Source organism: Homalodisca vitripennis, chromosome 4, assembly GCF_021130785.1.
Source record: "Homalodisca vitripennis isolate AUS2020 chromosome 4, UT_GWSS_2.1, whole genome shotgun sequence".
Classification (NCBI taxonomy): domain Eukaryota; kingdom Metazoa; phylum Arthropoda; class Insecta; order Hemiptera; family Cicadellidae; genus Homalodisca; species Homalodisca vitripennis.
Window position 1 is genome coordinate 74,861,500 of NC_060210.1, and position 144,179 is coordinate 75,005,678.

Here is a 144,179-nt window from a genome sequence, read left to right on the forward strand (position 1 = left end):
TTTCAAATATAGACTAGACTATTTCCAGATACTCTATCCTCGTGGTGTGTTCATTGTCACTAGAATATTCAATTGTATCTAGTGATAGAATTATTACGTTCATCATCCGTATTGTGGCTAGTAACGTAGGAGGACGTGAAAATCGCCTCTACTATTAAATTGTGTAGGCTTATAGATTATTATTTAATTCTGTGACAAATTGTATGTTTACTGTTTTTCTAGACATACTGACTACTGTAATGGTATAGTTTTATGCTGCTTGTGGATATATTACACTGTATCCCTTGCTATGTGTATGGGAATATAGGTGGTAGTTCTGAAAGAGCAGTTGGTGTTGTGGGCGGAGTCGTGTGGTTGCTGGATCACATGCAATATGCATGGCTAGGTCCAGATTGATCATAAGTTCCGCACACTTAATCGACTGTTCCTTTAGGATTTTACCATTGTGTTACGAATCAGAGAACCTGAGGAAACTATTCTGCCTGGAGGGTCGACAAGGACTGGTAGGATAGGTGCGACGCCGGGGTGGTTAGTTTACTTCTGCTCCCCCCTCTCTCCCCAAACACACGCATGCGCGCGCACTCACACACACACACACACACACACACACACACACACACACACACACACACACACACACACACACACACACACACACACACACCTACACACTTATTTGGGTTGCAGCCGTGATTATAATCCATGTAGTAGTTAACAGAGTTTTTGTTGTGTTTGTTTCAACCACAACCAAAAACCACAACGTAAATCATGTACTATCTTATCCATCGTTTCTGTTTTCTTCCTCGTTGTTTTTGCCTGATATTTAGAACGCTGGAATTACCCAGGCCATTTTTGGCTGAGCCGTCTGCGTGATTGTTTAATTTTGAGAGGATTTTTCTTCATATGCAGCATACTCCTTTAAAAATGTTAGATATTTTTATATATTAGTAGATTATATTAGTTATATATCCAAACTACTACCCTGTCTCCGTGTAAGTGGGTTTGGAACACACTATGATGTGGGTTGGTACCACATTATACAGTGAGCACTGGTACAAGAGATGAACACTGTAGCATATACTTCGTTTTAAATCCCAAATCCGACAATAACCCTGTGTCTTGTATTTAAAACCTAATTCACAAAACTAAACAATTTTTCAAGAAAAGTCTTAGAGATATAATCAAATTATTTCATAGTGGTAGGTTCTTTCTTTCATATTGTTCTTTCTTGGCAGCTCATAATTTAGAAATCTTAAACACAGAAAAGATACCTGTTAATTATTTATCTAATGTACAAAACACTCTCTGTTTCAATTTTCTATATAGGAAATGTGAGCGTGGTAAGTTGTGTTTCAATAGTTAAAAGACCATACGTGGACTAAGAATGAGGTATGAACTTCAAATCGAAGCATGTATGTAGTTAGCTCCTTTAATATTTTATCAGAAGCTAAGAGCCAATTTCAAATGTATAATAGAATAATCTGGTTTAACTTGAAATCGGTAAAGTAGTTTCCTCCTAATAAGGAAATTACTCGTGAGCCTCGTTATAAATTCAGGAGTATTGAAAGAGGAACATCAAACGGTAATATTATCAGATTATATGACCTTGACACATTCAAAACCAAACGCCACACCGATAAATAATATTTATATATCATTGACAAAAACAGACAAGGATATTGAACTTCACAGTTTAAAGGGCCTATCCCTGGGTTTCTGACGTTTATTTAACTTTTATTGCCACGCGTGGCAGTTACATTTAAATTTATCAATGTAAAGTCATATGAACTGTAAAAAAATATCGTTTTATATTTTAACTCTTGATAATCTCCAACTAGACCTCCAAAAATTTAAAAAAAGTTGATGGTTGATTTATTTTATAATGACAATTCTCTACTGTTTTTAAGTAAACAAAGGTTAATGTGCTTATAACATAGAAGTTTGCTCTCCTTGAACACATAAAATAAGTACTACTGTACCGACTGATAAATTATGCACCATTTCATTCATAATGTTAGTTCAAAGTTTGCTTAAGCAAGTTCTCATATAATGTACTGCCTTTTGCAGTTCTACAATGGTGTCTTGAATTACTATATAAGTTTTAATACATCGGTGGCATTGTTTCATTTACATTAATATGCACCATTCCTATCTTATACATTTTAAATAGCTGTGTGTTAATCAAACATGTATTACATATAAACCATAATAAGCGGCCGAAATATTATTTACTTAAATAATTAACCATTTGTTTTTACCTTGAAAAACAAACATCTCATTTTTTGAATACGTATAGTTTGAAAAAAATAATTTAAATTATTTTCATTTAATAAATTTGTTCCTCAGTTATACTTTCTTATGATTATTACGTTACTATAGTGACAGCATACCCATGTTTTAAATTTAGGGTCGCATATTGAAGTGGTCCTCAAGGTAGCACTTACCGAAAATGTCTGCATAACTTCACCGAACTTGACCCCCAGAACGCAAATCTACCCCTCGTTACATATATGATAAAAAGAATTGCATGTGGAAAAGACTGCCCCAAAAATATACCATAATGAAACTTAGTAGATAAATTGTTTTTATAAATGACTCGGCTAATGTAGTTGCCCAGCTTGGTATGTCATTTCATTTCAAAATGGCGGCATGCTAAATTGAAAAAAATTCACAAACCCATTGCTTATGAATCTTCAGAAAATAAACAATATTCAGGGATGATTATACGTAAGATTTCCTAAACTTTTTTGCTATGAATTTGTTTCTATTGAAAATTGTTATCAATATATTGAGTGGCTAATGCCATCGATTGTTCTGGGGTTATCAATTATGGCTAATGCCATAAACAAAAATTAATAATACTTCAGATGTCATAAAATCTATGTACTTCTTTTGACTGAGGCGGAAAACTATTTTACTATGTAAGGCTACAACAAACAGAACATTCGTCATCGATAATAAAAGTTACAGAGGATATATTTGTTTTTGAAGTATACAGAAATTGATGACTATGTGTAAAATCATAAGAGGCATATTAATACAAAATGTATTTGACAGTTTCTAATAATTCAGGATTACACTTAAATTAACATACGATATTGTAGGTCGATAATAATATATTTATTAATCAAATAACAATGCTACAAACACTATACATAAAACAGCCATGATATCACACGTAGATGATTACAAATGGAGTAAATACAAGAGAGCATGAGAGTCATTGTTCGTGTCATAACATATTGAGCAAACTGTGTGAGAGGAGCATCATCAGGAGTTGCACAGCTCCCTGTGTGTGTAGGGCAGTGCCTGTAACAATAATACAAGATAGCATGAGAGTCATTGTTCGTGTCATAACATATTGAGCAAACTGTGTGAGAGGAGCATCATCAGGAGTTGCACAGCTCCCTGTGTGTGTAGGGCAGTGCCTGTAACAATAATACAAGATAGCATGAGAGTCATTGTTCGTGTCATAACATATTGAGCAAACTGTGTGAGACGAGCATCATCAGGAGTTGCACAGCTCCCTGTGTGTGTAGGGCAGTGCCTGTAACAATAATACAAGATAGCATGAGAGTCATTGTTCGTGTCATAACATATTGAGCAAACTGTGTGAGACGAGCATCATCAGGAGTTGCACAGCTCCCTGTGTGTGTAGGGCAGTGCCTGTAACAATAATACAAGATAGCATGAGAGCCATATTTGTGTTATAACACCCTGAGAATACGCTCGTGTTATAACTTATTGAGCACACTGTGTAAGAGAAGCATTATCGAGAGTTTTACAGCTTCTTGTGTGTGTAGTGCAGTGCAAGTAACAATAATACGTTCGTGTCATAAGATATTGGGCAAACTGTGTGAGAGGAGCATCATCAACACTTTTACAGCTTTTTGCCGTAGTTTTCAAATTATCATGGAAGAGAGAACTGATTTATTCAATTTACAGTTTTAATTTGTATTAAGTTATTATTAAAGCTTTATAATAAATTATTTAGCCATAAAGACTATGAAGATTATTAACTATAAAACTGTTTTTACGTCATAAAAATATAAAATGCTCATGTTTCCATTTGATTTTGTAACAATATTATTATTTTAAGCACCGATTTTTTTTAAATATCGTAGAAAGTTTTTTTGCAATTCCAATAATCTAAATATATTTGTACTACACCACATAGCCTAAACTATTTATAACATTTTATTTATTTCACATGTGTAGCTTACTTTACAGTACGTGTTATCAATAAGCCAGTATATTATTAAACATGACAGGTGAATTGTTATCATAACTCCCTCAAAAGTTATAAAATTAACATTCAGAAACTACGATTTTCTACCGAATATTGCCTGACTGATCATAATGCTGACGTAGTTCAGTTTACTTTAGCCTCAATCAACGTTTTTCATTAAAGTGATTTGCAAGCTCTCATTCCAGAGCTGATGATTTTAAGTAAATTCACTAAGTAAGTACAATAAAAGAAAATTAAATATTTTTAATTTTATAAGTTTGTGATCTAGTAAATATTACAGTTATTTTAAATATTTAATAAATTCATATCTAAACATTTATAAGTGTGCTAAGAAATCATCCATATTTTCGTAACTAATGTTAAGCAAATTCTCAATTGTTAAAGTCATGTACCCATAGTATTTCCTAGGCACATGGTACATATTAACATGAGAATAGTAACACTTCTTGTGTTACTGATTATCTTTGGTTTAAGAGAAAAAGTAACATAAACATGTGAGTACTTATAAGCACATTGCTGTTCTAAGTTCATTTTTTAATTTAAATTAAGATTGAAATATTTGTTTGTGTCTTGGGCCGAGATCGTACGATTATCAGTAATCGCTGCGTGAGATATTGTTCGAACAGTGATTTAATAATTAATTTCATTGTATTATTTAAGGAAACAATGATCAAGTTAGTTTACTATTTGTATAGTACTGATTATCGAACCGTTTGGAACATAAGTTCCCCACTAAACAGATCTAGACATCGTTGCAGGAACGGCTCTCCTGAAATAAAAAATTGTCCTTCAAGTCTCATAATGGCACCAACAACTTCTCTTTAAATGTATAAAACAATTATCCTTGAAAACCAGTTCATAATCTGAAGTTCTTGAAATAAATACTTCAGTAATTAGACGAGATGCTTTACCCTTAAGCGCCCTTTAACTGAATTGTACAATAACTCAGTTTTTCAGAGAAAGTTTCCGTTGAATATGAAACTCTCTAAGGTCATCCCGGTTTGAAAGAAAGGCTCTAGGTATTCTCCTCAACAGTAGCGTCTAACATATAGTTTGACAACCTTCAGTAAAGTCTTTAAACATCTTACTCATGTTTAGGCTTACTGACTTCTTACTCAAGAATTTTTAATGAACTCAATTTGGATTTTTATCGAACTAAGACCACCACCCTCAAAACCACCTTTGTTCAATTTTCTAAACATGTGTTTTCCCATCTCAACAATAAAAATCGCATAACTAGTGTTTTTTGCGATCTTATTAGAACATTTGACACAGTTAACCATCTGAAACTTCTTAATAAACTGGAGGTCTGTGGCATTAGAGGCTGTCCCCTAAAGTGGATCACGTCTTACCTTTCAAATCGTTACCAGAGTGTTCAGGTTGCTAACCTTTTGGTACGACAAAATCAGATTTTGTTCTTTTTTGGAGCCTCTTCTCTTTGCATTGCATGTGAACGACTTCAGTTATTGTGTCCCTGACGCTTGTGTTGCTCAATACGCTGGTGATACTACAATCATCGTCCAGACAGACTCTTCAATAGTATTACATTTTTAATTAAACTTTTTAATAAACTAATTAAATTCTTGTTTCATTAGTAACGACTTATTCCTCAACGTTAAAAAAAACTTTCATTATTTAATTTCGATCTCAAATATTTTTAAGGACGTTGTTGCTTTAGACGAGGTCTACATCACGGAGGTTGATTCAGTCTGTTTCTTGTGTGTTCATTCTGATACCGGGTTTTTGGAATCGGCATTTAGAATCCCCATTTCCATGAGGTGTCCTTAATTTTAGTGCTCCATTGTATACCATGGCTACATACGACTTGATTTTTGGGGAACAGCTCCACCTTCCCCACAAAAAAACTTTCTAAAAGGTCTTCAAATTGCAAAAGAGGGCTATTTGTCTAGTGTTTGGCCTTGGGAGCAGGGAGAGCTGTAGGCAAGTGTTTATCCGAGAACGTATCCTAAATCTTTCTTCCAATTTCATCCACTCTGTATCAGTTTACACCTTTAAACATTTTCAAGGTCTTTCTATACGCAATCATATATATATTGTACTAGAAATAAAAACAGTTTTATTTACCCCATACTAATTATAATATGTACCGAAACTCGATAGAATGTCTAGCAGTTTATAATAGATTGCTAAATTGTTTAAAAAAATCCATTTCGTTTTCATATTTTAAAAATAAGCTTAAGAACTTCCTTGTGAAAACTGTTTTTAGTCACTCTTAGATTTTTTATCCCACCCACCTATACCAGTAAAACATATTCAGAGAACTGACATTTCAATCCGTTGCTTAGTTTCAATTGCTCAGTCAGATTTATTATTACACCAATAATATAAACACATTTTTAGATTACGATATCATTAAATTGCATTATGAATAACGATACTAACAATTCTTGATTCAGGTAAGTGTCCATGAAAAATAAATGATTTTGATTTGATATGGAACATTGCTGATTGCACGTATTACCTCATATTTTATGAGCGTTTTTTTACTACGTCAAACAACGCATAAACTTGGTGGAGATAGTATGATAACTTGCTAACGAAACAACTCCTTTAGGAATTTCTGTCCTGTGTTACATTATCGTAAATGTGATGGAAGAGTTTCTTTGCATCTGCTCCACGTCGTTACTGAAATTGAAGATTATATCAGCCTAATTCAAGTATTTATAATTAGTGTCATAGCAGGAAAATAATTATTATTTTTCAATATAGAAGAGAAATGTTATACATTTATACTAACGAAACAAGTATTGCTTGGATGTACATTATAAAATGTGTGTTTACTTATTTACTTTATAAGCTCATTATTTCATGAATAAACTTTTCAAGTATCGTTTTTGCAGCTTCGTAGCTGGTCTACAAAAGAAAGATGTCTTTAAATCAAGAAGAAAATGTCTTCATCTCAGAAACATTTATTACAAGCACTTATTTAAAAAAATCTGGAGAATAACTTTTAACTACTTTTTTTTCGTATTTGTAATAATAAAATGTTTTATTTTAATTTTGTTTGTATTTGTCTGCTAGAACGGAGATAAAGGTGGTAGAATACATGACACTACACATTGAACACTCTAGTATGCCGTAAATTGTGTGTGACATTTTGACGATTGTTTGCCGGCTGTCATATACAACAGAAGGCACGTGTGAGTGAGAACAAGCTGGGGAATGGTGTGAGGTGGACGTGCTCACGAGAGCACAATGTGTCGAGGCTGTGACGTCACGTCACGTCTAAAGTGTCTGGGTTTTGTCATTTTATAAAAAGCCATTCTAAACGTAGTTTCTATGGAAAACTAACCATAAAATTCAATTAGAAATAATATAATTTTGGTTACGAAGTTGAGTATTGTACTGCTCTTCCTTAGCATTGTAAAGCAGATGTGTGTAAACAAATAAATAATCCAGTTGGTGATGACAACTGAATCTTTGTTTTTAATCGCCTAGGTGGGTTGAAATATATATACATGTTTTAGTTTCCTGTTTATTAATATTTTGCACAAACGAATGATTCAAAATTAAGTTTAAATATTTTGTGCACTTAAGGGGGCCAGGTAAATTTCGTGGTTTTCGTGGTACGTGTGTAATTCACGAGGTTAGTGCACAATTTTCATAGAAGGTACTAAGGCTAATTGATTTAAATTTGTATCAGCTATAACATACACATTAGTGTTTACTCTAAAATGGGGATTTATATTTTTTATTAAAAATTTACGAATATTTTTATATATGCTTTTTACACTTTTTATGTAAACAAAAACTGTGTAACTTGAATTGTAAAATTGTTTAATATGTGTAACACATTTTTTATTAGTTTTATGGAAAGTTTTCCCCGATTATTTTTCTGAAAAACTGTACAGAAAGTTTAAAACACTTGTTTTTTTCGGAAAATCGTATTAGCTTGTAGGCGTGCTGGTTACGTTACCTTACCTAGTTACACGTCCCTCATGCACGAAATCATTTCAGGTCCATAACTAGGATTTTCTTGGTCTTCTTGATCTTCCAGCTTAATTTTACCCGGCCTCTTCTTCCGTCTTGCCTTTTTTGTAGTTCACTGAATTCTCTAAGATAATCATTAAAGCTGAACTTGTCGGTTAGTTTCATAGCTTCCACCGCATGTTGCCCTATACTGATTCCTAGTTTGTTAAGCACTTGGCATTTGACAATATGGCCACAGTTTTACATAGGTACAGAATCATAAACACCTAAGTGTAAAGTTTTCAACTGGACAAACCAGCAGCAGCAACCAAATTACATTGTTGATATTTTTGTTCGGGGTTAGGGCTTGCCCATGAGGACACTAGTAGCACCGTTTCCAACAAGCTTAGAGTTAGTCTGTATATACTCCATTAAAAGCCTATGGGTACTGCTTTTGTATGGGAAACCTTCTTCGGTTACAAGGGACTGTTGGTATTCCACCAGCTGTCTGCGCCCTTTAGACATAATACATCGCGAGGGTTTTCAACTGTAGACACTTTGTGAAAATGGAGTGCCAAGATCATTTTCTTTATTTCTGGCACATTACAGTTCTTTTTTTCGGATGGCTTGCCCATAGTAGATCTGTAACTGGTAGATCACAGCTGATGATAAGTAAGTTTCACCTATCAATCCTTTCCCATCAGACATTTTTATCCCCTTGTTGTCGATTTTAAATTTTCGCAACTTGGACCCATGCTTTTATGAATGTACCCTATTCACTCTAACTTTCTTATCTGACAGTCACTGCTATAGGGGCACATTTCCTCTGTTGCTGCATACCCTTTAGAATGCCCATCGACTAGGTTGTGTATAGTGCACATTGTATGAAGGTAAAGACATACTCAAAATTTGTTTTGCTCCTTCCAATTTTATGCCCCTACTCGGGCTACTATAGTTAGATTTACAGGAGAAGGGTTTTCATTAGAGCTCTTTTTGGGCAATTGCAATATTCTAAAAGTATATGTGTATAAAAGGCCAATATCAAAACTTATCGCCGTGACTACACCAATGAAAGATTTAAAGTCCTGATCCTGAAATGTTCCATCGGTGGCTTTAGAAATGTTACGTACTCCTTCATTCAGGACTACAGCATCTTCAATGACATTTCTCATACTATCAAAATAAAAATCTTCAGAAAAACTTCTCAAGTTGTCTATACATTGTAAAAACGTTATTGGGGTGAGACGTATTCAGATAATTACCCTAATACTTAAAACCATTTTCCGGAAGTGGTCAACCACGTGGTGATCCTAACACCTAACCAAAATTACATTCCCCCCAAAGGCCCGGATCGGTCATTATGCTGGACACTCCTCTAGCCAGCTTTGACTTAGAATTAGATAATTAATATTCCCCCATAATTAAATCCCCCTGAAAAATTAAAGCACGGCGTGACCCTCGATACCCGAACCATGATGCCCGTATTCCCGATCCCCACAACCCCCACGATCCCCCGCCTAACCTGCCTAGCCCGACATAATTTATTGGCACCTAAATGGTAATAAAAATATATATTACACTTGAGATTTAATTTAACACTAGGACCAACTCACGGATACCCGTCCAGCCTGCAGCGTCGGTCAGCGTACACGTCCACTCGCTCCTCTCCTACAAGTGCGTTTCTCGACCAAAACCCGTTCCCCGACAATCGGCCTGATTGTGCCCGTTCCGATATTCGGTCAAAAGGTCGCCCGTTTAGCTCCTGCACACTGACCGACCCGATCACTGTGGCGGTTACATGCCACAACCTCCCCCTCCGGCGGGGCCGACCAAAAAAATTATTTCTATACGGATACGACGAAAGGGTGGGTAGGAAGGGATAGGAGAACCCTATTCTCAACATAGCAAATTTTCCCCATAACCCCATCCACAATCTGGACTACTCACGGAATTTTGGGTAACACTCCCCCCCTATTTGAGGGAGTTGTCAGCTCCCATGGGATACGCCTATAATCCGGGAAGATCCACAGGGCAATGTAAACCATGTTGGAGCTGCTGACATTAAAGCATTCGAGCTTAATTGGGGAGCCATGATATGCTGATGTAAAAAAGTAGGAAAGAAGGATGGGTTTGGCAAATATATGTAAATATTATATTACAATTTTTCTCCACATTCGCGCGACAGCATCCTCCCCCGGCGAACAAAATTTTGATATGAGGCCTCACATGAGAATGGTAGCATTAGCACTTTACTATTATAGAATTAAGACAGCCGTGATTGTGCACTGGGTAAATTAACAAACGTCCTGCATTAAGGGCCCATGGTTGTAGGTTTTTATAGTTGTGCGCTTAATCAATGGGTACCCACATGGATTCACTTCAGGAAGTTCCACTTTTATGGTAATAGTGGTTTGTTATGCTGTACAAGAAAAATGTATTATTAGACACCAACTTGTGGGTGCTGTGGACTCCATAATTCATTAATTTGCTGAACCCATGAACAACCATTTAATTGATAATTCAATCCTGGCAACCAAGCAAGTATGATAACTGCGTGCACGATTTCGAGATTATGTTATCAAATATGGTATATGCCGTCTACCATTCTCATGTTTAAAAGTAATACTACTCTGCCAAGTAAGGAGCTATTGCGGCGCACGATGGGAGAAGAGTTCCATTTTCATATCCGAAATCGGATATCATGCCAATAGTAAGGATGGGACATGGGGACCGGATATCAGCAAATGCGTGCAAGGGTTGTTTTGAAACCATTCCACCGATCTAAAACAAAAGGAATACTCAAAAACTGCCCAATTATAATAACACATAACCTAACATGCATAAAACCATATATATAAAACTGTACAAGGTTACACTTACATAGGTAGGAAATAGAACAGGAATTGGAGGACATTTTCGTAAGACGAAAGAAACAGCAATAATTGGCAAACCGACGCAAATCATACACAGATCATACGCAGTCGATGTTTCGTGCCCGGTACATTAGTTTATATAACTGACTCCCTATTGTGGACGGCGCCTGAGTCCGTTTTTGTACACGTCTATTCCATACCCACCTAAACAAACATGCGAGTATAATACCGAGTAGACCAAATCCTAACCCTTATACTAAAAATGAAATTAATAACGTACGCATGCTTATTCAAACAACTAACTTAACTAAACTACGTTTGGATAACCCAAGATCTGGCCAGACCTATACATATATACATTTCTGTGTAACTTTTAATTTTTTGTGAGTACTTTCAGTGCAGCCAAGCCTAAATGTTGAAAGACATGACATTCCAACAAGTAGGATCCTGGGCCTTGGTTACTGTTGAGTGTCTTGCTCAAAGAGAGTAATTAAAAAATACATACAAAAAGTCACTCTCCTTGACCAAGGTTAATTAATTAGCAGTACTGCTTTCTAAAAAAAAATCAAACTCAACCTGGTTCCCAGTGCCCGAAGACCACACCGAAAAGTTTAATGTTTAGGGGCACTGCTTCCCTAAGACAACCCGTCCGTTCTAGGCGGACCTCGAAAAGCCATACCTCAGACCAAACGAACCACAATCGTCTATGGGAGCAGATGTTATCCCTGTGTTTAAGTGTTAAAGTGAAGGAGTACACATTGAAACTTAAAACTAATATCACTACAGAGAAGTGTCCCCTACCGACCGGCGCCCCAGGAGTTAATGAGTTGGTGAAAAGAATCTCTTTTAAGTGGGATACGTGTGCCTTGCGCACAAATTTTCCGGTCGATGGGTTAAGTAGCTTAACAGTCACCGGTGATGTGAAACATTCTATCACGCAAGGTTTTAGACCAAAGTGGTAGTAACTTCTGATTTATGCTATCCGCTGCTCTGCTCATAGGATTGCTCTTATACATGACCCAATCTCCCGGCTTAAATACAACGGGCATCCGTCTAGCATTATACAACCTCTCTCTACGTCTTCTGGCCTGTTTGTAAGTTTTGTAAGGCCTGATGCCATTTTTTGATCATTTGGGACTATATGCTTTTGATTAGGTACCAATGAATCCAGATTCCAAGCCAATTCTAATGAATGAGAAAATTTCGTGACCCCAAAAACAAACTGGCTGGTGAAGCTTTGGTGCTGTCATGCAATGCAGAATTAAATGCCAATTGAAACCAATGAATGTTTTCTGTCCCATGACTTGTGATCCTGTTGATGAAAATATCCTGATAGCGACCTTCAGATTTTTGTTCACCCTTTCCCGCGTGCGAGGGATTGGCCATAATTAGGGCGAAGTATAAAATGTGTTGAATTCCATACTCTAAACACATGTCTGTAAATTTTTGGGAGCGAAATTGACTTGCATTGTCGGACACGAGATATTTAGGAAACCCGAAATACGAAAAAAACATGTTTAGTGAGAAGTTTCACTGTTGAAGACGCAGTGGTATTTTAACCGGTAAAAGAATGGTAAACTTTGAAAATGCATCCACTACAGTTAAAAGTACCGATTTCCCTGACCTGATCTTGGTAAAGGTCCTATGTGATCAATAAAAATTTTTTTCCATACTTGATCTACTATTTCTGAAGATAGATGACCTATTTTAGATGTAGGAGCTTGCTTTGATCTCTGGCATAAATAACACGACCTAAACTCTGTCAGCAATGAGATTGGGTTAGATTGTACGCCCAAAAGTAACGAGTAATACGTGCTGATGTCTTCTTGATTCCTAAATGACCAGCGAACTAAAAAGGGTTTTAATCTTTGAGTCTAAAAAACCAGATCTATTAATCTTTGAGGTAAAACGCTCGGTTGGTTTTTCCTGTGGCATATAGACACCGTGCACGCGCTGTAGTTCTGATACTTAACCGAGTTTTGATAATCTTGCTAGCTAGCTCAGGATCCTCTTTTTGATGTTGTGCAATATCTTTAAACGCTTCGGTATGGCAAATAAGGTCATAGTAACATCCTTCTGACCATCTGACACCCAACTACCCTCCGTGGAGCAGCTACTAGTTACCCTTGTGTCCTCATTAACATTGGTTTTTTTTCCGTATTCTCAAAAAGTCTAGACAAACAGTCTGCGACCACATTTTCCCTGCCTTTAATATGCTGGACCACGAATTTGAAAGAATTAATTAACGATACCCATCTTGCGATCTTACCCGTTTGCTGGACGAGGATGGTTCAGGAGCCATGATAGTGCGGAACAGTCTGTGTGCAACTGGAATTCGCGGTGCTCAAGATACTGCTGAAACTTAGTGAAGGCAAAAACTACGGCAAGGCATTCCAATTGTAAAGTAGTGTAGTTTTAGTTCATGTCTATTTAGGGCTCTAGATGCAAATGCTATTGGAAGGAGAGACCCGTTGTGCTCTTGAGACAAGACCGCGCCGACCGCCGAACCCGATGCAATCGGTGTGCAAGATGAATGGCTCAGAGAGAAATCTTGGGGTTTTAAGCACTGGTCCGGATACCAAACATCCCTTAAGACTCTCAAATGCCTTTTGCTGTTCAGGACCCCAGACAAACTTCACTCCCTTTCGCTTTAACTGATTCAAAGGTTGTGAAATCTCAGCAAACGATTTAATGAAGCGAGCATAAAAAGCACACATGCCTAGAAATCGGGACAACTGTTTAACATTTTTGGTATTGGGAATCCCTCTATTGGTTTTGCTCGATCAGAGTGGATGGAAATTGTCTGGTTTGCTGAAAGTGTGACCCAAAAACTGAATGCGGTTTGAGGCAATAGTGATTTTTTCTGGGTTGACGGTAAGACCTGCCTTGTGAAGTCGTGATATTACCTCCCTCAGATGGTTTCTATGTGGTTCTTCAAAGGTCCCCGATGAGTACACACACAAATCATCAAAAAAATTGTAAACATATCTAAACTTAATATCACCAAAAATTGTGTCGATCAGGTTAGTCAAAACCATACTTTCCCGACGCCAGACCAAAAGGCAAGAAATTAAACTCATACTGTTGCCATGGAACTACAAATGCCGTATACTTCTTTGAGTCTTCCTCCAAGGGGATTTGTAAATACGCTTGATTTAAATTCTAATAAAGAGTACCAACGACTTTGACCGAGATGCTGAAAAGCAGATTCTATTGTTGGCATAGGAGTCGCTTCAAGATCCAATATGCTGTTAATACCGCGATAGTTCACAACTATCTACTCTTTCCACCCTTTTTGGGGACTAAAAAAAGCCGGAGATGCGTATTGAGATGTTGATGGACGAATGACACCCTTGGAAAGAAGATCATCTATGTGCTCTCTCATCTGCTCCAATTTTGGTGAGCATACTGATATGGACGTGCCCTGACGATCTTCGGTGAGTTGACTCTAATAGTATATTTAAGGAGGTTGGTACGCCTAACCTCTTAGTTATGGTGTTGGGAAACTCCGCAATAAGATCCAAAGCCTGCTGCGTTTGAAATTGGGTTGAGGTTCTCACCCAATGTCACTGGATAATCACGGCTACTCTCTACAACGGGAGACAATAACAGACACCGCGGTGTTCCGTATGGAAAAGGACAACGTACGACTAGACATATTAACCATTGCTCTAGTTTTTGGATAAAAAGTCCGAACCCAATATAATAGGCACTGGTAATTTATCATTAATCAGGAAAGGTATATTCCATGATAAGTTTTTAACCTTAATATGCAACTGTGCCCCACTACAAAATTCAAGGATATCCCCATTAGCCGCTAGAGCCGTCTGTCGAACACAAAATACCGATTTGAACGATTCTAGGAATATTCCTAACAGTTTCAAAACACTCCCCGCGACATTAGTGTGAAAGAGGACCCAGTATCAACAAGTGCTCTCTGTGCCAATTTACCAAAAGATATATTTATAAAACAAAGAATTTGATTTTTGGAACTGACGGAGCCATTTTTGACTTTGGTGAAGACCTTACACTTAATAACGATTTAGAGTGAAATCCAGGAGGGCGGCACAACAAATTGGAGAGTCATTTGCGCCCATTAATGACCTCCCTTGGCTTTTTAAATTGCTAGATGTAAAATGTATATTATTTTGGTTAGACGACCCATGGTTTGCTCGATCGGTAACGAGAATTTGTGAATGAACGTTGACCACGATCCTGAAAATTTTCATGATTATGGGTTAATGCCGTGATTATTTCTACTCTGATTGCCGTCTACCGAGCGGTTATGAAAGGATCGTTTCATTCCTTCCTGAATTTTGTGCATAATACAAGGTTGAACCAGTATCGTATTGCCGATTATAGTTCATATTCCCGTGCCGTCCCTGGTATTGATTGGGTTTTTTACTCGCGAAAGCGGTGCGACTGTTGTTTTGGCCCCTAAACCGATTGTGAACATCCTGAAAATGCCCGGTTGGAATATCCCGTGGGCGTGCCACCACTCGCTCCCGCTGGATATAGCATATTCCCTATGAAATTGCATTTCAGTTTGTCCTAATAACGTCTATTCGAGGGGAGAGTGCGTATAGATCGTCAACTGTCGTTGGCGGTGGGAAACCTGCAAGACGAGCACGCGTAGCCGGATTGAGACCGGTCAGGATAGTATCAAGCAGATCCTGCTCACCAAATTCAGCCAACAAAATATCGGCGAGTGACTGAAGATCAGTTACGAAATCAGCCAATGTCTCTTTAGGTTTTTGCACCCGGTATAGCATTTCCGATACACACTGCTGCCTCACTCGACCAGGAAGAAAAGTCTCTAAGACCGAGCATAATAGTTGACTCGATGAGTATTTTTCAACTATGGCTCTATTCCAAAGCGCCCTCAGCTGACCCTCGGTTTTAGGTAAAACATTTAGAATCACATTATTCGATGGAACAAGATCGAGCTTAATTACTTGCTTGAAGCTAATAAGGAAACGTAACTAAACGTCCTTGGATCAGTTCCTGACACCAAAGGAAAGCTATCAATCATCAATCAGCCAAAATCTTGGGTAAATTAAAGTTTGAGTTATCATTTCTGGGGATTGGCCCCAGATCTAGCGTCCCCCAAAGCTGCTGCCACCACCTCCATGCCTACCGCTGCTGCAGTGGTCTTAACCAAATATGACCATTGGTCCTCCGTGGCTATATTTTTTGGGTGCCTCCTTAAGAATTTGGGGTAGTTTCTCTCGCCTCATCTTCCAATTCCTGTATTTCCTCCGATTTATTGTGAATTGGGCCTAGTAACTTTTCGACCTTATGATTTATGAAATCTTTTAAGAAGAGTTCTGTTGGCTTCCAAGGTGGCTGCTGGCGTGATATGCCAGGCCAGGCATTGATCTTTTGCCTGACTTGACCTTAGTTTGTCCACCCAAGAAGTTCCTTTTGGTCGCGATTCCATTGATATGGTGGTTGTGCTTGTTCCTCTACCTCATGTTGCCCTATCGAATTCTCAGCCATGATAGCGGGACAAAATTACAATTATTCAGAAATTAAATCCCCTCTGTAGACTCAAAATAGTACACTAACCGTACACAATGTATGAAACGTATTTGAATTGTGGGGGGGGGGGGGGGGTGAGATGGTCACGGTAATACGGGTTCTTTTCCCTCTTTGAATAAATGTTGAACCCCTAAAAAAAATTATTTTTGACATCTAAAATTTTTCTTTTAACAAACCAACCAGTATTTCATAACCTTTCTTATTAAGATGAATTCCATCCAAATTTTTTGACCTAGGATAAAACGTATGGAAGTATTTCCTCCGAATCCAGATAACCGCTTAAAGATATATAAAGATATATATATATATCTTTAAGATATTTAAAGATATAATATATAAATATTAGTCGACTGATCTCGCAGAGTTCCTAATAAAACATTAAAAGAATTTTATGAGCCCGATTTGGTAATTTATTGGTCGCCGCATTTTGGAAACATTGGCAATTTCACAAGTAACAGAACAATCCCTGGATACCTTCTTCTAAGTAACCTTATTAAGGACAAGTATTGATCTTTTATAAAATCAAATGAGTCACTACTGAAAACATTATTAGCCCCTATGAACAACACAACTGGTACTGATGGGTCTATATGGGGTGCTTGTTCTTTAATATGTCTTTTAATATCAGCTATTTTAGCTCCAGAAAAGGCAAAGTTAAATGAGCTTACCATACCCGAGGTTTGTGAGCTACTGTGTTGCAGATGGTAACCTAAACGTTTAGCAAGCGAATCGCCACATATTTGAATGCTGTGTATGTCAAAATTAATATTACCTTGTGACTCAGCCATATATACTTTATATCATTAACCCTATGGAAACAAAGTATTAATAATTATGGCAAAGGTTCTCGGCAAACTAAAAAAATTCTATACATATACCTAAACTTTACGAATAAGTTACACGATTTAAAATACGCGTAATTAAGTGACACCTATACTTATTTTCCTTTGGGAGGCTTGGGGGGTGTGTTCTATTAATGGATCGATGGCTAACATGGTCATTTTGGCTAATTTAAACGCTTTTATAATAATAATATAAACAAGTCTGCAATTAAATAAACTTTCAGATAATAAATTATATCTTGTTGATATTCTTGACTTTGTCGCATAAAAATTGAATATAAAATTAACAACATAATTATAACTATGAAATATAACAAATAACAATATAAATATATCTATGAAATATAACAAATAACAATATAAATATCTCTATTAAATATAACAAATAACAATATAAATATATCTATGAAATATAACCATTAATAGAGGTAAAAATCTGTACAATAACAATTAATAACTATGTAAAATTGTATTACGATAACAAATAACATTTATAGGTGGAGCGCTGAATACTTAGTTTATCAACTACTATCGCCATTATGGAGGGGTTTGACCTTACACTAAGGAGACTAGCGCAAAATAAGATACGCCAAATATTCTCCTAGTTTTTCTTACAAGAATGTCGTAAGAAATTAATTCACTAAAGCTACTTTAGTACTGGCAACTGTGCAAAAAAGGGCATCATGTTATTGACAAATTATCGTGAGCCGTTTTGAACGGGTTTGATAATTATAGTTTTTATATATATAAATTGATAAAATAATAATGATAAATAAAGTTAAACGCGGATTTTGATATTTTTTTTCATCCTAAAACCAATTAAAAATTGTGAGCAGGCTAATTTGGGAGTTTCCGGAATAGTCTTATTAACGTCCGTCGCCGAATATCCAACAATAATGTACTAATTCTAAACTCTACGCCCCTTACCAATAAATCTACGATATAGAAAAATACATTGTTAAACATTTAGTTCTTTTCCCGCCAGTTATAACTCATCAAGTACCTAATACTTTCGTGGTAAACAAACGCGGTAAATTAGTCATTATTTGGCTCAGTACCCTTTATCCAATGTTACAATTAATCCTTACAACTATTAAGTAGGTAAGAAATAAAAAAATCTTAATTCTAAATCGTGTTTTCTACAATCTACAAGAAAAAGTTCACTGAAAAGCGTTAGTGTTAAAAGTAGCAAGGTTTGAAATGGCGTGGCAATAAGTATTAAGTTTGACTTTTTCGAAAATGAAGCGCTGCAAAAATTTGCGTTCCTTAACCAGAAATAAAATATTGAAACTAAGGTCAAATCCGTAATATTATTCGTTTCAATGAGTTGGGAAGAAGGTAATAAAATAATTCCGTGCCAGGTCAAGCTAACCCCTCCTAGCGATAAGATCTTTATTTACAATCCAATTAGGTTATCGTTCAGTGGTGAGATATTAATTTAACCAAGGAATTGCGTACCACAGCTTTATATGAGTCTTTTAAACTAATGTACTCCTTTTAAATAACTGTAAATAATAAGGTGAACAATTAATTTTGAATTTATTTAAATTCCGTATTGTATTCTAATCGAATTGGCGAAATTATACACTAAATGGCATTGCATACCATTAAAATTACCTACTGCCTGTGGCCCGTTCAAATGAATGATGTAACTAAGACTAAAAATACCAATCGTACACACCTTACTGACCCCGTTAGGTTAGCCGGTCATCCTGAGATAAAGCGCTGTCTTAATGCACTTATTTAAATAGTGTACTATTTGTGAACACAAACCATTATCTGTCACCTAGCAACCAAGAATAAGTGCAAATTTGGCTTTAAAATAGAATTGTCAAGACCCTAGTTAGACGATTAACTGTTTGCCATAAACAAATTATTATATTAAATAACTTAAAATAATTAATTAAAACTCAAGCAGTGATCTCTGAAAAGAATACATACAACAGTGGCACCCCAATAATATTTATTGAATCATCCCTATATAACAAGTGTGAAAAGTTGTTTTTTTTTTTTCTATAGATTAATCCCCACATAAAGGCAATAAAATATGATTTTAATTCTTCTTTATTGTGAATTAAGCTTTCAGGGCTCCGACAAATTATGGCTATCTTTAAAATAAAAGAAAAAAACTACTCAATAATCTCTGCGAGACATTACGACGGTTATATAATGACTGTACGATAAATTTTGAATATAGATGAAAACAAGTGAAAATTTTAAATCTGGTTATATGAACTCATTAAATTATTCGGAATAACGCTGGCTAGAGGAGAAGTAATTTAAGAATAGAAACTTTGCCAATATTTAATTCTTAAAATGATCTGCTACCATTACTGAGACGTATTCAGATAATTACCCTAATACTTAAAACCATTTTTCCGGAAGTGGTCAACCACGTGGTGATCCTAACACCTAACCAAAATTACATTCCCCCCCAAAGGCCCGGATCGGTCATTATGCTGGGACACTCCGCTCTAGCCAGCTTTTGACTTAGAATTAGATATTAATATTCCCCCATAATTAAATCCCCCTGAAAATTAAAGCACGGCGTGACCCTCGATACCCGAACCATGCTGCCCGTATTCCCGATCCCCCACAACCCCCACGATCCCCCGCCTAACCTGCCTAGCCCGACATAATATATTGGCACCTAAATGTAATAAAAATATATATTACACTTGAGATTTAATTTAACACTAGGACCAACTCACGGATACCCGTCCAGCCTGCAGCGTCCGGTCAGCGTACACGTCCCCTCGCTCCTCTCCTACAAGTGCGTTCTCGACCAAAACCCGTTCCCCGACAATCGGCCTGATTGTGCCCGTTCCGATATTCGGTCTAAGGTCGCCCGTTTAGAGCTCCTGCACACTGACCGACCCGATCACTGTGGCGGTTACATGCCACAGGGGAAACGGTGAATTCAAGATACCGCACAGGGTTTTGTGGATAATTTACCTTTTCCTATGAAACGCAAACCATACACTAATCTAACATTTACCTCATGTTGGTTTGTTCATGGTAGATCTATCTTGAGTTAAGACATAAAAGAGTGAGACTGCAAGCGGTTCTTACAAAAGTGTTACAGTTTACAGGCTAGAGCTATATTCGAAGGATTTCATATCCATATCACATGAAGATAAATTTTAAATTTACGCAGAATACTTAAAAACATCCTTAGATTTGCAATAATATTGACACTCTCTTCTTTAATGTATACACCATAATTCATGTCTAAACTCTCTAGTTTATTTTCTGAAGAAGTTTCCACATTAGAAGACCCAACATTAGGCCTAGGCCTAGGAATACAAGATTTATCCTCGCTTTGATTTTGTGTCAAATGGTTTCCTAAATTTCTACGCTTTATGGGAACTCTTCTTGACTTTTCTACATTTTTGTTTCGAAAAAGTCACGGAAAGAATAAATCAAATAACTTCACTCAAAAGATACCCATAATAAGAAGAAAAAGAAGAAATTTTTGGTTGTGGTATGTTGTTGCAGATGCAGGTTAGCCAACTGACATGACCAAATAACATATAAGTTATAATGGGGTTACTACAACAAAATCAGCTTACAATAGATGATCATGAGACAACCCCGTGCCCTGCCCAATACATGGCGCAGGTGTGTATTGTAGTGGCATCACCTTATTTAGCAGGCATTTAAGTCAGTCAGGTTGGCACGAAAGTACTCAGGGGTTAGTTTTACTGTTTTTTACGACAAATTGAGGATGCTGGTGGATAGCAGACCCAAAACAAAACTGCTCGAGGTTTTGCGTAGGAACTAGGCTTCAGTCTCCAGGTCTTAGATGATTTAAAACGTATAGGAAAGGTGAAAAGGCATGAAAAGTGAGTGACCCATGAGGTAAGATCGACAGAAATTGTCACATTACGCAATCTTTTCTTCTTTGCTTCAACAAAACCAAAACGAGCCTTTTTTGGTCGTGACGTGCCATGATGTCCCAGGCACACTTCACGAGAGGAAAACCATTAAAAGAAGACTATGGTATGCCAAATTGAAAATCAAAAGCCAAAATTCAAAATTGCAAGAGCCATCAATTCCCAGAGCATTTTCCAGCTTAATAAATGTCTGGCAAATGAGACTTGGGATTGCTTGGACGGATATAAGGATGCCGATGATATGTTCAAAGCATTTAGTGATGGCTTTCATTACTATCTCGATATTTCTTGTCCATTTAGAAAAACTAAGCTAAATCTCAAACCTCAAAAAATTTCATGGATCACTACAGGAATCTTGGTTTCTCGAGAGAGGCTAAAATTCTATTACAAAATATTCATCTCATCTCAAAACGAGGAATTTAACATCTTTTTCAGAACTTACCGGAGGATCTATAAAAGGGTCATCAGAGCTGCCAAAGCTTATGACGTTAATAGAGCCTTGGGTGGGAGTGAAAATATTTCCAAAACCGCATGGAAAATTATAACTGGCTTTTCTCGTGATACCAGTTCCAACAAAAACTCCAAATCGTTTGCACTTCGAATTAATAACAACATAGTTGAAGACAAATTGGCAAATGAATTCAATCAATACTTTTCCTCCGTTGGTTCCTTGGACCCTTTGTTTAAGGAACCACAACTACATGAAATTGGAAATCCCGTTGCATCTATGGCCTTGGCTCCTGTGTGTGAGGTTGATGTGGCGCGTGTCATTCAAAGTCTGAAATCGAAAAAACCTTGTGATGCCAATTGACTCTCCATTTGGTTACTCAAACGCTGCTACAAGCACATTTTGAGACCACTCACCAAATTGATCAATTTCTCATTGGAAACGGGAATCTTCCCGTCTCTTTTGAAAACAGCCAAAATCATCCCAGTTTTCAAAAAGGACGATAAATGCCTGACAAGCAACTATCGTCCGATTGCAATCCTTCCAACTTTCAGCAAGATTTATGAAAAGGTTTTCTATCAAAGACTTGAAGGCTTTCTCGAAAATAATGAGATCCTGAATCCGAAACAATTTGGATTCAGAAGAAACAAATCCACAGTTGACGCAGTGAACAATCTTTTGGATATTGTCGATGGATTGGAAAGGCGAGAAACATGTGATAAGCATATTTCTTGACCTTTCCAGAGCTTTTGACTGTGTACACCATGAAACACTGATGCACCAGTTATAAAGGTGTGGCGTGCGGGGTCTCCCGTACTCATGGCTCTCTTCCTACCTGAAGGACCGAGATCAGTTCGTGGAGATTTTGAACGTCACATCGAACAAAATTAAATTGGTCCATGGTGTCCCTCAGGGATCTATTCTAGGGCCTCTTTTGTTTCTAGTCTATGTCGGCAGACTGAATTCAGTAATCCAGTATGGGAAACTGTTTCAATATGCTGACGACACGACTCTCTGTTTCAAAAGCAAATCAAAAAAATATCTTGAAATCAAATCTTTCATGGTATTGAATTCATGCATTCAGTATTTCACTGACATAAATTTGAAAACCAATCAATCCAAATCAAATTTTGTACATTTCTGCCTTCGTCAAAGGGAGAACTCAGAAGTGCCAGCCGTGTTTGTGGATGATGGCATTTTAGAGGAAACGAATTCCACAAAATTCCTGGGTATGTACATTGATAGTAGTCTGACGTGGAATTATCATGTCGACCACATCTGTGCTAGGGTTGGCTCAGGCATAAATGCCTTGCGGCACCTAGCAATGTTTTTCCCTCCCGAGGTTTTAAAAATGGCCTACTCTGGCCTTATTCATCCACACTTTGCGTATGGAGTGAGACTTTGGGGTGGATGTGACAAAAACAAAATAGATCGTGTTTTCAGGCTGCAAAAGAGAGCAATCAGAATCATTCAAAAATTGAAATTCAGAGAGTCGTGTAGGATATCTTTTGGAGAGCTTGGATTATTGACTTTGCCTTGCCTTTATATCTATGAGGTGATCGTGTACTGCGTGTCGAAATGTCAATTGATTCGTGGTAGAAACGTTCACCAATACGAAACTAGAGGCAGGGACACCTGAAGAACTCAGCAACATAGGCTGACGCTATCTCAACACCTCCCACTTCATGTTGGTGTCAAATTAATCAATAAGCTCCTTGACGGAATAAAAAATGTCAACAACCAAAAACAATTCAAAGCTCGTCTTAAACGCCTATTGGTGTCAAAGGCGTTTTACTCTGTCGAGGAATTCATGATGAGTCGCTGGGATAATTAAAACGATTAGCCAATATTACGGAAATTGTTGGATCTGAAGTCAGTGTAGCTGTATATGCTTGAATGTAGAAAATGTATGTCTGACTGTGTGTAAATGGTTGTATTGTATTAACTGTTGTAATATTTTGACGATTGCGATTCAATGATATATTGTCTGATGCAATAAAGATTTTATTATTATTATTATGGCTGCAGTATGGTAGTTTGCAGCTTCTGTGATCCACTACAATGTCTTGGAACCTGGCCAAACTATGGAGTCATATTGTAAAGAAATACACAATATGTATGAAAATTGCGTCATGTGCACCTGGAACTGGCCAACAGAAGACGTCCTGCTCCGTTGTCGTGACAACGCCCGTCCGCATAATGCACAAATTACAGTCCGAAAATCAAATGAATTTAACGTTCTGTTCCACCTACCATAATTCCCAGACATCTCGCCAACCAACTACCAGCTCTTCAAGCACTTCGATAATTATTCACCGGTAGAACCTTTGCCAATCGGGACCAGGCAAAAACGGCTTTTGTCGCCTTTATAGAGTCTCGAGCACCAAATATTTATGCTAACGGAATCTATCGACTTGCACACGTTTGCAATATTTCTGGCCCTTATTTCGATTGAATAGGGTCAGTATTACTGAATGTATGCAGTTATTTCAACTTTACCAATTAAACCCTGAGAAATGTTGTACCAACCTAACGTCTACAACATTAGACAACACGAATACAGTTAGAGACTCAAGAGATAAGATTAGCGCCTTAACTTTGCCGGTATTCAAAGAGACCTGAGGTTGACCCGTGACTCGCCTACAGTGCACTGTAGTGACCACAGAAATGAAGCGCTGATTTCTAACATTTCAGTAGTGCAAATATTTATTCATAAATTATTGCTCAAATGGTCATGTGCTATATATAAAACTGTTCAAATGCAACCTGTCTATAGAAAACCCAAATAAAAAAAAGAAGTATCACTTTCAACCTACCTCGTCCCCTTAAATTTCTGTATTTATGATTAGTACTAAATAATGATGCTATAAAGAAGATTCAGTTTTAGTATTTAAAATAGGTATAGTTAAAATAATATTTGTTCAGAATTGTGTATTAAACAAAAAACTGTATTAAGTAGGTTTCATAAATATGCCTTTGTTTTGTCATCTGTCTATATTTATGACCTCTGAAATTCTTGCCCAAAACAAGAGGTTTTGTACGGTCTTTTTAAAATTCCTTTTGTACTGTAACATGGCACCTCATGATCCACAACTCGTATGATGTTGCAGCTATTTTACAATTTAGATGTATTTGCTTAGGAAAAGTTAGGAATGTTTTTTTAATAACAAATTATTAATTAACTTTATTAAGTATACTTTTATGCTCTTCTTAATTTTTAACCTCAATCTTGTAAAAACAAAAAAAATTGAGATCAGCAGAAAATGAAGAGATTTTATCTCTCTATATTAATCAACAATAAACTGTAGCCTACGCAGCGCGGCAGCTCCCGTAGTGAGCCATTTGAATTTGCGTTTTAACGAGTTTACTGTGTATGAGTTTCTGGGTGTTTTATAGCTGCGGAATGCACTGATTAGATTTTGGTTTTAAATTACCGCAGTTCTATATTGTGAGTAATGATTTTATTTTTTTACATTTTGGCTGAAAACACGTAATATTATATTACCACCACTATACCTTTAGCAGTAGCAATTTTTATTCAGTGGGAATGCAAAATAAAAACATTAATTCTGTGAAATACTTAAGCACTCAGGAAACATTTCAGGGAAATCTATACAAAATATATTTAGTTAAATATTCGTAATGAATATTTTTATTAATGTTTACTTATTTCATCAAATCACGTATGAAATTTTGTTGTTGAGAAAATTATGAAAAAACAGTACGGTAACGACTCATTAACAAGAACATTGAACTTATTAAAATACTAGTAATTAAAGCATGGGAATTAATATAGATATGTTAAAAGAAAGAAACCTTAGGAAATCATCGATATTAACCATTATTACTCTGCAATCATTTATCCAATTTCTAACGTGGGGTGATACTACCCAGTAAAACGTCCACAGCTTTTGTGGTATTGTCATTCCTCGTAAATTTCATAGAGCCTTGTTATTAGATCCTAGTTTGATTTAATAAATTAGTTGGTTTAATTTGTACCGCGTTTGGCTATAGATTTCTTTCTTACAGGAAATCCCTTTATCAATTTTAGGTGTAACTAGCTTATGTGCCTTATACAACAAAATTTTGGTGTTAAGGACTAGGCGACCTTTATGTGCGCTAATTTGACAAACCTGTATTAATTAAAAACACGCCCGAAATGAATTCGCTTGTAAAATACAGATTTTGTAGCCTACAATGACTATTACTACCTTGACTAGCGTGTATTTCTTGCGCCAGTTTCTCGTTTGTGAGGTGAGTACTGAGGTGGGGGTAGAAGTCGACATGCTGAGGCTGTAGGTCGGCCACCCTGGCTGTGCAGCGTAGGTGTACTGTTGAGTCAACGCTCTGGAAGTATCGTTTGTGGGCCTGAAATCTGAGGCCCAGAGAGTGGGTAAACAACGGTCCCCGGGAGGACGTCTCCAAAGGTTCCGACTTCTCCAGGAACCAAGTGTCAGCCTGAAATTATTCGTTAATTAATTAAACGGTGTAGTGTGAAACCCACCCTCAATTTAATATCTTTATAAACTCTTAAATTCAACAGAAACATATTTCTTAATTTACTACTATAATACGAGATACATTGTAAGTCTGCGTTGTTGGAAACAAACTTTGTTTGAAGCACTTAGGCATGAAATATATTGTTTAAACATCGTAAGGTCATATAAGAATAATCGTTGAATGCGATAGAACTATTATTAATATATGTAACCTAAATCTATTTATATTATCTGTAAATAATAAAACGAAACGCCAAAACTTCCAATAATATATCTTATATTATAGCAGTGACTCGTAGCTTTTTAAAGTTCATGTTGCAAGTTTTTAAAAATCAAAGGGCGTAGCCCTCACAGTGAAAGGGTTTGCGATGTAATATGATGTACCCTATAATATTTTACAGATATTTTATATAAAAAATTGAAAAAAAGACAAGCTGTAAGAACTTTGTACATTTTTGGAGTGACGAATATATTACAAGTTTGAATTTTAAAGTTATCAAGAAGTTTTTAGTTTAATTTTAAATCCAGTAATTATTTTCAAGAAGAAGTTTTATTTTAGTTTGAACTTTATTTATTTCAGAAGATTTTCGATTCCCTTTTTTTGAACCTTCAAAAACATTTAAATTTCAAAGTTAACCCCTCATGTGCCAGTAAAACGGTACATAAAAATTGCGCCAATCTGCTAACTGGTTCTAAACTGCTAATTATTTTCAATCTGTTAACTAGTTTTAAACTGCTAACTATTTTTAAAGTGCTAATAAGTTTTGAAGAGAACAAAAACTAAAACTTTGATTTTTTTATTCAATTTTGTGAAGGACTGAACGTGTTCGATTATCGTGTAAGAACACGATTGCCAAGACTGGTTGTGCACAATTTTACCTGCGTGTATTTTCCTTTAGGTATTACTAGAACAGGAAGTCAGTGTAACTATACCGCCATCTTGATTGTTTACAATAGTTTTGTAAACAATAAACATAACCTCGATTGACTTTCTATATTAAGTTAACTGTTATTTGAAGATTTTTATTTTTATTTTAAGAAGTTTTTGATTTTATTTTTATTATTCAACATGGAGTCTGCACATGTTGAGTTAATAAATAAAGAAGAGTTAATTTATGAGTTGAGGTTTAGAGGTATTGACAGTACTGATGGTAATGTAGTCGAACTTAGGAAGACTTTAAGGTCTGTGCTAAAGTTAAAAGTTAAAGGAAATTATGCTAATTTAAAAGAAATATTGTAATTTCCAGCAGAAGTAAGTCACATCTCTAATCAAGTAGATTTATTAAATATAAAGGCAAGCGAGTATGATGAAAGTACAAGTAAAGTTGAGTTGGTGCGTTGCAATGTCAAGGTTAACCACTACTCAACCAAAATAGACAATTTGTGTAAAATTTTCAAGGTTACTCCAGAAAGTAAAATTGTTTTGGAAACTTTAGTAAACAAAGTAAAAGAAGTCAAGAAACTTGTTAGTGAAGATAAGTTGACATCTGAGGATGTATTAGCAGTAAATGAAAGTTTGTTGAACTTGAGTGTAGAAGAAGAAGTCTTAAATGAGCAGTTAAACAAAAAACCTATAGATAAGTTTACTGTAGAGACTGTCCCTACACTGCAAGTAGCTAGTGGGATGTCTGCCAGTTTTGCTAAACTGCAGAATCCGATTGAAAGATACCTAAAAGCATTTAAACCAACTAACGGGTTAAATGTATTTGAGTTGATGGATTACCTTCGGGTTATGCAACAATTGGTATCTGAAACTCCACTAAATGATAGTGAAGTGTTACATATTAGCATAGGGTATGCTAATGGGCCATTGTACCAAAATTTACTGGAATACAAGGTAAGTATCAAGAGTATTGTTGAGGTTCATAAAAGTCTGATGAATTACTTTGTGCCTATGGGACAAAAGGAAAGCTTGAAGAGGGATCTTGTACATAGATCACAAAAACATAACGAAAGGTTAAGTAGTTATATTAGTAGCATTAAGGAGAACGCTAAGCTTCTACAGTGTGACTACACCGAGAAGGAGATTGTTTACAATATAAGGGTTGGTATTGCAGCTAAGGTAAGAGCAAGACTAGTGTTTTGTAACAATCCGAAAATTTTTGAGGACCTGGACCAGCTATGTATACACGAGCAGAATGTATACTACGAAGTAAACAAGATAAGAGAGTCAAATATAACCACAAAAACAGAGGACAGCTGGAACTTAAACAAACCCAGGAGAGCAGACGACAGTCAGCTCGTAAACAAAGGTTTTGTAAACATAACCTCAAAACCAACCTTAACCTCAAATGTCAACAATGGAACGAACAAGTGTTTTGTATGTGGTAAAATGGGTCACTATGCATAAGGATTGTTTTAAAAACAAGATTGAAGTTGCTCCTAGATTTCAAGTGAATAGAATGAGCCCTGAGATGCCAAAAAACTTTTAAATCGGGGAGAGGAGCAAACTAATCGGATCTCTCCCCAGTTAAAGGTAAACAAAGAGGACACATTAAGAAGCAGCAACTATTTAAGCGCACTACCAGTAGTAAAGGTAAGTTTTGGCAAAAATAATAGTACTAAAGCACTTGTGGATTCTGGAAGCAGCCTAACCTTGATGAGTGAGAAGCACTATGAACAATTATTATTTAAGAAGTTAGTAAATAAGTCCAAAGCCACCGAAATAAAATTTTCTATTGCAGACAATTCAAATATTGAATTGACAGGTGAGTGTCAAATGGTCATAACAATAGACGAGTACACTTGGAAGATAAAGTTTGTAATTGCCAAGAACCTTGCATGGGATGTTATACTTGGAGCTGACTTTATGAAGCAAACAGGTCTTGTGTTGGACTTGAACAAAGATAGCTGCTATTTTAATTTCAAGCCAGAAAATAAGATAGAGCTATTTGAAAATGCCACTATAGTTTATAGTGATGTAAATACAAAAATAAAAATTGGTTGCCATCAAGCTACTGAAGGTGTGAAGAAATTATTGAAAGATTTTCCTGAAGTCTTCACAACAAAAATAGGTAAGGCTATTGACTATGAAGTTACACTGGAGGTAAGTGATAAAGAACCAGTTAGAGAGAGACCCTATCCTATGTCACCACCTAAATTAAATGAATTAAGAGGCATAATTAATGACCTGTTAAAGCAAGATAGAATTAGGCCTAGTGAATCAAACTATGCTAGTCCTACATTTCTGGTAAATAAACCAGGCACTAATAAATCAAGAATGGTTGTGAACTAGTCGAAGTTAAATTCAAAGTTGAAGAGATTTGAGTACCCGATAGGTGATGTGCAAGAAACTTATCATTATTTGCAAGGTGCAAGTGTGTACAGTACATTGGACCTAACAAATAGTTTTAACCAATTAAAAATCAGTGAGGAAAGTAAGCACTTGACAGGTTTTGTGACTCTATTTGCTTGCTATGAGTTCCAAAGAGTGCCATATGGTTTGCACCTAGGTTCTTGTGTGATGAACTCCTACTTGAATAAGGTACTTGATGGTATGAAGTACAAATATGTTATGAACTTTGTAGACGACTTAGTAATCTATAGTAAAAATATTGAAGAACAATCGGTGCAATAAAATTGTTAAAACTTTTATATCTGTAAATATTGTACGGGGCTACATTCATGAGTAGTATTAAAGAAACAAGATACAATAGTTATTAAATACGAAATTGCAAATTTTGTTTGCAGGGTTTTAGCAATATGTTATATCAATAACTTCATAACTAATCCTATTCCCACCAGCATCTCCGTGACATTAAATTATCAATTACCTTGGCTCCATTGATCAGCCACTCGAGCTCGGCTGGAGGATTGCTTTGACCAGAAGTGCAATTGGCTGTAATGTAGTCTCCAGGCAGGTAATGTGCTTGAGTACCTGAGATCACAGGACTGCGATCTGGATAAGCTGCAAATAATTGTACTAAACCATTACGAATGTCATTGCCATTCATTGAGCTCTAGAGCAACGTTAATATCATAAAGTAACAGTGGGTTATAATTTGAGTAACAGCTCCTAACAATAAGTGAGACGCAGATTGCCTCTCTACATACCGAGTACAGTCATATTGCTGCTTTTGAATCTAGTTTCAAAGTTAGGAGCTTCAGTAGACACTTCGCAGCGGTAGTTCCCACTGCTGTTGAAGTTCAGCTCTGCCAAGCTCACCTTGTTCATGTCCGATTGTGATTCCTTGAATAGACAAAAAAGGTATTAGGAAAACAAAAATTGGTGATTGTATTATATAATTGGTATTGTATACTGCCAACTAAGAGGCACATGCAACTGATTACGAGGCCATGAAGGCTCGTAATTTTTCTTCATATCGGCTTTTGGAATACGTATATATGATATTTTATGCGTTCATTGTGTCGTTAGATGCTAACCGTAACTCAAATATCAGCTGTATAACAATATAATTTGCTTGAACTTGATATTACGTAAATAATATTTTACAAGAAACCAGACTTGTGTGATATTTAAATTTTGTTGCATTAAACCCAGCTGAAGACAACGCTAACCGTTGTACAATATTGGAAACATGTATGTATATTATTTATGCATGTGATATGGCTCCAATTGTATAATTTTTATCGCTGTAAATTTTAGGTTAAAGATGCATTTTGTAAACGTCGAGAAAATGTTCACCACAGAGAGGTTTTGAAAAATATATCGAGAATAAATTGCCACACGTTTGAAATTACGGTATTAGTTTATATACTAGACTACTAAATATACTACATAGGAAATCAAATAAAATATCGCATTAATTTGTAAACGTGCCAATAAGGTTTTAGGTTAAAAACAATGTATGAAGGTGAATAGACGATAATGATAGCCTACAAATTGCGCTAATTTAAAACTAATACTCACATCTAGCATTATGCCAGCGAGCGGAAAGACCTGCATCTCGGGCTTGTTGGCGGGCATAAACCGGAAGAACTCGAACTCGTCCTTGTACCACTTGACGGAGTAGAGTTTGTTAGCATCCAGGTTAAACCAGCAATAGAGGGTAATGGAATGACCGAGATTGGCATGTGATGGCACAGTCAGTTCGGTCAGCTCCAGGCCTAGCAGACCTATAAATGAATACAATGAATATTTATCGAAAATTTATTTTGTTTGTGAACTTAAATGTTACGTTTTTTCAATCCAGGAGCAATATTCACGCCTTTCTTTGGTTGGAATTAATTTTAAAATTGAGTGAGCACGTATGGTATTGGTCCCAGTCAATAATAGTCGATATGTCAAAGAAAAACAATGAATTTTATGAATGAGTATATATTGTAAATATATGTAATTCATGTACAATAATTAATGATTCTTACTAATGGTCTTGTAGCATAAGAGGGTGGGAAAAAACTTGAATGGATGACCGTGCTAATGTGGCTCACCCCCATTACATCAAAACGCCGGACTGCCCAGTGAGTTTCAGCCAGGTTTCAAGATATGTCCAGTAGACATGGTACGAATTTAAAGTTCTAGTTTAAGGAAGAAACTAATTGATTCCTCGGACAAAATTCAGTCATGGGATTCAGTTCATATTTTGATAAAGCTTTTTTTAATACATAATATCAACCAAAACATATTTATATATAGTTAAAATATCTTTGGGTTTGATAAAGGGAAAGCAATCATTGAAAATGAATTGTAATACGTGCAAAATATATGTACGATATATACGAAATAACACTAATACGTTCATTAATAATAACTGTAATGAACAGTAATAAGTGCAAAATATATGTACTAGATATACGAAATAACATTGATACGTTCAATAATAATAACTGTAATGAACAGTAATAAGTGCAAAATATATGTACTAGATATACGAAATAACACTGATACGTTCATTAAAAATAACTGTAATGAACAGTAATAAGTGCAAAATATATGTACGAGATATACGAAATAACACTGATACGTTCATTACAAATAACTGTAATGAACAGTAATAAGTGCAAAATATATGTACGAGATATACGAAATAACACTGATACGTTCATTAATAATAACTGTAATGAACAGTAATAAGTGAAAAATATATGTACGAGATATACGAAATAACACTGATACGTTCTTTACAAATAACTGTAATGAACAGTAATAAGTGCAAAATATATGTACGAGATATACGATATAACACTGATACGTTCATTTAAAAATAACTGTAATGAACAGTAATAAGTGCAAAATATATGTACGAGATATACGAAATAACACTGATACGTTCTTTACAAATAACTGTAATGAACAGTAATAAGTGCAAAATATATGTACGAGATATACGAAATAACACTGATACGTTCTTTACAAATAACTGTAATGAACAGTATTAAGTGCAAGATATATGTACGTGATATACGAAATAACACTCATAAGTTCATTAAAAATTATAGTAATGAACTGTAATAAGTGCAAAATATATGTACGATATATATAATATATATATGAAATAACATTCATAAGTTCATTAAAATTAACAGTAACTTTCCGTAACCTTTCAGTAACCATGCTTCACTGAGTCATATACTCGTATTAATATTACGTTTACACAATTCTAAATTTGTTACGTGGTAAAGAATATGGACCATTAAATATTAAATGTAAGTTTAATTTAATTGGTCTATATATTTGTCCCAAAGATTATGTAGAATAAAAATTGCTTGATTAATAATTATAATAAGTAATAATTGAGTTGATTTACCAACATTCGGTAGTAATATTCACATGCAGTTTACACAACTGAATTCATTTCGAAACTGTTATAACATGACATTGTAATAACTTTTTACTTATATTTTAATTGGAACGTAACAAATTTGGTAATCTTATATAAACTAATTTTAAAATCGAAGAAACCAGATTTTCAAAATAAAAAGTATATCTGTATTCCTCCTTTATAAATGTTATTTCTTTCTCTAAAATATAAATAAAGTACGTAACAGCTCATTACGTATTTGACTTTTACGATATCCGTTATTTTATAATTATTATTATTTTTCTTAACCTTGAACACTGATATTCTTTATTTCAATAATATCATAGGACTCATTATACTATTGGATGGAAGACAGCTATTTTAATGCAATTATTGAAATATGTTAGTATTATTAATATTGATTTTAACTTTTTCAGTATAAATAACTATATCTATATACATAATATTTAGAAAGTTTTACTGTTTTGAATCCAACCTCACTGCATAATTATACATAAGTCAATGAGTATTTTTACTCTGGGGAATATATCTAGCCTACCCGGAAATGAATTATATTTCGGAAGCCAAAATTATCTAGTGCATCTGGATCAATTAAATATTACAATAGGTATAGTTTTCACAAGCTCTCATAAGTGCATACGCGAGCACGCGTGTGTCAGAGGTGTGTGAGAGTGCGCGCGCGCGCGCACGTGCGTGTATCTATACAATTTTCAAATTATGAAAGTATCAGGTTCTGGGTACCATAATTAGCTTAAATCCAAAAATATCTCCATAAAACTCCGTTATAAGAATGATTGCAATAGGCAGGTATTCTTATTAAATCTACCTAAAAGATAACTTTGCCACCTTAAAACAATAAAGACAAAGTTAAACATTTGATAAAGAGCTTACTTGATATGATCAGCGTACATAGTGGGTACCGTTCTGGCTTAACATGGTGATAACAAAGGCTCGGTTTTCGCTCTTGTTTCATTTTGGGCTTTGAGGCAAGCGTTATATTTCATCATTTTGAGGATTCACAATTGAGGATGATCTTATTGAGCAATAGGAATTATTGGTGGTTGTTTTGATTAGAGGAAATGTTTAAATAATTTTTTTATTAGAATCAAGCAGTCATAATAAAAGTAAATGTTATTTTATAATGATAGCGAATAAATAAAATTTCTTCCTCTTGCAAAAATTAATTATGTTGCTCAATAACCAGCTGTTTCCTTATACATAAAATATTAAGGATTTTAATTATCTGGCCAATAGTATTCTTTGTGGTAATATGGAAGATTAATTATTATCTTTAGATTAGAGAAGATAAATTACGACCCTTTTAATGTTGGACCAGTAATAATAGATATAAATTTTTACTACAAATTTACACTTCACAAGCTTCATTATGACAAAGCCTTTCGTGAATACGAATTTTATATTTAAGATTGTAACATTTGTAAAATATTATGAAAAGATGATATCCTTCCAATTGGTACACCTTTTTGTCATATTACATTTTTCATATTAGAGTGCTGGAATTTGCTTTTATAAAACCTGACATCTGTCCAGGAAGTACAGAGTACATAGCCTATATAACCTTTTGGTGTTCACATGGAAAAGTCTGAATTGTACTTACAACCACCTAGACTAATATTCTTTAAGGTTATTGTTGATGCGTTTAGTTCAGTGTATGAATCAGTTTATATATGAAAATTGGCTAATTGTCAGCGAAGTTTATCACTCGGTTGGCTGGAAACGTTAATTTTCTCTCTGAATGTACGTCTCTCCACACACTGTCACCAAAACAATCTTACCTATAGATTTTAAATTGTTCTTTCTCAAATTGGGCACTATTGGGTAACTATAACGGCAAGAAGAAAATTTTAGATCAAATAAACTGTGTACTGTCATGTGACTTATTAGAATTTGACACAGTAAAACATTTGGTCTGTGAGATAGTATATCGGTAGTATTTCATGAGTATTCTTAAATTTTTTAAGAAACATATTTTTGCATAAACAAGAATGAGTCATATTATGAGTGCATAACCGTCCATTGTCAATTTAATTGATTCACAGTGATTTAACTGAGAATCATTAAGCCTTGAATTACTGATATGAGCCTTTGTCACCTTACAAACAACGTTCATGCTACATTTTACTGAGAATCTTTTCCAATAACAAAAGCAACCGACGGTCAGATTCCATAAAGAGGACAAGAGGACATATTCTTTACAACTGAATGAATTAATTAATTTAAATAATTAATATATTTATTCACAGATGAAAGTGACAATCAGTTGACAAATATTATTTGTTAAGTAGGTCTACTCAGATTTAGAATGTAGTCTCGCTGCTTCTTCCTTAAACTAAGTAATCCTATTCATACCATAATATTGTAGCATGCAGTAATTTTATAGTATTTTATTTTATATTATTGTAAATACATTTTAATTAGTAAAACAATGTATTCACTTTCATTTAGAGAGGTGCGTCGAGGTTAATGTAATGACGTCCTACGTTGCTTTACCTGCATGCACCATTGTTTACAATATCAATAATTACAATTGCTTTCCACTAAATAGTGTTATAAGGAATTGTGGTTTATAGCCTTGTGGTTTTCCTTTATAGAGTAATGCACGCTCTATGTGAATTGTTGCAGGCCTGATCTCTGATTGTACTTTGACAAATTAATTTCATGTATTCTCTAGTAATACTTAATGTTATATTATTTTAGACTGTGTATTGTATTTTTAGTTTCAATTAAATTGCGGTAACGATTCAATTTTTATAATTCTTATACGCATGTAGTTTCTCTATATATGAATACATTTGTGTGCAGTAATATTGTGTGGAAAGTAAATATACATGTTAAATCTCCATTTAGATATTGTACATGCTACATAATAACATATTTAAAAACATAACCATTATTATCAAAACACAACTTTGTTTAAAATTAATTGAGTAAGTGATGTTCGATTCATGTAATATTCTTGTTGAAGTTTCCTTATATTACGCTCAGTGTCATATAACGCCTTCTTTTAGTGGTAATCAGTCACTTTGATAGATTCAGTTTTATTTTATCTTGGTTGGATGTTTTGACAAAGAGTAACTTTATGTTGTCAAATGTTGTCGTCTATGATCATTTAACATGGGATCCTAAGATTTAAGAGCGCAGTCCTTAATAATTTGTTATGTCACATAACCGATGCTTGGATAATTCTTATCACAATGTTTCTTTGAGGTTCACAATCCCCACATGTTTGCTTGTTGTGCTTCTGTTAGATTTGCTTGTTATATATGCCGAATAAATAAGAAAATGTATCTCGTATTTAAATGTAGCGACCAACCAGACAGACGGTTTAAAACCATTGTTTGTTGTGCAAAGATTACCAGATTAATATCATGTTACGTTATTGTAATTGTTGAACTAAAGCACTTCTTCCTCTTCCCAATCTCCACACATTTATCTAGTTGTAATAGTATGAGCATCATCGACGTTGCAGTTTTACAGTATTCTGTCTATCCTTTTGACGTTTGAGTGTTATATGTTTCAATTGAGTTATCATGTTTTCCCCTTCTACTTCTGTCCCTTTCCATATTTCTCTCTATTAGGTTTTCTTCAGACTTTACGGCTTTGCGTAAAATATTTAAAAAACCAAATACCATATTACATTAAACTATCATATAGTTAGATATTTTCCTCTCCTCCTTACGATCTACATGTAACATTCACTTAAATTCGAGATAAAAGATTTGTGTTTTCTTTTCAATATACATATTAAAAGAACATACAACATATAAAAATACTACTTATAATTAATTACTGAGCGTCAAACTGAAATCAAAGAATATTAAGTTCCACTCGTCAAAAAATTAATAATCACTGCTCATTTTCCTGCAAAACTGAAATATACATCACCTAGAGATATCCATATATGTTGATTTCTTAAACAACTTATTTGAGTTACTGACCTGGGAGGAACATCAGTAGAGCCAGTCCTTGAATTAGGTAGTCAGCCATAGTTACTGGTGTGGAACTCCTACTATCCAAGTCTTTAGCATTGCGATTTTCTTCCTTTTCTTTATCGATCCACTTTCTCCACGTTCCACCAGAAGTGTTTCAAGTACTCAACTATGAGACCTGCAAAGTTTGAAGAATCTGTGTTAAAGTTGGTATTTTTCACAATAAATACATAACTATGTATATCAGTCTATCTAGGTGCTGGAGATTAACAAGCATATGAACTTGGTAATACATATTTGCAAATATTTTTATATTTAAGAAGGAATTGTAACAAAAATACAATGAGAGATATACGTAATAATACCACAATAATACGTTAGCAACAATCCTTAATCATTATGATAATTACATACAAATACTATTTATACACATTAGTACTGAGAATGTACCATTATGAAGCAGTATATAGCATATGGAATTATTATAAAATCTCTCTTGCAAGTAATCAAGGTGAAGCAATGTTTGTGTACTGGTCAAAAGCGATCCATACGATTTAAATGGAATCTACGTAAATATGGGTCATGTAAATGTAGGAAATTGCAACATACAACTATATGATTCTTCCTGACGTCACTTAATTCTGCTTTTTCGTATAAAATATGTTTCATTTTCATTAAGGTTGAATGAATAAAATATCAGTTTTGAGGTATTGGTAAAACTCTACTTTCCAACATATAATTGAAAGTTGAATACATCCGTTTACTTACTTGCTATATTTTATTTTGAATAGCCCAACATGTTTAAATATATATTCATTTAATAATTATACTATAATTTTTCAGAAGTGTATACAAATTAAATGTTACATCAATGTACTGAATAGGGGGCAAACAAGCAGTGGCATTGTATATTTCTTTTTAGAGAAAAATTGAAACAGGTATATTATGCTGTAATGCACATGTTGTAATTAAACTTAGTTAGTAAATAGAAATACCTGTGGTAGATGTGCTATAATATAAACTAGTATTACAAATTGTATAATAACACGATAGGAAGCTCATAAATACATCATCGGAATAAATTCACCATTTATAACTGAAAACAGTTCCATCAGATGCAATGTAATTACAAGAATATTTATTAAAATATCAAAACGTAACTTTTTACTTAGAGAATAAACAAGAGTAACGGAATTCACCGTCATTAAAAGGCACGGATCAGCGAATACTGGTATTGAAAGTCAATGCGGCGAAACTTCAGTTTGGAATGTAAACGTTTGATGTGAACAGCTGCCTGCATAGCCACGGGCGTCACAACTGGCTACATCAGCGCGGCGGCGGCTCTTACATGACATGGCAACTCTGCAGATATCCTTCTGCATTCAATTAATCTTTGTGAACCGTTCTTTAGTCAAGATTAATTTGCCTGTCATTCCTATTTCCAGATCAAATGTTTATGAAACGTTTCAAGCTTTTTTCAGTTACAAACTGATGTTTATCAGTTCTTTCTATACCTGTTAGAACTGTAATAAGTTCGTCTGTCCTGTTCCGCTTATAAATGTGGATTGAATGTAATAAAAATTATATCATGCCTTGTTATACATAAAGTATACGGTATCGTATAGTTAGGTAAAAACATATTGTTCTTAATTAAATATATACTTATTACGCTTTGTAGAAACGAGTGTTGAATTCCTTGTTTAACGTTCTTTTTTAACGATTAGTTCCCTAATGCATGTCTTTTTATATTTTATTATCATTCACTTTATAAGGCGGAACCAATCAATGAAATGAAAACCACCATGTCTGTCCTTTCACGGTCTCAGATTATGTTTTCGGAGTCAAGAGCCAATTTTCATTTTAAAGTACACAATCTGATTTATCTTAAAACTGAAAGTGAATGGAAGAAATCGATCGTTAGCGTTGGTGAAGGTCAAAATAGTATAGCATCTAAAAGGGTTAAATATGAAATGATAATTTGTTTCCAAGATTATATTTTTTCTAGCTTTATACACTAAAAGCCTACCACCAGATACATAAATAATAGCTATAATATCATCATCAGTCATTTAGGTAAACAGACTAGAAATAGCAATTTTAAAGCTCTGTATAAGATTAGCTGGCATTTAGATTATAAGATTACATTTATTTACTCTTTGTATGGTTGGTTTTAAGTGTGTCAAGATTTGAAAAATATGATTTGAGAAAAAAATCTCATGCAAAAAAAAACTAGCGCGACCGACAATCTATTTCGTGTTTTATCGATTTCCAGAAAGATTGGTTGTGTGCTTATGCAATATGGAACTTGGCCCTCGGTTTCTGGAGTATTAACAATAATTGATTAATAATCATAGATATTCAAAATAAAAAGTAAACGAATAAAATAAATTTTGGTCATAAATCAAGATACTTCTGCGTGACGTTACATACTTGATATCCAGAATAATAATTTTTATTTACAATTATATTAAGTGTAATCTGAAGGGCTGGGGGGGAGACATAGAGTTCAAAGATTTCGTTTTAAGAAAATGTAAGTACTAAACAGGAAAGTTCTAAAAAATAAAGTTAGGTACGGTTTCATAACTAAATAAATTATCCACAGCTGTAAAATAAGTTTTATTCCTTGTTTGTAAATTAAAATAATTATAAATAATATATACTTTTCTTTAAATAAATAAAATATATGAATACATGAAAGCATACATGGAGGAAATGGTTAGGGTTTATTTAAATGCAGGAAAACACGTTGACGGTCCAATTAAAACACAATTTACCTTTTTAAATCTTAGAAATGTATGTAAAAAAATAAAGCAAACACTTACAATCTTTACTTTTTAAAGAAAGAATTTACTTTAAAATGCTTATTACCTAAAGCGTTATCCTTCTGAATGACTATTAATAAATCCAGTAAATTTATAGAGGTGGTAATCAAAAATAAACCATTTATGTTCAAATAAATTTATTGAAATTTAGGGTTTTCCCGAAAAACAATACTTCTTGTTACCTTTCACTGATAAACAATAATAAAATCTGTTTTATATGGTATAATTGTGAGCATGAGGTGCGCTTGTATTTTTATGATTCGTACGGTAGGCCTATTCTAAAACTTAAGCGTTTAGCAATAGTATGGCAGTAAAAGAATTGCGCAATATATTTTTAAAGGATACTTGACCAAAAGGAAAAAATAAGTAAAGTGTACACATATGATCCAAAGTAATATGCAGTATACAATGTTTTGAGATAAACAGAAAAACACTCAAAATGGGAGTGATGAATGGGAAATACCATTTGCAGGTCTGTCTGTATCATGTACTAAGTGGTACATAGATCCTTCAGGGTATAGTTTTGGTTTTGTTCCCACCACGAATCATAAAAGATTATAACATCTTTTTACTCTAGAGTCAAGATAATGAAAGAAATAATTATAAAGCATAGAAGAAACTTCATTAGATTTTCTACCACCAAAGTTTGGTCAAGCTTTGTTAATAGACAGTGAATGTTAAATACACTATAAAACAGCTGCCTTTTACCACGTATTTCGTTAGTTTTTATGTTTTGTGACCTCAAGCTGCTTTGAAAGTCAAGACATATCGCCTAAATGGTTTCGGTTTTCTTTAGCATAAACTCCCGTTTGTGAATAATATGTTTAGGATGTTCTCAATTGCACTTATTTTAGAATTTTAAATTTATAATTAGGACTTTCATTGAAGCTACACTATCAGCATCTTCTTAGTTTATGGTTTTAAGATTGTTACATAACTGTTCTACGTTAATTCTACTTTTATCGCTCTTGCGGCATGTGTCACTTCTCGGTACCTGAAACCAATGTTGTAATTATTTTTATGGATAGCCCAGTAGGAAGAATCACACACTTTGTTATTGGGATACATTTCATTACATATTCCACATACTTTATGCACGAATTTAAGTGTATCTGGAAAGTATATCCTTTTAGTGTCATTAAGACTATAATGAAGTTTTCGCCCTTTTAAATATTGAGTGTGGTTTTAGATATTATTTATGTATTGTACTCAACTTATAAGGTCTCTTTCTGTGCGATCGTCAAGAATATTTTATAACTTGTTCTTTACTGGTTATAATTATCGGTATTTTTTAACTTTGGCAAAGGGGTAATGCCGTGAAGTGAAACAAAAGCTTTATAACATACAGGACTTTCTAGTAATATTTCATTTTTAGTTACTCTGACTATATGAATAAGAAAGGTTGTGGTAATCAGGATTGTCCAATCTAGGCTTTGGCATTTTTACTATTTTGTAGCACTTAAGCAACAGCGTCAAAATATTTCAACCTATTGTAATGGAAATCAGGCCCTACTTAATGGGGCTGTGTCAATTAAAAAGTACACAACAGCACAATATTACATTACGAACCTGGCTATAACCACTTGGCTACTATTTGTTTGTTTTTGCTTGCATCTAGCTGCATGACTGCCTATACAACAAAGTGAGTTTGCAGAGGTCTCATTAATCTTTCCTCCAACGCGATGGGTTCTCATAGTTTTGCACCGATTGAGTATTTCTATAATTCTGCATAACTTTTAGCGCTCTGCATGTATCCCAAAATTAATCTCATGGCAACAAACTGTAAGCCTTGAAGTTACATAACATATTTGAACCTGCATTTTCACAATAAATGGTCCCTTATATTTTCCCTCGGGCCACTATATAATTTTGTTCGTTTTAAAATTTAACCGCTAATTATTAGGTGCTAATGATCTTCTAGTTTCTTTTGTTAATTTTAATAATAACTATTATTTTTACTGAGTTTTATCTTTAAGCTATTTTTATTTCATTCATTTTACCGTGTTTACAACTATCAGGTAGCCTTTGCTTTGTCCATAGGGTGCATTAAGACATGAGAAACACAAATTCAATAGGGATGCAGCATGCATATTACTATTTTTACGATTCAATCAAATTAGATATTACTAATTTTATGAATAAATAAAATGTCTTTAATTAATACGCTTTGCTCAATTGTAGTAGTATATGAAGCACACTGTTTTGCGTAAAAATTAAAATTGTTTAAAATAAATCATTATGTAGAACCATTTTCTTAAACAGTAACAAATCCAAACCAATTAAATGATACCTTTACACAATTTTTTTTTGTGTAGCTTTTTTCAGTGAGCGCTCAGAATATCTTCTATTTTGTATATATTTTCACAGAAAATAAAGTTTTCTAAACACCTTTTTTATGTTTTCTTGAATGTTCACTATTTTCTACTCATTGTGTTAATTATTTACACAACATGCCACAGAAAATCCTAAAAAAATCTTCTAGGAATAATTACAAAGTTAACACACATGCATTTGAAAGCTTAATACAATACTATAGCATATATATTCCATTAATGTCTTATTATCAAATACTTTATCAACAATTCAATTGTTTGATATCCATATATTTGAAATACAGTACATAAGGGTTCATTTTTATTAAAAACCTAATGTAAGCAGTTTTAATAAAAATCAATAAAAGTCAATATTAAATATCAAATGTATGCCTTAAAATACAGAGCAATTAATAAACAAAGTTAATACGATTTCTTTATTGAAATTTCAATATAAAAATAATGCAGACTTTGGAAAAATTATAAAAGAAGCTCATTTATAAACATACACGATGGTGTCAACATAAATAAAACTAAACTCAAACTAATATTGTATTATCTGTAATACACTCAAGTAAAAATAATATCATTCTTTTTATATTAATATATTATATGTAGTTTTAAGTTCTGTATAGGATATTTCTAACACTTTTATCACAAATTTATTACTAATAACTACTGAAAACTCGAGATAAGTGTAGATGGTGCTGTGACACAGCAGTCCATGTTGCTGCTTCCACAACTGGAATGCTGATGCAGGCCTACAGAAACCAATTACTCTCCGAGATGTGACAGTCCAGATTTAATTTAACTTGATCTTGATTTTAAACCACATATGGGTTTAGTGGGTATGAGGATCAATAACTGGTTAAGTTTAACATGTCTTACAGTAATTGGACACACTTGTGAAATTAAAATTTAACTTTAAGTAACTCAGTTGGTTAGTAAGCTAAAATAGGGGACATAAAGCCCTCTATGAGTTAATCACAGTCAACCAGATAACAGGGATAGCAGTGGCTAGTACTTGGAGGTTTGCTAATCAGATTATGGCCATATTTTATAAAATAAGAGACCAAAAACGTTTGGTCCTACAGGAGTTCCTGGTGAATCAATGGATGATTTGTACAGTATCTAACATTATATCGTCTTTAATCTCTCATATATCTTCGAATCCCGTTTCATATTTACAACTTGAAATTATACATCCTCACATACAAAATGTCTAGTTACAAAAAAATGCGTTTGTCTAATGTGCACACAGCAAGTTATTAGTATTTCTGCTTTTCTATTTCTTCATATTTTTGCTTTTTGTAATCAAAAACGCCACAAACAGCCACAAACGGATGCTCACTTTGTAGTGTCACTTCTCAGCACCAGATACTGCAAATACTATAAGTGTTTTGTACAAAATTTTTATTTAATCAGTTGTGCAGCAATTCGTTTAAGACAAATTCTTATCACGATTATTAAAGAATTACCTCTCTTTATTTCCATTTTCCAGATCCAAGTTTGTAAATTAGAGCCATAACATTAAATCGTCAAATTGAAAATCTTGTTGTTGGTTATTTATTGCATTGTTAGGTATTATTTAATTGTTGACATTTTATTTCTCAATCCATCATTTTTAAGAAATTTACGAACATATATGTAAAAATAATAGTACAACCTCCGCATTTGCCACAATCGAAAAGCGAAACAAAAAAATTTGAATGAGTAACCTAATTCATTTTTATCCTCTTTTCTTTATAACAATAAATTATATAAATGCTAGAATTGTGTTCCTATATTATATTATTAATCGTGTGTTTTGTGAACGCTATGGTGATAATTAGAATATTCCTTTTTCAGCCCAAGGAAAATGAAAGGTGTAATATAATTATTGGACAGAAGTTCGAGTAATACTGGCCGTCTGTATACTTTTTTTAATTTCAGAAAGCTATACAAATTTTTCACATTTTATTGTTTTTTTTTTAGTCTAATAAAAAGACAAAATTTATATGACATTAAATATTACATTTCCAGACGGTGGACATTTGAAAAGTTTTAAGGTTAATATTGTAAGATTCGAAAACTTTCTGAATAAAGTTTCTGAATTTGTAACACATTATCACCTAAATTTAAAAAAATTGGACAGTCAATAATGTAGATACAACCTTTAGACGTTTCACTTAATATAATATGATGGGCGTTTTAGGAGAAAACATGTAAAAGAAGAAGATGACGCCGAGCATTAAAATAATTAAAAACTTGCACCAAAATTATTTCCTGATAGAATTTGTGATCTAGTTGTAAAATTATTACAAGCAAACAGTACACTATGCATTTTTACTTGCTTTAAAAATAATTTCTTTAGCTTTCCTTGATCTGAAAAACAAATCTGTAAAAGATTAGCGGAATTCCGTAAATACTAGATTATATAATAAGTATATTACTCAAGTATCTTAACATAATAATAATAAAAAATTATGGTTGCCTGTAAAGTCGGTTTTACGGGCGAAGATTTTACGTGACAACGTCTTTTTCTCGGTAGAATATTTATTGATATGAATATTATTAAATTGCACAATAGGAACAAGGAATTGAATGAAAATAAGAATTGCACAAATTTTAACTTTAGAAATATATTTTGTTTACTAAAACATTGTACATAATTTGAAATTAATTAAAATTTGTTATTGTAAATGGTAAAGTTGAATAAAACATTTACTAAAATTGGAATTTGAAATTCTTGCTAAACACAGTCAAATTCTAACTCCGCGCGTGGTGATTGGTCGGTTACTAGCAATACGCGCTGTTTCTTCTCAATCGACTGAATTACGATTGATTGCAGAGTGATTTAAACTAATAATTTACTTAACACTATCAACATTTGTCAATAGTATGACATAACCTATAAACTCAGTTTCTCAACTTTTGTGTCAATCTAACAATTAATCAATCAATCATAGTTTACGATAATGAAATATCAGTGTACAATTATTTACCTTTATTGTTGTAGTTGTTGTAAATGACGAATCTAAGCACTCCACATTTTCACGAATAAACATAGTTATCTGCTTTATCCCGTGCGGCGGACCCACAGTTATCTGCTTTATCCCGTGCGGCGGACCCACAGTTATCTGCTTTATCCCGTGCGGATCCCGTGCGGCGGACCCACTGGACGGGCATCGTAACGTTACCGGGCGTTACACTTTTTCATGAGTGACTCCGAGCCGCAACCTAATTTAAGACGTTGTCACGTCAAAAAACAAATAAGAAAAGTAAATAATAAAACCATTCCTTCATAGCAAACGTATTAAAAACAGTAACATGTCCAGTCGAATGATTCTTTTTACACTAGTAAAAGCAGGAATATCCGCAGGAGATTGTTTCCGCGTGAGACGGAATATTTTCTCATCGTTATCGATCTCCAGATGGCTTAATTCTGTTATTCTCTCATGTAGTGTTTTTCCAACCCGTGGCGGGAATCAGTTTATAGCGGTTCGCAAAACTTAAGAGTTATTTTACATAGCGTCCCGTTTGTGTGTTGGCAGTTTGTTTTACTTCAATAATTTTTTTCAATATTGTATGATTGAATTATTGATTTTGTTATATCCCAAAACTTACAAAGTAAAACATGTTCTATGAAATTTTCCCCATGTGAACATCTATATTATATTATTATGAATATTATCTTTCGTAATTTTTATATTTACTATCCAAATAAAAAATTTATCAATGTTCAATTAGAAGCAAGTTTTGCTCTAGAAGTTTATATCCTAACCCTATGGTCTTAAATGTTTCAAAAGTAACTACGCTCATTAGATTAATGGAAACAAATTTCTTCTACAGTGTTTTATAAACATTAATTCCACCTTATATTTTGTGCCCACTAAAAAGTTACTTCACTGATACTACCACGCTGGCAATTTTAACATTACATGACAAGAAAGATTTTCCGGTTATGTCACTTTAACTCCAAAAATAAAATTTTAAAGTTGATCCTAATGTCTCCGTAACCCCTGTTAATTTAAGATGAAATGATTTTTAGTTAACAGCAGTCTCTCAAAACTTCAAATTTGATTGGTTGCAGGACTTTCCAAGAGGTATTTTATTGGAAAGTATAAATGATATCAACATAAACAATTAATCATTACAGTGATCAATCACAAGCGTGATCTAATGTACTTAAAGACCACAAAAAATTATTCCGACGATGGTTGCATATACATAGTCTCCTCTCATCTATAGATGCCTTATTTCGTACGATCACCACCCAAAAGGTGAGCTAAATAGAGAACATCTTCCTAAAACTTGATAACAGGAAAAAGATCTGTCTTACTGTTGACACTGGAAATTAGGTCTCCGTATGTACTTAGAACCTCTCATCGAAATATAATAATGAAGAAAACCCTATTTCAACATTGACTACAAGTTCTTACAGTCAGTGAAATGCATTATGGTATAACGATAAAAATCAAAACCAGCAATTTTGTCTATTTACAGTAGTATAACCGAATGCAACACGTATTTCAATAAATTTATCAGAAAATACAAAATATACGTTTTAGAATGAAACTATTCCACAATATGGTCATCCAATTATTGTTAAAGAGTATTGATTGTACTACAGAAAATGGTTGCTAAGTTTGACTTCTAAAAAATTTCTTTCAATTAAGCAGCAGTACATACCATAAATTATATTATTTCACAATATTTAAATACTTTCGTGTGTGATTATTCACATACGAATACGTAATAGCACTATTCATGGACATTTAAACAGTTAAACACTATTACAGTTTAAAGAAAATTGAGCTTTTCTTATCGACTAGGGTCAGCTGTTAAATATTTCCACTGGCTCAGGCTGAATGTTTATTTAGGACTCGACTGAAAGCAATTACAGTTTGAAAACAAGCGCCAGGCTAACATTTAATTTACTATCCAATATTGGAAATACAGTTTCGAAATGTTGTAAGAGGCAATTAATTTTACTAATACACTGGCATTGGTAAAATATTTACTTTTGTTGCATCCGTGAAAATATTAAAAACCCAATTCGCTTCCCCAACATTGAATTACACTGTTCTGATAAAAACGTTACTAAATTGCGAAAAACTACATTATATCCAGAATTTAAGACACATTATGATTACTTAATATAATAATTTTTGTAAAATGTTCAGCTCTAGTCATAGCACGCACGATAATTTTTTATCTGAAGAGAAACATGCAGTATCTCCCAGGTAATAGTCGGGCAAGATGTTTTGTTGTCCGTCCATCTGTCTGGCCGTCGATCCACCCTTCTGTACGTTAACTCTGGATAAAAATTTGGTACATAGTTCTACTTGGTCCTAGGAATATTTCAACGCTATTGATTTTAGATGAACCCATTAAAGATGCGACCATCCATATATATGTATGTCTCCTTGTCTGGGTAATACGTCCATAGACAGGGACTAGAGAGTGCCTAGGGACTTCAAGGGTTCCCCTTGATCAAAGGTTTATAAGGATGTAGGGAGCAGCCTTATAAATTTAAAAATGGGGTTAAGATGTTAAAGGACAGCCCGTTACTCGGCCTGTGTGTCCGTCTGCCGACCTTGATACGTGTAGAAATATGGTAGACATTTGAACCATATTACGTCTATTTCTCATGGTCCAAGGAACAACGGTAGCGATTGTGTGAAAGAAAGTCAAAGGGAAATCCGTCCATATGTGAGATTACTACTACATAACGTTCTAACGGGACTTTCGGTAATCCGTTGTATTTATTTGTATTTAAAACTTTGTTACTGATTTATTCGACCCATACTCTTTTAAATATGATTGTATTAGAATTATATTTAGAGATGTCAAGACTTGTTATACTCTATGAAACCGTAGAAAAATAGTGAAGAAATTATGTTTAAATAATAAATTATAACTTCAATCATTCATTGAAATTATCAGCATACGCATAAACACATGTTTTTTATTTAATTCCTACAATTTTATAAAATATATCTATCTTTAAATATAATGCCTAGTGTAATATGAAGCTGAGTATATATATATATATATATATATATATATATATATATATATATATATATATATATATATATATATATATATAATGTATATCTTATTAAAGTTATAAAATATACTATACATAAGAATATCAATTTTATTAAATACAGTTTGATAGACGTTTACTTTTCAATTTGTAAATATTTATCTAGCAAATCCCAATTAGTTGAAGGAATTAATTGTTATTGAAATTTACTTAAAAGTAGTGCAACTTTTAGAATTTTTTCTTTAGCTATTGTTTTTATTTACATATCAAGCTGGAATTATATTTACATATCAAGATATTCCTTTTGTTAAAAACACCATCCCTATGACTTTTAATCATAAAAAATTAAATTTAAGATTTGTCGCTGCTAGAAATCAGAAATAGGCTATATTCAAATTGTGTTTTATTTCTGTACAGCTGCAACTGTTAAAAATTCAAAACCACTATCAGGACAATGGTGTACATGGTTTATATATTATTTTTCTCGCCTCTAGTCACCGATTTTTAGTTGCGAGTAGTATTACTTGTAAGAAACGCCTGCGGTTGTAAGTGTTCATAAATCCTTTACCTCACGGAAGTTATAAAACTTAGAAAGACACAAAAAGGGTTTCCTGATAAATATATAAAGTAGGCAATGTTAAGACGCCATCGAGAATCTTGTTTGCCAAAATGTAAAATAATGTAACATAACATCATCAGAATAACAACAGATCAAACATCTCATAACACACTCACCAAAGTTGACATACAGGTACGTTACAGAACAGTTATTTTTGCATAAATTTGTATGTATTTCTGTTCAAAACTGTGAGAGTCCTGTTCAATTTCGGTCCACCCAATCTTGACAGGGTAAAATGTTTTATGCAGCAATATCGACGAAGACATCAGCCAGCCAGAGGGAGACAAGCGGCCGGGAGAGGATATGGAAGGGGTAAGTGAGTGGAGAAGTGGGTCAATCTGTACAGATCGTCATCTTCTCTTGTATATTGTACTCTATTCTAGCTAGAAAATTATACCTTTCTATTAGGTAAAACAGTAATAACTGAAATAAAATATTCATACATTAATTACTTATACATGCTAGGTTCTTAATTTCACGTTAAATGGTTTTATAGCCCACATATTAAGCGTAATGATTTATTGAAACATATAATCTGTAGCACACGTGAAAGTAGCCAACATACACACAGATGAACAATTATTGAAAATATTTAAAACATTTTATTGTTTTTATAATTATATTATTATTTAAAGCCTATGGCGTTATAGATTAAATATTTGATATTAAAACTTACTCTATTATACTTTTTAAATATATTCACAGAATTTGGGGGCTGATGACATTATGTGGGTTCCATTTTATATCACTTAGTATAATAATCACGATATAATATAAATATATAATATATATTTAGATATATAATATATATATATATATAAAAATATATGGCATAACAATCTCTTTTTAATGCATGACATAAACCTATAATATATATAAAAATATAACAACTAAACAACAGTTAAAAACTGGACTTTTACAAAACTTTCAATAACTACTTTCATGGTTAGAAAAGGTTTATACACAGGCAACCATAGCTCGTTGCTGTCTAATGGGATTTTCGTGACTAGTCCACTGTCTGAATTAAACTATTTTTTTTTAGAAAAAGATTACTATTATACAAACATATATTGAGAGTTACAGTGATACACATTATTGAGGTTATTTCTTAAAAGTGATTATTCAAAATTGACAACATTTATGCTTCTAATTGGAAGATATCGCTTAATGCAATCGATATAAAAAATGTGTATAGTTTTATTCCCCTTTATTTACTTGTTATAATGCCCTGTGTATTTTTTGTTTTATAAAAACAATTTTCTTTGCGGGACAAGGCACAGTTTTCTGCATAGTAAATTGCTTCACAGCAACGGTAGTGAACAAACTCATTTGCCCCCTTTGTGTCGTAGTTGTGTGCTTTGTCGTGTACTGTGCCTGTTTAGTGTAGCTCAATAATTATCTCAATTAGCGCACCAATTACGTTTAGAATATTTATTCAAACAATTTATTGAATCACTTCGTCGATAAAATTCCGCGATAAATAAATAAGAATAATTAATAGTTAAATTATTTCAATAAGGGAATGTCTTTTAATACACATTAAACAATTTCATAGTTGTTTTGTTCCAGACGTTATATGAGTAGATGTGATAGATGCAGCATGATGTATATTACATGATATGGGTACAGTAAATAGGTAACTAATTACAAAGATTCATGAAGACGATGGAGTTCTTTTTACCGCAACTGAGAGGCCATAGTGTAAATAGTACGAATTTGGTGTTATATTATTATGCAAACACTAGTAATATCGATTTATATAAATAAATATTAAAGCGTAATAAAAACGTGTAAATATGGATAACAACTTCTTACGTGCTGCGTAATAAAATTCATATTGTTTTATGGGCGGTAACATGACTTTAATCATTCTCCAGACACTCATCCACAAGCTGCTGAGATATTTATTAAACGTTGATCACGTTGAGGTAACCATAGATTAAATTCTCGTGCCTGAGAGCTAAGTGAAGATTAAACGGTTCAAACCATTACTAATTTCTTATAGATCAATTCGGAGATTATTAATTCCGAATTTTAATCATGGGATGAAAAATGACATGCTTCAACAGCCTTGTCTAGATAAATGAAATTATGCAAATTAAATGTTATCTAAACTAAAACAATGGGCGTCAAAGGTTTTGAACAATAATATTGAGTTTAAAATTATTTATATTCTTCAGTAATTTAGGTAATTTGAATACAAATCTAATAAAGAATTAATACAAAAAATACTAATAATAACATGGTACTATTGTAAAAAATGTTTAAAAATTCTAAATTAATGCTCATATTATCAGACATCAGTTTAACAAACAAGAGAATTAATTATTTAAACGATAATCTTCGTTCGCCCCATTTTTTTAAATTTTGTGTCATAAGCAAACTAAATAAATTAATATTAAATTACTGAAAGGTTTCCTCCTATGTTAACTTCGTAGCGTAGCATCTTTAAAATATCAGCCTTTGAATAAATAAAAAAACCATTGGATTCATACGTTGTATAGTATTATATATATATATATATATATATATATATATATATATATATATATATATATTATACGGACGGAATAATATTTAAAAAAAAGATTTATAAATAATAGTTTTTCACTGTCCATTGCAAGCGCGTGGTAGGTTAGCTTAAGGTTGATTGTTTAATTACACAAATTTGATATCACTTAATGGAAGTAGAACTAATTCACAGTATCCTGTAACGAGGACTCGTTCGAAAACAGCAGCCGGATTAGGAACAGTCAATTAACTTTGGATTTAAAATAATCACGCTGACTTTATAGCCTTAGCGTTTATTCATTAAGCTTCATTTTATGAAAATCTGATGATCACAGGATTACCGTAATGGCCGTGCGATAAACGATTTTTAAATTAAATATTTAAAAACAGTTTTATTTTATATTTTTTTTTTTTATAGAAGCTTAATTGGTTGGTAACCAGGAAACTTTACAAAGCGCCAAACAGTAACCTTTACAATTTTGTGTTGCGGAATTCTTCGGAAATTTGAATTATTATTTTAAAATAAAATTATTACCATGGTGATTTATTATTATCAATCAACTTATTTTTCACTCATTACAAGAACTACTTTTCTATTTATTTTAATGAGTTTATACGTTTAATGACTCTACTTATAAGTTGCTCTAAATATTACATAAAAAATGAAGCACAAAATTCAATTTTTATGTATTAAATATTTTTCCTTTATGATTTAAAACTACTCAAAAAACTTAATGTGATATAAATGCTGTTTGTAGTAGAGGGTGCTCACAGCCGCTTGTATGTGAATCAGTCGCAGATTAATACCGCGTATGTTTATTTTTCTGACGTCAAACTTTTCTTAAAAATACTTTATTACCTATTTAGTTATATAAGTATGAGATATTTATAAATGCATTATTCATGTATTACTGTTTAATGACTTTCCACTCGTATTTCAATGTTGTGCATAATGTCCCTATATCACAAGTCATTTTACTTCATCGCATATAAATTCTTCATTATATTATGAAATTAAAACTTCATAAATAATTAAGCTCTTCAAGTCACCTGAGTATATCCGTATACTAAAGCTTCTAAAGCTTCTAGGAAAGATGGGAAACTAAAAGAATCTGTGTATATTGACTTTTATGATCGTAACACTGATTGGCTCTTTTATAAAAACTCTGATGAAGTGTGTTTTTGATGACGGCTGAAAATAAAATGGAACTCCTTAAACAAGTAAAGCTTCAGTTCTCGGTACCATTAAAAACTATAAATTTACAAGAAATGTCTTATGACAGTGCTTGACTTTTGCTGTGAGTGGGAAACAAAAATTAAAATTATTGATCAATATTATTTGGAAAGATTCATTGCTTGGAATGATGTTAGTTCAAGATACTATTTTATTTTTCTACATGACATATTTATGTCGCAATTTTGATATTCAAACCTTTACATGGAGCAAATATGGTTTCAACAAAATCGAGTCACAACATAACGGTGAGAGACTCTGAGTGTGTTGTGACATACTGTTTCCTCGTCACAGGATCTCAAGTTCTAGTGAAAAGTGGACTGGTACCCTAGACTACCTCATGTGTCACCATATAATATTTCTGTAGTACACTGAAAGTAAAACTCCGCCTTCGTAATATTAAATTACTCAAAATAATCCAATAATAAATAAAATGAATCATGACGAAAGTTTTAGTACTACAAATAAAATAGAATAAAACATATTTATTATAATTTGATTTTATTGAACTCCAATGGCGGTCTTTATTTCTTTAATAGCATATTTATGCGATTATCTGTTAAAAATACAATAAACTGCAATAGCCTTGGTATTATTAATAAATACCATTCTCTTTTAGTAATATAAATTATGTGAATAGTGTAATTCTGTATATAGGAACATTTTTAATAGATGTCAGACTTGATGACGGTTTTAAATTCTGTAACATGTTCCCTAAGTTGAGTCATGATAAATTTTAAGCAACAATACCTTCACCACAAAACCCAGGCTTTTATAATTTCTTTGAAGTATTCATACAATTTATCTTGTATCTGTCAGCGAAGAAGCGCTCGCTCCATTGCTGAATTATTTATGTTATAAGAGAGCGGATTGGTTGTCATAACCTAAGATATTGCTAATTTGCATACGTATTGTTTATACTGGGCCTGAACAAGAACAAACATGTCGGTATTAACGCAGAATTTACGGGTGCAGAACACTGTAATGCATTTAAATCAGGTGTTTAGACCTTAGTTGAATGGGCTATTGGTATTCATGGCCCGTCATTATATGAATGCCTCTAATGGAATCCCACCAATTAACTAAGTGTGTCCCTCGCGTGGTTCTGCCGCTAATCTTCCCTTACAAACGTTATTGACACACAATGGCCAAGGAGCGATCCAATTATATCACGGTCATTTATAATAATGTATTACTGTTCATAATGTATTACTGGTCATAATGTATTACTGTAGCGTTTTCAAAGCTACATTGATTTATTTTTTTTAATTAAAACTTAAATTAAATAAAAATTTTGGGATCGAAATATTGGGACTTAATTTTAGATTAGATTGTGAAATGTCAGGGTAAAATCGAACATGTAATCCTTTGGCAAGTTAGCACTGGTAGTTTTAAATTGTTAGGAAGGCAGGTTGACTGCCTTGAATTGATTAGAACTTGTCTTATTGTGAGTATTGTTCTCCTGGTTTGATACAGCTGGACCAATGAGAGAGCTCCACTGATGTCCTGCAAAGGTGATTGGAAAGGGAAGTATTTAAGCGCACGCTCATAATTTTCGCCCTTCTTTTGGTTATTTTCGTGAGTAAAGTTAATTGCAGTGCGCCGTATTTCTTAAATTTTTTTCCGCGAGTGATTTTGAGGTAAGCACCAAATTTATTGTACGTTTTATTGAAATAGTCATCTTGATCTGATATTAAATTAATTTTGTTGTCTTTTTTTATAGGAAAAAATTAAATTCATAGAAACTACATAGCAATCTGAATAACTTATTCTCGAAGAACAATAGAGCATAATAGAATCATACAAGTTACATTTGGTTCATGCTTGCAAGAGAAGTGAATTAAAATTGAACTTTGTTAATAACTTTAATTGAGATTTGAAAAAGTAGTAATTTATTAATATTTAACTGGAACTGTTTATTGTGAATTATTAATTGAAAATTAATTGAACTTTATAATTGTTAGAGAGAGAGTTGTAATCTGAATTGCAGAGACTTGAAAGTTAAGGTTCAAATAGTGTAAAGAGAAGTTGAAATTTTATTTTGTATTTTGAGTGAACTTAGAAGTGAACATTTTTATTTTAATTATTTCCAAGTGGTATTTCATTTTATTTTAAAACTTTATTATTTTATTTTAGAAGAGAGCTCTGATTTTTAGTTTGATAATTTGATTAATATTTTTATTTCTTGCCAAAGGAATTTTTAAATTTACTAAAAGGTTTGTCAATTCTTTGTGGAAAATAGAGTGATAACAATTCTGAAACGTTGAACTTATTAATTTGCCAGTTAAAAATAAATCCATTGTTTTCATTTAGAACTGTGATTTTTATTTTAGACAAACCAGATAATATTTAATAGTTAACAATTTTAGTAATACATTGTACTTAATATTCACTAGGATCTTTACTAATCAAAAAATATTTTATATCGTCTTGGATGTATTATTGATGATTTATATATTAATACTCTGGAATATTAAGATCAACAATCCAAGTCGTTATAATTACAAACTGAAATTTTTATTACTCGTAGGTGGATGAATTTACAACTGAAAATGAGTGTTGATATCTATCAGTTGTATCTATCAGCATAATTGTTTTAGCAAGTTAACTTTATTCGTTCTTATTAAATCACTAGAGCATTTACTACATGAAAAACAAAGAAAATATATGCATGACATTTCATTGTGAATTTTATATTATTTAAATTATTATTATTTTGTCCAGTTTTCATAAATGTTTCCTTCATTCTAAAGCCCCTTCACTATAATACTATGCTACTTGTAATTCTCTGAAAGTGTTAAACAATTATATATATATATATATATATATATATATATATATATATATATATATATATATATATAATTGTATATATATATATATTGTTATATTTATATACGGCGGAGCAAGTACTTTTTGTGATTCAATGTTTATTGAAATTATATATATATATATATATATATATATATATATCTTTCAGTGAATAAGGTAGAATTACACCACATCACGTCTCGCACAACAACATCGCTGAGGTTAGAATGTCAAGTTTCACGTATATAGCTATTTTCTTGACTCGTGTTTCTATATCACATCTTCTTATGTCGCCTGATTGTACTCGGTTTATATACTCTACAATTTTGACGTTATTCATAAACCAATATAAAGATCAAATAATATTTTATTGCATTTTTTTCAATTTTACATTGCATTGCAAATGTCAGTAAATCTTTATTTTAAATAATAGTGACTCTTTTACAAACGCACCCAAACTTACACTTCCAAACATTCATTCAAGCACACTCTCACTGACTTTATATCCTATGTCTCTTATAAATCCCAGCGGCTCATCATGAACTCATCGACAGAGTAGAATGCACTAGACACCAATAGACATTTTAGAAATGTCCATTGATGCCTTGCTAAACCCCATTGGGTGACATACACCGAGCTTATATAGACATGTAGGTTCATGCAATATATAAAGCGTACAGATCACTTATGTCTCGAGATATACAGGGTGATTCAAAACTAAACGGCAATCTCTCGGGAGCTTATTCTATAGCTAAAAACAAGTAAAAAAGTTCATATAACCATATGCCCGGAAACGCTTCGTTAGCGAGTTACGCCTAGCGAAAGATTTCGCCCGGATTTCAGAACCCTTGGTGAAGTCAGGCCGTATAAAAATGGTAAAGGTAGTTACAAAGATACAAATACGATTGTTTTTTATGTTTTTATATCTGACAAATTTATTAAAATTCGTCCCAGAGCTGTAAATGCAATACTTTCAGAGATATCTTACGTAAAACACAAGAATTGGTGCAAAGAAATAACACATTTTTGTGTTTAACGTAAGATTACTTCCATAAATGTTAAATAAAGGTCATTTTTTTTCTTAAACAGATTTGTAGAACATTTAATTCTGAAAAGATTCATGTGAATTACTTAGGAAAAAAATTAATAATAGGTATTGAAATTTAGCTTTATTTAAAAATAAAACAGACGCACAAAAATGCATATTCTTATCTGCATAAAATATTAACTAATGTTTAGGTTGTGAGTAACAGCTGATCATTTATTCTAGACTGAACATTAACATAAAATGTATTTACCTTTATAAAACTGTAATAATCACCTATAATAGTTGCTCAAAGTGTCCTCCGTTGTTAGCAATGCACGTTTTCGCACTACGAATCCACTCTTTTCTAGCGCGTTTCATACCGTTTGGAGCATTCTTGATAGTTTCTACCGCCTCTGTAATGCGATTACGTAACTCCCCTATGGTGTTAATCCGTTTTGAATAAACAATTGACTTCATCCAACCCCATAAGAAAAAGTCTGCTGGCGTGAGGTCAGGAGAACGTGGTGGCCATTTTACTGGTCCATTTCGACCAATCCATTGTCTACCGTATGTATCATTTCAATAGTTTTTCACATCATTAGAAAAATGTGGAGGTGCTCCGTCGTGCATAAACCATGCATTTATTCTGTTTTGAACAGGAATATCTTCCAAGAGGGTAGGCAGGTTTGTTCTTAAAAAATTTAAGTACGTTACTCCATTAAGTCGATTAGGGAGGAAAAATGGACCAATCAAATTATCACCCAGAACACCAAGCCATACATTGACTGAAAATGTATGTTGAAAATGCCTCGTCGCAGTTTCATGTGGGTTGTCGTACGCCCAAGTATGGGTATTACGAAAATTTACAATTCCATTTCTAGTAAAACAGGATTCATCAGTAACGAGAATACGCCGAAGAAAATACTGATGTCGTAAACAATTTCTTCTTAACCAGCGGCAGAACATCTTCCGTTTATTAAGATCTTGCGGTAATAAGTCTTGAACACGTGTTATATGGAATGGGTACAACTGTGCTTCATGAAGTGTCCGCCATACGCTTGACTGGCAAATATTTAACTGACGTGATAATCGTCTGGTGCTTGTGGTTGGTGATAATTCTACAGCATTTATTATTGCTTGTTCATTATTATAGTTCCTTGCGCTACGTTGACGACCAGTATCTATTCGCTTCGGTTTAAAGCTACCAGTTTCTCTAAGTCGTCTCTCCACAGCTTCAAATGTTTTGCGATCAGGTGTTCTTCCATGTGGAAAAGTATCACGATATTCCTGAACTGCAGCTAAACCATTCTTGTTAACTTTGCCGTAAATCAGTATCATGTCCGTATACTCTTCAAACGAATACATACCATTTACATTATCTGCCATTATTTACTAAGATAATTACATACACTTTTATAAAAATATTTTAAAAATAAATATTTAATAAAATATTTTATACACTTGTATAAAATATTTCCAAATAATCACAGGATCTCACAAAATACAATCTTCACACGCCACAATACAAAAACCTCCATAAAGGTTATTCAAATATTACTTCATGAACTTAATTGTTGATCAGCTGATATTGCCAACCTTTGCAAAGAAAATATGACGATAAAAAGTGTTGAATAAATGATCAGCTGTTACTCACAACCTAAACATTAGTTAATATTTTATGCAGATAAGAATATGCATTTTTGTGCGTCTGTTTTATTTTTAAATAAAGCTAAATTTCAATACCTATTATTAATTTTTTTTCCTAAGTAATTCACATGAATCTTTTCAGAATTAAATGTTCTACAAATCTGTTTAAGAAAAAAATGACCTTTATTTAACATTTATGGAAGTAATCTTACGTTAAACACAAAAATGTGTTATTTCTTTGCACCAATTCTTGTGTTTTACGTAAGATATCTCTGAAAGTATTGCATTTACAGCTCTGGGACGAATTTTAATAAATTTGTCAGATATAAAAACATAAAAAACAATCGTATTTGTATCTTTGTAACTACCTTTACCATTTTTATACGGCCTGACTTCACCAAGGGTTCTGAAATCCGGGCGAAATCTTTCGCTAGGCGTAACTCGCTAACGAAGCGTTTCCGGGCATATGGTTATATGAACTTTTTTACTTGTTTTTAGCTATAGAATAAGCTCCCGAGAGATTGCCGTTTAGTTTTGAATCACCCTGTATTGCTGAGAGTTAGAAATTCTGACAATAGAAATTGTAAAGGTTTTCTACTAATTGGCCTTGCTAACATTCAGCCAATTAACTTTAGAGAAGATTTTTGGTCATATGTTACGTGATTGCAGGTAACGCAGATGGCCAAGTGTGAATAAACCAATACAACGGAGTACCCAAAATTGGATGCTTTGGAATTACTTACCACAAAATCAATATGAATTTTATTTGGCCTATGATATAATCATGTAGCAAGTTTTAGGTATCTAGGTATCAGGTATTAGGTACAGTCAAAGATATGATTATAAGAAGAACCTGTTGCGTGCTTAGTAATGAAGTAATTAGTTTAACGCTTTCCCGAAGAGAACAGAGTTGAGCATCTTCTTCTCATTATGTGTACGATCATTAGGCGTGGAAACTGAGTCGAGCAGAGCAGTTGGAGATGCGTGGGATGAGGCAATCCGTCCACTCACCTAACGTGTTGGAGTAGGGTGAACCGAAGAGCATGCGCTCTATTAAGGGTACCAGACTTTCCTCAATCCTTTTATATCTTTTCCTTATACTGTTATATTTAGGGCTGAATCATTTCATTTGAAAATATTAACAAATGAATAATCCTGTAAATGTTGAACAGTTTTAAATTGTAATACTTATACATTTATGCCGCTTGTACGAAAGTATACAAAAGTATGAAATATTTGACTTAAAAAAGCACGTACCGAATCAGATTCGTCACTATATCAAATACTAAAATGTTATATGATTGTATTTACTTTGTGTACAAGTCTGATTATTCTAAAGTTTTCCCGTTACCCAGTACAATCTTATAGACTATTTCACGTAACATTACTGAACTCGTACCTATACAGAAAATAACAAAAAATTCAATAGATTAAAACACCAAACAAAATTTAAGAAAAAAATGAAATTGCGCTTCATTCTACAATCTTGAATTCTGTCATTTAAGAGTAGTTTTATTTTTACCCTTTCATTTTGACCCAAAATTCAGAATATTTTCTCCACGAACCAAGAAATTATACTAAGTTTCAAATCTCTACACGTTTCTATCAAGATATCGCACAGATAGACTTAAAGACATACAAAGAGAACATGACACATGTAATGATGACACGAATTTTGGAAGATTCCATCGGTTTTCATTGAAAACAAATTATTACACGTACCATTGCAATAATCTCTAAAATTTTTAAACTTATTTTGACTTAACAAAACTACATTTCAATTAGCTTGGAACGTGGAAATTAAGATGAATGAAACATTGATAAAACCTTGGATCAATTTAAACTGTACTAATATGCTAATAAGAGCAATGAACAAGCATATTTTAATATATATTCATATATCCGTTAGCTACAAAAAAAAGAAAAATAAATAGTCTAAGAAACAATGAATATATATATATATATATATATATATATATATACTTTATTTATCCGTATGAATCGTAAAAATTAAGGGCTCTGTTGTGTAATGGTAGCACATTTACCCGGCAAGTGAGACCTCCGGGATCGAGTCCCGGCGGAGCAAGTACTTTTTTGATTCAATGTTTATTTAAATTATATACATATACCACCTAAACTTGGTATAAGTTCCACCTTAACTTGGACTCTGTAGATACATAGTATTTCTGTTCGCAGGTTATTGATTCAAACGTAAAATACACATAAAAATTCGGCTGCAGTAAAAAATCGTATACTACTCGAATGATCATTGTTAATGATTATCGAATGATCATATTCATGAGTAAAGAGTGTTATACAAACCACTTAAACCAAATTGCGTTTTAGGTATTTCAAATTACAATATAAAAAGTAATAACGTTATGGAATAAAAACTATCTAAACTATACGTATTTATATGATATAACAAAATAAACAATGTAAAATTTACTTATTATTCACTATTTTGAAGGATAAAGTGTCTGACACCTTGTGATACAAATAAAACATTACATACTATTGCATCTTTTGCCATTACAGATAGATAATATTAGTGTCAGTAACTAATTATTCAGAGATAACCTGTTACCGGGACACTGTATTTCAGTAACAGCTGGACTAAGTTATTTAGTATTCTCATGTAACAACTTTCTAGTTTTAAGTTACTTGGTACCCAACATCCGAGGCCATTTCAGACAAGCAATAAGGCTAGGAATGGAAATATTACGCTATGAAATGTTATTATCCGATATAAGTAGGTTTACAGTGGGTTATTTTAAATATGTGACTACTAGTACCAAAGTTAAAATATAACCTTTACATGCGCTTTCGTGATCTGTGTTTGAATTTGGATACTATTTCGTGGGATGTTTTTATTTTTTCACCAGAAGTGTGGAGTGGAGCCAAAGTCGTCACTGAGGCCCAGAATGATGTCCAGGACGGCCAGTATGGGCTTCAAGTTGTAAGATCTGTGACGAGATCTGAGGTCGGGAAAATATCGATCAGAAATGCCTTTGGACATTAGTTCGAGCTTCGGTAATGTCCAGCGCCACCTCACACTTGAGGATAAAAAGGAAAACCCTACCCCGAAATAGTAACCAAAATTTAAAATCAGATCACTTGAATGCTTGTAAAGGTTATCTCAAACTTTTTGTATTTATAATACGTATGTCTCTATTGCCTGATAAAAAATAGCAAATAAGACCTTCATAGTACTCAATAATTGTGTTGTATAGTGAAAATTTGAACTAATCAGGTTATAGTTTCACTATTTATCTGTCACATTGAAGTCAGTTAGTTAACTTGTTCTATACTAACATGTTACCACAGTAAAAGGTTACTGAAACGTAATACCTCATCTCGTTATTTAATAATAGGTTACTGACAAACAACAGTAACCGTGTATTACACGTGTCTAGCGGCCATTACCCAAATAACATATGTATGACTCAATTTGTTTGAGTTAATTTAGAACGATAATGTCAAAGTGAATTACCTTGTACACGTCTAAAATTGTATAATAAAGAAGCTATATTGTCATATATAAAAGAAACATATGCATTTTAGATTGTATAAAATAACACTACTTTATTTATACTGAGCTTAGTACTCCTAGTTATTATTTTACAGGGCAAAAATGTCTAACAGCATTTAAGTAATTCTAATCGAAAGTTGCTTTGATCATTCTGTGGTTTATGCTTATCACACTACAACCGAACATTCATCTGATATTCAATTTCAATAGAGATAAATTATAATCATGCAGTATATATTAAACGTTCGGAATCACCTATTTTCTAACTGATAATTGACCCACAAATATATCCTAATACTGACTCCAGTCTAGCCATCAAGCACTTCTTAGAGATGTTCCAGTATATGTTTTATACCAGGTAAGAGTACTCTAGCACACATATCGCGTAGCTTAACAGGCTTCGCTGAAGGCTCACACAAAAATTCAAGTGTATAGCTAACTTCATTTAAGTAATATCCTTTGCAAACTCAGGGGATATCTTGGACTTAGGTCTACTTAAATCGCCTCGACATCTAAAATCTTTGAGGAAATCCCCGTATTTGTGGCCCCTCCTATTCTCTGTTACTACATACTAAACATTATGGGCTGTAAAAAGTATGTCATAGAGGCCTTTTGCAATGTTTCTGTTGTCTGAAATATATCTAAGTCCTTTATTACAGAATGTCTGTAATATAGGAAAGTTTCAGCGAACAATCTGGGAGAATCATTAAATGTATAGGGCACAGTACGTCGGAATGTAATATTAACGTACGTCTCCTATTTCCTTATTAAAGGTAGTGACAGGACTTAGTTCAAATAGAAAAGACACCTTATATTCATTCTAACTCGCTGCAATAAAATTGCGCCAACAAAGATAATATGGAGCACCCATACATTTACTTACATCAGCTGGTATTTTCAATCTATGTGCTCAGTGGTTAATATTTCTTCGGAAAAGTTTTTCTCTTCATACTCAATTTCGTTCGTAACACCACATCCAACAGAAATCCACATTGTCGCCTTAAGGAAGCTTTAGTTAGAACAACTAATAATTACTCATAAGAAACGTACATATTTCATAGTGTAATTTACTTTCTGATCATTTGTTTAACTTATAAATTTAACAGTTACATGTGTACGCCAATTTAGGTCACAATTTAGAAAACGATTTAAATCAGGATGTTTGATACAAAAAATCTTAGAATTTAAGTAGTTTTTATTACTGCTACAATGTTATAAAATATCTTACTAACCAATAGATTTGTACATCTCCTCACTCACACAAATCACTTCCATTTAGTTTTGTAATTTAATAAACTATGAAAGCAATACATAAGGTGAAATCTATGGGTCATTTTTCTATACTAAATATAAAACGAACGGGTAAATATGATATTGACATAATATATATGGCGCGGTGGATTATAAATAATATAATTATGGAACAACACTAAATATTACGTATAGAAAGTATATCTCAGAGAAATGTTGTGTGTTACGTAAAACAGTAAGAAAATATATACTATTTATAAACACCTATAACATTTATAAGAGTTAAATATTATATTATTTTTATATAATATTATTACATTATAAAAATACAACAACTTTAACATTGCTGGAGTTTGAGCAAAAAGAGACGCACAATTTAATAAAATGGTGGTATCATTATGGTTGCAGTTTTATTTGACGTTCATGATAAGTAAGTATACAAAAATGTAGAGCTATCGTTTTTGTTTTGTTCGAATCCATTGAAGGCAGTTATGTTGAACTTGTGAGCTACGTTCAACGATCGGTTAAAAAATATGTTTTTAAATTTTTAGAGGAACATAAAAATATCCTACAAAATATGGTAAAACCAACCAATACTCAAATTGGTATCGCTGAATTTAACGCGAACGTTATTGTCCACGATTTCCGAGTTGACTGGGCGGGTTATTGTGGCTTATCGCTGCTCGTCAGGCGGATTCGCGCATTGTACTTTGTTGTCTCTCCGTCTCTGTCACTTTCCAATTGGCGGATAACATCAGAAATTCTGCTTTTAAAGTAAACATTTACTTTTAATGAACATATATAACAGTGCAATTGTTAACGCATGTATGATTTGTGTGTGTATATATATATATATATACACACATATTTATGTATTTTATCAGTAATACTGAGGATTTTATCTAAAATATATGCAAACCCCATATACTCGTATATGTTAAAATCAAAATGTATATTATATTTATGATATGCTTTATTCATTTAATTTTGCGTGTTATAAATTATGTTTTCTACCACTATAGGACATTATAGCTTGTTTATAGAGCCAGAAGAATAATAAGATTTAGCATCGTCAGAGGAGACGCCTTTAAATTGTTGATGTTTAATATTCATTAATGCAGATACTGCACCTTGTGTCAGAGGACTAACTAAAAATTGTATTTAAGCAATGCTACTATAATTAATAGTTACAATTATAATTGTGTCCTACTCAATATATCTTACCGTTTCAATTCGTGTTAAAGTACTAGAATTGGAAATAAAAGTTTGGTTTTACATTGGTTTTATAAATCGTATTTCAAGCATACTAATTGATAATGGCTGTATTTAAAATTAAAATTTACGTGTACTCTGGACCTTAGGACTACATTGTTTGTTCATGTAGATAAGTCGTGTATTAATTAAACGCTTACAAAATGTTATTATAAAAATATGAATTTAAAAATATACATATATGTTATAAAGTCCTATCTTGCAGGATTATGTCTCTTCACTTAGCTGTTTCTCCTTGCGAAATAATGTTTGAAGCTTAGTCCCATTAATCAACTACTAGTGAATTGAATGTATTTAAGATAATAGTACCTATTATAAAATCCATACTAAATAACACTAAGTAAATTTAAACAATATATATATATATATATATATATATATATATATATATATATATATATATATATTAGTATACTAAGTTGTAATTTATGAAATATCGTATTGTTATTTAATCAGTAGTATTAAAGATAGCAATGAAATAGTTATTATTTATATTTTACTCCAGATTGCGACAGTTATGGAGTTTAAACATCGAATCCACTTTAAATTATATTGAAAGACTACTATAAAACCTTAAACCTTAATGAATATAGCGGTGATCGTTATCACATAAGGTACTCAAAACTGGTCAATTATCTTGCTATTGTGATATGGCATTTGTAACAGTGTGTCATGTAAATCAGATAACCGAACACTAACACGCGTCAAGGATCCATTCTTTCTTAGACTACTACTGTAAAAAAGATTAAATCCTTACAAACGATTATTTCTAAATATTGCATGAAATTAGTCATTCAAAACACCCCCATACAAGCGCGTATCTTATGCCCTATAGAGACAACAAAAGTTATTATGATGATTAAGTATCATAGGAGTTGAAATGGTTTGAAAACCCCAGACTATATTTTGGTTTTTCAAAATTCACGATAATTTGATAAAATTACGGTAAACTATTAACTTTAAATTTAAATAAACTTGCTTAACCTATATGAAAATTAAATGTACTTGTTACTTTTCAACCGATATAAACGTTTCAGACCAATGTATGCATAGCATTTATAGATCAGGACAACGAGGCAAACGTTACTACGGCGTCAGAAATATCTTAATTAAACAGAAAGTAAATTTTAATGGCTGGAAGAAGACGCTTTTTCATCTATAAAGACTTTGACACCTTAGCATTTATATATTTTCTTGATTTGTACAACAATACAAACGCTACTACGGCATCAAAAGTGTCTTAAACCAAAGGTAGACTTAAATGGCCAGAAATAGAACTATCAGACCTACGTTTGTATATATTCTCCTAAGGGGTCAAAGAGAAGCTCCTAGAATAAGACGTTAAACCGGAAGAATTTTCAAGGTGTTAAAGTAGAAAATGTTTTATTAAAGTAGACTTCTTTCTCAGAATAAGTGGGTAAGAGTAAATAATTCTTTATCGTGCCAACAAAGCAAACTCTAATATTTCGTGTAAAATATAATATTTTCAAGCTAAAAATATTACATACGCATAAAAACTGCTTCAATCTTCAACTTATTATCACTTGTTTTCAGGAGATTATTTTGCTATTTAAAAAGGAATTACCCATGACGTACCCTACATTAAATAGGAAACCACGTATAAAGTCGAGGGTAACTGTTATTTTATTGTAAAATATAATTTAAACATTTATATGTCAATATTTTATATCATTTGATGTATATTTTGTTAGCCGAGCAATAGCAACTTTTATTAAATCAGAACTAAATGTCAATATTAACTAAAACAACAGAGTTGAAATTATTACAAAAAAGGCATATAACTCATAGGAAGTGGAATTCATGAAACTGTATAGCACACCTTAACATTCTATATAGAACACTAGCTGTTTCCCGCAGCTTCTCATGTTTTTCGTAAGCTTTGCCCGTGAATGTGCACTTTTGTTTAAAGTGATTTATATTTCCAACACCAATGTAGAGTTTGCCTTGTTAACACAATCATGAAAATCTGTTTATAGACTTTGTACACGTACTTTATTATAAACTGATCCAACAGTCACACTTTAAGTTCAAACAGAGATTTATCTTAAAGACAAAATGTACATAATAATTTAGCGCCTTCAAATAGTGTTTGGCTGTTTAATATACGTAACTGTCTCGTAATTGCAGTTTACAGTGTGCAGACACTTTAAAAACATTTATCGTTTAGAGCACCGCCTGGTGGTGAGTTACAACAATGGGTATAGTATATAAACCTTCTCCGTGGATATATACATATTCATACAAAGTTTCATTATGATCGATCAAAAAGTTTACGATTCTATAAAGGACATACTGAAAACTGTATATATAGGTTAAACACAACCAGAATGTTTACATTAGGCTGTAGAAGTGAACTACATGTCACAATTAGCAATTCCTCTTAATTATCAAGTACGTTTAGAAAATGATACCACTTCAACATTAAAAAAGTATCACTATTTAATGATAAAAATGGGCTAGAGGGTATTTGTGAGCGGTTGTCATTTTCAAAGATTACAGCCCCCATCGGCTTTTTTGAGACACGATGGGTAAGTTTTCCTACATTAATTGAGGATTTCTTAATGAAGTTGCCTCTTCGATATTGCTTAACATTCACAGGTAAAATAAGCGTAGGGAGAGAAATCTGATTTCTGAACCATTGCACGTGGTGCGATGTTGGATTAGTTGCAAAAAGCAGTAAAAATCTTTAACTATGAGGGTTTTAGTAGAAAAAAACGTTACAGATTGGCTAAGTTTGAATCGCAGGAACTGTCGTATATGGTTGGAATTTTTAAATAACATACCTCGGCTCATACAAGGCATGGTTGGAAGTTTAGGCTGAATAAGGCAAATCTATTCCAAAGAATTAACACCAAACACATGACTAAGAGTTGCGGAATTTGGGGATTTAATTTAAACATTTTAGTCATGCCATGTAGCATGTCATGAAATTTTAATGAGCACTGTGGTTTTTACTAATTTGTTTTTATAGCGCTAGCCATTGAAAAATGCGCGGCATGATTGTTGGAAAGCGCTTAAAAGGTACTCTCTCTTTTACACTCCAACATTTTATACTAATGAGGATTCATTTCTTCCGCATACCTCTTTGAGCTCCTGGTAATATTTTTTAATTAAAGACAAATAAGACGAATAATTATCTAATTGCATGTTAACAACAAATTAAATTCTCACTCCTAGATTACGCAGAAAGGATGTTTTACTTGTTTACGGTTCCCATATCCATTCTCTTATAAGTAAAATTAATCATTTATACCTTTGTAAAAAACTTTGTCAAAAATATATGATTTATAAAATAGAGAGATGAATATTTTATCTAATATTTACTATTATGAACTATTTGGCAAGTTCATAAGTTTAACCATGACATTCATAACTAACGGAAATTAAAATTAAAATGTATTACAATTTTTCTTTAATTGATAAAAGCAATGTAAATATTTAAAACTTAAATTTTATTTTTTAGTGAAAATTATATTTGCCAACACAATTATAGGAGTGATATTTCTTCTACTTAAATTTTAAAAATTAAAATGAATACAAATAGATAAGTGTTAAAGAGTGCCCTTACAGCCCCTTGACACCATCATAACCTCCGGTAAATTAGACACTTCAAATTATATCAGTTATTGCTTATAGAGTATTTGTGTTCTATAGTATTAGTGGTGATAACTGACGTCTTTATTGAGATTTGATAATTATCGTATTAGACTCGTAACATAATATCACTTCCATACTGTAAATACCATAATATTTCCAATTGGTCACATTTTAAAGGAATATTGGAATACACAAAATATCTTATGGATTTTACTACTTTTACTTTTGAACATAGTTTAAATAATATGTTTATTTTTTAATTTTAAACAAATACATGTTATTTGTGTTTAATCACTATTCAATTATTCGTAAATTATGAGAAATATTTAGTATCTTCGTAAATATTACGTAAATTAACGCCCAGCTCCGTAAAATTTACTTTTATTCATATTTTAGTAACCAATCTACTTAGCTAATTACATAATAAGTTTAGCCATTAACTATTTTACTATAGCTATTATCACGGTGTACACACACATTTATCGATGCTCTGAGTCAAAGGTGCAGATAATACTCATACATTAACCTACTATAAAAAATCTTTAATAATGATTCTACAGAGTGAATTATTATTCAAACTATTTGAAAAATAAATACCTCATTCCGTGTCATATACTTCTTACTGAAAATATTTTGTAGCTATTGGAGCTTAAAAAAATCAAAACAATTTAAGTGACTAGAGTAATCATTTATAGAAGATTTGCTATTCTATGAGAGTCATGAGTAGTGTTAAGTATTTCTATTCTTGTATTCACTATTCAACAACAGTGCAACTCACATTCGGAAAATGTAATTTTACATGGCTCCATGAGTCCATAAAAAGTACAGTATATGATTGTAAATATAAATTGGACGTTAGATTATGAATTACATTGATTAGAACAGAAATCAGTAGTAGTCAGTAGTTTAGACTCACGTAGTGTGTGCATGGTATCCAAGCGTGTATCCGAGCTGAAACCGCTGTAGCTACTGAGACATCTGAAAGCGCGCCCTAGCGACGCGTGCGCCCACCCCACACAGCATCACATCCCACCCCGTCCTGCCACTCATCCTCTACACCGCCCGACAACTTCCCGACACATTGTCTGCACTAACTGCCAACTTCTCGCGGCTGTTTGCAACTACATTGAAACCAACAACCATTGTTCCCACCACCGACACAAGAACAAATTAAACCGAACTTGTTGAGTTAATAATTCAAGGCAAAACTGTTGCATTGTCTTGTAGCAGTATTTCATCTCTATTGAATGTGTAAACTTCATCGACTATTGTTATTGTTATTGTTTTGTTGCAATAAAGTTCTTGTCTGATGCTGACTGGAGTAACAGAGTGTGTGTTCGGTTCGTTCCCCAGGTCTATTGAACACAATCTTAGGTTTACATTATAACACAAAGTAAATATATCATTTTCAGTTATCAAATACGAATTGGCTAAACACATTTCAAAAATTGAAAACTGGTAATAAAATTACACATATTACATTACTAAATTGCACAGGACTACTAAAATGGTTTTTTTTTATTTTAGGTGTACGATGAACTAAAACTGTTCATGCAACTCATTTAAATAATGATACAACTACCAATTTTAAATACCCCTTAGGCTTAGTCGACAGAGGCATAGATTTCACATGTGGTAAGTCTCATTATCTGTAAATGTCAAACTTAGGATGCATTATTAGATTAGATGCTTAATTCGTATTACACAAGTATTGTCCTAATTTTTTTTGAATCCCAAGTATCACGTACAACATTTCCCAAATATCTTCCTAACATGTAAGTGAATGTGAGTAATTCTCGGTCTAAGAATGCAATACGTGACCATATAGAACTCAGATAGACCCAGAGACCAAGAAATTAAACACGTACCAATAAAGGGAGTCATGGTACTCTGATTGAATAAAAACAGCCTGCAAGAGACACTCAGTGATAAGAATGACAGTCAAATAAATATCTTGTCAAAACGAAAACCCCATATATTTTGGACTCTTTGTCCCAACGCACGAGTAAAACTTTCGTAGAAGTCCACTAATCACTAATCAGGGATCATCTTAAGAGGTTAGTTGGATTCATCACTGGCCAAGGCAATACAGTCGGAATTGAAAACTAGCATAATGGGCTATCAAATTGTTACAAACTGTATAAGAGTAGCGTAAATTCCCTTTGGTGTAATGCTGTTATAAATAAATTGGCAAGGTGGACCTAATAATAGGAACAGAGATCGGTCTCCTATGAATATCTTAAGAATTTGACAATGGGGTTCGAGCTAGTAAGAACATCCATGACATATTCTAATTGAATTTTTAAAATTAAAATGTTTCTGGCAATTCGTTTATAGTTACACATTCTTGGATGAGGCCATTACAAAATTATTACTTAACACAGATCCTCATATGAAAATGTCGAAAAAAAAATTAAATATGCCATTATAATATATTTTGGCATCGTACATATAAAAAATATTATCCTGGATAGTGTACAAATATAGAAAAAGAAATCTGTTATTTAGTAGAACAGTTGTTTCCGGTACTTTTATAAGAAATATAATATAATTACTATCTGTCAATTATATCATACGGTAGAAATGGATTTATCAATAGGACTTGGAGAATCTTCACATGTAATAACCTAAAGCGTTTCAATATGAAGGAAACTCTTCTATAAATACCAATCCAATTAAAACAAATATAATATTGAAAGGCTTTTTCCTCTCCGTCTGCTTTTTAATTTCGTTTCCGAATGGCACCTTTAATAATAAACCTGTTAAATGTTACGTCAATTAATAAATATTAAAATTGGAGATCCAAACAATCAGTTCACAAAATGTTAATCATTTTATGTAATAAGATTTAATATTTTTCAATCTCTTTAATTAGTTCAATATCTAATAATTAGTTTGATACAGTATCAATAATTAAAGGTTTGAGTTTTATTTAGTTTGATTTACATGAACTACATAAGTAAAAGGTATAAGTACGCAACACCACGGGCATTAACGGAGTACCCTGATGTTGCATTCAAAATTTCAAATCTATATAGCTCATTTCATTCGCGAGATGCCCTTGGAACAGATATACAAACAAAAAACCATACAGAAAAGAAGTTGACACCAAATTAAGGCGTCGTAGAACTCGATCTTATGGAAATGAAGTTCCATGGAAAATTTAAATTCCGTATATGAAATGTTTCTTGACACCTATTGCTAGATAATATATAATAAACGTTTACATACAAGTTTACTATAAACTGAGAGTATATGTGTGAGAATAGTTAGTTTACATAATATGTTAATATTAACGCTCTTGTGGATGTATTGAGTTTGTTTACAAGTTTATTTATTCTCCTAGTTTCTCGTTGGAATCAGGGTTATTCATAAGGCCAATTTTAATATACTCTTTAACACTCAGCCAAATTCCATGAAGTGACATGCACCACCATGGAACTTAGTGTTTATAATATATAAAGGAACCCTAATGCACAATTAAAAGACTATAGGTAAGTTATTTTTAAAAGATATCGTGAGAGATAGAAATAAAATTGTCCACCTCCACGAGTGCTATGCTTCGCCAAAGCTCAGCCCATTAGCTAACTGACACTGTACTAGACACAAGAAAGGTTCTAGGGGAAAGATGCGGTGTGTTATCAAAAATACTGAAAACGAAGATATTTATAAAATGGATATTTGTGAACGAAAGCTCTAAATACTCTAAATTTTGGAAGTAGAGAATAAACCTTTGAAAGTGAACAGATGTAATCCTAAATTAAAAGACATTCCATAGGAGCATAGGCGGTGCTTTGGCTACTAACAAGAATCGCCAATACAGTTCTTAACTAAATGGACATTACTCGTTGAAACGTGATCAAATTTAATGACTTAAATGACCAGGAAATCCGATTATTAAGTTTATGAATACGTGGATCATTAAATGAAGCTGGGGGAATTAGTAAGAATTATTTTAATTTGCACAAGTGCACGTTTTTGCTCCTCAAATTCCATTAGACTATCTTTTTCGGTATATGTAGGTGACAATGTACAAACATACGAAAAACCCCTAAAGACAAAAATATAAAATAAGTGTAAGGATTACTGTCAGATACTTCTTCTGTCGGTCGTAAAGAATTTAAAGGTCTTAATTCACAAAAAGTAGGGTTAAAGATTTAAAAAGATATAACATTCCAATAAGTCACTGCTGCATTTCAGACTGTTAAATTTATTAAGTGCCATAAACTGCTCCTTACAAATATTCACGGGTGGTAGTACTTGAGACTACCCTCAGAAGCTACTTGAACAAAAAAGAACGGTATCGAGTGGAATAAATCCCTGCTTAACTAATTGTATATTTGACTCCCCCTCTTAATTCTGGTGACTGAGTTGATAAAAGAAAAAGGATGAACAACATCATTCTGGCTATGACAAAAAAGACACTGAGACGAAGTGTGTTATAAATGTTTCTACGAGGGATGTAACCATCCTAAGATGAAAACTATGATTGTGGCTATTTGTCTTGCATTTACCTTGAGAGAAGACTCTTTCATTATTTATCGTACGTATATATTTTGTCAAATAAAAATATAATTAGCTGTAATAAGATAAAGTAAGTATCTAGTTATATAAAAATAATTTCCTGTCTCGCTAACGGTGTTTGTACTGGGACGTAATAAAGTTTATTTTGATAATCAAATCTTAGAAAACCTAATTTATGTAATTCCTTTAAAGAATCAGGTACAGCGTTTAGTAACATGTTTTCAATTGTCAACATAGGGTCACACCTTATTACTGTGAAATAATGACTATAATAGAGTAGTGTAAGAATAGCACAAAATGTATTTTTAATCAACAAGGAATTCATTCATATATAAAAATAAAGGCAATGATTTTTCCGGACATTTGCCATCGTTCAGTGAAACAAGAAATCAGTAACACTACGTTTCGAGATCTGCAATCTGATCTCTTCTTCAGGTAAAGATCTAACCTAATACATAATTACAAACTAGGTTAAAATAAACAAATCTTACCAAATCGTTGTGGCACGCCTAGGTCAGGAATCACCATCACCATGTTGTTTGTCAACTTCACTAACTCTATAACCATGCACTTAATAAAAAAACTATACACAACACTAATCATTAAAACTAAAATACGGAATACAGGCCTGAGGGTCCGTATTTAGTTTTAATTAAGTTCATGTTTATAGAGTTAGTGAAGTTGACAAACAACATGGTGGTTGTGATTCCTGACCTAGGCGTGCCACAACGCTTTGGTAAGATTTGTTTATTTTAACCTAGTTTGTAATTATGTATTAGGTTAGATCTTTACCTGAAGAAGAGATCAGATTGCAGGTCTCGAAACTTAGTGATACTGATTTCTTGTTTCACTGAACGATGGCAAATGTCCGGAAAAATCCTGTTTCCTTCACAATCCTTCCATCGTAAAAAATAACCTTCAAACAAAGATAAAGGCAATGTTTGCTTGGTAAAAATATTACATATTTCGGTATGGACAGTGTAAATAAAAAATATTTAACAAGACAAATGATCATAAAAATTAAAATATTATTGCATTTAATAAGGTTAAATAATTAGTTTTCCCACATAGAAGACAGTAAAATAACTATCCAAATAGAGCCAAACTAACGTATGATGTTTAAAGAAAGGTTATTGTTGTTATACATACTGTATTGTATATCATTTACTCAAATTATAATTCATTCATTTAATCCTCTCTCACCGGGTGTTATTGAATCTCTGATGCTCTATTACATATTTCATATTAAAGGTATTTAAAAGATTAAAAACATATTCTTACAATTGCATATATCTCCAGAAACACAACATTAAAACCGTTATATTTTTTGTACAACCGTATCTGATGATGAGAAGAACAAGTAACTGTTATACTACTCCTTGACTAACTAATTAGTAGCACCAACTAATTTTCTTAGGGACCAGCACTTTCTCCAATTCTATTCCTCCTTGTTTCCTAATACATTTTGTCAAAGACTATACGGAATTTTTCTCGTACATTGATTTAAAAAGTAAAACGTTACTATTGAGTTTAGTTTTTATATGGTCCATAGTTATTTCTCTCTATGATTATGTTCTCGGTTTCTTTTTCTACATGAATAACTACTCGATTTTTAAAAAATACTATGCTCAATATGATAACACTAAATAGTGAAACTAATTCACCGAACAAGCCACGATAAGTGTTTTTTAAATACACTTGATCATTTGTTTAAAAAACAAGACCCTCGATAGTGGTACACAACCAAAAGGGAGATGTACAGTGTACAATAACAATAAGGATACAAGCCGTAGCTCTTTGCGGAGATGAGCTCGCAACTGGGTAAACACAATCATGGGCAAAGTAAACCGTGCCAGCGTACGCCAGGAACACTGAAGGTAGAGCTTACTTCCTCGCTGTTTGTCTTAAACAATTTAGTGAACATGGCTTTGGTACTTCTCCTCTCAAATGATAAGTTCTATTGCTCTGCAAGACACGATAAACCTATTAATCGTCTTTAATCCAAAGTATACCACTAAGCAAAGTTTGTTTTACATTTTCTCGTAAATGACTTAATTATTTTGGATAAACTCAGTCATGTATAAGGATTGTATATGTTTTAGAACAAATAAATTTGCCCAAATTTAGGTAACATGCATTTAAGACATTATTGATATCTGTTTATTGTATTGTTACAAAAACATGTTTGTGATAAAAATGTTGTTAAGAATATTCGGCCTTAGGTTATTACACATACAGTACAAATAGGGTGTATGATTTGGCATTAAACCCGCTCGCATAAAACTTTTCTCGTAGAACTTCCTAGTAAGTTTTAAACCCATGTTGTATACTATGTATTCTGAAATAAAAAAATAATAGTTTCATTGTTCCCAGAGATAGAAACTATATGTGAATTTCTTAAAGAAGGCGTTCTCAATGTTCAAAAGATGATTTATTCAAACGTTTAAACATTTCGTAATCTTTGTTTTGAGATTTATTTGATCTAAATCAGTCATTGAACGTTGTTATTTATTTGCAGAGTTTTTTCAGAAAAGTTCGACGGTTTTTTTTACTTGTAAGATAATTTAAAGTAATTGAAAGAGTGTAATTTCACTATTCGTACATTAATGAAGGATAATTTCTCTACAATTCAGAGAAATATTAGCGATATAGTAATCATCGATCTTTTTTCCAAAACGATGTGTTGCATTAAATAACAGAACGCAACCGTTTACGTAGAACTCCATTTGAGCGCTATAGCGAGCAGCGGTAGCACTGCTATAGCTGCTATAGCGTCTTCACTGTAAAGTATATTCCGTACGAGTCACGACTGCAGAGTATTCTGATGTGATGTGATGGAGACAAGCGCACTTCATCTTTTATGAATCATGCTCTCTCTTCATTTACAGGGGGTTCCTTCAAGTGGAGCGACACGGCACTCTGCCTTAGTGCTTCTCCCGCAATAAAAAAGTTGTTTACTTGTCTCAGATAAAACACATCTCAAATTTTAAATTCATGTTTATGTTTCACGTACATTTGTTCAATATACAAATGTGATTACAGTATATTTTGTATGAAAAAATATATTACATTACGTATACATAACATTTCAGAATGCTTAAATAAGTATAACCAAACAAGAGGAAACTCAATAGTAGTGTGTTTTAACAAGAATATCATCATAATACGACACCATTACATCATATATAGGCTTTTTGTCATTTACTATTATTGACCAACCTTACAAATTTACAATCTATAATCGTTTTACTCAGAAATAACTGATACACATTTACAAAAAGGGGCTGATTGTTTACGATTTGGACATCATAATTAATACTTTGTAGCCATCCTCTGGTTTAATTTTATAAAACTCCGAAAGGAACTAATATTTCCGTATAACATCCACAATAGATACATTCATTTTTAATTTTTGTAATATAATTGAGTATGGTTTCACGATAGTAACCGTAAAAAAGTAACAATTTTACGAAATAATATGCATTATTACGAGTATATACGACTAAACACTGCTAAAATATTGTTAAATACTGCTGGGAAAACGTTTTTAACAACATATGTGATAGAATTTCCCTCAAATGTTGCGCATAGTGGAGTAAGAGTTTTAAATTCTTATATGATTTACATCAAAATTCTTCCTTATAAGTTTGTTGTACAGCGTAAGCGTTTCTCATAATGTTTTAAGAAGTAATGTAGCGGTAGTTTGAAACTTCTCTTTAATGTTAATGTCGATTAACCTCCAACACGTTGAATCATGTCATATCCAACCTTACTGTCTATTTATTGAACTGTAAAATTAGATTGTGTAATGATCTAATAGCTTTGCTAAAAGTATTTTATTTCTTAAATTCACATTGGAACATAGTTCATGATATCCATAACAATTCTTTTAAACCAATGTGGAGGAACCCCAAAGTCAAAGTCCGTAGCTTTCTTACTGAAATAACCTATGACGCAAAAGATGGAGTATTTTTTTTAAGGAAGTAGTCATATATGATAAATCAGATACAAAATATTCAGTGTTCATAGTTACAGGATCAGAGATAAATTGCGGATACTTATAATTTCATGCTTTATCGCTTGTAGATACAATTCGGGTTAGAATTATATATATATATATATATATATATATATATATATATATATTTAGTTTTATACACACACACTCACACACACACACACACACACACACACACACACACACACACACACACACACACACACACACACACACACACACACACACACACACACACACACACACACACACACACACACACACACACACACACACACACATATATATATAAAGATATAATCAATAAGATATATATTTATAAATATAAAGATTAATCTGTATTATTTATTTATAAAAATTGTTTGCTTGTAATATCCATTATTTTATTGTTTCCTTGTAATCTAGAAAAGGAAAGTATTTTATTTGAAACATTACTATAAGTCTCCATCGTATTTGGGATGGAACAATATATAAACAAATAAACGATAGGATATAAAAAACAAAAGATTTTAATAATTTTATTTGCTTTTATGTGTGATAAATTGAAATCTTGACTAGAAATAATAATTATAAATAAATAATACAGATTAATCTATTATTTTAACTCTTTGGATGATTATATTTTTAAACGAGATGATGCACGATTTCATCATTCCTTACGATATTTATAAAATAGTTATGCTCAATCGTAGGTTCAAAAATCTTAACTTCCAAAATCTTATTTCGTATGGCTGCGTCTTATTATTTAATAGGCATACATTAGTGCAGAATCTCTTCATTGTACGTCTAACAGTTTTCGAGATAATGTGTGTAGAAACCAACGTGGACATACACATAAATACACAAAGACATGAACCTTTAAAACTGTTCCGATTTACTAATAATATTTACGATTGGTTTAATTGTATAAATAAATATTAGCTTGCTGCCTTTTTTTGTACCCTCGGTAGTCATTTTTCAAAAGCATTAATATCTGTAAATCTGATACAGTACAGTATACCTTAACTCCCAGTATATTTTCAGTATATCATTCTATTTGGTTCGTACATTATAAGAACCAAATAAACTAGTGGAATAGTGGTTGTATAACTAGTGATAAATTATATCACTAGTTATATATTTTATCAGTATCATATCTCCCATCAGTTAAATAAACGGGATGTTCCATCGACGGTTTTCTGCCATAAAAACCTTACTTAGTGTCTGGTGTACTGCTCTGTTATTTCGCTTGCTGTAGTCACGGAATGATTACTCCCGCTTGTTTCCTCAAATTGTTGTCACGGAGCTAATGGTTTGTTGAAGCATATAATTTCCACTCCCTCTATTTTTCTTCCTTCATCTATTGTAAATATGCCATCCCACAAAGTCTGAGAAAACCACACTGAAATACTCTACATGTATAGATTTATATTTTTTTTTCATTAAATAAAATCTAGAATAAACAAATTGATTTCAATTTTCCACTGGTGTAATTCAAAATAAAAGTTAGAAACTACTGTTAGTCATTAACTTATGCATTACAGTAAGATTTGCTGATATTCATTCATGCGAATGCATATTAATATGTGATTGCCTGTCTGTAACTCTGTCAGAAGTAAAATATATTACGCATCTTTACAATAAAATAATTTTCATTAAATAATTTTTTAAAGTATGTGTGAATGGTATTTCTGAATAAAAATAGACTTATGTTGGATTCTAAGTATATTGTATACCAAATTTCGTCCAAATTCGTTGACTAGGTTTTTGTGTGGTCGCAATTTAATAGCACCCATGGATTTTCATGCGATTTCCTTTTGGGTAACATGTATTTCATACATTTTTCTTTTTAACATAGTAGTAAACAGTCTTGATTTTATATAAGTAATATATTACTAAAATATATTACAATGTTATAATCCGTTAAAAACATCCGAATAGCGAACAAAGAGCAATTTATTGAAACTATAAATGCGGAAAAAACATTAATGAAAAATCATTTATTTGCCTTTCATATATGAGTGTGTATGAAATTAAAACTTTCTATAACATCGAGAAAACAAAATATAATTCTTCTAGAGATGAAAATCTATGTGATCTCATGATACTCTATTGATCTATATGAAAATGCTTTAGTTTTTCTACTTAAGATATGAAGCGTACGATTGCAAAAATATAAGTTTATGAGATTTAGGGAACTCGGTGATGAGTGAGTGAGTGTGTGAGATCTTTACATCCTATATTCATAGAAATAGTGGATGTATTTCTTCCAAAAATATCCAGTCTTAAGGCCATATACAATGGCTCTGATTGCTTGTGAGAATATCTAGATTTTAGGCCTAATTACAACTAGAATTATCTTTCATTATTGTTGACCCATCATAATCTTTTTCACGTGGATAGGCATTTCCCTACCACACATTTTTTATCACTCGTACAGCTCCAATGTTTCATCTTTCATATTTTCATGATATATCTTCGTTTTATCTGTCACTTTCTCGCAATCTTTGCCAAACTGGTTAAAGTACCAAGTAGCGAGACACAGAAAACCTCTCTAAATAAGAGGAATTATATGAAAATATTCATAAGAGGAGAACAAAAGAATAAGTCTTCATGTATTTAATCTTCGTGTATTTATACAACAACGTAATCTATTGTTAGTACTTGACACCAAAACACATAGACTTCTACGGGCAAGGTTGTACTAAAATCACAAAGAGATCCTGGGTTGGGTAGGAGGCATCGTGTCCATTTGAGCAGACAATGCCAAGGATGAGACAGGACAAGGCAACGGCGAGGAGGGTCGAGAGAGAAGCAGCAGCCATCTCTTTCTTCGCAGGAGGGACAGATTGAGGATGATCTACAGTATCATCAATGTCTAGATGTTCACTCATTTTCGGGAGTTAATAATAATAAACAAAACAACAATGTTCACGAGTCGCACAACTAAATGGGTCACCACGTACTGAGACGATACATAATCGGTATAGGGAACACACTAACAGAGAAATAAAAACAGTAAATACCTAATACATTGCAAAAGAAAGAAGAGTATAAAAACATTACCTGTTCTACGTAAACATTGTGTTATGACATCACGGCCATATGTTTAGTTACATTTTCCCCTTTTTTTCAATTTGTTTCGATTTATATAGTAAAAGTATAATAAAGTAACAATTCTTATCCAAACAACGTGTCAACAAGGCAAATTTATTTATTTATTCTGAGTTTTACTAATGAACTAGGTTCCGAATTTGTACATGTAGGGTATTGAATTTGGTTTCCTTACAGATTGAGGGACTTTACATTTACAATTATCTGATGGAAGAAATCTTGAGGGATTTGGAATTGAGGTATACGATACTGATTAGGTATATAAATACTTATATAATTCTTTGACCAGACTGAGAAAATAGTATGATATTGCCTATATGGATTAGAAAGCCAGAAAATTTACTTTACTGTATTATGTGTCATCTGTACATATGTACGACAACAGTCATAATGCAAGTATTGGAATGAGTTAGTATTTTTGGTGATGGTTTTAGTTTTTAATATTAAATATATATATATATATATATATATATATATATATATATATATATATATCTGTTTTAAATCAAAACTCATTACAATACATGGTTTACTTATATTGTGTCTTGGGCATAAATAGCAAACCCCGATTTTACGTTAGACATGTCATTAATTTTAACTATAAGTGCAAAACCTGAAAAATTAGAATTACTCGCAGTTTTCTTAACCTCTGGTTTTCTCAATTATGAACACTTAAAAATGGGTGCCTGATGCATTATTTATGACTAATTCCATTTTTTTTATATCATACGACTCTATCATATTACATCACAAGTGCTTTCATTATGAAAATTAATTAATAACTTCGCCCTTGGAGTTTCTCTACATTGGTCTAAATATAAAATTGACGATAATATAAAAAAAACATACTCATATTATTTAACAAAAACCAACGGGGTTTCAAAGGTTGTAAATATATTAAGGAGAATATATTAAGAGTTAAAGAATAGTAACTCATATAAGATAATGAGACATCTATATTCTTCCCAGTCTAATATAATACTCTTTTAAATTGTGCAAAATAATAATGACATTACTGTTACTAACTAACTAATAGAATAGAATGTAGATTGAATATTTTTATGACAATCAAGTGATGAAGATAGGCTATCATGTTTTACAGTGTTATGAATTGTAATTTTAAAAGATTTATTCATTTCTATTTTGTTAAAAAAATATTTAATCAACAAAATCGATATAAGCCTACGGATATTTATAATCGAATGTTGCTCCGTCCGCGGCGTGACACAGAATATTTAGTTGAGGGTGTTAGTAGCAGTAATCTCCGTCACCAGTGTTCAATCACCGTCTAACAACGAATCGAGATTTAAGGGCTTTGAGTAACAGAGATATACTATACAGATTTAATGAATGCTGTTAGTGGTTAGATTTGTCGGCTCTAACGTCTATGTAACACAAACAGCAATAAAATCAAACCAATTAATTGATAAAGAAAATAACCTATAAATAATTCTTCCTACATATTTCCATCTGATTGTTTTGCGCTGAAGTTTTCTTAAGCATCTATTACTATTCGGATTGTATTTGATAATATTTATCAAAATAAGACAACTTAATTTTTTTCATAATCAATCTAATGAACGGTTAAAAGAAGCTCAGAAATTTGCGGTTTAGTCACAAGCCAGAGTGAAACTTTTTTCCCATGGTATAGAATCCTGCCATTTCTAGAGTTTCGATACTTGGAACATTTACCACTTTCTAATAATTCATATTTGATCTTTATATACCAGAGACATTTTAGAAACGAATAATTCATAATCGTCATAAAAACTGCAGGAATATAACAGAGATTACCCACCCACGCAAATACACGTACAAAAGAGCTTGACATGAGGTGCTGTAGCTCCTTTTATGACTGAAGTAAAATAAAATACTTTATGGCTAAAATGAAAGTAAATGAAAATATCCCTTTCGTCTCTGTTGAAAGGAAGGTAGATTTCCCTTGAGGCCGTCATCTCTAAATGTCAAACTAAAGATGTATTGTTTGTTTATATATTTGATTCACATAGCACTAATGGGACAGTAACGATCATTGCTGGTATGTTAACGTAATCGTATTACTTTCAAAAATTGAGATCCATAAACTTGAAACCTTGCAAGGCCAAATTATTAACAACGTAGGTTAATGTAAATAACAATGTCAGTTTAGTTGTAAATAATATGAATCGATTTAGTTCAAATTAATCCGAAAATTATTTAAATATATTCACCTTTAATGGTTCACTTGTATACTTCTACAAAATTAAATAGCCACTAAGTCGAAACCTTAACAACATTTATCGAAAAATAAGAAGGAATAAATCTTTCTTGAAATTACTTTGAAATTTTGTAAATTACTGGAGTTAAAACATTTTGGTCAAATGCGAATGACCGTTATCTTCAAACGTTCTAATGGGTGTGACTGTCTAACAACTCATCCAAGCTATATACAAATATTACCTACGTATCTAGTTTAGTCTGAATCTATTAAGAACTACGGCAATTACCGTGTTCACAATAGTTTCCGCAATGTCGTACAATACTAAAAGCATTTTAACCCCACTCTTTCCGGAAAGCTTTAATGTCATGAGGCAGAAGATAATCCTGTCGGCCTGAAAGGAATTAACACCCTGGCTGCACTCGTTCAAAAACATTTCATTACAATCAACTGTGTAAAATAAATGTTACTTTTCCTGTTTAATTTCAGATTGTTATTTTCCTGTAGAATAGCATGCACGCCAGCATGCCTTGTGGTGAAGGTAGAAAGGAACTGCTGAAATTAGTGGATGAATAAAAGATTAGAAGGGTTTCCTGTTAAGGGTTTTACTTTAAGATAGATATCGATTTATTAGGTACATTTATACCAAGTTAGCTATTTATTAAATCCATTTAATTTTATATATATTTACTTTTCATAGTGTAAATAAGTATATTTTAACTTTTAAAATGAAATACTTAATTTTTCAGATGTTTTATATAAATCTGAACTAGGTGTCATACCCGTATGTGAAGTAATATAACGCTTCATAAAGGATTTTAGTCATGGTAATTACCTTGATAATAGTTGAATATCTAGTTTAGTTTAAATATAAAAAAATCTGGGTAGTACATTGTTCAAACATTGCCTAGTGATGTAAATGATGAAATGTGATAACATTTGAATAAGTTAGATTATAATGTTACTATAAACTACGCGTCGCGTAAGGATCTTTGCTTAGGTTGCATGTCTATAGTAAATTTTATTAGGCCACATTGCGCTCTCTCTCTCTCTCTCTCCCTATATATATATATATATATATATATATATATATATATATATATATATATATATATACACACATACATGTATATTATAACTATAGCATTTCAGATGAGCTAGGGAGGGTAGACTTTGCCAATTTCCTCTTTTTTATATTATATGAATAAAAATTGTACTCAGTTTGTTGTACATATTTATTTATTCTTCAATTTTCTCATTGTTACCATGGTTACCCATAATACAATTGGAAAAATATCTATAGAATGATATGAACCATCATCGAACTCGATCTTTCTCATACAGAATTGCAACAATTGGTGGCCACGGGTCATTTCTTTCTTGAAATATCGTGCAACAGACAGGCCGATAGACAGAAATAAACTAGTCCAGTTCCTTGAGTGATGGCTTCACTAACACTCAGCCAACTTATGGTAAGCAACAGCAGACTCTGTTCTATCTATATAGTACCAACGCATTGTGCTATAATGTTCAAAATTAAACACAACAACGAGATAATACAATGACCAAACTCTTATTTTCAACAGTGAATGGGACTGTGTACAATTCATGTAGTGCCGAAAGATAATGAAGTTTCCCATACAATAGTTGCAGAAATTTGTTCTGCATAAACCATGTGCAGCGCAGCGAGTACAAAGGAAGTATTGAGGGGCCGTGGTCGTGTAATAATGCAGGCCGTGGCTGGCGGCTGGTGGGAACCTGATGGAAGCTGTGGTTTATTAAACCGATCTGCCATTGTTGCTATTGTACTCTACCCCATTTACTATTTATAAGGGGGTACATACCCTCATGCAATAGAATCGATTCACATTTTCAGACCAAGTTGTTTTTGCTACACAATCGAGCAGACAATATTCAATATTTATTAACTAACCATGAATCAGTGTTTACCTCGCTAGCTATAGTACCTTCGCTTGAGAGCGAAATGAGCTATAGATTTGGTATATCTCAAGTAAGCACAGCGAAGCCTGTTACGCAACACACGGTGGGGCGTAATTATGACTAGTTATATATACATTATATTGAAGTATAATATTTACTTTTCAGTTATAGAAGAGATATGATAACAGGAATAAAAACAATAGTTTGAGTATGTAATAACTGTACAGGAAACTTTCGTAATAGTAATCGCTGTGAATATTTAACGAATAACTTTATTCAACTTATAGATGAATAATAAATTGTTCCTAATCCTAAATAATATTTTTACAATTTATTATTATGACAAACTGTACTAATTATTCAACATTTGTAATATATATATTATATAGGATCAGTGAAGATAAATCATACAATCAAATAAACTGTTTGGTCTTAAAACATTTGAAGGCCTGTAACAAATAAAGGTCTAATTAATGGTATAAAATGACTTGCACGAATGAGGTAAGAGACTGCATACCAACATAGATACAAAACATTACACCAAAGAGTCAAAACGCAGGAGCAATAAAGGATTTGTTAGGAGTTAACATACTCAAAGCTTTCAATGTGAGAAATCCCATAAACATTTCAATATATACATTCCATTTTCGTAACCCTCTACGATGATATCATGTTATAAATAACAAAAGAATTAAAATAACGGATTATTATGGTTGTGTAATTATGCGCTTTAAATTTCAACGGAAAATGTTGAAAAACTAACAGCTCGCCTAGAAAATTAACAAATAGTAAATACCAGATTACTTATATTAGTTGTCTGCCAGCTTTGTATCTACGCAAGGAATATCCATATTTTTCTTGCAGAGCACATATACTGTTTTACATTTCTAGATGATTTAAGGTACACAATTAATAACAAATTACATTAGGGGATTTTTTATACATCAATAAGAACATACAATATAGAAACTTATATCAGATCATGGTAAAATTGGTCAGACAGAAAGTTGTGTGAACAATCTTTTTAGAATTAGAGTGTCTCTACATATGCAATCCAATAATGTATGTGTCTAGACTATAAATTAAATGAGATGATATTTTTATATGAAATTAATTCCCTACTTTTGTCTATTCTGTGATACACCTTAAATAACACCTTAAATAAGGAGCAAAGGTTATGCTTCTAAGCTCTAACTCAATAAACTCTGTCTAACAGCCACTTGCCATTGAAGCAAGACGAGTTCAGCAAATGGTGGGAAGAAAATCAGCCATGTTCACAATCTTTATCTTAAACCAACTTTATATGTAATAGAAGTAATAGGTTAATGCTCGAATGTGCCCAATACATTCAATTAGTGATTATGAAATATAAAATGACATTGATCAAACCTAATAATAACAGAACACATGTGTACGTTTTAAGTAATTTTTATTTTGAAAACTATATTATTTATTTATTTTTTGGTAAAGTAAAAAAACTTTCAATGCTTTTAAGAACATTTAAATGAAATATCGTAACATTTTAGCTAAGTTCCGATGTTTTTTTAAACATATTTTTCGATTCTTCTATACATTTTATAAAATTTAACTTTAAATTATTGGTTTCAATCTATGGTTAATATTTATTGTAATTTAATAGTGCATTAGTTTAACTAAAACATTATAGGCCTAGAAAAGTTAAGTATAAAATTGATTAAATATGTTACTTACCAAACTAGACAAGTAACATAATATCTTGAGTCTTTTGGTGTCTGAAAGCACGTATGAAAAGAGTTTATACAGTTTATCTAGCTGTACATCAGGTAAGTTATATTCATCCTGATATCCTGTTTTAAAGTTTTATGAGTGGTTACAATAGAAACATTTACTCACAAAAGGCTTCAACGGTAAATATTAAAATATGAGAGGGAAAATGGGCACCTGACATAACAGATGTATACGTCTCTTGTTTGTTACACGAGTAAATCAATATTCATACTGCTTATTAACTAATACATACATTATTTTAAAGATTTATTTTATTCGCCTTAATTAATTCTCACCCTATAGCGAATAATACATTACTTTTACTTTTCAAAATTTATTTTATTCATGTTTTATATTTTGTACCAAAGTTTGTAAAAATTGCTAAAACTGTAATCGGTAGATATTCCTAATTTAAAAAAATTATAGTATAATACTTATAATTATTTTTTAAAAGTAATATTTTTAAGATTCTGAATAATAATTTTCGTGGTACATAGTATTTTGAAGGTACTATAATAGATAAATATATGCCATTTTATTTAGCTGTATTTTCTCGTGTCTACGTTTGAAAATAATTCCATTCGAAAAGTTAGAAGGGAAGGGTCTCGGTGGACACAAGATGCGGTGTTTCAGACAGGGGTGCCCAGGGGGCAGCACCGTCAAAGGCTCGCTATAATATGTTCTGAGCCTAACTCACTGTAACGTTGCTTCAAAGAGAACCTGCTTCTCCTTCCCAAACGAGCAGAATCAGGAACTTGGCAACAACTTTACCTTTTATTTGTAATTCAGTTTTTCATCACTTAAATTAAATAAAATGTTCTTAGTAAATATACGTATATTAATGGTTGCACTGGTTATGTGTGTATCGCCTCACTATTGACAGTTTATAAGGTTATATCATGGTAGATACAGGCAGCCCCTATAAATGTCCGTTATAAGCACCTATTATCTATTATCAAGGTGAAATAGTCAGAACGCTTTAAGTGATCATGACTCCTAACTGAAAAATGATCCTTGTTTTATAATAGATGAACATAAAATACAACTGCAATGAGATTTTATAGTTCTTTCGCATATTATTTCTAATTTAATGCAGTAAATAGCTTATAACCCTACTTTTAAATATGACATGTATGTTAGTTTATAACTATTTTCGACCAAACTGTACGTAAATATAAAGAAAGGTTTCATTACTCAATTTTGTTCTTTAGATATATTTTAGGAGAAATCTATTTAATAAACTTTATAATACTTGTAACCCATTTGGAGGCCTGATAGTTCAATTACATTACATTAATGTGTAAGAAAGCTTCACGATAGTGGTTTTGAAAGTCTTTAATGTTTACATTATAATTATACTGTAACTTAAAATATGCTTTGAGTATATTATACATCCCATTGACGCAGAAATCCGAGTAGCTTCAATTTACTATCAATAAAGATATGTTCTGTTTTAGTATAGATTTGAACATTTTTGTAGGAAAAATCTATTAAAATGGACATATATACTTTACCTGCCTTGCTTATCTTTTACTGGTGGTTTCAAAATGGTGGCTAGAATGTAAGAAAATAAATTTTTTATCTGGTTAAAATTAATTAAGAACTTAAAGATTTATTTTATTAAGTTATATTTTGGACAACATTTAATTTTGCTCCAGATATCACTCGTGCTAAGTTGATATATATTTCATTATTGATAAAATGCTAATTTAACTTTGTAAAATACTGCATTTGTTTGTGATGTCCATTCTAATAATGGTTATTTTTACTTTCACGGAACTAAAATATTTATTTTAGGTTTTTTCAACTTTACGCGTCGAAATAACGTGGAAATCCATCGTGGTATAAAATAAACGAATTCCAGACATCAATAAAAACATGTTTCGTATATTAATAATAAAAGTGCCACAACTCAAAATAGTTTTAATCCGGGTTTTCTACTGGCCAGACCGTAAAATTCAAGATCGTTTCACTGCAAAAGCGTTAGAAGTCTAATTCCTCCTGGTACCGCTGGAAACACTAGTGTTACGTTTCTTCTAGCTCGTTCTTGTTTTGGTTATGCCTGATGGGTAACACATCTTAGTAGTGTCTGAGCAGTTTCAGAGTGAGGTTGTACAATTTTGTAACACAAGTGAAATTTTTTTAATTGTGATTTTTTTACAGAAAAGCAAGTGTAAGTTTTAGATATGATTTATTTTGTAACTGACATATATTGAGTTTTGCCGTTATTGCTTAGAATAAAAAAACTGCAAATCTAATTACAGATCAATGGAAAAGTATTTTTTTTTAGTTATGACAGTTTAGCAGTAAAATTTATCTACGCTTCTAGCGTTTTGTAACTTTTTCTTTCATAATATTTGAGTAATGCCACTTATCTGGTAAAAACTTGCATTTGCTTGGCTGATTGAGATTAGTTGGGGACGGAGTTTATATTGAGAATGAATGATATAACTGAAATAATGTGAAATTTGGCTAGAATTTAAAACAAAAAGTCTACTAATACTTAAAGTGTAATTATTCAATATTTGGAATTGAATGAATAGTGGTTAAAGAAGAAACGGTAGCCGAATCTGAGCTTAACGATGAATAAGCACCGGCTATAGTAATACAATCTGAACCAAATTCTGGTCAATACCACTCTGAGGTTCAAGTTATAAAGATACACACTAATAATCCTATTACTAAAACGGTTAGGGCAATGGTTCACGACACTAAAGGCTAAAGCTGTTTCAAATGAACGTAGTCTATTATTACCTTTCAGTTAAGTTGATTTTAGAGAATAAAAGTCGGCCTGGGTCAAACCAAGAAAAAAAATTTTAACAAAGATGATTTTCTAGTGACTCTGATGATTATAACTCAGATACGAATCCTATGTATATGCCCGCACAAAGTTGCAAAAGAAGAAAAGATTTGTTGAAGTATTGTCTAAATTAGGTACTCGAAGAATTGAACCTTCACCAGCTGTAGAAAGGCCTAACAAAGAGGAAGAAATGAATAATGATGCCATTGAGGTAATGGCGGAAGTCTCCCCCGGACATAATGAAGATGTTGAGTACAACATACTTCTAGCAAATTCTGATGACTCCGTTCATAAGAAAATATGAAAAAAGAGCTGAATTGAGGTAATTGGCCTATAAACAAATTTAAAAAACTAAGAAACCGTGGACATTCTTATACCCCCTTGCCTCAGACAAAAAAAGAAACTCCTAAAAAAGAGCTCTAACCTCCTTGCAAGGAAAACTGTGGGTCAACCACTAGACTAAAATAAATGAAAATGAGTGGTCACAGATTTTTTAAAGCTAATAGGCACTTGGAGATTCAGCTCGGCAAAGAGATTTCTTTGCATCACACATGTTGTCTATAAATCCAACGTAACAATACAAAAAAAAGGAAGCAACAGAAAACTAAACCATGCCTTTGATGTGGAAGTTAATAAGAATAGAATCAGTGTTTGTAAGAAATGTATAAAGACATTGGATATTAACGTCTGTCCGATCAGAAATATAATTTCTACTAAAAGTATATATACTCCCTGAATTAGCACTTGGCATCCAAAAAGCTTCTGATACCTACTGGACACTGCTGTGCAATGTTGATAGGGAGACGGCAAACCTGAGTGATCAGAAGCAGCTGTAAAACTAATCTATTGCTTCCCAATTTGACCAAAAAAGCAGATAAATGCAAGGCCGATCTCTACGCCAGTTCTTTTCAGCTTGGTTGCGTAGGATAACAGTACGGATTATCCTTTTCTTAAGGTCTTGTATCATAACAATGATTGAGTCAACTATCTTTGCATTCATAGATACTAAAATCATCCTGCCAACAGTCACCATTGATGATGAATTTTAACACCGTGAACTTTTATAGTCCACTACCTGAGTTGTTTTCTTCATCCAAAAAACCAAGTATTATTATTTCTTTATTTCTTCCTTCACTATTGAGTAATTATGTGCTGTTCAATGCCCTCGTTTTGTGCAATTCCATCGTTCGTTCTAGCTCCAATCATTCTGGCCATCAATTAGATTCTTAAGATTATTTGCATACAACGTTTTTTGTTATTACCCATTACAGGGTGCATTGATCATTACTATTGTTGTATTGAATCGGCTAATACCGTTGAAACAAAATATAAATTCGACATGTTAGTTACACTCTTGAACTTTGCAGATTTTCCAGATAAGTTCGGGTTATAGTCTGTGTCGCTCGGTACAAGCCTATTGGAGGATACTCCTTAAAGGAGCAAAAAGGTGCGTAAAAATAACAATCGTTCAGAGTCATTGTACCATCGGACATTATAGTCATCCATTTTGAATAAAATAAAATATATTTTTGAACCTAGAACTGGTGCTTATTTCTCTCTAGTGACCTCAGTACCCGTACGGTATTTATTGAAAAGTATTAACTCGCCATATATAGAACTGTGAAAAATATACAGTTGGGTCTCATGTTGGGTTTAATCTAGCATGAGTATCTTTCCTTCGTTTTCTTAAATTTGAAACATTTTCACAACTCCTTTATTGCAACCTATCTATGTTCTAAATGAGGGAATAAAACTAGTGTTATAAATATAACGATGTATTAATAATAATGTTGCTACAAAATACTAAAAAAGCCTGTTAATACTTAAACTGTACTAAAACTTTAATTAACATTAAATACAGTTCTGAAGGTATGTTTACTCATATGTCGATTATTATATTTTGAGATTAACCACAAAGAACTTTAAAGAAAGTGGTAAGTTTGCAAAAGGCAATTTGCATTCCCTGCAGCGGGACTGATATAATATAACACTAACTTAAATATCACAAAGTAAATAAAATGTGTAATAGTTAAAATTAAACTAAACATATATTAAAATAAAAGTAAGGAAAACTCTCGGAATCATTGATACGCAATCGGTTCCGGGGCAACAAAAAATATAACAATCCCTTTCCCCGTTATTTATGTGTATCCTCACTTCGAATAAATAATTGCTATGCAATCAGATCAATGACCTGAGAAATGGTTGACACACCAATAATATAGCTCTTAACACAAGTTTTATTTTAGTATTGAATTTGTAAGATTAAACAAACAGTGGGACCTATCGCGGGATATAGATTTCATCTAATGAAGTAACTAACCAATCACGATCAGATTTAAAATAGGTGGTTGATGGAATTTCGGTCTGACGTATCTTTGTTAGATGTTCACTGTATTTGTGTAATCAACCACAACAAACATCCATCGCACTGTAATCCGACTAACAATGTGGTTGTACCACTCACTTGGGAACTGAAACTATTGTTTCTTTGGCCAGGATGAGTCAGTGTGTGCTGGAACATAACAATAAACAATTTACCTATGCGACCATACCTTCAACATTATTATTGTTCTAGAAACATAATCAAATCTCTCCCTGAACGTTCATCAAAATATTTGGTCTGTGTGGGTTACTATGACATTCTGTAAGTTCGTTGTATTTAAATGATAGTAAGTGCTATATTGTTTTTAAGTAAGAAAAATATCAAAATATGAAAGAAAAATACAATGTATGTCTGTCCATCTCTATATATGAAGAATGAACTGATCTATAGACACAACCTTGGATTAAGCTTCAGATTTATATATAATAACAAATAAATGTGTAAAGAAATTAAAAACCCGTAGGAATTTCAACACATCTCAATAGGTGGATTGGCTTGTAGGACTTTTTTTGCTGATTGTCTGTCTGTCCGTAAACAACAAGAGAATGAAATTGGCTAAAGTCTTTAAACTTTCATATAACTTTAGTGAAGTCTGTTACGCGACATGTGGTCTGGTATACTCCTACTTTATCGTATCCTAAGGCTCAGTGTTGAACGTATAAACCCAATTGTTCTATATTTTCACTAAAGCTTAGTTATTCTAACACTTATTATATAACCTCGTCATTCGTTCATAGTGTAATAAAAACTGTTGAGTGTTGTGGTCTTGAACACTTTTCCATTACATGCTTAGTTAATTTTTAGCAAAAATATAACGAATTTATATGATATCCCCAGTGAACTTGGACCAGAAACTGTATGTGCGGGTGTATTTAGAATATTACACTTATAGAGAAACTACTTTGAACTATTTAAATGCAGTCAAACATTTCTTGTGGATTTAAATGGCGCTTTTAAGTATTTACGATGTTTTGTAATCATGCACAACCACAAGCCACATTGTAATCCAACCAACCTTCTCCCCGGAGAGCAACAAACACTGATTTGTGTCTTTTTCCTTACTGAGATAACATGTTTTTTAACATTTAACGTTTGACGTTTTATGTTGTACACTACTAAAATTATAAGTTACCAGTTTAATTTCCTCAAATAGCTGATTTTGATAAACATATATTTTGGATAGTTATTTAGCTTTCAATAATATTTGCATTTCATATGAAACACTCTTATTATTTGATATAATAATATTATGAATCTTAGATGGAAAACATAACCTACTAATATGTAAACAAAATAGAACTGTGTTTTAATGTGTCAAGTTGTGTCAGAATTTACCTTCGAATACGAGCTCATAGTTTACAGGTTTGATGTAGCTTATTGGCGTTAAGATGTCATATATATATATATATATATATATATATATATATATATATATATATATAATTTTGATTGTTAGTTAATTTACAATTAACCCTTGGGCGAGATTTAAAAGTGCCCGGTACAGGATAAATCACTGTAATTTTTAGGGTTCATCAGTTCAACTGTTTGTAGTTCGTGAACATTAGTTCTAGTAAGATTATTTTTTTGTCTTTTCTGGGGTCTTTATATTTCTCTCTTCATAAAACACTGGTGCAAAAGTCATATTTAAAATTTTTGCCACACATTCTGTTACAATCGTAAATTTTATTAAAACAGTCTACACTTAAAACTTTAGACCTTTGCTCAAAACTGATAATAATCCCTCACTATTCTTGAGAATGTACATAGATAGTTGATTAGAATACAAAAAGACATTGCTATGTGTTGCTAAGTTTAAGGAAAGTTAGCCTTCCTACGAGAAGCGTCAGAGCTGCCAAGGAAAGAAATCCTACGAAATATCTTTTCAACCTTCATAAAAATCATGAAAACAAATGCTGAACGTTATACGTTGTTACGGGAACAAAAGTCATTATCAAAATTATTCATTGCTGCATAATAATAACATTCATTCACAAATAAAATTCCAAAATCATATTTGGAAACTACATGTTTCTATGAGTGGATCTTTTAAAATCTTAAATGTACACATCTCTTGATTCATCTCAAAATTGTGAAATTAACTTTAAAATATAAGCCTCTCATTCTATTGAAAATGGAGAAATTTTATTACAATTTTCCGTCACAATAAATATACACAATGTATATCTTATTCTTAATGTAACATAGTGATAAAGAGTAAAAATTACTTTGGTATCTCAAAACAGTGATTCATTCTATACGGTTACGGTCTACGATTAGGTTTAAACTTTACATTAATTTCAAATAGTATTTGAAATTAGTGATTTCGGCTGAGCCTAAGGAGGTTACACTCACACACGCAGACCTCACACACACAAGCACAGAGTATTGGACCGGCCATATTTCCCATGACCTGTGAAATGTTGATCATAGTCTCAAAATCGCATCCTACGTGTACAGTTTTCTTCCTCTGTATGATAATCCTCTGTTTTCTTCACGTGTTAGAACCCAGAAGTAAAATAATAAGATCTCAGTTAATCACATTCTACTACAACACTAATAACAAGTCATAACATGTATTCGATGCATCAATATTAATCACTCAAAGTTCACACGTTTGTAAGCTTAGACCCATTATTTCATTTCATTAAACAACATTTTGTTTGATCACTCTACTTCTTTTAGCTTCATTCGTAGTTTATAAAATGTTACTTTATATCTCTAGATTGCTAATTAAGATGTAGGCTCCGGAATTAACGAACGTAATTATAATAAGCAATTAGCTGATAGCTGCAGAGAGGCTTGTTGAGATTAATTCTGCTCAAATCTTCCAACCGTCTTGATACAAATTACTTGAACAAAAGATACTTTTTAGGTTTGTAGCGTATTTGTATTCAACTAATTGAATTTATTCACTTACTACTTTCCTTAAAGATAAATACATAATTTATAACAACTAAAAAAGACACAAGAAACTTCAACTAAACTCGAGGAGAGATAAAAACTCAGTTTTTTGATAATCCGTATTAATGTTATTATGTATTTACCCTACAATTTGAATCTCAACATTCTTAAGTAAAAACCTATGAATTTTTAATCTTATTTTAAATCAAGTAAAAATTAAATGTTCGATTTAAGGATTTTCTATGTAAGCTGTAATAAGAGAAATGTTTAAAAACATAATTCTAAAACCTAAATGCAATTGCTGGATGATTATGTTTCGGTATTCAAGTCTAAAATATATAAATAATCTATTTTTTAGTGAGCCTAACACCTAACACAAGTTCATATTTGTTTAATGGGTGTTTAGCTTGATTAAGTATGTGTTTACCAGAGCTTCTGAAATTTTACTCTAAATTAAATATTATGGGTGTAGCGTAGTAAAAGGGACAGTTATACATAAATGGTCACATAATAATACCTTAAGGTCCTCGGCACTTATGTGGAATATCTTCCACTGCTGTACTTTGTTAAATAGTTTAGAAATCTATATATATAAAAATGAATGTTTGTATGTTTGTCCTTTATGGAATCGTGAACTATTGGACCGATCATGATGAAAATTTGTACGTATATGTATTTTTCCACGGAGAAGGTTTATAAGCTATGCCCATCCCTTTCCCGATTCAGGATTCCGCCCCACTGGTTACAGAAATACCCATAAGAAATGCATTGCAGCAAACATATGTTAACGTCTTTTCAAATTTTTAATCAGCTGTTCTTTGTAAACATATATTACACTTATAGTTTTAAAGCATAGAGTAAGCTTAAGAGAAACGACAAATTTTGTTTAAACTGTTTTTGCAATCACTGTTAAACATAGACTTTACTATACAGATAATACAATTCAAATTTGACGTAAAAATTCACCTTTAACTGCAATATTTATTTAATATAAACCATGCTCATGCTTGATCAGAAGAGTAATGCAGATATCATAATTACTATCTTACGTTGGCTACAAATATAAAGAATGTTATAAAATCAACCTTAGTTGTTTTTTTTGACAGAAGTATGGTTCTCAAAACTCCGTGTGTACATATTCTCTCGATCGAGACAACAAAGCAAGCTCAATCGTGGCATCGGAGATATAACTAATTTAATCTAAAATTTATTATAGTAAAAAAAAAAATTTACTAAGTAATATAAGGACTTCGGTTCTTAAGATTTGCGTGCGAAGCCGTGGGTAACAGCTAGATAGAGGCAGGAATATGGTACATACCTTCATAATACGCCCAAGAGGCTCACGATGGAACGACTATCAATTATCTCAGCAATGTTTAGAATGTGATAGAAAAAGAATAAGTGAATATAGTGTACTGTTTTCAACGGGAAATTGCGTGCGAAGCCGCGGGCAACTTTTGCAAAAAATTATTGAAATGCGCAGCAAAGCGCGCCGGGCCCGCTAGTATATATATATATATAAATGAATGTTTGTATGTTTGTCCTTTATGGAATCGTGAACTATTGGACCGATCATGATGAAAATTTGTACGTATATGTATTTTTCCACGGAGAAGGTTTATAAGCTATGCCCATCCCTTTCCCGATTCAGGATTCCGCCCCACTGGTTACAGAAATACCCATAAGAAATGCATTGCAGCAAACATATGTTAAAGTCTTTTCAAATTTTTAATCAGCTGTTCTTTGTAAACATATATTACACTTATAGTTTTAAAGCATAGAGTAAGCTTAAGAGAAACGACAAATTTTGTTTAAACTGTTTTTGCAATCACTGTTAAACATAGACTTTACTATACAGATAATACAATTCAAATTTGACGTAAAAATTCACCTTTAACTGCAATATTTATTTAATATAAACCATGCTCATGCTTGATCAGAAGAGTAATGCAGATATCATAATTACTATCTTACGTTGGCTACAAATATAAAGAATGTTATAAAATCAACCTTAGTTGTTTTTTTTTGACAGAAGTATGGTTCTCAAAACTCCGTGTGTACATATTCTCTCGATCGAGACAACAAAGCAAGCTCAATCGTGGCATCGGAGATATAACTAATTTAATCTAAAATTTATTATAGTAAAAAAAAAAAATTTACTAAGTAATATAAGGACTTCGGTTCTTAAGATTTGCGTGCGAAGCCGTGGGTAACAGCTAGATAGAGGCAGGAATATGGTACATACCTTCATAATACGCCCAAGAGGCTCACGATGGAACGACTATCAATTATCTCAGCAATGTTTAGAATGTGATAGAAAAAGAATAAGTGAATATAGTGTACTGTTTTCAACGGGAAATTGCGTGCGAAGCCGCGGGCAACTTTTGCAAAAAATTATTGAAATGCGCAGCAAAGCGCGCCGGGCCCGCTAGTTAAGGAATAAATAATAAATATAATCGTAATTTAAAGGTGATAGTGCTTATGTCAAAGCATTTAAACTGCAATTGTTAAAAACACTATATACATAAATGCTAATAGTGCTGTGAACTGAACAGTATATGAAATAATGAAGTAAGAAGGAATGAAGTTGTAATAATGGAAGTAAGTCCATTATGTCAGATCCCAAGGAAATATTTAAATTTTGATGTACGAAATTATGGGAATTCGACTTCTTGTCACTAACGATCCGATTACAAATTTATCAATAACTTTAATTTGATTAAGCTTACCAAAATGCAATTTCCAAAAATTAACATAAACAAATCTAAAATGAAGGTAAAAATCGCAAAAATATTGTTCACCGATTATAAACTAATGGTTCCGGCCATTTTTAAGAGCATGGGCAACTTCGTGAGAGGGGGGGGGGTTTCACAGCCATTTAATCTCCTAATATGCTAAAATGTATGAACTTATTCGTACTTGGTTGAACATCAAGATTAAATCTTAATTTTTGTAAATGTTATTTTGAATAAAACACTAATGCACTCTCATAAGATGTACATTGCTAGTTTAATAATTTTAAACCATAGATATTAAAATATTAAACAGTAACAAAGATAAACATTTTAACTCGTGCACAATGACGTGAACACAAAAAGGAGTGAGGAAATACAGCCATAAATTCTCATTAAATTAGTGCTAATTGTCAAAACAAAAAAGTCAACAGCAACAAATATCCAGCGGAAGACCACATGGCGCTGTGGCCTCATAAATAATCCTCAAAAAGGAGAGTAAAACCTCTCTCCCTTTATTAAATAACTGTCTCTCTTGCGGCTCTATTTTAAAGTCCCTGAGTAGTGGTGATAAAATAAAATACTAATGCCTTATTAATCAATGATTTCTTTTCTATCGTGATAAATAATAAAAAGAATCTTTATCTCCTTATTAACTGCATTTGTAATAATGTAACTTTATAATCACCAAACATTATATGTCTATGTCTATGTATTTTCATTCAATATGATATAATACAACACACAAGAATAGTTCCTTTTTGGTGTGCAGTATTATGCTTAATAAACAACTATTTAAAATTGTAGCTACAATTTGAATGGATAGCAACCATGTACTGCATATAAGGTAGTTTAATTTATGGTTTTTATAAAGTTTGACGTTTGCAACTTGTTTAAACTTACGTTGGAAAAAAATAAAGTTGAAATTTTGTTTTGCCTATCTGGAAATTTATTTAATATTATAACAGGGAACCGGGGATTATTCAAGGCACTAGTCCGGCAGAGTAATGTGGAGTAAATGTGAAGTAAAAGTAGTAATGATTGTGGTTTTGCATTAGTGTCACGGGCCACAGCGTTGGCATTACTGAATCAATCTCGTATTTAATACTGGAAAAAATCAAATAGTTGATGTCCAATAAGAAATAGGATACAGAGGCACGAGTAGTAATCGGAGAATTTGTCATTACATGGTTAAAAAAACCAGGAAATTCATAATAATATACTAAGGTAATTTCTTAGTTGAATATAAGAGCTTCGTTTTCTTCTTTCATCATATCTTTGTATTAAATCATTATCATGACCAAGACATCAGGGTGAGACACTTTTAGTAAATTAGGAAACACTGTATGAGGTTAGTTATTATTATTGCACCGATGGTTTAGTCACTTCTTCTATCATTACATCAAGTGTATATAACTATTGCAAAAGAAAGAGCAATTCTATACACTTGTCTAAAGGAGTGAAAAATGTAAGAATTCAGTTATTGAATTCACTTCTTCCATTGATAAATTAATACCAACAATATCACTGTAGTGTTGTCAGTAATGTTTGCTAATAAACATTATTACTTAATGAAGGGAATACATTTCTTCACTACATTGTTCTATAATATTTTATATCTTGGCTATATATTATGCAATAATATAATCTGATCTCTACATAAAAAAAGAAAAACATTATTTTTAATAAACACAAAATCGCAAAAACGGGCTATTTTCTTTTGGTAAACAAGTGATGTATATCATTTGAATAAGAATTATTTGGCTGTTCAGCATAGCTTAAGCATGATGTTACTATCCATGTTGTTTTAGTCTAATTATTTCAGTTATTATCAATCATAATTTCATAGCTATGCTGTAGAACAGTCCTAAATTTCAGACTAACCAATTATTGATAGTGTTTCACTCGTATATAGCCGCCTAGGCCCTTCCAGTCTCGTACAGTCTAGACATCATGGGAGGTAAGAGAACTTTCTTCCTATGCCAAGAAAGTGAAATATAGGAGTTAAATGTAGGACTTAAAGGTAAGGAGAATGTTAAGCTCTTGCTATAAAATACCTTACAATAGCTAAAACCTATATTTATTACATTAGTTGTTAACTTAATATTTTAAACTATGGAGTGAATTAGAGGAATAGATCCTACAGGTATTTTATTTACACTGTCGGTAGTATTATGTTCTGTTATTTTAATTTATTCAAAGCTGTCCAGGAGTGATGGGATATATAAAGTTGACTTGATTTGTAACCTCATGCAGAATCCAAAAAACTTACTCAACAAAATGGGCTTACTTAGTTAAATGGAGGAAGAATTTTAAGTAATTAAGGCACTTATGTTTTAAAATGTGTTCCGAGGACTTTTAACGGCTTTTGGGATTTCTTATCCTTACAATATTAAAAAAATGCATGGGTCTTAAAAATAATATCTTAGACGATACCTACACATTGACATATAAGATAGTTAAAATTAAGGTGAAAAATCTCATGCGGAAACCATAAAAATAATTTCATAAGATCGTCTGATAATACGTGAAATAGTTGAAAAAAGCTGAAGATGTTCAGGATAGTTTACATTTGAAGCAATGTGGTGAGAAATGTTTACATAGATTTATCACCTTTACGATGAGTTCGTAATTGATTTCTACTAAAAAAATGCTATACACACCAAGTACACTTGTATTTCAAACAAAACACATCTAACTTTAAGGTGGACTATCTTATGCAGAACCATTAAACCCTTTCTAGAACATCGGCTGAGTATGTTAAATGAGGCATGGAATTAGAGACGAAGATGTTCAGGCAGAGAGAATAATTCATATTTGAAACTGTGTGGTGAAAACCTTTTACATGATTTCCATATATCTCACTTTTACAGCGTTAATATAAATACACATATTTATCACGCCCAAATACTATTACCATTTATACATACCATAGTTCATAGTTTAAAATGGGATTAAAAAATGTAGAATTTAGAATAATAATAAAAGTTCAGAATATTCCTATTTTGTATTTACAGTTTTACTTATAACATAATAATTCAGGAAATAATATAAACGTGTATTAAAAAATATGTTTAATATAATATTTTTTATCTTATTTAAGAATTTGATACATTCAATGTTAATACAAAATTAAGGCTAACACAATTATAATCACTGAAAGAAATTTTTGATAAGTATTGAAAAGTGTTATTCAATTTATATAAAACTAATTTTAAATAGTATAAATTACATATTGACAAAATCATATACAAAGTATTTTTTAACTTTTCTGTCATAATTTAATATCTCCTAAAGATGGTATTCTGAATATGTCTTCATAGATCCCGTGATTGTGTCTAAATTCACCAATAAAAATAATGTGTGTATTCCCACTAAAATCACGAAGAACTCTATTTTATTTTATCCGTATAACACAATGATTATATGACTATAACTAATATTATGCATATTGTATGAAACTTCTTATGTATCTCATCTGGTGAAATTACAAAAAAGTTTCAAAAATATGACATGAATTTCTCATAAGTGTGATTTTCATATGTAAAGATAGTAAAAAATGCAAAATTTAATCAATCTACTCGATTTTAGAGGAACCAAATTTTGTGCTTCTTTTAATTGTGTACCTTTGAACCGAATTGTTTTTATACTCATGGAATCATGAATTGGAAAGAACATGTAGTTCTCGAAATGAATTGGTTTTTTAATAACAAACGATTATCTTTTTGTTTTGGGTACTCGAGTATATTATCCTAAACAAAGAAAAAAAGAGGAAGAATGGCGTTTTAAGCTTGTACTAGCACTTAAATATATTAAGTAACGTGATCTTGAAACATACTGACATCCTTATGGATGCGTTAACAAGATAAACTTTAATGATACTATAATGTATTATATATAAACATATAATTTTGTATTGCTCTTATCTCTGTCAGCACATGATCACAGTTGGCCTCTTAGAGATACTCATTTATACATCATAAAATTGTAATCTGAACTATTCGTTTGAATTCGATCAGTGTCATAACCTAATGACTAATAGACTTCGAATTTTGCTTGAAGCAACTTTTGTATATGAAAAACATCGAGTTCGATGATAGTGACTATCACTTTTTGGGATTAGTCTAAACATTAACGATTATTTTTACATCGGTGTTATAGGCAACCATTATAGAATTCAACAGAATAATAATTTTTTAATAATTTAATACAATCGTAGGATATGTGATATTGAGGGGGTTAATAGGCATTTTATTACATTACATCGGATAATTCGATACTATTTTATATATCAGTTTATTCGTATGTAGAGAAGTGTTTGACATTTATTTTATACAATGGTACATGTCGCTCTATGGGATTTGACTGACGTTAGTAAATCATATTTTAGGGGAATATATCGAGAACGAAAAAAAGCTATAAATTTGAATGTTTTATATTTATTTTAGCTATCACTAAGGTAAAACAATTTACAACATTTTAAGTGTATGAACGCCTACCTGTTTGTGTGCCTTTTTTCCACTGGTTATCTCATGAACGAGTTAAACTGTGGACTTGAAATATTTTGCATGTGTCCACTCAAGCCACGTCGTGTTTAATAATGGCCATGACTCTCTATAGAATTTTACTGTTCAAAGGAATCGTAAAGGTGTAAGCTATAAATTTTGTATAAAAACTAATCCTTAATAAAAAAGTAGTACAATAAAAGTGCCGTAGGAAAAGCAGATTACATTACAGATTACAACTTAACTCCGTATTTAAAAAACAAAAGAAATTCCCTACTTTTCATTTGCTGAAATTTATAACGTAATCTTTTGAAATACACACATTTTGCTTATTTAACATAAATTCTAACAGATATGTTTCAAATTATGTTATCAGTTAATTACAACGTACCTCATTTCAGTTTTGCATATTTTTTGGATAATTGATTACATTTTAATGATGAGGAATTTATCATTAATTCATGTAAGAATAAATTATATCAACATATAATTTTAAACAATTCTAAACTATTTTGCTTCATAAATTGACATTATTCTTATCTGAAACTATGCCTTTATTTGAGTTATAGTTTCATTAAACTATTAGTAAATAGTTTGTACGTATTAAAATCATTTATTTTATTCCAATTTAAGCCGTTAAGGCTTAAAACCAATTTGCAAGGATCTTTAGAAAACGAGGATGGATAGAAAAGTTGTTCAGGATTTGTGTAAACATGTCACATGTAAATAGTATTTTTTTTCTTTTTTAGTTTTGCCTGGTATGGAATTAAGTATGGAATTTGAAAGTAGAGAGTATTTAATATGTATACTTGAATACTATGACATCCAAAATATAAACCAAAGACTATTATTTCAAAATTAAATGATCAACCAAATGATTGCTATCTCATCTCATTTATGGCGAGCAAATTTTTTACCTTTGCATCTCCATTAATATTTTACATATGGTGGCATCCATTGTGTTGAAATACTAAATCAATGGTTGATAAAAAAGTGGCGACTTTTTCTGTAAGTGAACTTAGCACCTAATGACTATTTTTGGTCCCGAACATCTGGAAAAGACTACTTGGACCACGGTTTCCTTCACCTGAAGAAGCAGCTGTTCCATTCAAAAACCTATGTTTTAGAAGTACCTGAATTGGAACCTTTAATAATTGGTTCCAACGCATGCTCAAATAATATATCATTCTGTCATGATGTATGCAAATGGTCGTTACGGCGGGGTTTTCTGATGCTACCAGGACTGGAGTAAAAGCAATCTCTTCTGCTCAGCATATGCGTTAATCGGTTTTAGAAAACTGTAATACTTAAATTAGAGAAAGTGCAACTTAAGTATTTTGGATGACTTACAAATATCAAACAACAAAAAAGTTGTAATTACAGATAAGGTTTTTAGCTAATAGATTCATATTTAGTTTTAAAAATTAATTTGTTTCCAAAATTTTCCCGTGCTTTATATGCGCTTCAAGATTATCTTTTTTTAATTGTTTAATCCTTTCCGATATTCAGTTCGAGTGATTATTTAATTATTGGAAGGGAACGGAATCACAGCATATTATTGTTTTAAAACTTGTCTTAAATGTAGAGCACGTTACTACAAAATTAAATACTTTTCCCGCGTTGAATTTAATCTGTGTGACAGACACAGCTAATCAGTTGTATTCTTGAGTGGAGAATACACATGTATAAAATTTTCTCAATTTGACTCACATCAAAGAGACATTTTTATAATTAAATTCATTCTTATAACGATTTTAGTATTCATAAGATTTTCATACTCAAACAGCGGTTTGTTTGTACATAATAACTCACCCTTACTTTTCTTGCGAATTGGGGCACATCTGCATTCATTTATATGCTGTTATACCTAAATTTCGTTACAAAATATATCATAAATGTATATTCAATTAATATCGCAAATAATTACACATAGTTAACTACTCTGTATTACAAAAGTCTGTTAAGTGATCTAGGGATATAATGTTATTATGACTGCACGTGTATATTTAAATCGCTGCAAATACATATTATCCATTATTGATCTATACACACATAATACATTAGTGACCTGGTTTTTAAGTTATCAATGACGTTCACTCGTAACGTAGCATAAACGTTATAACCGAACAAAATAGTACATAAGTACTACAATTTTGTACTTATTTTCTAGGGGTTAGTATGAGTCATCCAAAATAAATGTCACCTAAAGTCACCTAAAACCTAATAGACAAATAAAATCAATACCTTAGTCCGCTAGATAAAAGAATCTTTTATCAAGGTTCCCCCGGGAGCAGTCCTGTTGTTTGTTTTGACCCGGATCTCCTTGCGGATAGCCGAATATTGTATTCTCGGGGGTTTACACTACAATATTGCTTGTCGAATATTCTTATTAAGTTTTAATATAATGAGTGTAAGATTTACTGTTCAAATTAGTACATAAATATTATAATATATATTTGAAAATAGTTAAAACTATTATAGCATTTTTTTAATTAATATTATATTAAGATGCAGAAAAACTAAAAATCCATAAACTATTTATGGTAATTTAAACTTTGAATTTAGAGTACAGTAAATGTATATCGTTCATGTGAAGCAGATCACCTTCAGTAGAATAAAAAGTTGCTGTGAGGCCTTGTTTAGACAGGTGACATATTTATAATACCAGTGTAAATCTCATCTAATAATGGCATCTTCAGTTTGACACATTTGCCTGCTACCTTTCTTCTGACAGTCGGAAGAGCTATTGGGTTTATTTTAAAAAGGTTAACTCTTTGAATTTATATGTATCCATTTTAATTCTTCCAGCCTTTCTTTATTAGAAGACTAACTTTTGATTTTGGGTTGTACAGATTATACTGTGTCGCGATAATTATATCCACTAAGCTTGACGAAGCATGCTCATCATAGGAGTAAAATAACGATTGTTTGAAGTAATTGTAACAACGGTCTTAAGCCGTTCTTCTTACTTAAAGTAATCAAAGTATATTCTTAAACGTAGAAAACTGACCATATTTCACCTTCCTATGCTATTAAATAGCCCTCAGTTCTTCAATTTCAGTATGGATGTTTATTTATTAATTAGTTATTAAATCTTAAATCTATATAGGTGGAGCTGTAAAATGTCGTATAATATTTGTCTCGTGTTGGGTTTAATTTAGCATAAGTATATTTCGTTATTTTTTTTATTTTATATAAGTTAGCAATTCTTAAAAGTAAATTTAACTGTATTTAGTCCAAATCAGGTGATTAAACCAGTATTAAAAATGCAAAAATTAAATATTATTCCAAAAGAATGTTAATTCCGAAAACCAAACTACATTTTTTCGTACACTCTACCGTATATTTTTTATAGCATGTAAATTACAAAAAAATACACATCTGATGCTATTTATACTCATCAGTGCCCATTTTTAGATTTTACATTCCTCATACAAAACTATTATTGGAGTGGTAAGATTAATGTATATGACCCCTTGCATTCTTTTAACTGCAGTAAGTGAGTCTGGTTTCCCTGTAAAATAACACGAACATCATGTAAATAAATAATTTAAAACATAAAATAGTTAAAAATTAACTAAATACAAAAATATATTACAGCACAAGTGAGACAAAGTCTCAGAAATAGTCATACGTCATGTGTCCCGAGGAGAGAATAAATCTACCAACCCCCTTCCCATAGTCTGTGTGTATCCCAACTTCAGTAAATAATTGCTAAGCAATCAGACTTTGAGAATACTTAGCATCTTATAGTTTAATAAATAAATAAATAATATATATATATATATATATATATATATATATATATATATATATATATATATATATTATATATTTACGGGACACATGACGTATGACTATTTCTGAGACTTTGTCTCACTTGTGCTGTAATATATTTTTGTATTTAGTTAATTTTTAACTATTTTATGTTTTAAATTATTTATTTACATGATGTTCGTGTTATTTTACAGGGAAACCAGACTCACTTACTGCAGTTAAAAGAATGCAAGGGGTCATATACATTAATCTTACCACTCCAATAATAGTTTTGTAAGAGGAATGTAAAATCAAAAAATGGGCACTGATGTTATTGTAACCTGACTAACAATGTGATTTTACCATTTATTGGAATACTACTGTTTTGTGTGTTTTTTTTTCACACATTGTACCTCATACGTCCGTCCAATAAAATATTATTGATCCAAAAACACTATCAAATCTCTTTTGGAGTAATTGTATTTCTATGGTTTGCTTTAACTTCCTTCCAATTCGTTGTAATATATTTGAGGATTATAACTATTGTAGAGCTTTTGAAATCAGAAGTGCCGCTATATTTGAACCTAGTCACCAAATTTAACACAGATTTTAAACGCAACACCTTTTACTTTGCAGGAACCGGATGTCTGAACTACAATTTACTCCCGAATACAAAACTCTACAAATACTTTAATTCTTCGTAGCGTTACATAACAAAGTAATTTTGTCTGTTTTATTATTAAAGAAGGCTAAAAGAACCAGTAATCAGGATACTTGTAAATGTCCGTTCTATCTGTCTCTTCGTATGGTATCTCGATAATAAACTGAACAATAAGTCAGATATCAATTTTAGTATGAAGCTTAATTTTACATAGAGAACATTAATGACGGTATATGTCACTCGATGGGGCTTGATTGAGCGTTAGAATACTTTTTCACATTGTTGTTATTGGTAACCATAATAGCAAGAAAATCTAAGAGCATTAAATTTTCAAATAAATATAAAATATCGTATGACATTTTATAACACGTCATTAGTTAGTTTATTTAGTCAAAAATTGCTTCACGTTCTGCTATTTTCTTCCTGGTTGCCTGCCGGAGTACACCACAAAGTTAAATTTGACTATACACTTAAAATTTGCATATAACTATAACGATTTCGGTTACGCGACATGTGGTATGGATTATTATTACTCTCTTATATTCTAAACCTGTATATTGAATGTATAACCCAATTGTTACTCCTTTTTTACCAAATCTATAATATTCTGAAATTACCAAATGATTTAATCCGTCATTCACAGTAAGAGATATTACAGTGTTATAACAGTTTTGTGACCTCGAACATTTTTTCATTCCATGTTAAGTTTATACTTAGTAAAAAATTAAGAATTCTAAGTCATTTCCCCAGGGAACACTTTTGGATCAGACTCTGCAAGTGCCGGCGGGTTTATTAAGGTTATTACACGTATAGTAAATCTACGTAACACATTTTATTTTAAGAATGAAGGTGATCGTATTCAGTCAAAACAGCAACACTTTTGGATTTACAATGTTTTGTAATCATCCTCAACAAACGTCAGCCACACTGTAATACAACCACACTTCTCCTCGGAGAGCTATTAACACTGATTTGTGCCTTTCCCCTAATAAGATAACAGTCACTTAATATTTAAAGTTCGAATCTTGTACATTAAAGAATTTGAATTGATTATTTTAATTAAACTTAATAGGTGATGTATCTCTCTATACCTGGACAGCGGAGCATTGATGGGCATAATAGTATTTCTCTTTGCTCATTTGATTCTCTAGTGTACTTTTTACGACACTTTTCCTACAAAAGTTTTTTCGACTTATTTTTGTTGGATTCCCAGGGTAGCCAACCTGAAATTGTCTTATTGATTCTGTAATGTTGGCAAAAGCAATAGCCCACACACAACACTTCTTTTTATTTAACATTAAAAGCCACTTTTCGAACTTCAATTTTCGAGGGGGAGAGAGAGAGAGAGAGCTGGTAAGTTCTAATTATATATAGTACATGAGATACTGCTCATCAAGTGACATTTCATAATATTTAAAGTGTTAAATTAAAACTACTACATACCTAAATTTAGTTAACTCTACGGGTATAGAATAATTAACTATGAATTAAGAGATTAGGAATGTGTACCCGATACGTGTTTCAAAGCAAATATTTACTTTAAATATACTGAAGCGTGGAAACTCTTACTGAATACTACTATATTATTTCAATGATTTTGTTCTATTCTGCTATATATTAATAATCGTTGCTCTTTGGTTGATGCGTTTTTATTCATTTCCATCTAACAAACCTTACACATCTATATATTTTAATTTTTTGCCTGTCTAATCTATTGCAACTTGCACGAAAAGATTTTTTTTTTAATTTTCTGGATACATACTAAACTAATTCATAGTTTCATGTTTTTACTCCTATCTAAAACGAAATTGGTTTATATCGCTACCGATGTTAATTCCTTCAACTAAATCTAAAGCATATACTTCCACAGGAGACATTTATACATTTTTGTATAAGTATTTTCTTGATTTATGACCTATGTCATGATGTATATGACACAACCGTCCTTAATCAAGAAAAAATACTACAAACGATTTAATGAATTAGGACTCTTACTCTATCATAACATCAAAAAAGCGAGACAAAGATTGTCATAAGAGATGGAAACAGGTACGGGATTCAAGATTCATGGTATTAGCTTGGCAGGGTAATGCGGAATAAATGCAAGGTAAATTTAGCAGTGTTTGTGGATTCATACTAGTGTAACGGGCGTTACTGGATCAATCTCGTGTGTAATAACGTATAAGAAACAGGATGTTTATGACCTATAAGAGATAGGGGAAAGAAGCACAGACAGTATTCAGAGAAGTATGTAATGACACGTAGTTTTTAACTAGGAAACCCATGAAAAATACTACTACGAGTGTTTCCTAGTTCCATATAAGAGTGGAAAACTGTTTCGTTCCTAAACCATACACTATTAATGTAGTCATTACATCAAAACATGGTTTTATTTCATTACTATAACCGGGTTAGCAGAGTGATACACTTGTCTAAAAGTGTAAAAATATTACAAGATCGCTGTTATTGGTAACAATGGCTTGCAGCTCATTTGATTTACTCACTTCTTCTATTATAGTTGGTAGGCCTGGACCTACATTAAAAGCTGATGGAGTTTTTGCTCCTTAAACTTTAAACTATATTTCGTATTTAAGTGACTACATTTATAAATTGGTCAAGCTAAAAGTAATAACAACATAACCAGTTTCAGTGACAACTTTCACTTCATCTGTAAGTAAAGTTCTTTTACTTTTACAAAGACGTTATCAAGTGTCTCTTGACAGTAGATTAGATAGTGGATCTGTTATCAAGCTGGACTTGCTGCTTGAACTCAGACTGTCACGCACAGTCAGGCCTGCGCACGCGCACTGTGACAAGCAGGACGCCAACCTACTGTCTCTACCTACTGTTTCCCTCACATTCCCACAGATACAATTATATAACTGCCTTCAATTCTCAGACTGCTTCATCTTTACTTCTAGTTTGTCTTGTTGCGCATTAATACTTGAAGGGGCTTCTATATGGCGCTATTAAAACATCATTATTTTATGCCACCATATGTTTTATAATAATAATCAAAGCATAGTAAATTATGGCTTTTACTAGAAGATCTGTGATTGAAAGAAAGAAAAGGCTTGATAGTGACCTCAGCTCTTTAACTGAAAACTTAGACTCTGGTGTTGTGGACCATGCTGTGGAGCTGCGTGCTGCCCTAAGCTTATGTAAAGACCGTTATGGAGAGGATAGTATAATTCAACTTTTGCCTGTATGTACTGATGGCGAGAGAAAAGAAGAGACCTGGCCTGTGCCGGCGCACAGCTGTGTACTAGTGTGTTGCCGCGCGGTAATTTCAGGCGCTTCGCCCTACAGCCAATCCTGCGAATTGATTATCATAGCAATGGAACAGTGAAACAATAATGGAATTACGAAACAAGGCGCGGCAACATACTAGTAGTAGCGCCTGCAAATTTCAGATAGGCCAGAATCCAGGTCTCTTCTTTTCTCTCGCGATCAGTATAGCTGTACTTGATTATATGAACCATCTTTCACAGAAAAATAAAGCACTACAAGTTACCAACGACTCACTAAGTAACGAGAATGAGGACATACAGAGTTGTTTGGCTAAGGAAAAGTTGCTGCGTAAGCAAGTTCAGGATGAATGCTTCAACATGGAAAATGAAAACCTTAACTCAGTAAATGACCATAAGAAAATTGTGACAGACCTTGAAAAAGAGCTGAAATTGGTAAAAGAGAAATTAAAAACCCACCAAGAAATAACACTACACTTAAATGACAATATTAATATTTTAAATCTCGAAGTAGAAACTCTCCGAAACATTAACGAAAAACTTATGCTTGACATATCACAGCTGCAAGAAAAGTCTGAAGAAACACCAAATAACACCTATGGAAATTATGTACCTGACAGACTGCCTATTTCAAACCGTTTTGCTTCCATATAACTGGCTGACAAGACGCCCGTATTTGAAGAAAACCAAACACCTTCGCTTCCAGTTTCTTCAACCCGGAAAACTCACCGGCAACCTAGGAGACATGGGAAGAAGAATTTCAGCCAGAGTATGGCAGTTTCAATACATAGTGACAGTCACGGACGTCATATGTCAAGAATTTTGGCAAGGGAATTTGGACAAAAAACCTGCCTGGTGAAACCTGGACTTGTGAGACCTGGAGCTCCATTGGAAGAATTGGTGAAAGGTGCTAAGATGGACTCAAATGGCTTGAAGGATAATGAATTTTTGATTGTAATTGGAGGTACGAACAGTGTTGACAAGTATAATGACATCAGCATAATACAAGCCTATAATGATTTGCTGGCCTCTGCTAACAACCTAAAGGTAATAGTTTCAACAATCCCACCTAGGTTTGATTTGAGTCCATTGGCTAAAGCAAACGAGTTCATAAGGAAAGTAAATGTAGAAATAAGAAAGTTGCCATTTAGGTTTACAAATGTAAAAATTCTTGATTTAGGAGTTAAAACCATGAGCTCATTTGATAAAAGAGGTATTCACTTTCATATGAAGGGAAAAGCTAAAATTTGTAAAGAAATTAAAAACTTAATTGTTAAATGGAATGAAAACGTATCAATATCTGATGTTTTGCCTACACACGACTCTCACACCCCAAATTGTAGTCCCCAACCTTCCGGCCTGCGCGCCACTTCCCCTACACAAAAAGAACTCCTTCCAGAACCCAAACCTTTGAACCCTTTGCCCTGCTGCAGTTCAGCTCCATCACCAAAATTGTGTACATTATCAAACAATGGTTTTTTAGATTAACAGATCCCAGCACAAGTTCAAATGTCTTAAACAATCCACAAATTAGCAATAATTCAAATAAAATATGTATTAAAATTTTCCATCAAAACTTAAGGGGCATAGGGAACAAATGTGCGGAGGTCGAGACTGTGTTGCATGCAGAAGACGTCGACATTTTGTGTGCTAGCGAGCACTGGCTAACAAGTGACGAGGCATCAAACCTCTCACTACAAGGGTACAAACTCGTAACATCGTTCAGCAGATCTGAATCTTTTCGGGGAGGATCTGCAATATTCTTGCGTGATGACTTTCCCTGGAAAATAAAAACTCGTGAGGATCTAATGCAGCACAGTACCGAGCTCATCTTAGAAATTTCAGCCATCACTTTACCAGAACTCAAAATTACAGTGGTCAGCATTTACAGGTCCCCAGCAAGCTCTCTTAGCTCTTTTTTCGACCATCTTTCTGTTTTTTTAGCAAAACTAAACAACGAATCAAATAGTGTTATCCTGGCTGGCGACTTTAATGTCGACATTCTCGTTCAGTCCCGCGACTCTGCACTTTTCTTAGATCTTCTTCACGGTCACAGTCTTCTTCCAACAGTTCGTGGTATAACCAGATTTTCTCCCAGTGGTGGGTCGTGTTTGGACAATATCTTCACAAACCTTCCTCTTAAAGATTTTTCTTCAGGCATAACATCAACTTGTTTGTCAGATCACGAGGGTAATTTCATTCAAATATCAAAAACATTTCCAAATAAAAAGAAACATCAAAATAAAACTATTCTTACTCGCAACTTCAGTTTGAATAACAAGAATAAATTTCATCAGTATCTTTGCAATGAAAACTGGAGCAGTGTATACCAAGAAAATTCAGTTGATTCTATGTTTTCAAAATTTTCAGACACTATCATCAATTTTTTCAATCTTTCTTTCCCTATTAAGAAGAAAACCGTGCCAGCTTCTAGAAGACCGAAGTGGATCACCGAAACAGTTCTGGAAAGCAGAAGAAGACTGCAGGATGCCTACTTCCTGCAGCTGAGAGGTCCACCAGAGCTGCGAGCCCATTACAATCGCCTGAAGCAAGAACATCAAGCACTTCTGAGGGAATCCAAATCTAGACACGCCCAAGAGTATGTTTCCCAAAGCCGAAACCCAGGAAAGGCAACCTGGGACATCATCAACAGTTGTCGACCAGGGAAAAAACAATCAGCTAACAAGGAGTTTGAACTTGAGGCTGAAGGTAAACTTCTCAAAAATCCAGTTGAAATTGCAAATGTTCTTAATAATTCTTTTATTAATGTCTCAGAAAAACTCAAAGTTAATGTACCCGATAATTCTGGCCCTTATCCACCAACAGCACCATTGCCCACTATCTTAGACACTTTGTTCTTTTTCGACATCACCATACCCGAAACATTAAAAGCAATCACAGCCTTGAAAAACAGCACATCAAAAGATTTTTTCAACTTATCAGCCCCCTTTCTTAAAGAATTCGCGGTAGGTTTGGCTCCGATTTTAACGTATCTCTTTAACTCATCAATCTCAGAAGGAAAATTCCCTACCGATTTAAAGATAACCAAAATTGTTCCTATACCCAAATCAAAAAATACCTGTGATGTATCTTCTTTCCGACCAATAGCCATCACCCCAGTTATCTCCAAAGTTTTTGAAAAAATTGTACACAATAGAATGTTCAACTTTCTAAAGAAACACAAAATTTTATCTCCTTTTCAATATGGCTTTCAACCACAGATGAACACTGAAGTAGCCATTGCTGCAGTGATTAAAAGGATCCTTTCATCTCTCGACGCCGGTGAGAAGGCTCTAGGCTTGTTCTGTGACCTTAGTAAGGCCTTTGATGTAGTTGATCATCAAATGTTACTTTCCAAATTGCAAAAATACGGTTTCCGAGGTGTTACTTTGGATTGGTTCAAAAGTTACTTGCCAGGTCGTATCCAATATGTCCAAATCCAGTATAGCGGCAATCAGTGTTTTTCCGAATTTTCTATCGTCAAAACAGGTGTACCTCAGGGCTCGATTCAGGGCTCATTTTCATTAATGATCTTCCAGATACAATCCTTCTAAATCAAAATAACAATGTCTGTCCCACAATATCTCTCTTTGCAGATGATACTAGCCTGATTTTCAGCAACAAAAATTCAGTTTCCCTTTCCAACCAGTTCTCTGAAGTGTCGTCCTCGCTCTCTCACTGGTTCACAGTAAATAAGCTTTTTCTTAACACTTCAAAAACACAGGTTATGGAGTTACAATCTCAAAAAAGCTTAAATCTTCCGAACATATACTCAATAAACAATCAAAATATCAGTAATTGCTTCAGTTATAAATTTCTAGGAGTTCATATAGATTTCTTCATGAAATGGCAAACTCATATAGAATCCTTGTCTAAACAGATCAACTCATCAATCTTTGCTCTGAGGTGTCTTTCAAAATTTTCCTCTCAGGAAGCTCTAACCACGGCTTACTTCGGCTTGGTCGAATCAAGGCTAAGATATGGTCTTATTTTCTGGGGGTTCTCGACCTTCCAAAATTTTAATAGGATTTTCATCTTACAAAAGAGAGCTTTAAGAGTTGTTTGGGGACTGAGACCAGGCGAAGGCTGTGGAGAGCTGTTTCTTTCAAAGAAAATTTTCACGCTAACCAATCTTTTGATTTACCACTCATCAATTTTTGTTTTCAAAAACCGCAATCTTTTCCCTATAGCTCAACATGACCACTTTACCCGACACAAAGGTAAATTAATATCCGACAGATTCAAACTTAGTCTGTTCAAACATTCCATTTTTTACTACGGTCCAAAGATTTTTAATTGGTTGCCTATAGAAAACCAGGTTAAAAACTCAGAAAATTTAAAATTATTCAAATCGGAATTAAAACGAATTTTGAATGAGACGGCTTTCTACAGCCTTGGGGAGGCGATAGGCCCAACAGGGTTGTGAGGCCAGCAAGTCCATTTTAGTTTTAATTTTAATTTTAATTTACTGCTACAGTTGTCCATTCACATTATTTGAATTCAAATTAGATTGATTTGTAGTCACACGTATGCATTTTTTTTGTAATCGACTTGTACAAAAAACATTATGTTCAATTGTACGAATAAATTCTTTGTCTTTGTCTTTGTCTTTATATCATAGTATTATGTTATAAATATCATAACCAGGAGAGCAGAGTCAAACACTTGTCTAAAGTTGCGAAAATATTATAGATTGGTGATAATGGCTATTCATGTGGTTTACTCATTTATTTCATCTTATCTTGGTATTATATTATTACTATAACCAGGATAGAGTGGTTATACACTTGTCCAAAGTTGTCAAACTATTAGATTGTCAGTTATTGGTGACAATTGTTCTTCATATGATTATTTATTTCTTTCATCATATATTTGTTTTATATCATTACTATAAACAGGAGATGAGGGTGATGCACTTGTTCAAAAGTGTGTAAATATTACAAGATAATATAATTTATCGCGTCAGTTATTGGTGACTATGCTGCTATAACGACTTGGATTGTAGATATTAATATTCCAGAATATTAATATTTAAATTATCAATGAGACATCCAAGACGATATAAAATATTTTTTTATTAGTAAGCTCCTTGTAAATATTCAGTACAATTTATTACTAAATTGGTTAAATATTAAATATTATCTGGTTTTTATAAAATAAAAATCACAGTTCTAAATACAAACAATGGATTTATTTTAAACTGGCAAATTAATAAGTTCAACGTTTCAGAATTTTCATCACTCCATTTTCCACAAATAATTGACAAACCGTTTAGTAAATTTAAAAGTTCCTTTGGCAAGAAATAAAAATATTAATCAAATATATCAAACTAAAAATCAGAGCTCTCTTCTAAAATAAAATAATAAAGTTTTTAAATAAAAATCAAATACCACTTGGAAATAACTAAAATAAAAGTGTTCACTTCTAAGTACACTCACAATTAAAAAAAAAAATTTAAACTTCTCTTTACACTAGTTTAACCTTAACTTTCAGGTCTCTGCAATTCAGATTACAACTCTCTTAAACAATTATTAATGTTCAGTTAAATATTAATAAATTACTAAATTTCCAACTTTCAATTAAAGTTATTAACAAAGTTCAATTTTAATTCATTTTTCTTGCAAGCATGAACCAAATGTAACTTGTATGATTCTATTATGCTCTATTGTTCCTCGAGAATAAGTTATTCAGATTGCTCTGTAGTTTATATGAATTTACTTTTTTCCTATAAAAAAGACAACAAAATTAATTTCATATCAGATCAGGAAGAGTATTTCAATAAAACGTACAAAAAATTTGGTGCTTACCTCAAAATCTCTCGCGGAAAGAATTTAAGAAACACGGTGCACTGTAATCAACTTAATCACGAAAATGACCAAAAGATGGGCCAAAATTATGAGCGGGCGCTTAAATAGTTCCCTTTCCAATCAACTTTGCAGGACATCCGCGGTGTTCTTTCATTGGTCTAGCTTTATCAAAAAAGGAGAACAATAGTCGCAACAAGACAAGTTCTTATCAATTTAAGGCAGTCAACCTGCCTTCCTAACAATTTAAAACTACCAGTACTAACTTGGCAAAGGATTACATGTTCGTTTTTACCCTGACTTTTCACAATCTAATCTAAAATTAAATCTCAATATTTCGATCCTAAAATTTTCATTTAATTTAAGTTTTAATTAAAAAAATAAATCAAAATAGCTTTGCTCATAAGGATTACTTTCTTTTTCATATCTTGGTACTATGTAGAGAGCAGTCAAACTCTTATCTAATGTTGAGAAGACATTTAATGAGGTCAGTAATTAATAGCTGTTCACATATGGAATTTTGCCATTCTACGTTAGATACACTATTATTATTAGCATCAATATGACATTTGACTAAGTCATTATTTTGGTGGCATGGTTTCGGTAATGTAGAGAAAATACAACTCATATCTCAAAACTAGAAATAGTAAGCTGGATTACAAATGTATCCACCCCTTCATTTCATGTTAAATTCGGCTTTGCCATCAAAATCAGGAGAACAAGTAGTGATGTGGTTCAGGTGGAGGAAAACACAGAGGGTTGGGAGGCTGACGCCACTGGCTTGATAAGAGGCCGGGTAGTAATTCAGTCGAATTGCTACGAAGTAATACTACTGTAAAAATAACACAGACATTTTATGAGACAATTATCCTACTAATATAATTATTGTGCTTCAGTAATACTAATATAACACTGTTGTTTAAATTTATAATGAATGGTAATAGGTGGGATGTGAAATATCAAAATACTCAACTTTTTGATTTTTATTACTTTTGTAACACTACATTTTTATTTTAAGCCATAAAATTCTTTACAATATTGAAACATACGTTTACAATATGAGTAATTATATTACTATTTTGATCTATGGCGAGGATTTCAGCATTAAATGCAAGTTGAATACTTTATCTCTGTTGTAAATAAATAGTCAGAGGATTAATAATCAAGTTAATGTTTATTAATTAGCAAATATACACATTAAGCACACACCGACAATGTAACACGTGGAAGACGTACGGAAAAGAATAATAATAATATTTATCTATAACAGCTGTTGTAAAAGTTGGCGCATGCGCACGTTGATTTCTTTGCTGTCGTAGTGTGTGTCTGTGTGAACCACCAATACACGCGGGTATTGTCAATTATTTATAACACCCCTCCTCAATATCTGCGTGGATCGGTTACTTCAGACCCAAGGTCCCACAATGTTGCCAGTGTTTGGATTGATGGTAGTGATTTCGTGAAAATATCGGCTACCATTTCGTCCGTCGGTATATGTTTCCAACCTTGATCTGTCCTTCTTGCACTTTCTCTCGGATGAAGTGATGACGAATGTCTATATGTTTTGTCCGGGGGTGAAACATAGCATTTTCTGACATCATTTTTGGCACTCTGATTGTCGCAAAGAATTGCGCCCGTCGATTGATTCCGTTGCTCCCAATTCAACCAGTAGACGATTCAGGAATATTGATTCCTTTGCAGCCTCGCCCAGAACCATGTATTCGGCTTCGGCAGTTTGATTGTGCCACTGTTTTTTTGCTTTCTGGCTTGCCAGCTTATGGGCTGCGCCGCCCAACAAGAAGGTGTATCCTGTGTATGACCTTCTGTCCAGTGTACATGCACCCCCAATTTGCATCAGCGTAGCCTGTCAATTTTCCGATATTTCCATAAAAATGCAGGGAATGATTGGCTGTCCCTTTGAGGTATCTCAAAAAACCTTTTTAGCCGAACCCCAGTGATGATCGGATGATTTGTCGTTGAATTGTGCGAGCACACTCACGGTGTATGCTATATCCGGCCCTCGTACATACCGCCAAGTACATCAATGAGCCTACCAGCTCTTTGTACGGATGATTATTCGAAGATTTTCCTCGGTCTTCTGCTGTTCCCGTCGATTTTTGTACTTGGACTCTCGCTCGTATTTCCACCGGGTTACAGGAATCCATTCCAAATTTTCTTCAAAATTTTCCAGAACGTATCCTCTTTGTCCCATTTTGATCCCGTTTTGTTGATCAATTTTCGATGCCTAAGAAATATTTGTGCTTCTCCAAGGTCTTTGATGCCTATTTCTTTATTTATTTCATGTTTTACGTGATCCAGCAGCGCCTCATTGTCCGAAAAATACCAACATATCATCTATCCAGACAGCAAATTACGATGATTTTATTTTCGCACTTCGCAGTGAATAAACACGGGTCTGATACCGTCGGTTGCAATCCAATTTTTCTTAAAATTTTGGTTAAATGGTCGTACACATTTTTCCTGATTGCTTTAACCCGTAGATAGCCTTCTTCAAACTGCATACTTGGTTCTTTTTCTTTTAATGCTTTTCTGCATCTCCATAGCTGCTTTGTATGTCTTCGAATCACGTCTTTTCATTTTGTACGATGTCATTCACGGCCTCAGTTAGCCCCCTCAGGCAGTTCCATGTACAGCTCTTCCTTGAGCTCACTGTTCAAATATGCCGTCTTGACATCCCAATGCTGAACTTTGGTATTAAACCCTGCTGCTAATGCCATCGCAGTTCTAATCGACTCGAATCTTGCCACCGGAGCAAATGTATCGTCGTAATCAAATCCTGTCGTTGAGTAAACCCTCGTGCGACGATGCCGCGGCCTTTCTGCGCTCGATTGTACCCGTCTGGATTTAATTTATTCTTGAGTACAGTTCGTGTACCGATGACGTTCTTGTTTTCCGGCCTTGGCACTACTTTCCAAGTCCCATATTCGAGATGTGACTTCACCTCGTCCATGATAGCACGCTTCCACAGCTCAGCGTCATCTCCAGTTAATGCTTTATCTGTTTGCACGTCGACATTGAACACTAACTCCTCGAAGATGTGTCCTATCTTCGTTGTTATATTCATCAGAATCGCAGGAGTCTTTTTGCTCGCGGTGTCTCTCCAACTTGCACAAAGGATGATTCTAACGGCCTTTTCAAAACACGACCTTGCTCGTCGTCAATGAATACGTCGTTGTCACCAGTATTCATATCTTTTCCGCTTACTGATCCAGTGCTAGAGACACTTTCGGGTCTACGATACTTTCGTGGACGGCCCTCGGCTGCCGGTCCGTATCTTAGGCGGTCTGCCGACTCTTTTTCTAACTGATGATGAAGATCTCCCCGTTTTTCCTGCTCGTTGACGATTTCTTTTTCTTCTTCTTCTTCGAATTCAAGTGGATCCAATTCGACCTTCGCGTAGATTATCTCTGGCTTGTCCTGAATTTTCGATTGTTGATTCTCTAAATTTTTATTTTTTATCGACTCTTCCAGTGGATCAACGTTGGCTCTCGATGACCCCATATTCTCGTCAAAACGTACATCTCGGGTCACGACCGTTTTTCCAGTATCCAGCCGCACTCTGTACGCTTTTGATTCCAGGTCCGTATCCTATGAATCTACCTGCAGCAGCTCTCGGGTCCATTTTTCCAAGTCCGACTGTTTTATCTAACACGTACGCTCTCGAACCAAATATATACGCATGTGTTTGAGGTCCGGCAACTTGCCATGCCAAATCTCGTACGGGGTTTTTCCACCGATACATGTACTTGGACAGCGATTCCTGATATAATTCGCCGTCGCAATGGCTTCAGCCCAAAATGATTCTGGCATCCCGGTCTCGATCAGCATGCATCTGGCTGTATCCAGTAGCGTTTCGGTTCTTCCTCTCCGCTACCACCGTTCTGCTCAGGTGTGTATGGCGCTGACAGTCTTCTCTGGATCCCCTCCTGCTTCAGATACTCGTCGAAATCTCCATTTCAGTATTCCCGACCGTTGTCCCGACTGTAAAAATTTAATTTTTTCGGCCAGTAAATGTCTCAACAAAAATTTTATATATTCTTTGAACTTACCGAGTACTTCGGATTTCTTCTTCAAGAAATACACCTCGCACCACGTACTGTAGTCATCGGCAAACGTCACCATGTTACTTCGATCCGCCGTTGGAATTTGCCCTCATTGGCCCGCAAAACGTCGGTATGTACAATCTCTAGTGGCACTCTACTCCTGTCAACCCTTTCTGTGAACGGTCTGGCAGCCTGCTTACCGCGACAGCAAACGTCGCATACTGTTGCTTTGCCCTTGAACGACAAATTTATCCCGGTTGCCAGCTGCTCATCAAATAATTTATTGACTGCATCCATGTGTATATGCCCAAGTCTCCTGTGCCAAATTTTCGGTGAAATTTTTGCCCCTCTCCTAAAAGGTTTTTGACTTGACGTGTCCTCAGAATTTGCTTTTCGCTCGCGTAACCACCTGCGCATGTTCATATTTTCTTCTCTTACAAAGTACAGGTCTCCCACTCTATCGGCGATAATCACGGTTTTTGCCATCTGTATTACGTACCTCAGCTAATTTGTCATTGAAGATTACTGTATTACCTTTGTCAGTAAATCTTCGATACCGACATCAGATTAGTTCGTAATTCCGGTACATACAGTGTGCCATGCAAGTTCGCGGTTGAAATAACTCCACCACTTACATTTATCTTGGCTACGCCCTTTATATTTGCATTTGTCGATGCTTTCTGTTGCTAACTTGAGCACCGAATCGCACGTCACCGTATCTTCAAGAATATCCTAGTCGCCGCACATGTGAGTTGTGCATCCACTATCCAAACACCACTTGGATTGGCTACGACCTTGAACATTGTTGACCTCTTCTCGTTCAGTTCCGAGATGTAAAAAATCCTGTGCTACCCTAGCACTTCCTTGTGTTGATCTTCCATCCTCCTTTTCGGGACAATTTTTGGCAAAATGGCCAACCTTGCCGCATTTGAAGCATTTTCCCTTGAAATTACCTTTTTCGCCGCCGCTGCTACGTCTACCAAAATTACGTGTTCTGGATCTGGCCATGAATGCTTTGTCTTCGGCGTCTTGTGAATCGCCTACCCTGGCCAAACATTCATTTAAGATTTTTATCTTGAGCTCTTCCGGCTTTGGCAATTGATCACGACTCTCGATTACGCATCTAAAATTCTCAAAACTTGGTGGCAAACCGACACGTGCAGTATCATAGTAGTTAACAGATCTTCATGAATCTCGATATCCATTTCCGCCAATTTGTCAACTACGTCGAGAAGTTGTCCAGGTACTGGTGTATACTTTCCCCCTCCTTTCACCTTGTGCACGAACAGCGACTTCAATAACGTGGCTTTCCTTGCCGGCCCTTTTGATGCGTAGATCGTTTCAAGTTTTCAGCCACAGCTCACGAGTTGTCTTACAATTTTTTAATATTTTTCAACTCTGATGGCGCCATCGCCAAAATGATGCTTGCCTGAGCTGATTGATCTCCATTTTCCCACTTGACTACAGCGCTTCCATTTTCAACACTTTCTGCCGGTTTCTGGAGACTTCCATCGGCATACGGCCATAATTTCTTCTGAATCAGCAATGCCCGAATCTGAATTTTCCATGTGTCGTAATTTGTCCTTCGACAGTGCTTGTATATTGCTACTTGTACCAGCCATCCCTTTTAGGTTATACAAACCACTTTTTTAACACAACGTGATACACACACTTAATTTCACTTTTACTGACTTTTATTAACTTTTAATGCCAACGCTATCACACAAACGTTACTGGGCCCATAACCTGTTGTAAATAAATAGTCAGAGATTAATAATCAAGTTAATGTTTATTAATTAGCAAATATACACATTAAGCACACCGACAATGTAACACGTGGAAGACGTACGGAAAAGAATAATAATAATATTTATCTATAACAGCTGTTGTAAAAGTTGGCGCATGCGCACGTTGATTTCTTTGCTGTCGTAGTGTGTGTCTGTGTGAACCACCAATACACGCGGGTATTGTCAATTATTTATAACAATCTCCATGTTCCAAAGTATCATGATCTGGTTTTATAATTTATTCAAAGCTGTGATGAAGTGATGGGATATAAAAAGTTGAGTTCCGTTTGAAACGTTACGGAGAATCCGTTAAATTTACTCCACAATATGGGCTGGGTTAGTTAGAATTTAGAGAGGAAGCTGTTCAGGCTGATAGAATAATTCATGTTTGAAACAGTATGATGGAGAATTTTAAATGGGGTCCGTATTTTCCTCTTTTACAGTATTATTATAATGCATATATTAACGTACAAAATACGTTTATCATTTATACGTAAATTAATAAAAACTTTAATGAAATAATGCAAAATTATAACAAATAACTAACGTTTAGAGAGTCTGTATTTAATGTTATTGGATTTAGTTAATGTATTTAAATTTATAAGAAAATAAAAATAAAAGTTTTAATGTGAATATATGTTACTATAATAATATAAATTTTGTAGGCCCGAATTACAAATGTGAAACTTTCAATGGTAATACAAGTAGGAAAGGTTAACACAATTAATATCACTGAAATAAAACAAACTTTCATTAGATGTACGTATTGAATCGTAATAACACATTTATATAACATTTCAAGTATTGGATGTATAAGGTGCACAATTAAATAATCATATACAAGAGATTTTTCGCTGATTGCTATCATAATGTAATCCCATCTGAAGGTGACGTATTGAATATTTCTTAAAATATCAGTACCTTAATTGTCTCCAAAATCATCTGCCTAAATAAAACGGCTATGCTAAATTTTAAACGTTTCCGTTTTACTTCATTCGTGAAACGGATTGATTATTTTACTCTGACCTATTTTACGAATAATGTATGGTACTCCATACGTAAATCTCTTCCCTGATAAAAGCGTCAAAACCTGTCAGAAACGTCATAAAATTCTAGTAAGGGCGAGTTTCAGATTGAAGTAGTAATAGATATAAAATTCAAACATTTTAACATTCATTTTATCTACTACGTTTTAATGAATCTACTCTTTTTACTTTTTATGGAATTGAGGTGGATTTATACTCATCGAATTGTTTAACTGATGTACAAGAGCGGCACATCACTAACCACAAATATAGAGATTCTGGGGAGAAAGGGTAATTCGATGGTTCTACGTTGCTGCGGGAGACTGTTGGAGTTGGTGCGGTTTCTTCCCTAAGCGAGGATCTTGTCAGCCTACTCATAAGGTTGTGCCATCCCTGCTTGTTTTGGCTGGAGAGGCTGGTTCAGAGCAGGATTTTCCTTCTTCCTAGGGGACATGATTCTCAAATCATGAGATTAGTGCCTTAAGCTTTCCTCTTGAATCCTATACAGCTGGCAGCCCCTACTCCCAACCTTACTCATAAAAAATATCTTGTCACTCCGGAAGCAGCGCAAAGGTTCTTATAGGACTAGTGCAAGCTTCTTGACCTAAAAGAATAAAAAGTATGAATTGTGTAACGAAAAGTATATGTAAATATCAATATCAATACCTTTTATGAAATTTACTTAAAACTATGGTTTATTCATAACAAAACTATAACAAAAAATATAAGTTAATCGTCTAAGCGGTAGTGAAATGTATCTTAGTCAGGTCTCTAGAAATTTTAAATTATAGTTGGCTATCTTCATGTTTATCCATATCATATCTCGAGAGCAAAGTTACCTATACACTTGTATGAAACTTAATTTCAGTATAAGGAACATTGAGGTCAAATTCAATGCACATCACTCCATGGAGTTTGGTTACTGCATTGGGATTTACCGTTAGTGAGCATTTTTACATTGGTCTTATGGATAAACATAATGACAACGATAAAATCACTGAATAAATAAAGAAAAATACTATCTAACTAACTAAATATACGTAAGGTATATCGAGAAATATTTTATGTATAGTGCTTGAAACTACATTTCTATATTGACAAGAATAACTTCTAAGTAGGTTCACGTCCACCCATGGGATTAGTAGACACAGCAGTAGGTCGGAACAGTTAATATTATGTTTGCCTAAGGGATATTAAAATTTCTTGATTGTCTGTTCGCGGAATATCTCAATAATGAAATAAATTATGGAATTTATAGTTTACCGTTACTATGGCTTCGGCGTCAAGAGGTCATTATGGAATACTGAAAGACAAACAGTAGAAATGTTGTGCCCATTAAATACGCTATTAAATAAAAACCATTATATTTAGAATAAATATACGTTAAATTTAAATTTAACCGTTCACAGATCATATAGTGCAACCCCCAAAAAATAAATAAAGAGTAGTTTTGGAGGTGATTTTTATTTTTTGTGAAACTTTAAAAAAAAATTGTGGAGTGTGTTACCTTATTTTAAAAGACGACACAGATAATGTTAAATAACTAAGAAACGTTTTAAAAAAAACTTTAAAAATAACCATATTTTTTATATTCAAACTTTGATTTGATCTAAATCGGATTCGGTTGTGTAAACTAAAATAACAACTTCTATTGATTTATTCCTGTCCCTATCTAGGGAAATATAACCGTTAGATATTCATATACTTCCAAATACATATGCAAAATCAATTGGAATTGGAATCACATATACATTGTTTTATATTTATGTTTATTGTAGAAACATTTTAAACCTACATTTTAATGCAAAATTTAGAATTAAATCATTTAAAAAAACTGTAATATATAAAAGGCTGCAACATATAACATTTAAAAGCTTTCTTCCCGTGGGTCCATTATCAACGTTCTCTTTTTTATCAAAGTGGTTTTTAAAGGCAAACAAATAATATTGTAAAGTAACGTTAACATATTGCATGCTTTTATCATCTAAATACAGATAAAATTTAGTGAATCTTTTATTTTGGCCGGATATGTATAATAACTGAGGCCAATCTTCACATATTCTCAACCGGATATAACAAGCAAAAACTATGTAAATAGTTTTGAAAATATACTATAAGTTATACGGAAATTGCCGGCACTCATAACATCCGTACCACTGTCTTTTCATAATAATTTCAATTTACATAAATCCTATAAATACTTGTTCAATACTCTTAATACATAATGTATCATTAAAGTTAAATCTGCAGATGGATATTGCAATCGGTTTTAAATTAACAACCTTCTTATGTTAGACTTAGGATAAACATGTAAAATTGTGACGTACATACCAAACTGTACATGAGTGGGTACGTCTTTCGGATAAATTACACAATCAGAAGGGAGGCAGCACATAAAATAAAGTATTTTGATTCTTTGCCAGTTGCATTTTCATGAATTTGATCCAATAAGTTAGCACATACTTGTGGCAACGTATTATTTTAAGTTTAATACATAAAACTTTACATGGGATCGACTATGGGAATTTTAGTTCTTACACTTTGGACTTAGCTGTAAAAATATACAAATGATTATACGGTAAACCTTTACATATTAAACTTTTATACTGTAAAGAATTTTTAAGAAGTTATGCGTATTAGATCGAATGATATCCACGTGAATAATTTTGAATAAAAGAATACTGCTAGTTATTTTAAAAATAAAACACATTATAGAACAAATTTTATTTCGAGATGGATTTATTCAACGGTTGTTATTAAGTAAAGATTTACAAGTTTTCGTGAGCAGTTGGTGTAAAGCCTATTAGTGAGGCTTTCAGCCAAAACAAGATTTGATAAAACATCAAAGTACTTTAAGGAAGATTTATCGCGCTTTCTTTCAGAACATCATCAGCGAATTAATAAATTTCAATAATCCGTTTTTTTTTTAATCATAATATTAAATTTTTAATAGAATACGTAAAGAATTATTGATGGTTTTAGCATATTTCGTATCGATATTAAAATCAGTAAGATATGCCAATTATTTTTCTCCTAAGAAATAAATGTGTTCTTTATCTCAAAGGCAAATTCCTTATTTGAGGTATAAATAACATATAACAAAAATAAACAGTTAGTTAAATTATATTTAGTATAATCTATTTCTTACGAGATTTATAAAAATCTGCATTTATAAAACTACATAAACTCTTTAAACAAAACAACCTTAAAAATTATAATATTATTGATTACACAGAAACAATTTACAAGAAAAATTTAAGGTACAAAAGTACTAGTATATCCAAATATGTATATATATTTAACTTCAGTCTCACCCTAACATTTATAACATAAAGATATACATACGTGTATACAAAATTACAAACAAAATAATTTCTGATTCCCATTTTTATCCATTCTCTCAAGCTATAAGCACATTTATATGTACCAAAAACAATGACCATTATGACACATTTGTTACTATATAAAAGAATACTTTCTCAATTTCAGCTTTTGTGAGTAACTATCTGTGAATCCTCTTAGCAAAAACGATTTAAGTTGGCTTTCATCCCTAATTTCTAGAGGCAATTTATAACAAACTTTTTGAAGGTAAAAATGTAGGGTCTTCGTAAAATATGTTATATTTGGTTTAGAAATGTCAAGTTCTGAAGCACTTCGCAATTTTAGTTTATACTAAAATTGTGTTGTTATGATAATGTATAGAAATTATTATTTCTAATATTAAACATTTTCAATACTATATAAATGTATAAATAATGCAAAGGCAAAAAATTTAGAAAGCAAAATAATGGAAATGCTTTTTCATATTTCCTCCTTCTCAGTATGAGCCTAACAAAATTCTTTTGCAGTATTATGAAAGGCCTGTGATTAGTAATATACATATTTCGCCCTGCAGACTATAGCATTTGCATCAGTTCACTACTACATATATTTATTTCCAATAGAATATAATAATCTTTTAAATTGGAATTGGGTTTCTTCTACGTTAATTCTTCATCTAAAGTGACTCATAAATATTTTAATGTGTCATATTTCTAGATTTAAACACATTTAACGCAACAGTTTTGGTTATTTTTCAAACAGTTTAAACATTTATAAATAATTGCTTTCTCTAATTTATCTTTATTTATAACGCTAAAATAGAAACAATTAATTTTTCAGTGCTTAAAAGCATATTATTTTCCATGAACCACTCACTATCTTGTAACTTTCAAATTTGATTAAATTTGTATTTCTACTTCACTCCAGGTTTCCACAATTTTGTTTAATGCCGTATTAACAGCAAATATGTAAGACATCCATGGAATCTCCCATTGCATAGATGGTTATAATATATAACAGAAATAATATAGATCTTAACACAAATCCTTATGGCATATCATTTTTGACTACCCCCAATTTTCTTTTTGCTTTGTTAATCCCTACACACTGTTTGTTTTCTATTTGTTAAGTAACTTTGGAACCAGTCGTATAATTCACCCCTTACTCTATAACCATTGGAATTTTTCTAATACAATTCTGTGATTTACCATGCTTTTGTTTTATCAAAAAAAATTCCACTTACTTTATAGCCCTCGTTTATACCATCAAACACAATCTTCTTAAATGTAGTCATAGCGGTTTCTGTATTCATCCACTGTATAAACCCGAATTGTTTTACTCTAAGTACTTTATGTTTTTGAAGACCCTAAGTAGTTTTACTTTCATTATTTTTTATTTATTTTTTAAAATTAAGAGAGCAATGAAATTTATCTATAATTATTACATTTTTGAGCTCAATCTCTTTGATGTATCGGAATAATTCGTTGTTTTTAATTTTTCAGGAAAACTGCCCTTGCCAAAAGTTAAATTTATAAGATATATGAGAACTGTTTTAATTTGTCATATATGTGCTTAACAAATTTAGAACTGATACCATCTAGGCCAGGCGGAGTCTGAGTATAAACTCTACTTTTAGTAAATAATTCAATTTTTTGTAAAATATCAAACGCAATATAGGAATTTCCTTGGTCATGGACCCGAGACCAGTCCGCGTTACCCAAGAGATAGTGAATTTTATACGGTTTTAGTGAATGCGATGCGCGTGTGCATTTCTTGTCAGTGGCTTGGGCAGCATGAACTGAAAGTGGTCTCAGGGTCTTCTCTGCTGTTCCTAATCACTACACCTGTCATACAGTGATCAACCTATCACTGTTGCATTTATATAAATTTTATTTTTCTTTAATATTCTAGCTGCAACATGATCGATACAAGTTTTAGAGTAAGCAGTTATTCGCGTTGAAGTATTGATTAAAGATTCTAACCAATTCATTGCTAATAGCCTCATATTTATTTATCCACTAAATAACTATATTCCAACAAATCTATATTTACATCACCAATCATCAATGAATTCCTGCCAGTTAAAAATGAATTGATTTCATGAATAAAAACTACTTCATACCTGTAGATACAATGTTTATAATACAACGAGATGAAATAAGCAGCCCAAATCCTTAAGTTTTAATTTAATTGTATCGGCTGTTATAAACTGCATAGTTGTTAATTTAACCGTTGGTATACTATAGTGAATGATTACTACTACTCCTCTTCCTTATAGTTTAGGTTTCTATTTAATAATAGTTTGTATTCTAGCAGGTCATAATAAGTATTATCCTGTTTTGTAATCAAATTTTACGTGAGTATTATACTTTTGGGCATATTTTGTTATGAGGATAATTCAAATAAAAAAATCCAAATTTTACCGCATACTCCTAATACTAAAGTAACATATGCTAAACCCAGTACTTTGACTTTCTGCATTGTTACTAGTGGGTTGCTATCTCGTACCGGGACATCCTGTATTTCAACACATCTCCTGCATGAATACTGTTCCATCGGCAATCCTGCCCTTAAGCGTTTTCATTCTTTGCTTTAAAGTTTTATTTTCCATTTTTTATTGTTCTATAATTTGTAAATATTTCGCCAGAGTAGTAGTATGTTCCTGTAATGGTTTTGCAATTTCATCCAACTTATCATTTAGTGCCTCAATCACATTGGAAGAAGGGAAGTTACGTTTGGTCCAACCTCTAACAGTCAAAACAGTCAGGGGTACCATGACCATTAAGGTTTAGGCTTTCCAAAGTCTTTAACACTAAGGGTGCCCCACTTACTCCAACGGTAATCATCCGCAGTGAATCAGGTTTATAAACTACGCCTTTTTACACCACTATCTTCACACAAGTCTTGTTGTTAATGATGTGCCGCTATTTACAGCTCTATTAAGTTGATTTCAGGGACACATTGGTTTTTCCCATAACCAGTATGTGCTCCACTAGTGGGTATAAACCAGCCATAAGGGAACTTTTCTTGGGTTAGTAAATGGGTTTTATATTTATATTTAGAGTGAAAAAACAATATTTCTATGATAAAATGTATTTCAGTAAATAATACATTTCTTATATCAGATTGAGGATATAATATTACACCAAACTAATCATCACGAATACTAACATAACTAATCTAGCCTACTAAAATAAAGCAGACAATCAGAAAATGGACAGATAAAAAAAGTCAAACTATGAAAAAAGAACGATATTCAACGCAATAATCTCAGTATTATCATAGCTGGATATTTATACACCAATAAAATACCAGTAATGTGTACCTATTACAATGAATGTGATAGTAAATCATTAACGGAAAATCATTAACAGCAGTGTTGTGTAACGTAAAGCCTGTGACGTCACGACCTGACTGTTGTGTTTGTCAGAGAGCAGTAACGAGCCAGACGTCACCAGCCAACAGGAAAAAATGAGATTAACAAAGTCGTGACTGGAGTCTTATTATTGCAGGCAGCGATGAGTGACATAATCAGGTCTTTCGTCTGAGATCCAGTTTAACAATTATTAGCAATATTTGTACCTCACTCTGAGCAAATATAATTAGTTTTATTATAATGTATATTGTATTTGTTATATTGATGCTTCGATGTGTAAAAATGAATTTAGTAATATTTATTAGGTTTATTACAATCGAAATCATAACAAATATGAAATAATTTAGCTAACGTCTCTTGTGTAACATATCGTGCTACATATAGGTTTTAAAAACGTCTATGTCATTAAAAATACAAATTTTCTTTTATTTACACTTGATTTAGTAACTAAATAGATAGATTGCACACTTCACGAACGTTTTCATTAACAACACATTTCGAATTAAATTATGTGTATGGATTAAATTATGTATATAGCTCTTATAAAATTAAAAACAGTATGCAAAGAATTTTATTATTTTGTCAAATTCTACTTTTTTAAAACATTACTGAAATCTCAAGTTACGAACACTAATGTTTTTCTATGAAACTGAAAACAATTATCCGTATATAAACAAACTAACATTTAAGATAAACCATAAAATTATGTTTTGGCTATAAAACACACACACACACACACACACACACACACACACACACACACACACACACACACACACACACACACACATACACTCAGAGTTACATTACTTTTAAGATGTGAAACCAAACAGTATGAAGTATAAGTATCGTTAATTTTATTCTATACGTATAACTGAAAGTCCTTTGAAGTTTCATTGCACTAATAAATGTTTTAGTGGGTTTCATTGCACTAATAAATGTTTTAGTGGATTGCTATGCTAATAATATGGAATCGGTATGTTTAGGCTATCGATTGGAACTTCATATTTCATTATACAAAGTACATTTGTACGAGTAGATAAAACAATATACTTTATTGTAAGGATTTCTAAGCCATATCTGGTTTGAAGAACAATAAATTTTTTAAATTAAATTTATCAACAAAATTATATTATATATAACAGAGTAATTAAATAATCTCATTACCTAGAAAGACAAAATGCCTTTATATGGATTTCATACTATAGGGGTTGGAAGACTATTTAGACTTCCTGGGTGGTTATCATACGCAGTGCAACGATTAAGGGCGTAGTTTCCTTTTTTACTTATTTCTACTCCCTTTTTTTTAATGCCTTTTAGAAGTTCACATGGGAAGACCCCATACCTTAACTGTTGTCTCTCGCAAAAGTTCTTTGGATCTCCAGTATTATTGAAATCACCAAATAGATTCACCATTGCAGTACATTTCCTATGATGTTTTGATAAACTCAGCTTCAATGTATGGTACAGCTTTTTCATGTTTGTTATAAGGTCCTGCTGGAACAAGGCGTTTAAAATAAATGTTTGACATGGCTTCAGTATAGAAAGTGGCGTAACAAATGGTTATTTAACTATTTTTCCATATTTGTAGACATTTCCCTTTTCCATGGTTCATTCAATAGATTTGTAATGGCTTCTTAAGATTATATACAACTTTTTCCATCTGAATAGGCAGATTTTCACATCCTCCGATATAATTTACTACCTCTGGTTAATAACAAAAAATATCGTTTCTCGCTTCATTTTCATGTTACTTATCAAGGTTACGTTAAACGTATATAAAGTCTAAATTTAGAAAATAATTATAAATTTATGAATTCCATTTTTAGGCGTGTGGAAGTTTTCATTTTGTTTGCCACTGACAGCAAAGCAGTGTCTTAAGCGTGTGGTTTGTTTGCTTGGACCTTCACATAAAAGTTAATTTAGTCTGAAATGTTGGAAATATGGTACACTAGAAACACCAAAGTACGGTTGCTAACTTGTTACAGGCTGGTGATGTTTATCAAAACACTATATTAATTGGAACTCAACTAAATAGGTGGCAGTTCGCGTCTTCTGCACATTACATTCAAGAAACATGTTTTGGAAAAAGGGGTTAAAAATCAGCATATAAACCACTAATACTGTCCACACAGGTTTATAACAGTAGACCTCGCGCCCCTTGGGGCCCAACATGGGCTCTTATGGAGTTATTCTGGACCAATGAGAGAGCAGCAATGGCGGCTAGGCCACGCCCCCTTGCATCCCTCCCCACCCCCACCATCGCCTGTGGACCAATGAGAGGGCAGCAATGGCGGCTAGGCCATGCCCCCTGCCACCACTCCACCCCCTCCTACACCACCTGTCACCTCCTGGTCCCTCCCCCCTAGCCAATGGGAGATTGTCTCTTATGGGAGGTACATTTCGGTGTTTCCTAACCACAGACTTCCTGTTTTCCGACGACTTATCTCAACCTAGACTTCCTGTTTGTCACACACCTCTTTATCTCTGACTTTCTGTACTGCTTAACCACCCGTCCACAGGTTCCGTGTCGACACCTATTTACACTCACCTTTTTGAGTACCTGAGAGTCTTAACACCCACACCCGCGTATCTGATGGCTCCTATCGGAGTCCGACACTGTCCTACTTCCTCCCGTACTCCGAGCCAGGCGTAACGCCCATACCCGGATTTTGACCGCCTAACCTTTACCGGCCCTTCACGACATATTCCGTCACCCATCTTTTCGAGTACCGGGGCGCATGAAAAACCGCAACCACATTTCTAACGGCCCCCGCCCAAACATTTCGAATGCCTCCAATACTTAGGGCTCTTAACCACATATATTGCCCATACTATGATTTCTAACACTCCACTCCAGGACCTACCCGCCCATCTATACCCCCGTCTCTTGCAGACCCACACCTGAATTTCTAACAGTCCCTCACAGGGTTCCAACTTATACCCAAATCGGTACTCTGACCGCCTACCTTTTATCGATGAATGTCGACATACAAACTTTTAACCGTTTGCTCGCGCCCTCCCGAGACCCTACACTTTTCGAATGCCTATGGTATTTCATCTACGTGGTATCTCAACAAAATTTATTTATTACAAAATATTTGGAAATATTATTTTACAATGAACCCAATACGCATGGAAACCACGAGTATTAATTTTTTTAATTCTTACCGTCTTCGAATTATTGCAACGTGCAATATTCTTGCACGGTATGGAGATTTAGCACGTACTAGTGAACAGTTTTTAGAGACAGATTTAAATTAATTCTACTCATTTGAATAATACGAAGCTTAACTGGTTAACTTTGGAACAATGACAAAGTTAACTTTATTTACACCTACAAACACTAACTCAAATGTGGATAGGAAGATGGTAGGTCTACATAGAGGGAAAAGACACCGCATGGGCGGGTTGAGCTCACGGGACATCTGAAGGGCGTGTTGAGACACCGATGTTATTAGTAACAGATTTGGTTCGATGTGGATAGACCTCCACACCCTCCACATTTAATCTGATATATATACATATTGTGTTTCTCAGACGGAGTTTGATGCAGGAACGCTAACTGATCAGAGGTACTCGTAGGAGTCGTGATTTTGAATGTATCGAGAGGTCACAGATCTATGGTACATCATACGCCGTTGTTTTAACCGGAGACCATAGAGTCATGACAGCTATGCCGATCTCCGAGCATTTCAATAGAGGTTAAGGAGCTTACGGGAGCTACCAGTCGATCCCAGGACTGCACTTTAAGAGATCGTGATTCGGTACCCGGCCTGGCCATCCAGCTCAGGTCCAGTGTGGCAGTTCTCATTTAAACTGTGTTTCTCACTTTATTTTAGTAACCTAGTATAGAACCTTTTACAAAAGACTGGTGCGGGGGTGGGTGAGTGTTCCCGCAATATATAACATTTTGTGCGAGAGGGAAAACTCCCTTACAAGGACTGCCCAAGGGTTAAAACTACTATTTAAAACATGTATAAACTTATCTAAAATATTTAAAAAGAAACTATGTTTGGGAGAGATTGGATGATGTGCGATTAACCTATTTAACACGTTCACCCCGAAATGCGCCACCCGGTGGCGCACGCTCAAAAATTCCAACATCAATAATTCTCGATGTTTTAATAAACATAGACTACTCTAAACCCCGACGTTAGTATTGTTCATGAGGAACGGTTTTATTCGTATATTATTATTCTATAATGTTCTATAATATTCTATATATATAATACGTATGAATCAATATTTTATCATATTTAATTCACATTAAAGTATGTGCCACCGGTGGCGCACGTCGTCCCCTGGTGAAGAAAGGTACTTTCTCAGACGACGTGCTACACCGGTGGCGCACTCTATTAGTGACAAAAAATAGTGCGCGTAGAGCTTCTATTGGCAGCCTTAAGAGTGCGACACTTGCCGGAGCTACTTATAGCGCTCTATTAGCAACAATACGAATCAGACCTTCTTTATAAGCCGCCATTACCTGTCTTCTTGTCGTAGAGATTGTTCTGTGTTGCTGTAAGTTCAGTGAGTTCATTTTTATTTTAGAAAATGGATGAATCAGACATCGATGACGCCCTTGATGATATGACTTTAGTGATCGTTCTTTGACACGATTTTTCAGTTAGTGGCAGTGAATATATGCCATCAATGAGGAAAGTGATGTAACAAGTGCAGAGGAGTTGAATGAAGAAGATGGCGTTGTTAGTGATTTAGATGAATTGGAATTGATGGAAGTAGATGAGGAATATCAAAGGGTTAGAGAGGAGAGTGGAGACGAAGAAGGCAATAATATTGAAAATGTAAGTGACCCTGTACAAGATGTAGTTTGTAAGGTTCATTGTGAATATGTAGAAAAATAAGTTAGAGTGGACAGAACCAAAATTGACATGCAGATCATATCCTTTCACAGGAAATGCAGGCTTAAAAACTGTTGGCCAATTTAATTTAAATGATCCATTTGAAATTTATAAACAGTTCCTAGATGATACATTATTGAATTTGATTGTTTTGGAAACTAACAGGTATGCACATCAGTACCTTGCTTCAAAGCCTGTAAAAAAGCGTTCAGCAATGGCTAGATGGGTTGATTGTACAACTGAAGAGATACACAAATTTTTTTGGTGTACTGATGATCATGGGCATATGCCCATTGCCTCAAAGACAAATGTACTGGTCAAACAATCCCATGTACCAAAATAGTGTCATCAAGAAAAACTATGAGCAGAGACAGATTTGACTGTCTCCTAAAATGCCTACATTTCCAAAATAATGAGGAAACCAGCAACTGAAGAGCCCTCGGTTGTGGAAAATAAAGAAACTGCTCAATCATTTAAATGCAAAAAATTTGAAAGTCTGGTAACACCTGAAGAGTCACTAGTTATTGACAAGTCTATGGTTCCATGGAGAGGGCGTTTGATTTTTAAACAATATTTGCCAAAAAAGGCTCATAAATATGGAGTCAAAATTTACAAGATTTGTACCACTGATGGGTATACTTTAAAAGCAAAAATTTACGCTGGTAAGTCAGACGTAACTGCAAGATGAGGCACATGCAGATAAAATTGTCATGCATTTGATGGAATCATTTCTAAATGAGGGTAGAACACTGTTTGCAGATAACTTTTACAACTCCACAAGGTTGGCCAACACTCTGCTTTGAGAAGAAAACTTATGTTTGTGGCACCCTTCGAAGTGACCGAAAAAAAGGCAATCCAAAAGAAGTCACTAGCAAAAAATTAGCCAAAGGTGAAGTAATTTGTCAAGAAAGCAGTACAGGAGTAAAAGTACTTAAATGGCATGACAAAAGGCCTGTACTGATGATAACCACTCGCCCTGAAGACGTTTCTACTCTTGTGGCAAGCAAAAAAACAACAAAGAAAGGCGAGGTTGTCATGAAACCATCATGTGTCATGGCGTACAATGCAGCAAAAAAAGGAGTGGACTTTTCAGATCAGATGTCCTCTTATTACACTCCTATCAGAAAGACTCTCATTTGGTACAAAAAAGTTGCACTGGATCTTCTCCTAGGTACTTGTGTAAGTGTGAATGCACTAGTACTACATAACAAGTACTCATTAAACCAAAAAAATTGTTGTAATGCTCACTTTTCAGAGAAAAAATACTTCGAAAATCTCCTTGAAGGAGAAAATGTTTGGAGCCCTTGTTCAAACACCCCAAGATGGCAGGCAAGGTACCAAGAAACTAAAACATGTGCTCTCAAAGCGTGAAGGGACTGCAAGAGAAACCAGGTAAAATATTTCATTTTTAATTTTATATAAAATTACAATATATCTACACTAACGTCTTATAACAACAATAACACTACATACTAGTTTAGATCCAAACTAATGGATCTTAGTTTTCGTCAATTTACCTGCATGTTCATCAATTTAGTTCAATAAATTAGTGATCTGCATTTTTGCTATGAATTTGTAAAGTTTATTTCAACATGGTTTTCCCATATATTTGATAAAAATATAATTAAATACGTTTTATGAAAGTACAAACATCCAATTAGATTTATTCCTTACAGAAAACGGTGTGTCAGCTGCTACAGCAAAATGAAGGAAGAAAGGGGGGCCAAAGCAGCAAGGACGTACGCAAAACGTGTTTCAACTTACTGCAAAGGGTGCGATGAGACTCCTACAATGTGCTTCGAGTGTTTTAAACTCCAAGCACTAAAACTGAACACCATTTGTAATAGGAAAGCTAATGTTTAATTAAAAATATCTTGAGTTTTCAAATTTATTGCTTTGTATTTTTTTCCACTAAAAAAGGTCTTTATCAAAACCCGACGTGCGCCACCGGTGGAGCACATTGTAAAAGGTTCCATATGTATCGACAAAGTCATCTAAAACAAGTTGTAAAACTACGGCTTGGTTTAAAACCAAACTAAAATGCCGTATAAGAGTGTGCCACGGGTGGCGCACGTCGGGGTTTTGGGGGGGATCGGCATGTGCCACCGGTGGCGCACGTCGGGGTTTTGAGTGGGGAAAATATTGATTCATTTATCCCGTCGGGCTGAAGGTGTTAATAGTTTACCACTAATAAGTGGTTGTTACACGGTTATTTTTTATTCAAAGCGTAGCTATCTCAACTTATAACTATAACCTAGTTAAGTAGTAATATTAACACTACCATTACTTGTATTGTACGCTACAGTTTTGTGGTATAAACATTGTCTATTTAAAAAAATTTTAATCATATGGTCATTGCTTACTAATTTGTTATCTCAAACGTATATTGCTAATTAAATTATTTGCTATTTTATGTGATGCACTTGAAATCTTTTATTATGATTATTAAAATTGTCTTAACAAGAAATATTATTATTATCAACTGTTCCTAACACAGAGAGTTGCTATGTTTCTTATATTTCTTGCTCATTCAAATGAGGGGTTTCATAAGTAATTATAACTAATGAATACTAATCATAACCTGTTAGTACCTAGACGCTAGCAAACCATCAACAATCTACTTCATAAAATTTTTTCAGTTTGCTATTTCATAAAATTGTAGTGTAAGCCTACTTAGTTAAAATTATTTGAAATATGACACATTCACATATTTCATATGTACACAGACATTTAGACATTGTGTTTCAAAAACAAAATCACTACTGTCTCAATTTGTTTGAATTTAACCAATAAGAAGGTGCGGTTTCATGCTGCTACGTGGACAAACAATTATTTACAATGACGTCATTGTGAGATGATAATTAATGGCCTGTCACACACATTCTGTCAGCGTCACTGTTACATGATGCGTTCATCATTGTACATTAGTCTGACGACTCAATTTATGATTTACAATCAATAATGATATACTTAAAGGTTATTGAAAAAGTAATTAAACTTATTTAATGTAATACACCATCTTTTGGACCCGATTCTCGTTACCACCTTACTTTATATGGAATATATTAAACCTTGAAATTACCGACAGTGCAATTTAATCCGGATTAACTCGTTTAACAGTATTAGTTTTATTTACATTTTTGTCAAACTGAGCGACCCAATAAATATACAAGAGTGGAACATTACTAGCTGCTATTACTAGGTCTATTTTATGTTCTGCTGGGATGACTTATAAAGTGGGTGGAGCTATCTTAGTGTCTTGTAAATGACTTTGTATGTCTTGACATGTATAAGTGCCTTTATATGTCTTCTTCCAATGAAAATAGCTGGAACTCAGCTACTCTCCTCTTGGTGGACGTAAACGTTAAATATATATAGAAGTTAGACTGTCATCCCCAAACCTACTCATCCTGAGTAAACTGTCACTCTGGAAGCAGTGCAAAGATCTTTCTTAAAAGAAGTTCTAAAGAGGTATCCTTATCTTCTCATTTTAAGTGAAGAAAATACTTCTGATAGTGTACATACCGTGCCTATTAAGATTTTTAGCATATGTTGAGAAAATTTCTCCAGTATCTGGGATACATTTATGTCGTTTTCCGTAGATTATGTAATAAACCTTATTTACAAAGATTGTTGGTTCTTATGTAACGTTTGGGCCAATTTTTATTCTTACGTTGAAGTGTTTTCACAGTTTATGTACAATTAATGTATAATTTATACAATGTGTAATTTTAGTTGCAAACAATTAAGGAGTTTTTTTTTATAACAAATTATACAAATGTGTAAAACAAATTTGTCACTATTACGCATAGAAAATATATTCCGGTAAAAGTAAATAAGTTGTTTTGCATTGAATTATTTGGCGACTCGTATTAGAGACATTCATATTTTCGATGTTCCAATGTTGTATTTTATGAATCAGCCATTATATAGATTGGTGTTGAGATTATTTTGTGCCACATATATTTCAATCTGTAGATGTGTGTCCAAAAACGAAAATATTGTAGGGGAACTGTAAATCTAGAGAAAATAAATAACTATATGATGAATATATCTATTTTCTTAGTACTGCTTTGTAACTACGTTATAAGTTTTTCAATGAGGAGCATATATTTTAAAAATACATTCGTACCTGAAAACCTTTTTTAATGTATACAAGTTTACAATTAACTTTAAATTGTTAAAATAAAAGCCCATGTTTATGAAAATATTTGTCACCCGTAAAACTGTTACATTTAATTGCGTGTTTAACTAGAGATGAACGTTCAAGGAAATTAGTTCCTTTGGCCACACAAAGGATATTAAGATACTTTGAGAGTTAAAGTAATAAAGATTTTTAAAGAACAGTTTAAAGCCAGGTACGCCTTCAGGTGAAAGAAAGTTGACAATCCCTGTCTCAGCTGAAATATACAATTTAACCAAAGTTTCATCTTCTTCCCAACTTGGATGCTATTTTGGTGAATAATGACTTGACTTCACATCGAAAAAACATTTAACCCCACACCCAATTTTTATTACTTAAATAATACACTAATAGTTGTACGGGAAAATATTTACTTATTTTGAGTAAAATAAAACAAACAAATAGGTGATAAAAATATAAAATCAGCTACTTATTATCTCCCAGTAATAAGAATATAATAGTTATAAAGTAACAATAATACGCAAGTGCCACACAATTTTCAAGGGGTTGATATGAGTTGGCCAAAATAAATAGATAACCTAATAGACAAATAACATAATAACTTTGTTCGCTTTTTACTTTGATTTATGTATTTGGTATGCGGAATATAAAATAGAAAAGTATGTAAGAGGTTCCCCAAAGAGCGGCCTTGTTATTTGTTTTGACTGTGAGGCCTGGCGGCTAGACGAATATTGTTTTCTCGGGGGACTATACCGCGCTTTTGTTTTTTGAATATTTCGATTAGTTACAATATATTAATTTATATTTTTTAAAGTGAAGATCACGGTTTACTTGAAAATATTAATATTACTAATGTAGATTGACTAAATTTTGTCCAAAAGGGCACGGCAGGTATATAATACGAATTATTGTTACGAATTTAGATTGAATTGAATTTTTTTATTAGATTTTAAGAGAGACCTCTATTTTACTTGTTGTAGTATTTGCAACGGTTAATCAAACTGTCTACTTTTACCTCCCTTGAAAAACTCATCTCCAAATTTTCTCCAAAATTCATATAATCTTCTTACCTTCGGAATTTCTAATACTTCTTTTAAGCCGCTTGGAAGTGTAGCTCCAAGTGTAGCTCTTAGCAAGCCGTAGGCGAGTTGGAATATATGTAAAACGTACTCATACACAAGGATAGTTCATTTAAAACCTTGGCAAAGTAGCTTTCCAGGAAGATGGTGAACAAACTATATTATGTTATATATTTGTTTCAATATCAAAATCTTTTAAGTACTACATAGTATCTTTTTACCGTAAAATAAATGATTATGTATACAAACAAACCAACTAAAAACGGACACTATATCGTAAGAATAATCTGTAGAGCGCCACACTAGGATAACTGATTACAAGTTATCTTATTAAAGCATTCACAATAACGTACAGTAAGTTTGGAGTCGTTCTTTATTACGATGACTAGATATAGTAACATCCGAACCAGCAGTTATATATTTAAACAACTAATCTCTGTAAGGCTAATGTAAAATATGCAGCCTAGTTAGGCGAGAAGCAAGATAAACAAGACACGTCAAATTAAATAAACGGGGAGTTCTGTCAAAGCCGTGTTGGCTCCGAGTCTTATTACAGCGTCTGACGTCATGTTAAACACCAACTCCTTGTTTACCTCCTGAAGTTTTCTCTTTTACACATTTGTGCAAAACCATAACACGATTGCACCGTCCGACTTCATGTTATGTAATGACTCCTAGTCTACATACATATTTGTGAAAAATTAATATTCGTAGATAAAAAATAAAAGCTATCTAATAACTGTAAACTGTCTTTAAGATAGTAAGAAGAGTACATGTAGTCTATTAGCTAATGATTTAAAACTAAAACTGATAACTATAACAATAATTGTATTATTAATTTGTGCTTATAAATTCTTAAATGTTATCTGTAGGAATTACATGTTTATCGAACATTTTTTATCCAAGGGAAATATGATACAGTTCAAATTTTACCATCGGGCAAAGGAAATGCTAATGTTTTACTATGCACAGTAACATATAAACATCAAATCACAGAAACGTTGAATGCCAGCAAATAGACTATTCTAAAATAAGGATACGATGTATTTCCATACAAATTAGCAATACCCTTTATAAACATTGAGGATATTTTTCAGAACAATTCAGATCTAAACTATCCCCTAAAAATGTATAAGTCACACATGTACAGTCTTCAGACTATTCATAAAATTCATATTCTGTTCGATGAGTAATCAGTTCCCGAGAATTTATCGTGTAGGGAATTATCTCTTGGATAACTTGGGGCTTGTAGAAAAAACTAACTTGTATATTAAATATTCTAAGAACATCGATTCTAGTTAAAAACTTAAAACTGGCTAAAATCGATAGGCTAGTTATTTTACACGTTGAAAACTGGCTTATCAACGCACCAGTTTCTGAAACTTTAAAATTCATTAAATTTTCAGTTATAGGCCTAAGTGCTAGCTATTAAGAAGTGAAAAAGTGAAAAATATGAAACATCCTGAGTGAGAGATTGAAGAAACATTAAAATATGCGTTTTTGTTAAAATCTCTTACTTTTTATGGTATTATAAAAAATAGAATATTAAACTGAACAAAAATTAAATACGTTTAGAAGTCGTAACCCTCTCGTGAAATTCAAACCTACAATGGATTTACTTTAATTACTCTCGGTCCCCAGGTATATGGTTGAATTCCTTTCACGCAGACCTCATTCTGTAGCTAACCATGACTTTAGGGTAGTTCTTTAACACATATTGATTATAGGTTTTTGTATATTGTGTACTTTCTATACAATTTTTTATATACTTACAACGTTATGACAGAATACTACCTTAACGTATTGATATTTGCAGAACATACATTCCAATGCTCGTAACGAAATGTTCAGTGTTTGTTAACGAAACAATGGCCAATGTTTAATAAAAATAAGATATTTTGTAAAATTTATGTTTCGTCATTTACCTAAGTTATTTTATATTAGTTGGAAAAAATAAAACCATAGTTACAACGTAAAGCAATATGCAGGAAACTGGCCCCAAGAACAATAAAATTGTATTTTTCCCTTAAAGGGGACTTTTTTATTAGATACTTATTCTTTAAGTGAAACATACTATTAATACGACAAATAAACTGGTGAAATTGTTACCTTATTTATTTATTTATTTATTTATTTATTTATTTATACACGGTTGTCACCATTTTTTACAAGTAATATAATAATAGATCATGTTCCACAAGATGGCAATATATACAATCAAAACAAAACAAAACTTCATCTTAAGTGAATCATACTCATGCAACAGGAGAGAAGCCAAGAAAATTATGTAGGCTACATGCAAACAATACAATATGCCAAATACAATATGCTAAACACAATAAGCTACTAGGCATAAATAAACAACTGACAGACATGCAATACATTTGATTCATTATGACTAGTTCATACACGAGCAGTCTGTATAGATTCATATACCATAAAACAAATTAATACAACAACCAACAACATGCAACCAGTACATGCCATTAATATCTAAAATATACAGTTTATATACAAAATAAATATATTAAGTAATAAATAACAATAATATCTACATAGAAAAACACATTGAAAATAACTGCAATATCGGCAAGGTGCAATAACTATTTACGAAATATAGTAGGGCAATAATCAACAAATACAGTAACTAGTACAATTCAACAATAAAATACAAAAGAGCTATAAAACGAACTGGTATAACAATGCTCTAACTATCCAGTATCAGATAATGCTTACGTAGTGTAGCCCAATAATAAAAATATCCTTTTCAGCGATGACACACTATTGCAAAAAAAGTCGTGGTGATGGCAGATTAGGTTACCAAGCCGGTGTAATCTGGGGATGACACTGTGAAATTCATAGTTGGTGGAGCAATGCTGTACACAGAAGATGTCCAGAGACCGAGTTCTACCAGGTACTCTGAGATTAATGAGGTGGAGTAACTCCGAGCAATCTACATCGCCAGTGAGGATCTTCTGCAGAAACACCAGGTCATGCAGTCTCCTTCTCGCATATAATGGAGCCAGCCCCAATTGATCCGCTACCAACTCCAAGGGAACTTCACTGTAGTTGTATCCCAGCTTGGTACCAATTATCCTAACAAAGCGATCTTGTATGCTCTGGAGTCGCTGAATATGTCCAAGTTGGTAGGGACACCACACAACACAGCCGTACTCCAACACAGATCTAACTAGCGCTGTATATGCTATCTTCATCGCCTCAACACTAAGACCGCTTCTAGAAGTTCTTATGATAAACCCCAACATCTTAGCAGCCTTCCTGGTGATTATGTCTATGTGTAATTCAGGGCTTAGGTCCGAAGACAACCCAATTCCAAGGTCTCTAATGTAAGACTTACGGCAAAGTATAGTGTTGCTTAGACAGTAATCAAATATCAAAGGCTTGGAGTTCCTGTGAAATGTTACAATAGCACACTTCTCGGCATTCAGTCTCATTCCGTTGAGTAGGCACCACTCTTCGATTCTCTTAAAGTTACGTTGTAACAGATGGCAATCCTCAATGGATGAAATAGGACAAAAAACCTTAATATCATCAGCGAAAAGCAAGCATCTTACGTTGATAACATCCACCAAGTCATTGAGAAATACAGTAAACAAGAATGGGCCCAAATGAGATCCCTGAGGCACCCCCGATGTAGCATAAAAAGGCCGAGAAGTGGCACCCAAAAACTTCACAGAAAGACTACGGTCTGCCAGGTATGATTGAAACCATTGTAGAAGATTGCCAGTGATACCATATGCGTTAAGTTTGGCGAGAAGATGCGGATGACTCACAGTGTCGAACGCTTTGGAGAAGTCAATATAACCGGTGTCAACCTGCATTCCATCTCCAAAAGCTGCGATGATAAAGCTTTCATACAATGCAAGGTTAGTAGTAGTTGATCTTCCGGCTGCAAAACCATGCTGCGCAGATGTAAGAATGTGGCGAAAGGAAAATCCAATGCGATCCAGTACAAGTGATTCAAACAGCTTCCCAAGTGCAGGCTGTATGACAACTGGGCGGTAGTATCGGACATCCTCAATATTTGAGGACTTGTGTATAGGAACCACAAAGCTGGACTTGAGTCTATCCGGAAAAGCACCTTCGAGTAGAAACTTATTAAAGATAACGGTTAGCTGGGGAGCAAGAATATCACTGCATCTCTTGAGAATTAGAGGAGGTATATCATCAGGGCCAGTACCCTTGTAGGGATCCAGTAAATCAAGCTTTCGTTTAACTTCATCAACTTCAAACACACAAGAAGATAAATTTGTATGTAGATCAAAACTATATGGTGGCACAGTTACATTTGAAGCAGAGTATACGGAAGAAAAATGGTCGGCAAAAAGATCACAAACTGTAATTGGAGTTGAAGCCATACGATCTCCAAGGGTATATGAGTCAGATGATGTCCGATGACTTCCCAAAGTTCCATTGACAAAGCTCCAAAAGGACTTAAAGTTCCTGGGAATTGAACCATTTACATGTGCAATATAACCCCTATAACATTCAGAGCTGAGGTCCCTGCAGAGAGCGCGGACATGCCTAAATTCCTCGTAATCTGAAAGTCGATTAGTGACCTTGTATCGCTTGTGAGCAGTCTTCTTAAGAATTGTCATCCTCTTCAACTCGGCCGTGAACCAAATGGGAAACCTTGATTTGCCAACCTTCCTAGTAGGTGTGTTTTCGATCACAATACTCCGAATCTTGTCCAACAGAGCATTGAAGAAATCAGAAACATCAGGCAGGTCATATTGAACAGTTCCAAGTAAATAATGCAATCTTCGAGCAATTTCACCCACATTACATTTAATAAAATTGTAGACTACACGTTGGTCATCGACAGTCATTTGGGGAGAAGGTATTTCACAACAAATAGCCGGGTGAGCAGGTTCAATAGGCAATAGATGATCAAGGGCAGCAGTAACCAAAACAGAGGGGTCAGAGCCAAATATGAGATCCAACAACACCCCGCGCAGATTGAGCACAGCATTTATCTGGGTTAAACTATAAGTGGCTGCCATTTCAATAATATAGGAAGCAGCTCCATTAGAAGCGAGAGGATCAATTCGATTCCAATCCACATCCGGCAAGTTGAAGTCCCCCAGCAACAAACTGTGGCAAAAAGTAGTACCATCTGAGAAAACTTCATCGACTGCACTGCAGTAGCGGGTGTAGGTGACAGCGGGCTGTTGTGGTGGAATATAGACTCCTCCAATCAGTATAGGTAAATCTAACTTATTGGCCTTAACAGACAAAAAGATGCATTCAATATCTTCTACAGAAGTATGTATAACATTAGATCCCAGATATGTCCTAGTGGCCACTAGAACCCCACCTCCACTTTCTTTATAACTAGTATGAGAAGATCTGTCGTGGCGATACACATTAAAATCATCAAGACCCAATTCGGAGCTATGAATATCAGAATTTAAGTTTGTCTCTGTGAAAACCAGTATATCATAGATGCATGTAGCTGCTGCTTTACAGAGGTCATTTAATTTGGTACGGAGACCATTAACATTTTGGTAATATACCGTGAGATGAGATATCCGAGAGTTAGCTAGTTTTTTGGACTCTGTTTGACTATCTTAGGAATGCCGAGAGTATACTTGATTGTGAGACCAATCTCACCAGCGTCCTCTCTTCTCCTCAACTCAGCCCTAAGATTAGAGAGATGCTTTCTTTCCTGAGGGGTTCTGTCCCGGGAGAAACTAATTCCAGAGAGACGAGAATCCAGGCCGTCTAATGAAGATTGATCAAAGTGTTTCGCAAAGTCGGTGACATCATTGCAACTATTTAATGCTACTTTCAAAGGTCTGGGCTTTACAGCAGATGGTTTTCCTATACGGAAAGACTTAAAAGTCATATCCTTGCTAGCACAAAATTTGCTTATCAAGACGGCGATAAGCTGGTTGTCGTGCTCAACTCTTATAGCCAACGTTTTACTACTGCTTTCAGGTAAATCATGTATGATAATGTTTCTAGACCGACGAGATCTATCAGACATCTCCTCCAACACAGACTCAATCCCGATCCGGGACTCATTGCCAGTCTGTAAATCCTTCAAATGGTCCTCAAGTGTCTCCACCCGTTTCTCAATATCAGCAATGCGGGGCTCGAAATTGTTTAACTTTTCGTTAACTGAAGCAAGTTCATCCTTAATGGCGCCAATGTTCGCAGGAACATCCATTAAGTTATCCAATTTGGTCAAAACAAGTGCCATTTGCGAAGCGACCACATCAAACCGAGAAAACATTTGGTTGAGCGGATGCTGGTTTGGCTTAGTACAGTCCACCCTATTACAAAACCATTTAACTTTATTATCAGTGGCCAACTTGCGATACTCCGTATCAGTCACATTCATGCAATGGGAGTGAAACCATCTACCACATTCCTTCTCACACTGAATCCCTTTCTCAGTGTCTAATACTACCTTCATACAAACCAAACAGACAGCCACATCGGGCAATAAAGACATGTTGGAGTATAGTTAATTGAACAGAAGAATATGCGCTAAAGGCCTTCAGAAATGAACTTTGACAGGGATGAGCAAAATACACAAAGCA

At 33.1% G+C, this 144,179-nt stretch overlaps 1 protein-coding gene across 4 annotated transcripts; it reads right to left on the minus strand.

The window, feature by feature from the left end:
- Positions 1 to 3,098: 3,098 nt before the first annotated feature.
- On the minus strand, positions 3,099 to 68,616 carry LOC124359540. Of its 4 annotated transcripts, none has more exons than XM_046812356.1 (7): positions 37,946 to 38,253; positions 36,960 to 37,128; positions 31,149 to 31,354; positions 30,332 to 30,467; positions 30,052 to 30,185; positions 25,991 to 26,237; positions 3,099 to 3,428 (listed from the first exon to the last, which is right to left on the minus strand). In XM_046812356.1, the coding sequence occupies exons 2-7, from the start codon at positions 37,006 to 37,008 to the stop codon at positions 3,352 to 3,354; spliced, it is 849 nt and encodes a 282-aa protein (XP_046668312.1). In that variant the 5' UTR covers positions 37,009 to 37,128; positions 37,946 to 38,253; the 3' UTR covers positions 3,099 to 3,351. The 4 variants fall into 4 exon arrangements, with proteins under 4 accessions (XP_046668312.1, XP_046668314.1, XP_046668311.1 ...); XM_046812358.1 differs by lacking the exon at positions 3,099 to 3,428 and adding an exon at positions 3,461 to 3,666 and having other exon boundaries at positions 30,052 to 30,176; XM_046812355.1 differs by lacking the exons at positions 3,099 to 3,428; positions 37,946 to 38,253 and adding exons at positions 3,467 to 3,666; positions 68,557 to 68,616.
- Positions 68,617 to 144,179: the final 75,563 nt, after the last annotated feature.

Bases quoted from the DNA above. Each gene is read 5' to 3' on its own strand.
- LOC124359540 (XM_046812356.1), bottom strand. From the start codon at position 37,008: ATGGCTGACTACCTAATTCAAGGACTGGCTCTACTGATGTTCCTCCCA. The intron at 30,468-31,148 runs GTGAGTATTAGT...TGTCTATTCAAG, and splicing joins TCGCTGGCATAATGCTAGAT to GAATCACAATCGGACATGAA. The intron at 3,429-25,990 runs GTAGTAATAGTC...TTATTGTTACAG, and splicing joins AGAAATACACGCTAGTCAAG to GCACTGCCCTACACACACAG.